At 42.7% G+C, this 144179-nt stretch overlaps 1 pseudogene; it reads left to right on the top strand.

Annotated features, from left to right (window-relative positions):
* The first annotated feature begins 82704 nt into the window (after positions 1–82704).
* Positions 82705–98488, top strand: LOC118361294 (serine/threonine-protein kinase VRK1-like; annotated as a pseudogene).
* The last annotated feature ends 45691 nt before the right edge of the window (positions 98489–144179 follow it).

The following is a 144179-nucleotide window of genomic DNA, read 5'->3' as shown; positions in this document are numbered from 1 at the left end:
ACCTCAATCCTATAGAACATTTGTGGGCAGAACTGAAAAAGCGTGTGCGAGCAAGGAGGCCTAATAACCGGACTCAGTTACACCAGCTCTGTCAGGAGGAATGGGCCAACATTCACCTAACTTATTGTGGGAAGCTTGTAGAAGGCTACCCGAAATGTTTGACCCAAGTTGAACAATTTAAAGGCAATGCTACCAAATAGTCATTAAGTATATGTAAACTTCTGATCCACTGGGAATGTGATGAAAGAAATAAAAGCTGAAATAAATCACTCTACTATTATTCTGACATTTCACATTCTTAAAATAAAATGTTGATCCTAACTGACCTAAGACAGGGAATTTTTACTAGGATTAAATGTCAGGAATTGTGAAAAACTGCGTTAAATGTATTTGGCTAAGGTGTATGTAAACTTCCGACTTAAACTGTATATGTTCATACTAATCAGGGGGAATGGGAGCCAGGTGTGCGTAACGAGACAAGAGAATCCGGGGTTGGTGGTAATCAATCCAGTTCAGTGACACCTAGAAGGCCATAGACCTCCGGTGCTTGTGAACGGAATGAGCAGCAGTACCAGGGAGATCCGTGACAGTGTCAACCACACACATGACTCTATCCATCACACTCAGGATGTGTGTGCATTATTATTATTATTATTTTTTTTATGTCATATTGACGGTGATTTCCTGTTTACTGTGGGTGTTTGGCTGTGTAACTGTCCTCAGTGTATAAATCATGCTTTCTCTATTCTGGCGCCAGATTGTCATTAGGCTCTACCCTGCCTCACCCATCCACTACACACACACGCCCACACACAGTCTGGGAGAGACATATGGTGTCACAATGCTCCACCAAATGCTCCAATAGGTTTAACTTGGATCCAAGGCCTAGTGGTGCACTTTGACCTCCCTACTGTGTGCGTCCGCTTTTGGAGCAACTACCCCTACACCCACCCACCGGATTAAACTAACTGGACTGCTGAACAGAAAAGGACAGGTTAGAAGCAGAGCCAATCAGAGTGTGAAATCCACTAGCTACCCTAGTCACTCAAAACCAGTATAGCATCATACAGCAGTATACTGTTGTACTTAACCATTAAAAGCCATACACCGGTAGGTGCCTTTGTAACTAATCCTGAAAATAATAATAAATAATGGATTTCTCCCTTCCAAGTTCTGCTAAGTTATCCAATCAGCTTGCTCTTCATTAAAGATAAGCAAAGCCTGGTGAGCCTTTTCAATCATCAATGGAAATAACTTCTATAAGATGTTTTTTAGGGCACATTTCTGATTGGCATTATGGCATTTCATTTTTTATCTACTATACTCACCAATGATAGAGTAGACCACAAATTAATATGGTGTGGATCATTTTGTTCAGAAACTAAAATCCTGCAATATGAATACTCATAACAATTAGAATTTGGGAGACATACCTCAAGTCTCCTTCAGTCATTAGTGAACTAAGGCTAAAACAGTCCCAATTAAAGCCTCCCTGCATCTCCACTTCAGCATGAATTACCCATGATGCCCATCAAAGGGTCACACCCGCAGGCAGAGGGGCAGATGGGAAGAGAGAATTATGTCAGCGCCCGATAGGTCGACAGTTGGAGGAAGAATGGCACTTGGTCTGCTGATGAATGTTCTTATAGTATACAATAGGCGGTTGGTATGAGACTTTGGCCCAGTTGAGAGACAAGGCCATATGATAAAGTGAGACTCCCATCTCTGGCTATGTGTGTTGCCTGTACAGTAATCACTGTTTAATGCTATCTGTGTTCTGGTATGTGATTAATGCAGCAATCAGGCACAGTATGCTATCTTGAGAGGGCCACCACCTTGCGCTATGCACACACTATAGTGGTATAGTGCCAGTGTATGGGGATGTTATGTAGTGTAGTTTAGTTGTGTTGTGCTGCTGTGTATCTTAGGAAGGCAAGACCTTGAGTGTGGAGCGAAGCGGCTGGGACTAGAGAAGGGAGTAGTTGTGAGAAATAATGTCATTAGATCCCTGCCACTGTAGACACGGAGGTAATGTGGAGAGATGGGTTGGATATTGAGATGAGCTGTGGGGAGCTGACACATTTCATAATTTTCCTCACTTTAGATTAAGTGTTGTCTTCTATACGCAAATGAGCTGTGGGGCCACCCAAACTAAGAGGCAGAAAGATAGTTGAATATGGGTTGGGCCTTCGCAAATGCAATTGCCACTGACTGATTTGATTTTGGTGGTAAACGTCCGCCATCCATCCATCCATCCAAATTTTAGAACACCTACACTCATTCAAGGGTTTTTCTTTATTTTTACTGTTTTCTACATTGTAGAATAATAGTGAAGACATCAATACTTTGCAATAACACATATGGAATCATGTAGTAAACAAAAAAGTATTTTATAGATATTTTATTTTAGAGATTCTTCAAATAGCCACCCTTTGCCTTGATGACAGCTTTGCATGATCATTACACAGGTGTTCCTGGGGACAATAAAAGGCCACTCTAAAATGTGCAGTTTTGTCACACAACACAATGCCACAGATGTATCCAATTTTGAAGGAGCGTGCAATCTGCATGCTGACTGCAGGAATGTACACCAGAGCTGTATCCAGTTAATCAAATGTTAATTTCTCCACCATAAGCTGCCTCCAACGTCATTTTAGAGAATTTGGCAGTACGTCCAACTGGCCTCACAATCACAGACCACGTGTAACCACGCCAGTCTAGGACCTCCACATCTGGCTTCTTCACCTGTGGGATCATCTGAGACCAGCTACCAGCAAATCAGAGACTGTGGGTTTGCACAACCATCAGAAACGTCTCATGGATTCTGCATGCTCATCGTCCTCACCAGGGTCTTGATCTGACTGCAGTTCGGCGTCCTAACCAACTTCAATGGGCAAATGCTCACCTTTGATGGCCACTTGCACGCTGGAGAAGTGTCCTCTTCATGGATTAATTCTGGTTTCAACTGTACCGGGCAGGTGGCAGAAAGCTTGTGTACTGTAGCGTTGTGTCGGTGGGAGGTTTGCTGATGTCAAGGTTGTGAACAGAGTTCATCATGGTGGCGGTGGGGTTATGGTATGGGCAGGCATAAGCTACAGACAACAAACACAATTTGATTTTATCGATGTCAATTTGAATGCACAGAGATCCCATGAGGAGATCCTGAGGCCCTTTGACGTGCCATTCATCCGTTGCCATCATCTCATGTTTCAGTATGATAGCGCACGGCCCCATGTCGCCAGGATCTATACACAATTCGTGGAAGCTCAAAATGTCCCAGTTCTTCTATGGCCTGCATACTCACCAGACATATCACCTATTGACCATGTTTGGGATGCTCTGGATAAACAAGTACGACAGCGTGTTCCAGTTCCCGCCAATATCCAGCAACTTCGCACAGCCATTGAAGAGGAGTGCGACAACATTCCACAGGCCACAATCAACAGCCTGATCAACCGTAGTATGTGAAGGAGATGTGTCACGCTGCATTTGGCAAATGGTGGTCACACCAGATACGGACTGGTATTCTGATCCACGCCCCTACCTTTTTAAAAGGTATCTGTGACCAAAGAGATGCATATATGTATTCCCCGTCATGTAAAATCCATAGTTTAGGGCCTACTGATTTCCTTATGGGAATTGTAACTCAGTGAAATCTTTGAAATTGATGCATGTTTGCGTTTCTATTTTTATACAGTGTATTATCTGCTAGCTACCGTTCAATCGAGTACAGAATGACAGAGACAGAATACAATATGGGATTTTTCTGAATAGTTTGGGGTAGTCTCATCACTGAAAAATGCTCCTCCGAGCCAGATGCTGATGACAGACTGGCATCGAACTGGTTGCACCATCATTGTATTTGTCACATGCGCCGAATACAACAGGTGTAGACCTTACCGTGAAATGCTTACTTACAAGACCATACCAACAATGCAGTTTTAAGAAAATTATTTACTGAATAATCTAAAGTAAAAAAAAAGGGCAATAATAATAATAGCGAGGATATATACATGGGTTCCGATATATACATGGGTACATGAGTCATGTGTGGGGTTACCGGTTAGTCGAGGTAATATGTATGTGTGGGTAGGGGTAAATAGATGATAGATGATAAACAATGAGTAACAGAATCGTAAAAAGAAGGTTGGGGGTGTCAATGCAAAAAGTCCAGGTAGCCATTTAATTAGCTGTTCAGCAGTATTATGGCTTAAGGCTAGGCGTCTCGCTAGCGGGACAACTTCCGGTGAAACTGGAGGGCGTGCAATTCAAATAAATAATCATAAAAATGATGGATATTAAACATTTATGTACATACAAGTGTCTTATCGGTTAAAAGCTTAAATTTGTGTTCATCTAACTGCACTGTCAGATTTACAGTAGGCTTTACAGCGAAAGCATACCATGCAACTCTTTGAGGACGGCGCCCCACATCAAAATATTTTTCTTTCCAGGTTTCATAAATTCACAAATAGCGATAAAATGTTTACTTACTTAAAAAAAATATTCCTCTGATTTGTCATCCAAAGGGTCCCAGCTACAACATGTAGTGTCATCTTGTTAGATAAAATCCTTATTTATATCCCAAAAAGTCAGTTTAGTTGGCGCCATCGATTTGAGTAATCCACTCATTCAACATGCAGAGAAAGGAATCTAAAAAGCTACCGCTAAACTTTGTTAAAACAAGTCAAAATACGTTTCTATTTAATCCTCAGATACCGTAAAATGTAATTAAACAATAATATTTCATACAGAAAGAAGTATGTTCAATAGGAAAACAATATTAGCAGCTGTGTGTCCTCTTCATCTCATGCGCATACACTGATTTCCAAGTCTGTGTTGCTGTATCAAAACTCATTATTTTTCCTCGTTTGGGAAGAAACAGGCCTGAAACCTTGAGACTGTTGACATCCAATGGAAGCCATAGGAATTGCATACTTGCAGCTAGATTACATTTTTCACTTATACGTTCCATTGGAAGAGCATGGGCTCTCAAAAAAAACATTCTAGTTGGTTTTTCTTTGGATTTTTTTCCCTCCATATCTATTGTGTTATAGTCCCTACATTATTTTAATATTTCTATAAACTTCAGTGTTTTCTTTCCAATGGTACCAATGAGATGCATATCCTGGCTTCAGGGCCTGAGCAACTGGCAGTTTACTTGGGCACGTCAGTCAGGCAGAAATTGAGAAAAATAGACCCTATACTGAATAAGTTAAGGGTAGAAGCTGTTAAGAAGCTTTTTGGACCTAGACTTGGCGCTCCGGTACCGCTTACCGTGCGGTAGCAGGGAGAACAGTCTATGACTAGGGTGGCTGGAGTCTTTGGCAATTTCTAGTGCCTTCCTCTGACAGCGCCTGCTATAGAGGTCCTGAATGGCAGGAAGCTTGGCCCCAGTGATGTACTGGGCTGTACACAATACCCTTTGTAACGCCTTGTCGGAAGCCGAACAGTTGCCATACCAGGTGGTGTACCCAGTCAGGATGCTCTCGATGGTGCAGCTGTGGAACCTTGAGGATCTGAGCACTCATGCCAAATCTTTTCAGTCTCCTGTTTGGGAATAGGTGTTATTCAATCAATCAAATTTTATTTATATAGCCCTTCGTACATCAGCTGATATCTCAAAGTGCTGTACAGAAACCCAGCCTAAAACCCCAAACAGCAAGCAATGCAGGTGTAGAAGCACGGTGGCTAGGAAAAACTCCCTAGAAAGGCCAAAACCTAGGAAGAAACCTAGAGAGTAACCAGGCTATGTGGGGTGGCCAGTCCTCTTCTGGCTGTGCCGGGTGGAGATTATAACAGAACATGGCCAAGATGTTCAAATGTTCATACATGACCAGCTAGTTGTTCTGCCCTCTTCACAACTGTCTTTGTGTGTTTGGACCATGTTAGTTTGATTGTGATGTCATAACTCTCCTATGACGATCTGAAGGATCAGGTTACAGTGGGTCCGCTCTACAGCGTGCTCTCTCTAATAGGGGGGAGAGCAGGAAGTCGACTGTTTTATGGCAGTCATAAAATACGCTGCCTCTATGCTCTGTAGTGTTCATGATTGGAATGTAAACTGTGGAACACAGAGAAACCCTTGGACATCAAAAGTTTGAATAATTAAACAATATTTATATTTTTGAGAATGTGGGAGTGGTCCGTGGAGGACCGGATACACACATAACTGTATCTCTCAAAGTGTAAATTTCTCAGCTGTCAGGTTTACATCTAAATATTGTGTCAAATGTGATTACATATGTCACTATTTGTGAAAATATTAAATGTGATGTTAGCTTTCTAAATGAGTGTATGGATTTTCATATAAAGTTTAACCAGTCAGTGGCCACACCCCTGTTCGCCCAGATATCACATTAGGCATCATAGAACCGCCCCTTTTTCTACAGAGTATAAAACCCACTTCCTACAAAATGTACATTGGCAGAGAACGCCGGGACGGAGTCCCCACGTTGGAATGGCTACAATTCTATAGGACATCAGACCAGAAAATATGGAGCTGATGCTACATGTTCAAATGGTTAAGAACTACAACTCCATAGGCCACGGAGACCATACAGCGTGTAGCGTTGGCTACATGGCTGGAAATGGTTCAACTCAAATCTTAGATGTATAAATACTAGTCTGCAGCTGGAAATTAAGTAAGTCTAGTATGAGAATACAAACAACCGCAGAAGCATCTATTTTATGCAACGAGCATCTGTACGCCTGACGTGTCCATTACAGCAGACACTCTCCAGAGCCACTGAGAAAGCGACAACTACGAAAGACATTGTGACTTCTGAAGAAGTTAACCAGAGACTCTCTGATGAACTGACTCTTCAGCAGACGGACCGGCGATTCCAACAGAAAAGACAACTGCGACATACGGGCGTAAATACATAAATTGCAATTATTTTCGAATGAGCGACCGTTCATGTGCAAAGGATTAGCATTTCAATTAATATAATTATCATCGGAGTCTAGTGAATCCATTTTGTCTCTTTTTTTTCATTTAATTTTTTTTAACCTTTATTTCACTATGCAAGCCAGTTAAGAACAAATCCGCTCTTTATCCGTCCCCACCCTTTTCCGTTGTCTACCAAGCTGTCATACCGGTTTAGCCCACTAGGGACTTATCAATGCATTGTGTTAGTAACCAATAACTATATTGTTTGTTTATGTATTTCTGTGATTTGATTAGTTAGTTAGTAAATAAATAATTAAGCCAATTTGTATATAGCTGATTCATGATTTAGGCTAGGGTTTGCGCATATACCCAAGGGTTTGCAACGTTCAGTAATGAGAACTGATGAGGTAATAATAATAAATTAATACAAGACTGTACTCGATAAGATATAAAAAAATCTGAAGAGTCGATTTTGAAATAGAAACTCTATCAATATTTTCCCTGACTTCCTAGTTAATTAAAGTTTAATCACGTAACAATAATTACACATAGAGAATTGTTATTTTATCAAATCAGTCTGCACATTTAATGATAGTCACAGACACGACAGTGATGTGAACACCAAGGAAATTAAAGCTCTCAACCTGCTACACTATGGCCCGTCAGGAAGTCCATGATCTAGTTGCAGAGGGAGGTGTTTCGTCCCAGGGTCTTTAGCTTAGTGATGAGCTTTAAGGACACTATGGTGTTGAACGCTGAGCTGTAGTCAACAAACAGCATTCTCACATAGTTGTTCCTTTAGTCTAGGTGGGCAAGGGCAGTGTTGAGTGCAATAGAGATTGAGTCATTTGTGAAAAAGTTGGGGTGTAATGTAAATTGGAGTGGGTCTAGGGTTTCTGGGATGATGGTGTTGATGTGAGCCTTTCAAAGCACTTCATGGCTACAGACATGAGTCCTACGTGTCGGTAATCATTTGGGCAGGTATCCTTGGTGTTCTTGGGCACAGGGACTAAGATGGTCTGCTTGAAACATGTAGGTTTTACAGACTCAGCTAGGGACAGGTTGAGAAGTGTTCAGCGCATGCTCGGAGTACACGTCCTGGTAATCCTTCTGGCCCTGCGGGTTTGTGAATGTTGACCTGTATAAAGGTCTTATTCACATCGGTTATGGGAAGCGTGATCACACAGTAGTCCGGAACAGCTGGTGTTCTCATGCATGGTTCAGTGTTACTTGCATCAAAGAGCGCATAGAAGTAATTTAGCTTGTCTGGTAGACTTGTGTCACTGGGCGGCTCGTGGCTGGATTTCCCTTTTTAGTCCATAATAGTTTGCCACATCCGATGAGCATCGGAGCCGGTGTAGTAGTCCTGGTCCTTCTGTGGCTCAGTTGGTAGAGCATGGCGCTTGTAACGCCAGGGTAGTGGGTTCGATTCCCGGGACCACCCATACGTAGAATGTATGCACACATGACTGTAAGTCGCTTTGGATAAAAGCGTCAGCTAAATGGCATATATTATTATTATTATTATATAGTAGGATACAATCTTAGTCCTGTATTTACGCTTTGCCTGTTTGATGTTCCGTCTGATGGCATAGCGGGATTTCTTATAAGTGTCTGGGTTAGAGTCCCCCTCCTTGAAAGCGGCAGCTCTACGCTCTAGCTCAATGAGGATGTTGCCTGTAATCCATGGCATCTGGTTGGGGTATGTACATACGGTCACTGATGGGACAACGTCATCAATGCACTTATTGTTGAAGCCAGTGACTGATGTAGTATACCCCTCAATGCCATTGGATGAGTCCCGGAAAATATTCCAGTCTGTGATAGCTTAGCATCTGCGTCATCTGACCACTTCCGAATTGAGCGAGTCACTGATACTTTCCTGCATTAGTTTTTGCTTGCAAGCAGGAATCAGGAGGATATAATTATGGTCAGATTTGCCAAATGAAGGGTGAGGGAGAGCTTTGTAGGCATCTCTGTGTGTGGAGTAAAGGTGGTCTATAGTTTTTCCCCCTCGTGTTGCACATGTAACAAGCTGGTAGAAATGAGGTAAAACGGATTTAAGCCTCCCTGCATTAAAATCCCCAGCTACTAGGAGCACCACTCTGGATGAGCATTTTCTTGTTTGCTTATGGTTTTATTCAGCTCATTGAGTGCAGTCTTAGCGCCAGCATCAGTTTGTGGTGGTAAATAGACAGCTACAAAGAAAGTATTTCAAGGCCTACCTTCAAACTCAGTGCCTCTTTGCTTGACATCATGAGAAAAACAAAAAAGAAATCAGCCAAGACCTCAGAAAGATAATTGTACACCTCCACAAGTCTGGTTCATCCCTGTGAGCAATTTTCAAACGCCTGAAGGTACCATGTTCATCTGTACAAACAATAGTACGCAGCTATCATATCGCTCAGGATGGAGACGTGTTCTGTCTCCTTGAGATGAACGTACTCTGGTGTAAAATGTGCAAATCAATCCCAGAACAACAGCAAATGACCTTGTGAAGATGCTGGAGAAAACAGGGACAAAAGTATCTATATATTCAGTAAAACAAGTCCTATATCAACATAACCTGAAAGGCCGCTCCTAAACCGCCATAAAAATACCAGACTACGGTTTGCAGCTGCACAAGGGGACAAAGATTGAACTTTTTGGAGAAATGTCCTCTGGTCTGACATGACAAAAATATAACTGTTTGGTCATAATGACCATCGTTATGTTTTGAGGGAAAAGGGGGAGGCTTGCAAGAACACCAAGATCAACCATGAAGCACGGGGGTGGCAGCTTCATATTGTGGGGGTGCTTTGCTGCAGGAGGGACTGGTCTATTTAAAAATAGATGGCATCATGATGCAGGAAAATCATGTTGATATATTCAAGTAACATCTCAAGACATCAGTCATGAAGTTAAAGCTTGATCGCAAATGGGTCTTCCAAATGGACAATGACCCCAAGCATATTTCCAAAGTTGTGACAAAAGGGCTTAACAACAACAAAGTCTTGGTATTGGAGTGTGCATCACAAAGCCCTGACCCCAATACTATAGAACATTTCTGGGCAGAACTGAAAAAGCATGTGGGAGTAAGGAGGCCTACAAACCTGACTCAGTAACAGCATTGTCCGGAGGAATGAACCAAAATTCACCCAACTTATTGTGGGAAGCTTGTGGAAGGCTACCAGAAAACGCTTGGACCAAGTTAAACAATTTAAAGGCAATGTGGTTAAAGAAGTAAAAGCTGAAATAAATCACTCTGCTATGATTCTGACATTTCACATTCTTAAAATAAAGTGGTAATCCTAACTGACCAAAGACAGGGAATTTTTACTAGGATTAAATGTCAGGAATTGTGAAAAACTGAGTTTAAATGTAGTTGGCTAAGGTGTATGTAAACTTCCGACTTCAACTGCATATAGTGTATAATGTGTATATGTATGTTATATTACAGGACGTATTTGAAAAAGAGACCTACGTCTCAAAATGTGTTCTCTGTTAAAAATAGAGTTCAATGAAAGTAAAATATATATTTAAATACCTGCACATGTTAAAGTAGCCTTTTATTGTCCACAGCACAAGGTGCACCTGTGTAATTATTATGCTCATTAATCAGCTTCTTGATATGCCACACCTGTCAGGTGGATAGATTATTTGGGAAAGCAGAAATGCACACTAACAGGGATGTAAACTGTGTGCACAACATTTTTGTGCCTATGAATAATTTTGAGGATTTTATTTTGCTTATGAAACATTGGACCAACACTTTACATGTTGCGTTCATATTTTTGTTCCACGTACATTATATCCTACAAGGTCATTATTGTCACTTTGATTGGGCTTTGAGGAGCTCACCAGCCAATTTAAATAGAATGAAGGAGAAATATAACATATGTTCTTTAGAGCCATGCTCAGACAAGACAGTGTAGCCCTGAGAAGAGGTGAACGTCTATTAACACTAGCTACAGCCAGAGGGGGAGAATATGATAGCACCTGTCTCCTCTCTGACTTCTTGACCTGTTCTGGGAGAACACAGCCTGGCAAATGTCACATCTCTTTATCAAACCCCCACACCCCTCTACCCCAGTGGATGGCCCAGACTGGTGAGAAGTGCTGGGGGAGATGTGGTGGCGAGAGCTCTGGATGCCTCTGGAGAAGAGGGGGACCTTGTTGTCAGTACTTAGAGTAGAATGAGAGGCTGTATTTAGAATTACTGAAAGTCAGTGTTTGAGTGCTTCACATTTTAGCTGTGTGCTTGACTTTTTCTGTCCGATCATTGTTGACTGTATCAACTGTATCAGCTACACCTCGAATCACATCGGTTGATGCACTACCTCCTTCAGGAGATCAGCTCACTCATTGTCATTATGTTTTTTCTTCTTCTGTTAACCACACTGAATGGAGTCCACAGAGAACCAAAGGTATGTTAATCTAGCGCCCCACCTTGACAACATCCCAGAAATTGCAGAGTGCAAAATTCGAAATACAAAAATCATAATATTTATCATACAAGTGCCTTACATCGTTTAAAAGCTTAACTTCTTGTTCATCCAGTCACTTTATCAGATTTTGAAAAGGCTTTACGGGGAAAGCATACAATGTGATTATTTGAGGACAGTGCAGAGGCGTCACAGAAATCAGAAATAGCGATAGAATAAATCACTTACCTTTGAAGATCATCCTCTGTTTGCAATCCCAAGGGTCCCAGCTACACAACAAATGGTTGTTTTGTTCAATAAAGTCCTTCTTTATATCCCCAAAAAGTCAGTTTAGTTGGAGTATTTGATTCCACCCATTCAACACGTAGACAAAGATATTCCAAAGGTTACCAATAAACTTCATCCAAACAAGTCAAATTCTCAGGTACCCTAATATGTAAATAAATGATACAATTTAAGACGGAATGTAGTATGTTCAATACCGGAGATAAATAACGAAGTGCGCGGCCTCATCCATGTGTGCCACGAGACTACAGTCCAAAATGAGAGCCGCCTTGAAAAACTACAACTCCTAACTAATTTTTCAAAAAGCAAGCCTGAAATCCTTTCTAAAGACTGTTGACATCTAGTGGAAGCCATATGAACTGCAATCTGGGAGGACTTCCTTTGAAAATCCCATAGACAAGCATTTGAATGGGTGGTGACCTCAACAACAACAACAAATTATCCTCAGGTTTTTGCCTGCCATATCAGTACTGTTATACTCACATACATTATTTTAATAGTTTTAGAAACTTGTTTTAAAAAGTGTTTTCTATCCAATACTAGCAATTATATGCATATCCTAGCTTCCGGGCCTGAGTAACAGGCAGTTTATTTTGGGCACGTCAGTCATCTGAACTTCCGAATACTACCCCCTAGCCTTAAGAAATTTTAATAACCCTTTTAAATTTTTTAAATAACCCCGTTATATATTTTATATTTGAGATACTTCAAAGTAGACACCCTATGCCTAGATGAAACATCCAGAAGAACAACCATCTCTGAATCTCTCCACCAATCAGGCCATTATGGTAGAGTGGCAAGATGGAAGCTACTCCTCATTAAAAGGCACATGACAGCTCACTTGGAGTTTGTCAAAGGCACCTAAAGGACTCTTAGACCATGAGAAACAAGATTATCTTGCCTGATGAAACCACGATTAAACTCTTTGGCCTGAATGCCAAGCATCATGTCTGGAGGAAACCTGGCACCATCCCTACGGGCTGTTTTGTTCCGTTTGCTTCAATTTAAGAAACATTATAACAGAATCGGTGGAATGAATACACCCCTCATTACCCCCAAACACTGTTCACTTTCATAGCAGTCACAAACAAAGAGCATAATCTCTTTGTTCATTGTATAATTTCATCTCGCATCTAAGCGCTATTTTGTGACCAGGCAAAAAAGCCTTTCCAATATAAACCTTTATATCATAACTACTAACCGCTATACACAGTCTACTGTACATCGTTGTCAGCATATTAGCTAAGGTCATAGTCAACATAGCTACTAGAATTAGCACGTTAGTAAATCCGCTACAATCATGCACTACAGTATACAGCAAGCAGTTTAGCAGTTTCACCAGTGGGCCTCGGTAGCAATAAATTAATAAAACTTAAAGCTTACCTTGAATTGGAAGTGTTCCAGTTTTGAATAGCCAATGGATGCCCATTCTAGCCCGGCAAATGCGAGGAGCTGGAATAGAGTGCACCGGGCTATGAATGCGAACTGGAGATCACTGCGTAACATGGTGTCTGACCAGTCACATGCTCCCACTGTAAGCACAAGGAGTTTTTTTGGGGGTTGCCTCTCGTGGTTGCCTCGTTTGTATAACTCATCGTAATGTCGCTGTTCCGCTTTCGCTGTCTCGATTTCTTCCATCGTACTGCGATACTCCCCCGCCTGCGTCCAGGGTCCTGCTCCATCCAGAATTTATTCCCAGGTCCATTTCTCCTGAACACGCTGCTTGGTCCTTTGTTGGTGGAATATTCTGTCACTTTCGTTATAAAGATGAGACCAAGGCACAACGTGAGTTGCGTTCCACATGTTTTTAATTCAACCGAAACAAAACAAACGAACCGTGAAGCTATACGAATAGTGCAGACAGGCAACTAAACATAGAACAAGGTCCCACAAACACCAAAGGGAAATGGCTACCTAAATATGATCTCCAATCAGAGACAACGATAAACAGCTGTCTCTGATTTGGAACCATATCAGGCCAACATAGAATTACAAAAACCCCTAGACCAACAAAACCCTAGACATACAAAAACCCTAGACATACAAAACCCTGAGAGAATATACAAACCTTAGACAATACAAAACTAGCGTACCCACCCTAGTCACACACTGACCTAACCAAAATATAAAGAAAACAGAGATATATCAGGTCAGGGCGTGACATTTGGACAATGTTTTTTATGCTGGTGTATGCGGGGCGCTGTCCTCAGATAATCGCTATTTGTGATGCCTGTGCTGGTTGAAAAAGTAGTTTGGTGGGGGGCGCTGCCCTCAGATAATCGCATGATATGCTTTCACTGTAAAGCCTTTTTAAAATCTGACAATGCGTTTGGATTAACAAGAAGTTAAGATTTTAAATTATGTATTTTCATGAACGTTTAATATGACTATTTTTGTATTTTGAATTTCGTGCTCGGCAATTTCAACGGATGTTGTCGTTGGTGTCCTGCTAGCAGTTCATGCACCAAAAGAGGTTTTAAGTGCATGAGGGTGATAGTTTGTAGTGTGATTTCCTTTACAGTGCCCCGAGGTACTTAACACCGTATTATAATCCAGGGGAACAAATTTCACTGGGACCGGGGGATGGGGGGTCATGTCCCCCCCACAATCTGAAATTGCATTTTTGTCCCCCCCAGTTTTATCATTGCAATGTGATTCAAAAAGAGGCACTATGTGGATGCCTCCAAGTGGTCGGGTAGATGTTTGGAGAGTTCAGCCAACTGTATTCAGGACCGCATGGACAGAGAGCGTAATGACAGGCTGTGTGAAGTCAAAGTTTCTGGAAGGCTGGCTGAACCAGCACGGGAGAGTTGAGCATAGTTCAGTGTTTATAAAAGTTATAAAAGCAAGCCGAGCAGAAACTGGCTACAATTTAGTTGACTGATGTAGCTGGCAAGGTAACTGCTGTTTAACTCAACAGAAAAAACAAAACTAGTGTGTTGTAACTAGTATTGTAACTGACATGTAACGTTAGATAATGTTTCATCCCCTCTCGACTGAGGTGAATGAATAAGCTACTCTAGCTAATAGCTACCACATCCAGGTCTGCTCTAGCCTCTAGTTATCCATCAGATAGCAACATGAGGTGGCTATTATTTCTATCTAACAGTTGTTGTTTGCATGAAAATGTTTGTTGCTTTGTTTTGTCCCATTTCAGAAGTAAATTGGCTACCTTCCGTCATTTGATGTACATTTAGAGAGAGAGCTAGCCAAAAGTTGGCTAACATTAGCTGTTAGTTTTGCTTCAATCACACTAAACCCGAATCAAACGATGAATCCATTGGTCAAACGATTAAGTATTGTTATTCTGACATTTTTTCAGTGCAATGTAAAGTTATTGATCTGTCAGTTTCCTCAGCTAATTCCCTATTTTTCTCACTGACACGGTAATAACAGCTCTAACGTTCTAGGCTTCACTGTCATGGTGGACAGTGACAGTAGAGGTCTGCGTTGGACCGCCCACACGTTGGTTTTCTGTCCGACTCCACCCACAACAACAAGAACTGGTCCCAAACCTAACCGCAGTCTCGCAATAGTATTTTAGGCGTATGTGACGCAGTTAATTAGACAGCCATGGTCCCAGCAATATCAAATGCAATATCAAATGCGCAAAAATAACTTAACGAATAGGTTCAAAAAATTACAGAGATTCTCACGTGGCCCTTATATTGCATTATTGGGCTATATCAGCCAATATCCTAGATGTCGTTTGAAGAGAATAAAGTTGGAGCAACTTGCACTTTCTCTTGAGCTATTTTTAAAGCCTACATTTAAGAGTGGGAAGATTTTCAGATGAAGAAATAGGGGCTATCAATATTTAGTCCTATTTCTAGGCAATGTAGTAAACTATAGCTTAATCATAGGCCTATTTATGAAGTACATTTCCTTGTAAAGATAACTGCCACGTGCTTCTCCGCCCCTGCATAGGCTATAGCCTACTTTCAATGCTGAGCTGTAGTCGATGAACAGCATTCTCACATAGGTATTCCTCTTGTCCAGATGGGTTAGTGCAGTGTGCAGTGTGGTTGAGATTGCATCGTCTGTGGACCTATTTGGGCGGTAAGCAAATTGGAGTGGGTCTAGGTTGTCAGGTAGGGTGGATTGTGATATGGTCCTTGACTAGTCTCTCAAAGCACTTCATGATGACGGAAGTGAGTGCTACGGGGCGGTAGTCGTTTAGCTTTCTTGGGAACAGGAACAATGGTGGCCCTCTTGAAGCATGTGGGAACAGCAGACTGGGATAGGGATTGATTGAATATGTCCGTAAACACACCAGCCAGCTGGTCTGCGCATGCTCTGAGGGCGCGGCTGGGGATGCCGTCTGGGCCTGCAGCCTTGCGAGGGTTAACACATTTAAATGTTTTACTCACCTCGGCTGCAGTGAAGGAGAGTCCACATGTTTTGGTTGCGGGCCGTGTCAGTGGCACTGTATTGTCCTCAAAGCGGGCAAAAAAGTTATTTAGTCTGCCTGGGAGCAAGACATCCTGGTCCGTGACTGGGCTGGTTTTCTTTTTGTAATCCGTGATTGACTGTAGACCCTGCCACCTACCAATTGTGTCTGAGCCGTTGAATTCTACTTTGACTCTATATTGGCACTTAGCTTGTTTGATTGCCTTGCGGAGGGAATAGCTACACTGTTTGTATTCGGTCATGTTTCTGGTCACCTTGCCCTGATTAAAAGCAGTGGTTGGCGCTTTCAGTTTCACGCGAATGCTGCCATCAATCCACGGTTTCTGGTTTGGGAATGTTTTAATCGTTGCTATGGGAACGACATCTTCAACGCAATTCGAAACATATATCAGTCCACGTGATGGAAGCAGTCTTGGAGTGTGGAATGTATGCAGGGAGCAACAAAATGGAGTCGTGGTCAGCTCTTCCGAAAGGAGAGCGGGGGAGGGCCTTATATGCGTCGCGGAAGTTAGAATCGTAATGATCCAAGGTTTTGCCAGCCCTGGTTGTGCAATCGATATGCTGATACAATTTAGGGAGTCTTGTTTTCAGATTAGCCTTGTTAAAATCCCCAGCTACAATGAATGCAGCCTCAGGATATGTGGATTCCAGTTTGCAAAGAGTCAAATAAAGTTTGTTCAGAGCCATCGATGTGTCTGCTTGGGGGGGGGGATTTATACGGCTGTGATTATAATCGAAGAGAATTCCCTTGGTAGATAATGCAGTCGACATTTTATTGTGAGGAATTCTAAATCAGGTGAACAGAAGGACTTGAGTTAGGCGAGAAGTATGCTAGGGAGTGGTGCGCGATGTGCCCCACTCCGGAGTCTGACCAGAAGCCCGCTTCTAAAGGCAGAACACAGGATCCGCTTGCGAAAGTCATATTCTTGGTCGTACTGATGGTGAGTTGACGCTGCTCTTATATTCAGTAGTTCTTCTCGACTGTATGTAATGAAACCTAAGATTGGGTACCAATGTAAGAAATAACAAGTAAAAAAACAAAAAACTGCATAGTTTCCTAGGAACGCGAAGCGAGGCGGCCATCCCTGTTGGCGCCGAAAGTTAGTCTGATATTGGCATAAATATTAAATCTGTGTTAATCTAAATGTACTATCCAATTTACAGTAGCTATTATAGAGAAATAATACCATGCTATTGTTTGAAGAGAGTTCACAGTTTTGAACATGAAAGGTTATTAATAAACAAATTAGGTACATTTGGGCAGTCTTGATACAACATTTTGAACAGAAATGCAATGGTTCATTGGATCAGTCTAAATATGTACACTTTAGTGTATATCTTTATACACTACATATATACAATATATACACAAAATCAAAATTGCACCTGGGTTGGAATAATACATTATGGCCTTTCTCTTGCATTTCAAAGATGATGGTACAATTATTATTATTTTTGGTTTTGTCTTAATTATCTTTTACCAGCTCTAATGTGTTATATTCTCCTAAATTCATTTCACATTTCCATATATGCATATATGCATATCCTTGCTTCAGGGCCTGAGCTATGGGCAGTCATTTTAGGCAAAAATTGAACTGGAAGCAGCAAGAATGATGACAGCAACACTTGCTACATTTTGCATTGCCCTATATGATATAGCCTACCTTTTAGGAGGATTATTTGCAGGCAGAGACAAATAAATGGGTAATCAATACTTGAAAATGATAAGGCACAATACTCGATCACCATGGTTGCCCAACCTACGTATGTGCACGTTGTGCCTTTTCTTTTTCAATGTTGACAATTTAATTTTTTTTTTATTTCATCTCACGTTGGTTCAGCACCCTCCACTTCTTTCCATTATCAATCTTTATTTATAGACACTGTAGTAAACTACAGTCTAATCATATTTAAGTTAAGTTCATATTCAATTTAACTGCCATGTGATTCTCGGCCCATGTACGCAGCCTACTCTATTTCAATGATACCACACATGCTAGGCACACTTGAACTCTCATGCCCAACTAGATTAGGTAGGCTACTGAAGTTGAAGTAGCGAATTCTGAGTGTGTGAAGAAATCGAAAAATATGTACTTTTAATACAATAGGTATGCTAACGCATACAAGGCAGAAAGAGGACCATTTGCATATAATCTGTGGGACAACAAAAATACTTTCATCCCGAAGTCATTTGTCTGACTGACAGCTCCCGCCCGAGCATGATCTCTGTCGGAACACACAGGTCCCGCAAGCATCCCGAGGGAATGCAGCCCTCAAGTGCAGTCAGTACACAACGCTGTACTGAACCTGTCTTAGCAGGATCAAATCATGACAGGGGTCCAGCAGTCAGACTTCAAGGGAAGAACATTCTATGAAGCTCAATTGAATTTTGCAGTATATTAACACTATCAGTGAATCTTACAAAGTTCCATCTTGAAATTGATGGGTAGAGCTACAGTACAGCAGTTTAAGCTTAATGCTACAGTCTGGGATCTGGGAATAATGGTCATTTTAATTATTGAACCATTGATTCTATTCTTGGATAATATCATGTATAAATAAATATACACCAAGGTAATTCTTTGTCATGCCTCATTTTAGGAGGATCAGATATTGATGGGTCTCAGCAGGGTCAGGCAGCCAGGGAAGAGCAGTCTGTGATGAAGGTATGGTGAAGTTTTGCAGATACAACACTTTATTCTCTCTCGCTTTTTTAAGGCAGTCTGACAAACCTCCAAAGTTGATTTTGCAACTGTTTCAAGAGTTGAAAGAGGCTTTTCCCGATGACAAAAAAACATATACAACAAAAATGTGAGGAAGACCTGGTTGAAGCTATTGATGATGAAGAATGGATACAGATATGCTTGAACGCCCAGTTCTATTCATACCATCGCAGACATATATTAGTGCAGTTTAAGACTATACATAGAAAACACTATATGCCAGTGGGACTGAATTACATGGTATTCCTCTGCTGATGGTGTACAACACTAAAGGGGGTATATTTGCGTATGTTATGGTCTTGTGAAGGCTGGCTGAATTCTGGCAAAGAGTATGTATTTTATCTCAGCATGGCTACAGATTCTCCCTTCTCCTTGTTTTTGTTTGCTTAGAAATGTTGATACTGGAGACTGTTATCTGAAGAAACTGTGTAACCAAGAATTTATAGAGGCTAAGAAATGCATTGCCATTAATTGGAAGGTTAGTTATCCTCCTACAATGTAAAGTTATGTATCACCAGATTTGATTTATTACAAGATTAAGGGTATACTGGGAAACTTTAATTAGGTCTGGATGCCTTATGGAATAAAGTATGACTAAATGAGTCTGTACTGAAAACATGCCCAGGTTAGGGAGGATCAACCTATTTAGGCAATCCCTAGCTGTTGGGCTGCTCAGTCCTGGCCCTGGGGGGTTTGCCGTCCGGTGGGTTGTCACTCTGGCCTTGGCCAAACACACCAAAATCAATAATGAAGGTTTCACTTAGATCCTAAAGCTGAGTGGGATGTGTTGGGTTGGGGCGCTGCAGGGTGGTGGACCCCTAGTGATAGGATGGGGCGATCAAGCTATATTGTGTGCAAGTAAAAAGAGCTCTACATTACTGTGAGTCCTACGAGATCAATTAAATTGAAGATTTGCTGCTTCTGTGTGTTCATGTACACTACTGTTCAAAAGATTGGGGTCACTTAGAAATGTCCTTGTTTTTGAAAGAAAATTGAATTACACTCTTCACAGAACAGTGCAAACTGTCTCTAACCAGAATAGAAAGAGGAGTGGGAGGCCCCGGTGCACAACTGAGAAAAAGGACAAGTACATTAGACTGTCTAGTTTGAGAAACTGACGTCTCACAAGTCCTCAACAGGCAGCTTCATTAAATAGTACCCGCAAAACACCAGTCTCAATGTCAACAGTGAAGATGCGACTCCGTGATGCTGGCTTTTGTTTCTGACTCTCGTTCTGTCACAACTCCCGCAGACACACATAGGCTCTGGCATTTGCAACCATTTTCCTTACTCACTCACTTACTCACTTAACTTTTCCATTCACACAAAACACACTTCCAACACACCCGTACTCCCCCCACATATAGTATACACCAGTATACATACCCACATACTGTGCCTTCTATGTGCTCTGTTTGTAGCATTTTTATTTCTTCAATTTTATTGGTCATGTACACATGGTTAGCAGATGGTAATGCGAGAGTAACAAAATGCTTGTGCTTCTAGTTCTGACAGTGCAGTAATATCTAACAAGTAATCTAACAAATTCACAATGACTACCTTATACACACAATGTAAGGGGATGGAATAAGAATATGTACATATAAATATATGGATGCGCGACGGCTGTGCGGCATAGGCAAGATGCAATAGATGGTATAAAATAGAGTATATACATATGAGATGTGTAATGTAGGATATGTAAACATTATTAAAGTGACATTATTTAGTGACTAGTGATTCCTTTATTAAATCAATTTATTAAAGTGGCCAGTGATTTGAGTCCGTATGTTGGCAGCAGCCTCTCTGTGTTATTAATGGCTGTTTAACAGTGATGACCTTTAATAGTGATGGCCAGATAGAATCTGTTTTTCAGTCTCTCGGTCCCAGTTTTGATGCGCCTGTACTGACCTCCAATTCTGGATGATAACAGGGTGAACAGGCAGTGGCTCGGGTGATTGTTGTCCTTGGTGATCTTTATGGCCTTCCTGTGACAAATGGTGCTGTAGGTGTCCTGGAGGGCAGGTAGTTTGACCCTGGTGATGCGCCGTGCAGGCCGCACTACCCTCTGGAGAGCCTTGCGGTTGAGGGCGGTGCATTTGCCATACCAGGTGGTGATACAGCCCGACAGGATGCTCTTGATTGTGTATCTGTAAAGGTTTGTCAGGGTTTTATGTGACATGCCAAATTTCTTCAGCCTCCTGAATTTGAAGAGGCTCTGTTGCGCCTTCTTCACCATGCTGTCTGTGTGGGTGGACCATTTCAGTTTTTCTGTGATCTGTATGCTGAGGAACTTAAAACTTTCCACCTTCTCCACTACTGTCCCGTCAATGTGGATAGGGGGGTGCTCCCTCTGACGTTTCCTGAAGTCCACGATCATCTCCTTTGTTTTGTTGATGTTGAGTGAGAGGTTATTTTCCTGACACCACACTCCGAGGACCCTCACCTCCTCCCCGTTGGCTGTCTCGTCGTTGTTGGAAATCAAGCCTACCACTTTAGTGTCGGCTGCAAACTTGATGATTGATTTGGAGGCATGCATGACCACCCGTGGGTGAACAGGGAGTGCAGGAGAGGGCTGAGAACACAACCTTGTGGGAAGTTTTGAGGATCATCGGGGTGGAGATGTTGTTTCCTACCTTCACCACCTGTGGGAGCGGCCCGTCAGAAAGTCCACGACCCAGTTGCACAGGCCGGGGTGACCTAGTGTCTCAAGCTTAATGATGAGTTTGGAGGATACTATGTTGTTGAATGCTGAGCTATAGTCAATGAACAGTATTCCTCTTGTCCAGATGGGATATGGCAGTGTGCATTGTGATGGAAATTGCATCATCTGTGGACCTATTGGTTAGTAAGCAAATTGGAGTGGGTCTAGGGTATCAGGTAGGGTGGAGGTGATATGATCCTTGACTTGTCTCTCAAAGCCCTTCATGATGACAGGAGTGGGTGCTACGGGGCGATAGTCATTTAGTTCAGTTACCTGGCTTGGAAACAGCAACAATGGTGGCCATCCTGAAGCATGTGGGGACAGCATTGGGATAGGGATTCATTGAATATGTCCGTAAACACACCAGCCAGCTGGTCTGCACATGCTCTGAGGACGAGGCTAGAGATCCCGTCTCGGCCGGCAGCCTTGCAAGGGTTAACACCTTTAAATGTTTTACTCACTTTGGCCACGGAGAAGGAGAGCGGGCCGTGTAGAGGGTCTTTTGTATTGTCCTCAAAGCGTGCAAAGAGGTTGTTTTATTTGTTAGGGAACAAAATGCCAATGTTCGCAATGGGGCTGATTTTCTTTTTGTAATCCGTGATTGTCTGTAGACCCTGCCACATATGTCTCATGTTTGAGCCGTTGAATTGTGACTACTTTGTCTCTATACTGATGCTTTGCTTGTTTGATTGCCTTGTAGAAGGAGGAACTACACTGTTTGTATTCAGTCATGTTTCCCTTCGACTTGCCATTATTAAATGCAGTGCTTCATTCTTTCAGTTTTGTTTGAATGCTGCCATTAATCCACAGTTTCTGGTTAGGAAGGTTTTAATATTTCACAGTTGGTACAACATCTCCAATGCACTTCCAAATAAACTCACTCACCGAGTAAGCGTATAAGTCAACGTTATTGTCTGAGGCTACCCGGAACTTATCCCAGTCCACGTGATCTTGAGGCAACAAGATGGGGTCCTGGTCAAATTTGCCAAAAGGAGGGTGGCGGAAGGCCTTGTATGCATTGTGGAAGTTAGAGTAGCAGCAGTCCAGTGTTTTGCTCAAGCGGGTACAACAATCAATGGTGCTTACCGGGAGGTGGTAGAATTTAGGTAGTCTTTAGGTAGAATTTAGGTAGCCTTGTTCTCAAATTAGCTTTGTTAAAACCCCAAGCTACAATAAATGCAGCCCCAAGATATATGGTTTACGGTTTACATAAGAGTCCAGTAAAGTTCTTTCAGGGCCATTGAGGGATCTGCTTGGGGGATATACACAGCTGTATATTCAAAGAGAATTCTCTTGGCGGTCGGTATTTCATTGTAAGGAATTATAGGTCAGGTGAACAAAAAAGTACTTGAGTTCCTGTATGTTGTTATGATTAAACCATGTTTCATTAATCATGAGGGATACACCCCCACCCTTCTTCTTTCCAGAGAGATATTTGTTTCTGTTGGCGCGACGCATGAAGAAACCCGGTGGCTGTACCAACTCTGACAACATGTCCCGAGTGAGCCATGTTTCCGCAAAACAGAGAATGTTACAATCTCTGATATCTCTCTGGAAGGCAACTCGTTCCCTAATTTCGTCCACCTTGTTGTCAAGAGACTGGTCATTGGTGAGTAATATTCTCGGAAGCGGTGGATGGTGTGCTCTGCCTCTCCTGCGGTGACAATGTTGTTTTGGGTCGGCCAAAAGGGTGGAGGTGTGGGTCGAGGTCCGAACAAAGGATCCGCTTCGGGAAAGTCGTATTCCTGGTCGTAATGTTGGTAGATTTACGTCGTTCAGTAGTTCTTTCCGGCTGTCGGTAATAACACTTAAGATTTTCTGGGCTAACAATGTAAGACATAATACATAGAAAACCAAATTACTGCATAGTTTCCTAAGAACGTGAACCGAGAAGACCATCTCTGTCAGCGCCGTCTTGGCATTGATTACTGCCTAATTAAGTGCATTGGGTACTTTTTTGTTCCAGTTCCTTGTATTTGGGGAATTATTATTTCATAAATTGTCCTATTTTTTATATAATACTATAGATAAAAAATTGAAAACAAATTATTTTACAACATTCCCTAACTTGAATAGTATAGTGTATTTGTATTTTTTGGAATTAATTGTTCTATGTTTGGGGCGGCAAGTAACCTCGTGGTTAGTACGTTGGGCCAGTAACCGAATGGTTGCTTGATCGAATCCCCAAGCTGACAAAGTAAAAATCTGTCGTACTGCCCCTGAACAAGGCAGTTAACCCACTGTTCCTAGGCCATCATTGTAAGTAAGAATTTGTTCTTAACTGACTTTTCTAGTTATAATAACAGTTAAATTTTTTTTAAATTTCCACTTTTGAAATTACAATCCCTACCATTGATAGTGTTGGATGTTCCATTTGATTTAGAATAGCTATGGAGTGGTCTTGATGTCTCGGTTATCAATGTATAACTTGACGATTGCGAGAGCTACGTCTCCCTTTTAGTCTATTCTCTTTGAAAAGGGGGTACAGTACTTTGCACAGTTCTGCGATTTCCTTTGGGAACTGATCATTCATGCCTATTTTAATGCTGGCGAGTCTTTTGTCCAGGCTTTCAACCACTATTTTATCTTTAAAGGATGCCCATTTGGCAACGATTGGGCACTCGCAGCGCTGTCCTCTCTGTCCAAAATGATGTACACGTTCAAGTTAAATTTAGTCAACAGTATCACCTGGGATCTGCAGCACTTTAACCATGAATTCTTCACCACGCTCTCTGCATCTTCACCCTCATCCTCTTAAATCCCAGTAAGCACCAGTTTACAACCTTTATGGCACTTGCCGCAATGCCAGAAGTATTAATTAATTTGTTTTGCCTCATATAGGCCTAATGCTTGCTTGGCAGATTTTTGTATGTAGGCTAGGCTTACTTTAGTTTAGGCTTTTGCTTTTAATTTAAATACATATTTTAGATTTATCTGTGAATCTTGATGGCATTGCTTGCTTATGTGAGTGTAATTGCTATAGATATTGCATTTTGCGTTATTTGATGGGTATGTACAGTACATTGTAGAATAATAGTGAAGACATCAATCTATGAAATAACACATATGGCATCATGTAGCAACCAAAAAAGTGTAAAACATATCAAAATATATTGTATATTTGAGGTTTGACACCCTTTGGCTTGATGACAACTTTGCACACTCTTGACATTCTCTCAACCAGCTTTATAAGGTAGCCACCTGGAATGCATTTCAATTAACAGGCGTGCCTTGTTAAAAGTTACTTTTAACATCCCATCCGAAAGATGGCTACACAGGGCAATGTGGGTTGAATCCCTGAGCCAACTAGTGGAAAATGTCAATGTGCCCTTGAGCAAGGCACTTAACCCTAATTGCTCCTGTAAGTTGCTCTGTATAAGAGCATCTGCTAAATGACTAAAATGTCATTATAAACTGGATGGTTCGAATGATGATTGACTGACAGCCGTGTTATATCAGACTGTAACTGCTCTAATTATATTGGTATCAGGGCTGTATCCAGGCACTCCGCATTGCGTCGTGCTTAGATCAGCCCTTAGCCGTGGTATATTGGCCATATACCACACCCCCCCGGGCTTTATTGTGACCTCGCTCTCTGTAACCGATGGGCAGTACATTAGACCTTTAAACAGCAGACCACCATAGTTCCCTTGCCCAATAACGCCAAGGTAACCTGCCTAAATGACTTTCCAGGACAGGACGACAACCTCTCCCTCAATGTCAGCAAGATAAAGGAGCGGTTCGTGGACTACAGGAAAAGGAGGGATGAGCACACCCCCATCCACAATGATAGGGCTGTAGAGGAGCGGTTCAAGAGCTCCAAGTTCCTTGGTGTCCACATCACCAAGGAATTAACATGGTCCACACACACGACAGCAACTCTATCCACTCAGGAGGCTAAAAAGATATGGAATGGGCCCTCAGAACCTTAAACAGTTCTACAGCTACACCATTGAGAGAATCTTGACAGGCTGCATCGCCGTTTGATACAGCAACTGCCAGGCACTACAGATGGTAGTGAGTATGGCCCAATACATCAATGGGGCAGAGCTTCCTGCCATCCAGGACCTATATACCAGGGGGTGTCAGGGGAAGGCCCAAAACATTTTGTTTCTATTTCTTTCTCTGCATTTTTGGGAAGAGCCCGTAATTAAGCATTTCACTGTTGTTTATGAAACATGACTCGACACAAGAACACACGCACACAAACACACACACACACACACACACACACACACACACACACACACACAAACACATGCACACACCTTTGTACTCATCATATGTTCTTTATTTTACTCTTACTATTCTGATGTCTAGTCACTTTAACCTGCCTTTATGTACATATCTACCTCAAATACCTTGTACCCCTGCACATGGATCTGGTACTGACACTCACTGTATATACAGACCCAACCAGGTTTTCCTTTGGGATTTTGCCTGTGCCCATTACATTTATTTTTTTATCCTGAAAAACTCCCCAGTTCTTAATGATTACAAGCATACCAATAACATGATGTACTCAGTAACGTGTTGTATTGGATTTGCCCCCAAAATAGCACTTTGTATTCAGGACAAAAAGTTTCTTTGCCACATTTTTTGCACTATTACTTGTTGCAAACAGGATGCATGTTTTGGAATAGTTTTCGGTACAGGCTTCCTTCTTTTCACTCTGTTAATTAGGTTATTACTGTGGAGTAACTACAATGTTGTTGATCCATCCTCAGTTTTCTCCCAGCCATTAAACTCTGTAACTGTTTTAAAGTCACCATTTGCCTCATGGGGAAATCCCTGAGCGGGTTCCTTCCTGTCCGGCAACTGAGTTAGGTAGGATGCCTGTATCTTTGTAGTGACTGGGTGTATAGATACACCATCCAAAGTGTCATTAATAAAATGCCATGCGCGAAAAGCTTTTTTATAAAATAAATGGCCTATCTACCAATAGGTGCCCTTTTTTGTGAGGCATTGGAAAACCTCCTTGGTCTTTGTAGTTGAATCTGTGTTTGAAATTCACTGCTCGACTGAGGGACCCTACAGATAATTGCATGTGTGGGGTACAGAGATGAGGTAGTCATTCAAAAATGATGTTAAACACTATTATTGCACACATAGGGAATCCATGCAACTTATTATGTGACTTGTTAAGCACATTTTACTCCTGAACGTATTTAGGCTTGCAATAACAAAGGGGTTGAATACCTATAGACTCAAGACATTTTAACTTTTCATTTTGTATTAATTGGTAGAAAGTCTTGAAAAACATAATTCCACTTTGATAAAAAAATCAATTTTAAATTCCCATTCCCATTTAAATTCCAAAATGTGGAAAAAGTCAAGGGGTGTGAGGATTTTCTGAAGGCACTGTAACTCCATTCTTGCATATTTTTTTCCTTTTGTGTTACTCTTTTTATTTTTATTATATAGATGTTTTAACTCAATTGTTGGGAAGGGCTTGTAAGCAGTGGTGGAAAAAGTACCCAATTGTCATACTTGAGTAAATGTATAGATACCTTAATAGGAAAATGACTCAAGTAAAAGTGAACGTCACCAAGTAAAATGCCACTTAAGAGTTTAAAAGTATTTGGTTTTAAATATACAGTTGAAGTCAGAAGTTTACATACACCTTGGCCAAATACATTTAAACTCAGTTTTTTGAAAATTTCTAACATTTAATCCTAGTAAAAAAATAAATATTAAAACATAAACCAGTTAGGATCACCACTTTATTTTAGGAATGTGAAATGTCAGAATAATAGTAGGGAGAATGATTTCTTTCATCACATTCCCAGTGGGTCATAAGTTTATATACAATCAATTAGTGTTTGGTAGCACTCCCTTTAAATTGTTTAACTTGGGTCAAACGTTTCGGGAAGCCGTCCACAAGCTTCCCACAATAAGTTGGGTGAATTTTGGCCTATTCCTCCTTACAGAGCTGGTGTAACTGAGTCAGGTTTGTAGGCCTCCTTGCTCGCACACGCTTTTTCAGTTCTGCCCACAAATGTTCTATAGGATTTAGGTCAGGGCTTTGTGATGGCCTCTCCAATACCTTGACTTGTCTTTAAGCCATTTTTGCCACAACTTTGGAAGTTTGCTTGGGGTTGTTGTCCATTTGGAAGACCCATTTGCGATCAAGCTTTAACTTCCTGACTGATGTCTTGAGATGTTGCTTCAATATATCCATATAATTTTCCTACCTCATTATGCCATCTATTTTGTGAAGCGCACCAATCCCTCCTGCAGCAAAGCAACCCACAACATGATGCTGCCACCCCCGTGCTTCACGGTTGGGATGGTGTTATTCGGCTTCCAAGCCTTCCCCTTTTTCCTCCAAACATAGCGATGGTCATTATGGCCAAACAGTTCTATTTTTGTTTCATCAGACCAGAGGACATTGCTCCAAAAAGTACAATCTCTGTCCCCATGTGCTGTTGCAAACCGTAGTCTGGCTTTTATATGGCGGTATTGGAGCAGTGGCTTCCTCCTTGCTGAATGGCCTTTCAGGTTATATCGAGATAGGAGTTGTTTTACTGTGGATATAGATACTTTGTACCTGTTTCCTCCAGCATCTTCACAAGGTCCTTTGCTGTTGTTCTAGGATTGATTTGAATGTTTCGCACCAAAGTACATTCATCTCTAGGAGACCGAATGCATCTCCTTCCTAAGCGGTACGATGGCTGCATGGTCCCATGGTGTTTATACTATTGTAACATTAACAATGTCTACACTGTTTTTCCTGATCAATTTGATGTTATTTTAATGGGCAAAAAATGTGTTTTTCTTTCAAAAACCAGGACATTGTGACCCCAAATTTTTGAACGGTAGTGTATATCTGATCAAAATCAGGTTGTCCTCAAGGGTCAGTGGTTTCGTCTCTAACCCTGTTTATACCTGGTGCTAATTTGCATCCTGTGTCCACGTTCTAATTGTGTCAACATTTCCAGGCAGGTGCAGATGAATAAAAAAGGCATTGTAATGTGATTTTGATCAGATATAGGTTCATTAAAATAAACAGGGTTAGAGACACAACCACTGGCCCTTGAGGAAAATCACACCTCCACTATATCCGTAGTCAGGGGAAGTATCAAAGCTGTGGGGAATCTCCCCATCCACACACAGTGGATCAGACCTGTCCACTGCCACTGCGGCTCTATGGAAGGCCTTCTATTGTCCCAGAGTGCGCGTTTCCATAGTGACCTGGTCATAGTCATGATGTGATTGCATCACATCTAGCCATCTACCTTGGGACATGGTACCATTAGGGAGAGAGACAGGGAGGCAGAGTAAAGAAAGGAATTGAGAGAGAGAAGGAGAAAGAGAGAGGGATTAGCTCAGTGTAAAGGTGTGGTGTTTTACCCTTTATACTAAGCTTAGTGTGCACACACACACACTGTTACATATTTACAAACACAGTGCTGTTTGTGCCAGGAACTGAGTACAATGACAAACATCATTGATTTTCCTCTCCCCCAAGATTTAAAAAATCACTTCAATACGAACATAAAAATTACGACTCCATTTAGGCTCAGAGATACTGTGAACTTAAGGACATCCAGGAGACAAGGGGACACTTAGCAATGCCTCTGAACTGTCATACAACAGTCTCGTTATACCACATACTGTCCTCTGAACAGCAAAGTTCACAGGTGACGTGGATTCAATCTTGGTTCTTGGATCAGAGTCAGGTAGTTGGGAGAGAGATGGTATGAATGTTCTGTGCGTGCATGCATGCTCTCTCTGTGTGTGTAGGTTTTGACCTGGGCATCTGTGTAGGCCAATATGAATCCGTATTAGTGTGCAGTATGTTTGTGTAGGTACAGCGCTTTCTGTTAAAGATTCCCCTGCTCTACAAACCCCTCTCCCTTCTCTTCTGGAGAGCTGTCAGAACAAAGTGATGTCCATCCATCTCCATGTGTCTCTCAGAGTGCCTCCTGAGACTGACTCACCAATCATTGGGTGGACGGACATGCAACATGGGACAGTGATAGAGAGTGATGGAAAGAGAGAGAGAGAGCTTGATCATGCAGAGAGCTAAAACTTTTAAAATTGGGTATTAAGATGACGTCATGGATTGAAAACCAGGGAATCACACAACTGAGGCGAGATATGTGAGAGAGGTGCGAGAGACAGAGGAGGAAGGGAGATGAGCTTTTCATAAAGGGTCCTACTGCCATCTTCTGATCACAGAGTGATAACACCATGTAGACTTATAAGACCAGTGGACCGGTTCTGTACATCTTTCTCTTGATTTCCACAAACCTCACAATGTGTTCATATTCCTTGGCAATCATAGTGAACGAGTTTTGGCACATTTTTATTTACAGTGTCCATATCTAAAGATAGTTGAAAGAAGATCAGATTAGCATAATATAACATATAAAAAATAAGAGACATCATCTAAAATAGAAGTGATACAATGTAATTACTTATTTGTACGGAGAAGAAAGAGAGGAAATGAGGGAAGGAAGCCACTTCATACAATTTAGATGCAACCTGTCACTGCTCACACAGAGCCCTCTGGTGGTGAAAGAGTAGTCTGGCATGCTATACAGACCTGACTGATCCCTGTCTCTCACATATGGATTTCCTTAGCTCAGTTAGATAACATAGTATTCAATCGCTGTGTCATTGAAAATGTGTCTGTAAAAGTTCTAATGCTAAAGAAAACAAAAAAAGCTAATAGCCGTGATTTAGCACCACTCAAGTGGACAGCTCCGGAATCAGAATACTGAAGTTCAGCACCCCATGAGCATGGACAGCGATCATCTCACTGGTGCAGTGACATCACATCTCCCTGGTAGAATCCCTGGTTGAAGATACATGGGAAGTTTGAAGCCGTGAAACTTGAAAAGACAAGTATTCCCTAGGAATTGTTTGCTAGCCCACTAATATAATGTTACGCGTAATGTTCCCCTGATGTTTTAATGTCCAGTTTAATTTCAATTAAGGGAACATTCTATGTATATTAGCAAAAACCTCCTGAGACCCTATTTATCATGTTTTGGCATTAGAGTTAGGAGAATATTACCGAAATATCAAACAATGCTTACCCAGAACATGGTTCTCGGATATAAGATATGAATGTTCTACACAATTATCATGTGTACAGTTTTCTAAAGGTTTGAAGAATATTCCATGAATGTCACACCAAAAATACACAGACCAGGGATCTACACAATTCAGATTTCTTTTATGTCTCCCATTCAACTCATAAGTTGAAATTCAAATTGAACTAGCCAAATTGAGTTTCAGTGACATGAAGTAGAATTTAATTCAGCGAAATTCAAAGGCATTTCACTCAGTCATAGAACATGAGAGTTTAATTGACAGAAAAAGTATTCATATGCTCTTTTAACATTATTGCTTTGAATTACCAACAATGGGCGCAGCGGTTTAAAACACTGCATCACAGTGCTAAAGGCGTTACTACAGACTCAGGTTCATAGGACGGTGCGCAATTGGCCCAGCGTCGTCCGGGTTAGGGGAGGGTTTGGCCAGGGGGGCTATACTTGGCTCATCGTGCTCTACCGACTCTCCTTGTGGCGGGTCGGGTGCCTGTAGGTTGAACAGTGTTTCCGCTGACACATTTGTGCGGCTGGCTTCCGGGTTAAGCTGTCGGGTGTTAAGGAACAAGGTTAAGGAGGAGGGCGGGGGCATTTTTCGGTGGATGCATGACTCCACCTTTGCCTCTCCTGAGCCAGTTGGAAAAGAAGAAAAGATGGGCTCATTACATTTCCACCATTTGGTGTTTTCCCCAAATAGATTATTTTGAGTGATTCATGAAAATAACTTTACATAAAAGGTTTTGTTTTCCTTGATCATTCATTTTAAGAGTTTGTCCTGAAAATCAATTGGTACGTGTTACCTGAACTTAAAATGTTTTGTTGACCCAAATTTAGCTCCTACTTAGGCAAAAATTAAGTTAGGGACAGCACACACAATGCTTTTCAACATACAGTGCCGTCGGGGTATTCAGACCCCTTGACTTTTCCACATTTTGGTACATTACAGCCTTATTCTAAGATGTATTAAATGGTTTTTTTCCCCCTCATTAATCTACACAATACCCCATAATAACAAAGCAAAAACAGGTTTTACAACATTTTTGCTAATGTATTAAAAATAAAAAACTGAAATATCACATTTTCATAAGTTTTTTAGACTCTTTACTCAGCAATTACACCATCGAGTCTTCTTGGGTATGATGCTACAAGCTTAGCACACCAGTGGGTTTCTGGTGGGGAGTTTCTCCCATTCTTCTCTGCAGATCCTCTCAAGCTCTGTCAGGTTGGATGGGGAGCATTGCTGCACATCTATTTTCCAGTCTCTCCAGACCGGACTCTGGATAGGCCACTCAAGGACATTCAGAGACTTGTCCCAAAGCCACTCCTGCATTGTCTTGGCTGTTTGCTTGGGGGAGTTTCCTGTTGGAAGGTGAACCTTCGCCCCAGTCTGAGATCCTGGGCTCTGGAGCAGGTTTTCATCAAGGATCTATCTGTGTTTTGCTCCATTCATCTTTGCCTCAACCTGACTATTCTCCCAGTGCCTGCCACTGAAAAACATTCCCATAACATGATGCTGCCACCACCATGCTTCACCCTTAGGGATGGTGCCAGGTTTCCTCCAGAAAGTGACACTTGACATTCAGGCCAAAGAGTTCAATCTTGGTTTCATCAGACCAGAGAATCTTGTTTCTCATAGTCTGAGAGTCTTTATGTGCCTTTTGGCAAAGCAAGTGGGCTGTCATGTGCCTTTTACTGAGGAGTGGCTTCCATCTGGCCACTCTACCATAAAGGCCTGATTGGTGGAGTGCTGCAGAGATGGTTGTCCTTCTGGAAGTTTCTCCCATCTCCACAGAGGAACTCTAAAGTTCTGCCAGAGGGACCACCAAGTTCTTGGTCGCCTCCCTGACCAAGGCCCTTCTCTCTCATTTGCTCAGTTTGGCCGGGCGCCCAATTCGGAAGAGCCTTGATGGTTCCAAACATCTTCCATTTAAGAATGATGGAGGCCACTGTGTTCTTGGGACCTTAAATGCTGCAGAATTGTTTTGGTACCCTTCCCCAGATCTGTGCCTCGACACAATCCTGTCTCGGAGCTCTACGGACAATTCCTTCGACCTCATGACTTGGGTTTTTGCTCTGACATGCACTGTCAACTGTGGGACCTTAATGGACAGGTGTGTGCCTTTCCAAATCATGTCCAATCAATTGAATTTACCACAGGTGGACTCTGAGAAACATCTCAATGATGATTAATGGAAACAGGATGCCCCTGAGCTCAATTTCGAATCTCATACCAAAGGGTCTGAATACTTATAAATAAGGTATTTCAGTTTTACTTTTTGAATACATTTTCAAACACTTCTAAAAAAAATATTTTCACTTTGTCTTTATGGGGTATTGTGTGTAGATTGCTGAGGAAATGTTTTTATTTAATTTTACGTAACAAAATGTGGAAAAAGTCAAGGGGTCTGAATACTTTCCCAAGGCACTGTACATATTTGACACACTTTGACATTGTGCATGTTCATTTATACAGTAATTATTAACTTCTTCGAGATAGGGGGCGCTCTTTTAATTTTTGGATAAAAAACGTTCCCGTTTTAAAAAAGATATTTTGTCACAAAAAGATGCTCGACTATGCATGTAATTGACAGCTTTGGAAAGAAAAAACTCTGAAGCTTCCAAAACTGCAAAGATATTATCTGTGAGTGCCCCAGAACTAATGCCACAGGCGAAACCAAGATGAAATTTCATACAGGAAATGGTCCAGATTTTGAATGCCCTGTGTTCCAATGTCTCCTTATATGGCTGTGAATGCGCCAGGAATGAGCCTGCACTTTCTGTCATTTCCCCAAGGTGTCTGCAGCATTGTGACATATTTGTAGGCATATCATTGGAAGATTGACCATAAGAGACTACATTTACCAGGTGTCCGCCCGGTGTCCTCCGTCGAAATTATTGCGTAATCTCCAGCTCCATGCACGTTCCATTTTCTTCAGAGGAGAAAGTCAACTGCCACAAATGATTTATCATCGATAGATATGTGAAAAACACTTTGAGGATTGATTCTAAACAACGTTTGCCATGAATTTACCCAAAGTAAACTGCCTGTTACTCAGGCCCAGAAGCCAGGATATGCATATAATTGGTAGCATCGGATATAAAACACTTTGAAGTTTCTAAAACTGTTAAAATAATGTCTGAGACTATAACATCATTGATGTGGCAGGCGAACATCCGAAGAAAAACCAACCAGAATATTTGTTTTGAGGTCCCAGGCTCTTATAATGAAAACCTATTGTTCCTATGTAATTCTGTCTCCCAGATTGCAATTCTTATGGTTTCCTCTAGATGTCAGCAGTATTTATTTAAGGTTTAAGGCTGGATTTATGAAAAAACATCAAGAATTTTGAGTTTTGGTTAGGTGGGCACCAGAACAATATCAGTTTTTCGGGAGAGGGCGTGCTCTTACTAATTTTGCTTTTCTATTGAACATACTACTTTCCGTATGAAATATTATAGTTTATTTACATTTTAGTGTACCTAAGGATTGTGTAGAAACGTTGTTTGACTTGTTTGAACGAAGTTTAGCGATAACTTTTTTGATTCCTTTGTCTGCGTGTCGAACGAGTGTATTACTGAAATCGATGGCGCCAACTAAGCTGACATTTTGGGATTTAAAGAAGGATTTTATCTAACAAAACAACAATTTGTGTTGTAGCTGGGACCCTTTAGATTGCGAACAGAGGAAGATCTTCAAAAGTAAGCAATTTATTTAATCGCTATTTGTGATTTTATGAAGCCTGTGCTGGTTGAACAATATGTTAATGTGAGGCACCGCCCTCAGACAATCGCATGGTATGCTTTCTCCGTAAAGCCTATTGTAAAGTGGACAATGCAGTTAGAATAACAATAATTTAAGCTTTTAAATTATATAAGATACTTTTTGTTTATAAATGTTTAATATTCAGATTATTATTTATTTATTTGAATTGCGCACCCTCCAACTTCGCTAGCAGGACCCTATCCCTAAGAAGATTTAAAATACACTCAGAACACACTGTGTGCCCTCAGGTCCCTACTCCACCACTACCACATACAGTATCTACAGTACTAAATCCATGCGTATGTTATTGTGTGTGTGTGTGTGTGTGTGTGTGTGTGTGTGTGTGTGTGTGTGTGTGTGTGTGTGTGTGTGTGTGTGTGTGTGTGTGTGTGTGTGTGTGTGTGTGTGTGTGTGTGTGTGTGTGTGTGTATACATGTGTCTGTGCGAATGTTTGTGTTGATTCACAGTCCCTGCTGTTCCATAAGATGTTTTTTATTTTTTTATTTTACTGCTTGCATCAGTTACTTGATGTGGAATAGTTCCTTGTTGTCATGCCTATATGTAGTACTGCGTGCCTCCCATAGTCTGTTCTGGACTTGGGGACTAGACACACAGACAACTCTGTGCATTCAACAAGAACCTCTCACAAATAAAAGTAGTGATGAAGTCAATCTCTCCTCCACTTTGAGCCAGGAGAGATTGACATGCATATTATTAATATCAGCTCTCTGTGTACTTCCAAGGGCCAGCCGTGCTGCCCTGTTCTGAGCCAATTGCAATTTTCCTGTCTTTTTTTGTGGCACCTGACCACAAGACTGAACAGGAGTCAATGTACGATAAAACTAGGGCCTGTAGGACCTGCCATGTTGATAGTGTTGTTAAGAAGGCAGAGCATCGCCTTAGCTACTACTGCAACAATATGTTTTGACCATGACAGTTTACAATCTAGTGTTACTCCAAGCAGTTTAGTCATCTCAACGTGCTCAATTTCCACATTATTTACTTACAAGATTACGTTGAAGTTTAGGGTTTAGGGAGTGTTTTGTTACAATAAAATGCTTTTAGTTTTTAGAAATATTTATGGCTAACTTATTCCTTGCCACCCACTCTGAAACTAACTGCAGCTCTTTGTTGAGTGTTGCAGTCATTTCAGTCGCTGTAGTAGCTGACATGTATAGTGTTGAGTCATCCGCATACATAGAAACTCTGGCTTTACTCAAAGTAAGAGGCATGTCGTTAGTAAAAACTTTTAAAAGCAAGGGGCCTAAACAGCTACCCTGGGGAATTCCTGATTCTACCTGGATTATATTTGATAGGCTTCCATTAAGGAACACCCTCTGTGTTCTGTTAGACAAGTAACTCTTTATCCACATATAGCAGGGGAGTAAAGCCATAACACATATGTTTTCCAGCAGTAGACTATGATCAATAATGTCAAAAGCTATACTGAAGTCTATTGGAAAGTGTGGTCTGAAACCTGACACTTCAAGTCACCTTGCTGGGAGAGTGGGAGCAGAGAGCAGAGAGATTGGGCTTTCTTGCACTATTAGATACGGGAACCTACAATGTTTACAGAGCGCTTTGGCCAAAATGTTAGTTGGAACCGGTCCAGAACCGCTCAATGTCCCCCAAATAGTGGACAAAATATTTTTTTGAAACAGTTCTTGCACATCAGTGAAACATTCCTATGAAAATGCTAATGACCTAATGAGACTCTTAAGGGAACGTTCTCTAAAGTTGTGGGAATGTTTGATGTTAGCTGGGCTCTCCCTTCCTCTGTTTCCTCATGGGACTTTGATTACCTGGCCTGTTGTGTGTCTCTGACTATGGAAGGTAATTTATGTAGCCAATCTAGCGTTCATTTGTCAACCATCACTCTTCATTTTGACGCCTGCAGGACAAACACACTCAGGTCTCTGGGGCCTTGACATATGTTGTTTAGTTATTTTGATTGCAATTAGCGGATGTGACGGCATAATAACAAATGATAGAACGGGGCCATGGCAATTCGGCCATCTAACCGAAAGACTGGAGGGTGACAGAAAGAAGAGATGGAGAAAGACAGACAGAGAGAGAGATTCAGAGATGTAGAAACAGAGAGTGACACGGGCAGAGACACAGAGAGTGAAGGGGAAACGAGAGCAAAACATCTAGACAAAGGAGGACTAAAAATCTACCTGCTTCCACAACATATTCCTTCACACTCACAAACTGCTGTGTTTTCTCTCTCATTCACACTACCTGGTCCATAACAACACACCACCTATTCGCTCACACATACTCTCAGCTCCACAGCATGTCCCTTACAGGAGACGTTTGCCCTCTCTCCAGGTGTGTCCTCTTCCAATCATCTCTCCTGGCTCACTTGACCAGCTGCTGCAGGCAGGCTTGAAAATGAGTCCAGTGGGGACCACCCCCACCTTCCTAGACACACACACACGGACACGCCCAATCTCCTTATTACTCGCCCCAGATTGCCCATCGTCGGCCCAGATGCCTGTATCCTCCCTCTGCCCCCTAAACACAGAATTATTGCGATTAGAGTATGATTGACAGCACTGGTTATTAATTCTAATCTTGGGCACATATGTGGGGTGGTGGGCAGAGGGCAGGCGGCTGTGTGTGCCAAGCGAATGCCACTTGGAGGCTAATTCACTTTGACATGCTATCAGAGCACGGTCACATCCACTCCCCTGAAGCTGGCACTGCCTATAGGAAACTCTAACTTTCTCCTAGAGTAGAGGAGAGAAACATTGTCTCAAATGGGCCTCAAATGCACAAATCACTTAGCAACCCTCCTTCAGACACACACAGACTACTCTATCTTTAAATCAGGGTAACAGAGTATTCTTAGGAGGTCAAACAAATATACTTTGTAAGAAAAGTATACACCTCACATATAGTTATGGGCCCACCCATAACCAAGGCCATACTCTTGACATAGTTATGACCAATGGGCGGTCTATTGACATATCCTCTCTTGCTGATGTTGCTTTACCTGATCACCAATGTGTATTTTTTACTACATTGATGCCCATAGCACAGGATAATACTGAATGCATTATTAAGAAATGCTATCTTACCTCTGAAGTTGCTAGAGATTTTATTGTGTATGAACAATACTGCATCACATATTCTGCCTTCCTCTTGTGGTGATTTAGTTAATAACTTTAATAGCAAATTAAGGGCAACCATTGATGCCAGTGAGGTTGAAATAGGCCACATCCAAACAAAGTGAGTGATGAGTGAGGAAACAAATTAATTAAAGAGAAATTGCAGAAAGGCAGAGTGGAAGTCGAGAAAGTCAAAGTTGCAGGTCCATTATGATATTCTGAGAGAGCAACTTGGCATATATAACAGAGCAATTAGAAATGCCAGACGGGCTCCTTTTCCTAACCTGATCACTAATAATCTGAATAATTTGAGAGTGATCTTCTCGACCATTGATGGCCTGATAAATCCTATCCCAGCAAACCTATGTGAACATTCCTCCACATCTTAATGCGATGAGTTTGCAGCACATTTCAGACATAGGATAACAAACATTAAGCTGGGTATCAGTCAAGCAAGAGCTAATGAGAAGTTCGATGATATGTGCCCTAGCCTACCACCCAGAGGCTCTATGGATATATTTTCTCTTGTTGACACAGATATGCTCAGGAAATGGATATCACAACTTAAACTTCCTACCTGCCTTCTCGATCCTATCCCCACCACCTTCAAAACTGTTTTTAATTGCATATCTGAAGAAATGCAAGCTATTGTAAATCACTCACTTTCCCCACTGCACTAACAACTGCTATGGTGAAACCCCTTCTGAAGAAAAGTAATCTAGCTCTAAGCAATTTTCGGACAATGTCCAACCTTACATTCTTAAACAAAATAATGGAGAAATTGGTTTTAAACAGGTAAATTATTTTTTTAAGTGCCAACTGTATTTATGAAAAATTCCAATCTGGTTTTCGTGCCCACCATAGCACAAAGGCAGCCTTAGTTAAAACCTGTCTAGGACACAGGTTCCGCAAACAGAACACCCCCAACATTCCGCTGAAAAGGCAGCGTGGGAAATTCTAAAATATTCTTTATAAATATTTAACTTTCACATATTAACAAGTCCAATACAGCAAATGAAGGATAAACATATTGTTAATCTACCCATCGTGTCCGATTAAAAAAATATTTTACAGCGTAAACACAACATTTATTTCTGTTAGATCACCACCAAATCCAAAAAAACACACAGCCATTTTTCCCAGCCAAAGATAGTCACAAAAGCAGAATTAGAGATAAAATGAATCACTAACCTTTGATAATCTTCATCAGATGACACTCATATGACATCATGTTACACAATACATGTATGTTTTGTTCGATAATATGCATATTTATATCCACAAATCTCGGTTTACATTGGCGCCATGTTCAGAAATGCCTCCAAAATATCTGAAGTATTTACAGAGAGCTACGTCAGATAACAGAAATACTCATCATAAACTTTGACGAAAGATACATGTTTTACATATAATTGAAGATACACTGGTTCTTAATGCAACCGCTGTGTCAGATTTTTTTAAAACGTTACAAAAAAAGTATACCATGCAATAATCTGAGACGGTGCTCAGACTTAAATATATTTCTGCGCCATGTTGGAGTCAACAGAAATACGATGATCTTTCATCAGAATGCAGTGCAAGGAATCCTAGTTCCGCAATAAATCGATGTTTTGTTCCATAATGTCTATTACTAGTGTCCAATTAGCTACTTTTGCTAGCACGTTTAGTGTATAAAAAACTGGGGCTGGTCCGAAAACTTCAAAAAGTTATATTCCAGGTCGAATAAACTGGTCAAACTAAGTAGAGAATCAATCTTCAGGATGTTATTATCATATATATCCAATAACGTTCCAACCGGAGCATTCGTTTTTGTCTACAGAGTAATGGAACGCAATGCGATATACTGACTACTGCGCGTAACCAGGAACTGGCATTCTGCCAGACCAGTGATTCAAACAACTGCCATCCGGTCCCACATCACACTAGGGGCTTCATTTCACGTTTTACTGACTGTTGACATCTAGTGGAAGGCGTAGGAAGTGCGAACAGATCCATATCTTATTTGGATGTGAATAGGCGATGAGTTGAAAATCAACCAGCCCCAGAATTTCCACTTCCTGTTTGGAAGTTTGCCTCTCCTATGAGTTCTGTTATACTCACAAACATAATTCAAACAGTTTTATAAACTTCAGAGTGTTTTCTTTCCAATAGTAATAATAATATTAGCATCTGGGACAGAGTAGGAGGCAGTTCACTATGGGCACACAATTCATCCAAAGTGAAAATGCTGCCCCCTATACCTAAAAGGTTAAACTGGTAAATGATCTTAGAACCAACACTGATTCCAAACAGCTCTCTGTCCTTGTTCTCTTGGATTTATGTGCTGCATTCGACAGTGTTGAGCATGATGTCCTTCTGGAAAGACTGGAGAGGCGGGTTGGCCTCTCCGATCCAGTTCTAAATTGGTTTGGGACCTTTTTATCCGGTCAAGAGTTTGTCACCCTTGGTGAACATAACTCACAGGAAATACATATCACATGTGGCACAAGGTTCGATTTTGGATATGGTATTGTTCAGTTTATATATTTTAGCCCTTGGCAGCACTATCAAAAGCACATAATTGATTTTCACTGCTATCGAGACGATACACAGCTTCACATTTCTGTGTCACCAGAGGATATTAGCTCCACGCATAAATTAATAGATTGTATTAACGATTTAAATACTTGGATGGTTCACAACTTCCTCCAGATAAAGAGATATTTATTGTTGGAGCCAAAGCACAGAGAGAGAATCCGGCCAAAACACCAGGTAAAAATCCTATCCGCAGGAAGTAGGGGTCCTAGCACTACCTGAAAAATCCGAATATTTTTTTATATATATATAAACTCAACAACAAAATAATTGTCAACATGAACAAAAGTAGTAAAACAAATGAACAAACGGACAGCGCGAAACCTGAAAATGCAAACAAAATTCACTCTAAACAAAACTCTGAACAAACTTATATAACCCCACCCTAACAACCAAACAAGAAACAGGTGATACCAATCAGACAAAACCAAAGGAACACAGAACAACGGATCGGTGATAGCTAGTAGACTGGCGACGACGACCGCCGAGCGCCACCCGAACAAGAAGGGGAGTCACCTTCGGTAATATTCGTGACACACAGATCTTCATTGTTGTCACAATCGTCGGGACCAAAGTGCAGCGTGGTGTGAATACATTCTTCTATATTTAATGAAGAACACGAAGAACACTAAAACAAAAAACAACGATTAAGACAAACGTGACCACTATATAAACACTGTGCTAACATGCAACATAACATAGACAATAACCCACAAAATACCCATAGAGGATGGCTGCCTAAATATGGTTCCCAATCAGAGACAACGATAAAGACCTGCCTCTAACCAATCTAGGCAACCATAGACCAACATAAACACTTAGATGAAAACAACCCCATAAATCTACAAAAACCTCTAGACAGTACTAACACCCCAGAATAAGACAAAAACACACATATCACCCATGTCACACCCTGACCTAACCAAAATAATAAAGAAAACAAAGAATACTGAGGTCAGGGCATGACAGTACGCCCCCACAAAGGTGCGGACTCCGGCTGCAAAACCTAATCTAAAGGGGAGGATCCGGGTGGGCCTCTTTCACGGCGGCGGCTCGGGTGCTGGACATGGACCCCACTCCACCATAGTCTTAGTCCACTTTTGTGGCCTCCTAGGAATGGCGACCCTCGCCGCCAACCTAGGACTGGCAACCCTACTAAAGGGCCCCACTGGACTGAGGGGCAGCTCCGGACTGAGGGGCAGCTCCGGACTGAGGGGCAGCTCCGGACTGAGGGGCAGCTCCGGACTGAAGGGTAGCTCAGGACTGAAGGGTAGCTCAGGACTGAGGGGTCGCTCAGGACTGAGGGGTAGCTCAGGACTGAAGGGTAGTTCCTGGCTGGCTGACGGCTCTGGCAGCTCCTGGCTGGCTGGCGGCTCTGGCAGCTCCTGGCTGGCTGACGGCTCTGGCAGGTCCTGGCTGACTGACGGCTCTGGCAAGTCCTGGCTGACTGACGGCTCAGGACAGACTGGTGGCTCTGGGGGCTCAGGACAGACTGGCGACTCTGGCGGCTCAGAACAGCCGGGAGACTCTGGCGGCTCAGGACAGACGGGAGACTCTGGTGGCTCAGGACAGACGGGAGACTCTGGCGGCTCAGGACAGACGGGAGTCTCTGGCGGCTCAGGACAGATGGGAGTCTCTGGCGGCTCAGGACAGACGGGAGACTCTGGCGGCTCAGGACAAACGGGACACTCTGGCAGCTCAGGACAGACGGGAGACTCTGGCGGCTCAGGGCAGACGGGAGACTCTGGCGGCTCAGGACAGACGGGAGACTCTGGCGGCTCAGGACAGATGGGAGACTCTTCACTGACGAGTCACGGTTTTGTCTCACCAGGGATGATGGTCAGATTAAAATTTATCATCAAAGGAATGAGCATTACACCGAGGCCTGTACTCTGGAGCGGGATCGATTTGTAGGTGGACGGTCCGTCATGGTCTGGGGCGGTGTGTCACAGCATCATCGGACTGAGCTTGTTGTCATTGCAGGCAATCTCAATGCTGTGCGTTACAGGGAAGACATCCTCCTCCCTCATGTGGTACCCTTCCTGCAGAATCATCCTGACATGACCCTCCAACGTGACAATGCCACCAGCCATACTGTTCGCTCTGTGCGTGATTTCCTGCAGGACAGGAATGTCAGTGTTCTGCCATGGCCAGCGAAGAGCCCGGATCTCAATCCCATTGAGCACATCTGGGACCTGTTGGATCAGAGGGTGAGGGCTAGGGCTAGGGCCACCCCCCCACAGAAATGTCCAGGAACTTGCAGGTGCCTTGGTGGAAGAGTGGGGTAACATCTCACAGCAGTAACTGGCTAATATGGTGCAGTCCATGATGAGGAGATGCACTGCAGTACTTAATGCAGCTAGTGGCCACACCAGATATTGACTGTTACTTTTGATTTTGACCCCCCTTTGTACAGGGACACATTATTCCATTTCTGTTAGTCATATGTCTGTGGAAATTGTTCAGTTTGTCGTAGTTGTTGAATCTCGTTATGTTCATACAAATATTTACAAATGTTAAGTTTGCTGAAAATAAACACAGTTGACAGTGAGAGGACATTTCTTTTTTTGCTGAGTTTATATTGTTTTAACAAAAGTAGTGCACTGGGCCTTTAATAGTGCTGTGTTAGCGGACCGATGTAGACCTCTGCAGCGCGAGCAAAAAAAAAAAGACGTAGAACGGCCACCCTAAAATGACTTTCCGTGGTTATGAAACCTACCTGTTATTTTTGATTATGAACTCAATTTCAAGTCACACATTAGGAATGTAGCCAAAATAGCTTTTACCACCTGAGGAACATTGCCAAGGTGCAGTAGTTTCTCTCTCAGGCTGATACAGTGAGACTCATCCGTGCTTTTATTACAAGAAGGCTTGCCTACTGTAATGCTCTCCTGTTTGGTCTACCCAAGAAAGTCATTGGTCAACTGCAAAACATACAGAATGCTGCAGCACAGGTACTGACCAAGACCAGAAGGAGAACACACATTACAACGGTTTTAAGGTCTATGCACTGGCTGCCTGTGAACTTTAGAATTACTTGTAAGTGTCACGCCCTGCCCATAGTAAGCTGTTTATTTTCTGTGTTGGTTGGGGCGTGATAGTGACTTGGGTGGGTCATCTAGGTGAAATGTATTTCTATGGTGGCCTGATATGGTTCCCAACCAGAGGCAGCTGTTTATCGTTGTCTCTGATTGGGGATCATATTTAGGTTGCCATTTCCCCATTGGTATTCGTGGGATCTTGTCTATATTTAGCTGCCTGAGTGCACACCAGTAGCATCACGTTTAGTTTGTGCTGTATAGTTTTGTTTTGGTGAGTTTCAGTTTATTAAAATATGTGGAACTCTACTCACACTGCGCCTTGGTCTACTCATTACGACGAGCGTGACAGTAAGATTCTTCTATTGGTTTTTAAAAAAATCAAATCAAAAACTGAAAAATTGGGCGTGCAAAATTATTCAGCCCCCTTAAGTTAATACTTTGTAGCGCCACCTTTTGCTGCGATTACAGCTGTAAGTCGCTTGGGGTATGTCTCTATCAGTTTTGCACATCGAGAGACTAAAATGTTTTCCCATTCCTCCTCGCAAAACAGCTCGAGCTCAGTGAGGTTGGATGGAGAGCATTTGTGAACAGCAGTTTTCAGTTCTTTCCACAGATTCTCGATTGGATTCAGGTCTGGACTTTGACTTGGCCATTCTAACACCTGGATATGTTTATTTTTGAACCATTCCATTGTAGATTTTGCTTTATTCAGGGGCTGAATAATTTTGCACGCCCAATTTTTCAGGTTTTGATTTGTTAAAAAAGTTTGAAATATCCAATAAATGTCGTTCCACTTCATGATTGTGTCCCACTTGTTGTTGATTCTTCACAAAAAAATACAGTTTTATATCTTTATGTTTGAAGCCTGCAATGTGGCAAAAGGTCGCAAAGTTCAAGGGGGCCGAATACTTTCGCAAGGCCCTGTATACAAAAATGTCATTGCTATCAATCTATGAGACTTTGATCTATGATACACCAGTCCATAGAGGGAATCAAAGTATCTTTGGATTCAGACTTGATTCAGGCTTCTTCTCCATTTTCTGAACCCTCCCCCCAAATCATTTTTGATCATTTATTTTCAGACAGCAGATAAGCTCCCGTCTAACCAACCTTCCCCTTCTATACTTTTGAACACTGGGCTATGTGATATATGTGATAGCTGATTAATGACATTGTGGAGATTGTCTACTTTGTAAAACTTCCACTTTTATGTTTGTGGGTCATTGAGATTCATAACACATGTATTTATCTAAGGTGGCGCCAACAAAATCAGGTAGTTAGCTAGCTAACACTTGTTGACAGCTAACATTACTGGCAAACATTAGCTGCTGCAGGCAAAAACAAATCTCTGTCAACGTAACTAGCTAAGCTTACCTTCACTGACTCGTGCCACCTCCTCTGTTCATTCCTTGACACTGAAGTTGTCGATGATGGTCGGTCAGTAACCCTCACACTGTAACCCTCGAAGTTGAAGATGGAGGGGCAAGCGGAGGGCTTCAATGTTTGACTTCTTTCCATTCAGAAACTCCCGCTTGCGACATCAAAAGTGCCCTTCATAACAAATTCCTCCAAAATAAATGTTACTCAAGATCAAAATATTCAAAATAGAGATGTTTCTATGTTACATGCACATGTTTAGTATTAGTGGATTGAATTCATATCGTTGCTTGTGTTTCCATTCCCCTTAAATGAAAATTCTTCATGCCCCAGGATAATAAAGAGGCTTTCACTTGTCCTGTGCTACCAATGGCCATCAAGGACAGGAGACAAGGAAAGCGAGGTAGTTTACTACTTAGACCCAGGACAAGCTTGGTTTACAGTTCATTGAAGAAGTACATTTCCTTTTCCAATAGGGGGCACCAAAACACCATACCACTCTATGAGCAGGTAAGTACTGTCTCTTTAGTGGCATCAGGGTTTGGTATGCAACTACCAAGGACATTTGGTCTTTTAGTTCTTCATCCAAGTTTTCTTCCTCTCTTTCTGTTTATCCACAAGGTCAAATGCAAATTTATAGGGGGTTTAGGGTTAACCTCTTCAAAATATGGGGGCGCTATGTCATTATTGGATAAAAAAACGTGCCCGTTTTAAGCGCAAAATTTTGTCACGAAAAGATGCTTGACTATGCATATAATTGGCAGCTTTGGAAAGAAAACACTCTAACGTTTCCTAAACTGCAAAGATATTATCTGTGAGTGCCCCAGAACTGATGCTACAGGCGAAACCAAGATGAAACTTCAAACAGGAAATGAGCAGGATTTTTGACGCTCTGTTTTTCATTGTCTCCTTATATGGCTGTGAAAGCACCACGAATTAGCCTGCCCTTTCTATCGTTTCTCCAAGTTGTCTGCAGCATTGTGACATATTTGTAGGCATATCATTGGAAGATTGGCCATAAGAGACTACATTTACCAGGGGTCCGCCCGGTGTCTTTTGTTGAAATTGTTGCGTAATCTCCAAGCTGCTCGCATTCATCCATGTGATTGAGACAGAGAGGAGACTTCCAGGAATGATATATCATGAAGAGATATGTGAAAAACACCTTGAGGATTGATTCTAAACAACGTTTACCATGTTTCAGTCGATATTATGGAGTTAATGTGGAAGAAAGTTTGGCGTTTGGATGAATGAATGTTCGTTTTGTTTTGGTAGCCAAACATGACGCAGAAAACGGACCGATTTCTCCTGCACAAATAATCTTTCAGGAAAAACTGAACATTTGCTATCTAACTGAGAGTCTCCTCATTGAAAACATCCGAAGTTCTTCAAAGGTAAATGATTTTATTTGAATGGTTTTCTGGTTTTTGTGAAAATGTTGCCTGCTGGTTGAGGAGCATATTTTTGAAAATCTGAGATGACAATGTTGTTAACAAAAGGCTAAGCTTGAGAGCTAGCATATTTATTTCATTTCATTTGCGATTTTCATGAATAGTTAACGTTGCGTTATGGTAATGAGCTTGAGGCTGTATTCACGATCCCGGATCCGGGATGGCTCGACGCAAGAAGATAAGGTTAGAATTAGTGTTAGGGTTAGAATTAGGTTTAGGGTTAGGAGCTAGGGTAGGGTTAAGTTTATGTTTTTGGGTTAGGGTTAGAGTAAGGGTATGGGTTAGTGTTAAGTTTAAGGGTTAGGGAAAACAGGATTTTGAATGGGACTGAATTGTGTGTCCCCACAAGGTTAGTTGTACAAGACGGTGTGTGTGTGTGTTGTGTCCAATTAAAACATCAGAGAGAAGAACTACAACGAACTACTTCCCTGTCGTATAAAATCAATCACAAGTGTGCACACACACACACAGACACATGCACACAGACACAGACAGACAGACAGACAGACAGACAGACAGACAGACAGACAGACAGACAGACAGACAGACAGACACTCACACACGAGGACATGTAAGGGTGCTAGTATAAAGGATCTGTCAGTGTGAGAGGGAACTGTGAGCAGGCGATGGCTTCAGAGTGTCTCTGGTAATGGGCTAAAAGGACTAGGAACATCAAAACGAGGCCTGGTGAAGGAGCTCAATTCAACTTGTCAGCATGACTATTCATTGGGCGGGAGAGGCGGCGCGCTTTAATTTCTCCATCTCGTCCCTTTGAGTGTGTGTGTGTGTGTGTGTGTGTGTGTGTGTGTGTATGCCTTTGTTTGTGTGTGTGAAAATGTGTCTGTGTGTGAATTCATCAACATCAATGAGAGAGAGAGAGAGAGAGAGAGAGAGAGAGAGAGAGAGAGAGAGAGAGAGAGAGAGAGAGAAACTCACCCCCTCCACTTCCATCTCTCTATCTATCACCATCTTCCACCATCCTCTCTCCCTCTCTCTCGTTGACACAGTAGCAGAGAGGAGTGTGGGTATAATCATGGGGAGAGGATCTTCATATTCAGAGACTCGTAAATCTTCTATAAACTGTTCACTGCCGAGTCACTCCTTTAACCACTGACCCCTCACTCACCTGGGGAGGGGTCTCCCTCCCTGCAGACAAGGGCACCCTAATAGCCTTCCCCTCACCTCACCTCACTCACTCACTCCCTCTCTCCCCCTCTCTGGCTACCCATCACTGTTTCTCTCCAACATTTCTCCCTTTAATTCTCTCACACCTCTCCCCTATCATCTCTCTCTTTTTTTGTTTTACATTTTACCCCTTTTTCTCCCCAATTGGTAGTTACAGTCTTGTCCCATCTCTGCAACTCCCATACGGACTCGGAGAGGCGAAGGTCGAGAGCCATGCATCCTCTGGAACATGACCCTGTCAAGCCGCACTGCTTCTTGACACACTGCTCGCTTAGCCCGGAAGCCAGCCGCGCCAATGCGTCAGAGGAAACACCATCCAACTGGTGACCGTGTCAGCGTGCATGCGCCCGGCCGCCACAGGAGTCGCTAGAGCGCGATGGGACAAACCCTCCCCTAACCCGGACGATGCTGGGCCAATTGTGTACCACCTCATGGGTCTCCCTGTAACGACAGACTGCGACAAAGCCAGGGATCGAACCTGGATCTGTAGTGACTCCTCTAGCACTGCAATGCCTTAGACTGCTGCGCCACTCGGGAGGCCCCTCTTTCCCCTTCTGCCTCTCAATCAGGCTTTTCCTCGTTGGGTTCTCTTATTTCCTTTTGTTCCCACATAATCCTAACTACACTGCCCATAGTGGTATTTTCAGTGCAATGCATAGTTGATGGTTGTTCTACAGGGGCTGTTTAAACTAGGGGTCTCTAGTTAACAGTTAAGGAAACAGTTAATAATGGTAAAGTCAAATAAGTGAATATTCCAGACGTATTCATACAGTAGGAGGAGAGAAAGATTGAGAGAGGGGAGATGTTAAAAGAAGAGAGAGAGAGTTGTATGAGAGCTGAGGTGTTGGAGTGGCTCTTGATCATCATTAATAGCCGAGGTGCATTATCCTGTAGATTCTGGTCATAAATAGTGTTTCGGAAGTGAGGCAGGCGCTTTAACAGCTCTCTCTGGTGACATGTCAACGTTTAACGACAGTCACAACCCTGGGTGAAAGCACTGCTCCTATCCATAATTAACACACAATAATAAGCATGCACACACACACATAAACACACACACACGCACACACACAAAGCTTCGCTTGTACGGCCAGTGTAGCAGCCACTACCTTCTAGCTACTGATCCCTCAGGGCTTGAAACGAGGGAGGGTTCCTTTCTTTCTCTCTCTCCATCACAGTTCACATCTGGCTGTGTCATCCTGTGCTGACAGAAAAGCCCTGTCGGCCCTCACATCAGGACAGGTGACAAAGATCAATCTATTTCTCTCTCTCTCTCTCTCTCTCTCTCTCTCTCTCTCTCTCTCTCTCTCTCTCTCTCTCTCTCTCTCTCTCTCTCTCTCTCCAATTAGCTAACGAGGCGAAGAAGCCAGACACGAGCAAAGGATTGATGGAGGGGAGCAACTTCTCCCAGCAGGCAGTGCTTACTCATGAGTTTCCATATTTTCTTTCCCTTTATCCAGGAGAATGTTACAGAGGTGAAAGAAGACAGAAAGAGAGAGGTGGAGAAGTCCTAGGGCAACCTTGAGAGGAGAGTAAAAGTTTGATTGCGCAAGAATTTCAAAAAGGGTTACAAATGTCACTACACATGTTAGGAGACATCTAGTCATGTCAGCCATAACATGACACGGACTGCCAGTTCCCACACCAGCAGAAATGTTCAGGGTAGTAGAAGATGTCCTCACAATTGACCTTTGTTGTTTGTGTACTGTGTGTTTAGTTTCAGTGGTGATAGTGTATTTAATTTGTCTTGCAACCACATGGGAAAGAAACTGAAAGAATGTGCCTTAAAATCTAAGTGTAATTACCTTTACTTAGCGAGGACACTGTGCAGATGCGTTGACTGGCCCATGGTTGGTGTCAAGACCCTGACATTCACGCTGACATTTAGGAGGAATCTATAAATGTCCACCATCAGGAAAGGTGACGTCCTATCCTGTCACTGAAGGCAGGGTCGTGAACCTTGACCCTGAGGGCATAAGTGATCTAGAACGGAAGTGTGTGCGGCAGCAATGTCGAACAATGTGTGTGTGTGCATTACAGTCAGGTCACCTTGGTGTTCTGGTAGAAGTGGGTCAGGATCAGAATACCTCTCTTCCCATCTGCCACTGGAATACCATCCAACTTCCTCAAGAGGAGAGGAGAGGAGAGGAGAGGAGAGGAGAGGAGAGGAGAGGAGAGGAGAAAATGTGGAAAGAAGAGAGACGGTCAAAGGGGTAAAGGAGAGTAGGATGTTAGGAAGTCAAGATCATGGCCGAAAAGAAAAGCAGCCTTGGTCCCTGAGGAGCAGCTGCCTGTGTCTATGAGTCAGTGTGTATCTGGTGACTTTAGACCCATCAGCTGTCTGAACGTAGATATTAAAGCTGTGTGCTCTCAACTGTAATGGATTACCTGGCCAGGCTGTCTCCCAACCCGGCCCTGTTTGACTAGACCCTGTACACACACACACACACACACACACACACACACACACACACACACACACACACACACACACACACACACACACACACACACACACACACACACACATGTGAGTAGATAGCGAGAGGCTGCCAAAAGTCTCCAGGACCTCTGGAAGGGCAGATTAATATCCACACTGACTGATGGTAAAAATGTCAAGGAACGACGTATACACACATACAAACACACACACACACTGTCTGAACCGCCAGCGGGCCAGAGGGGCCAGAGAGCAACCTTCTGCCAAGTGACACACACATGTAGCTGACCGACTGCCAACACACACACGCACACACACACTCACACAGCTGCAGCCAGCACACACACAACGTTACCCCTCAACAATGCAATTTGACCCCCCTAAGGCAGTGCATGATGATTGCAGTCATTTTTCCCTGTCACCCCACAACTGGTCACACTATCAGTCACATTGTATGGTGTTGGCTATGGCTGAATTCATCATGTCTGCTGATACTATTATAATCATTATATATGAAATAACACCATTCAAACAGACATGCACATTTGCCTGTCTAACATGGTACAGTCTTTTTAAATAGGGTTGAGGAATACAACAATTTGACCAAAGGTCTGCATTGCTGCCCACTAATGGCGAAAGTGCATAAAGATGGCGGAATTCAGATATGACGTCATTGTTTTAGCACCACCCACTGAGTTCCTAAACTCTGCCACGCGATATGGTTCAATGTGCCAATAAATCAACACAAACTACTTCAAATGGTTGCCGTCTTCAAGCTAAAAGTGGGATCATGTATATTCTGCTACAAAGAAAATGTGTAATGGAGAGCAATGTACAATACGGAGGAATTTGTGGAAAGTGCATGGGTTCTACCATCTTTATGCACCTTCAACTACCTGCCCCGTTCAGTCCAATGGGCTGTGAACTCCACCCCTGGCTCCACAACCCACCCCTGTACCCACTTCCCCCAACCATACCACCCAATCCCTTCCCCCCTACCGGCCCATCCCCCAGCCTTTCCCCTTATTTACTAGAGGAATGTGGCGGAGTGACAGTTTAGGCCTGATGGATGACTGTGCCAGCGGAGGGGAGATAAACAGGCAGCTGATAGATCTGCTGCCGGCCCGGTGAAGACATCACACCGCACGCTTCAGCCTGTCGCCAGACAGCTCCGAGCCACGGGTGTCCGAAGGGCGGCCATTTTGTGTCCATGTGTGCCAGCGCTGGGTCCTAATCGCTCCCTGCATCTATAGTTGAAAAGGCCCCAACTAATGAACCAGTTTCACAAGCCCAGAGAAGCTGATTATGATTGGAGAGGTCCCACTGAGCTGGTACTGGTCCAAGTGCCCCTCTCATATGCTCTCTCTCAACCCTCCCTTCCCGTTTTATGCCCAAATAAAAATATTTAGTTTTGTAGTTGCCTCTAATTGTCAGTAGAGAGCACTGTTAGCCTGCTCTGGAGGTCTGGCTGAAGTGGATGTGTTCAAAGATCAGTGATGAGTACTGCGAGAGCGTTAGTACTTACATGTTGTCACCGAGTCAGAGAAAGATACAGAGATACAGAGTGAAGGATACATCTTAAATTTGTCTCCATAAAATGTGGGGTTGTCTTCTCTCGTCTCGGGCTTGAATTAAGCCAATTCATTTTTTTGGGGACAAATTTCCCTGCCAGTATCTTGAGCAACTCTGGTGTTTTATCTGGATTGAGTGCTGTTTTGGCCGATGCAAAAAACGTAACCCGAAGAATGGCACATGAATCATTGGGTCCTCGTTCAAAAATAACACTTTTCCAAGTAATACATTTATTTACTGTCTGCCAAAGTACCAAGCGTATGGATCACTTATGAGATTGAATTCTGCTCTGACTGTCTCGGATGTAGTTAAAAACAGAAAAGAGACCAGTGACTGATTCTTTACCGTCGTCATACTGTGTCATTCACCACCGTAACAAATCCTGTGTCGTAAATGGATCCCTTACACGTCATCCCTTCTATATAATCATAAAGTAAAGACATGTCGGTCCTTTAAAGGTTTATAGTTGCTAACCATCTACTGCTGCTACTCTCATCTGTCCAACGTCCACGCTGGATATTGACAGGGCATTACAAAGGATGGCACGATGCCTCTACATCTGACAGAAACCCTTCATCCCGGGTTTTAAAATGTTCACTTTGAAAGAGTTAGGGATCGAATATCATGCAACATATTATCATCACATCGCGTGGACCTGTCTGTGATTATCAACTACATCATGATCAGTATCACTAATTCACAAGACGCAAGACTCACACAATGCTCATCCAACCAAACCTTTTAACAGACTGGATAGCCACTGGATCCATGACTCACAGTTGTTACATCACCGTAGGCCATTTAAACACCTTCAGTGTATACATGTTGGTATCGAATGTATTGAGATATGTACTTGATATCATAACGAGTATACACTTGGAATGGCCTCAATCTGTTATCACCATTTTAAAATACTCTCCTCTCTCTTTACTCCCCCCTCTCTCTCTCTCTCTCTCTCTCTCTCTCTCTCTCTCTCACTCTCACTCTGTCTCCTTTTCGCCTTTCTCTTCACATCCCCCTCTTTCTCCATAAGGATGTGTGAAACCTGCACCCAGTGACGGTACAGGAACTTTTTTTTACAGGAGGGCCGTGGCGCTAGGGCTATGCGCTAGGGCTATGCGCTAGGGCTATGCGCTAGGCGCTAGTCGTGAAGAGAGTCGCCTAATTAAAAAGCACATGAATATGCATGAGACACTTGTACTGCTCGCACTAATGACATATTCAGGGAATGTTTGTCGGAGGCAGCGCGAGTCGAGGCGGTGGCGTGAGTGGTCCTCGCTGATGTCTAACTTAGCCCTGCGTGCTGGCAGAGAGACGTGGGGAGTCAGGACATCTCAATGAAACCGTAAGACCACGGTAGCAGGAAGCGGGTTCTACAAGCTTAGGAGGCTTTTCCTTAGGACATTCCCGGCCCACACGGTGAAACATTGACAAATTTTAAAAGAGGAAAATTGTGAACTATATGGCAGCCCAGATGTATGGCTCAACATAGCCATGCTTATGTCTGATCAAGTTATCGAAGAAATTACATAAAGTAAGAGAAAAGTGTTATAACTGCATATACTATACTATACTACACTTTGTAAAAGAGTATTAATTACACAGGCTATTCTACTTGATGTTACTCATCAAGTATTACCACTAATGTGTAATGTAAATTGGGACCCAACATTCTGAGAAATTCTAAGAAGAAGGAGAAATAAAGAGAGGAAGATGGAATTAGAGGACGATGGAGAGAGAGAGGGGAAGAAAGGAAGGGAAAAGGGGAGTTATATGGTGGCAAATATGATAGGCTGGCTAATCACCACTTTGCCCTGCTAATGTGGAGCCCCTGTGGCAACAGAACATGTTTTATTCAGAGACTTATTACATTCCAGTCCAGACTGATATTTAGCAGCAGGGTTGGGGAGTAACTGATTAAATGTAATTAGTTACATATAATCTGACTACATAAAAACTGTAACTGCAATCAGTTTCATTACCAGCAAATATATTGTAACCGGATTACAGATACTTTTGAAAAACTAGATGATTACTTATTGGATTACTTTTAAATTCAGAAAGGATGTTTGTGAAAAAAAAAAACATTATGACAACTTTAAGTTTGTTCCACAAGTTTAAGTTTGTTCCACCTGAATGACTCAGAATACAAGTTAGAGACCACCATGATGACACACCAAATGCATTTGTTGGATCCTTTTTGTCTTCTTCTAATGCCTCTTAAGGGGAAAGTAATCCAAATGTAATCAAATTACGTTACTGAGTTTGGGTAATCCAAAAGTTACGTGACTGATAAACATTTTGGACAGTGTAACTAGTAACTGTAATGGATTACACGTTGAAAGCAACATACCCAACCGTGCTTAGCAGTTAGCGCTACTAGAATTATCTCACCGATAGGCAGTTAACATTGTAGCATGCTAAATGTTCTGCTCTTAATAAAACATAACGCTAAAGGAACATTTCAGTTAGACCTTAGTAGGCCTACACCAGCATCAGACAGACAGATCGTTCTACTCCCTATGGCAGCACAAGCACTACAAGAGGAGAAGGAAAAATGTAGATGGAGGAGAACGTTAACTGAATGGAGCGCAGAAGGAGCAGTGTTAAGAAGATATGACTGCAAGTAAGGTAGATTTGCGGCAATAGAGGGTTGTGTGCTATTGGTTTATGGTGTGTGCATGTGTGCGTGTGTGCATGTGTGCATGTGTGCGTGTGTGTGTGTGTGTGTGTGTGTGTGTGTGTGTGTGTGTGTGTGTGTGTGTGTGTGTGTGTGTGTGTGTGTGTGTGTGTGTGTGTGTGTGTGTGTGTGCGTGCGTGCGTGCGTGTGTGTGTGTGATAGGCATTATGTGAGTACATGCTGGCCATATGGAAAAGACAATGAAGTAGAGTAATTAAAACAGAACAAAGAGAGAAGTGCAGCACCATAATTAGAACACTGATTAATCAGCTGATAATTTTATCTTGATTAATGTGACTGATTTTCTCTCCGTATTGACCCCAGACAGTCGGGCCTGGTCCAATTAAATTTAAATTATGCTGCAGAAATCTGTCCAGTCCCCCCTCCACACCATCTCCCCTCTATCCAACCCCCTTCCCCAAATCATGTCACATTCTGCGTTTGAATTGTTTTAGAATAAACATAATGTGGGAAGCAGTGGTTTTTGGTCTTCATTTTGTAAGACACACACATACACTCCTGGAATTGAATACATTTTAACAACACCAAATGTTTAAATTGCGAGTAACTCTGATAGAGTATTTTTCTGGATTTAATGCAGCATCTATGTGTTGTGTACATGTCTTATTCTGAAAACCCGAAACCATCCATCTGTGAAGCCGATTTGATGAAGGGAAAGGTTACAATGTTGTCTGTGCTCTGCAATAGGCTAATCATCTTTCATTTTGAACAATGCCATACTAGCATTGGGGTATTCTTCTCTCAACACCTCAAAATGCCATTAAAACATGTGAGTGACTTCAGCATGCCACTGTCCCCTTGGTCCGTCCCTCAAACCCTTCCCCCTCTGACACCACCTCCATCAAAGCAAGAACCAATCTCTCCAATATTACACAATGGCAGGTGCATTTATTCTGTCAATTAAAATGCGAGGAAGGAAACAGTTGGAGGGCTAAATGAGAGAGCTGCTCTCCTCCCATCCTCCCATCCCTCGCTCCTCTCCTCTTCTCTCTGTCTGTTTTTTGGCCTGGGCTCAGCTGACTGGATGAGGGCCAGGTCCTGGAGAGTGACTTTGGGCCTAGCTGCCAACGCATGGTACCCATGCCAGCCCTTGTGCCAGTCCCCCAGCAGCCCTCTCTCTCCCCCTGGCCTTGCTGCCTGGCAGGCTGGCTGCTCTGGCTACTGTGGTTGCTATGTAGTGGAGGGCACCGCTGCTGTCACACAGGGTCCCCAGCGGGAGTGACCGGGGCCAGGGTGTTAATGCCTTCAGATCTGGTTAAGAGCACAGTGACAGCTCTATTACCGATGGGGGAAGGAGGAAGAGGAGGAGGAGAGACAAAGGGATAGAGAAGGGGGAGGAGGCTAGGGCAGTTCTAACACATATGCAGGTATGGGCTTTGCGGACACGTGTACACAAGCCTCTGTGAGCACAAAAACGTATGGAAAATCTCAAAGGATTGCACATCAACAGCACGGCAACAACAGCCAATACAAGATGCACTGAGAGTCCAACACACACTCTGCTATGAGAAGATTTGAAGACCTGAGTGAAGGAATGTGCTTGTGGAAATTCTTGAAACACAGACAATTATCCACCCCGGTTCCTCTGAGAGAGTGAAAAGAGAGAGACACAGAGACAGAGGAGGAAGAAAAGGACCCTGGGATGAAGTCCAAATTCAGGCTTCCCGCCTCATTTCCTGTGACCTACATGAGGCATCTGATGGTTTCATTTTTTGCCAATCACAGTACAGTTACCGTGAACAGTCTCCACTGGGACCAGAAAACTAACCGGCCATTTTAGCACATTCATTGTTGATGTGTCAACTCTGTGAGACCAAAAAACATTCTCACGATGAAATGTTTGTTACGATGCACGCACACGTAAAGTTAACATGGACAACACAGATTATTTGATTTTAAACAAGACTCCGATAAGGCTTGACTACATTTCAGTAAGTAAGCCTCAAACATATTTACTGGCTAGCAGTTCTTCAAAAACAAGTAACGTCTGCCCAGCATCCACATACCTCTGCCCTGAAAGTCTCTTGCTGTGCCAGTCTGGTTAGTCAATAAATAAATGATGAAATGTGAAATGAATAAAAACATGAATGACTGTGGCGATGACACCCAGTGACAGCGTTGAGATGGGAATTAGGTCCAAAGCAGCTCTAAAGCTGGTTATGGGCATGGGCCCCACTAACGAGCCATGAGATTGAGTTTGACACGTCGGAGAACAGGTGCTTGTTTGTTTCATGAATAAAAGGACCCGGCAACATACTGCCCACTGCCAAGCCAGTGCAAAAACAGAACAATGTCCCAAAAATTACAAAAATATGATTTAAATTGAGCTAATGAAGAAAACATGCTTTCTGGAGGTTTATCCGTCTCCCTAGCCTCATTCTTTATGCCGTGCTAGTTTGCTGTTATCCCGTTCACAACGCTCTTCAGATATTCTAATATCCGCCGGCGCATTTTGGGCGCAGGTGTGGTGATGTGGGCAATAACAAGCTCTGAGTAATTACCACAGCTATATCCATAACAGCCCTAAACCCCCAAAGTGTGCTCTGTACCCCTTGCACCCCTCCTCCATTCCTCCACCCCAACCCCCCTTCTCTATCTTCGCTAAATCACAGAACTGGGCTTCGGTCCAGGCCCGGCGCTGCCCAGTTAGAGGTAAATAAAGCCGTGGATCCTCGTGGGGACGCTCTAATGTCGGCGTTAATTGTGAGTTATGGGTAAACATGGCAGGACTGCCGAGGTCAGACCTGTCAGCAATCAGACTTTTCAGGAGGAATTTACGAGACGCTTCGTGTTTATCCCGGAGCGGGTAGAATTAGCTCCTGGGTCTGTTGTTGTCGTTTTTGTTTTTGCACTTGTTCGCTCGTGTCAATAGCTTCCTCTCTGGCTGTCCTCCAATGGTTGCAGTTAAAACTGAATTTAACGACGGCATTCAGTCCTGTAGCTATGGGGAATACAGACAGTACAATGGAATACAGCAGAGGAGGGGTATCTCAAGCCCTCGCACTGTCTCTGGCTCCAGGTGGAATGATACCCATAACACCCCTCGGGATGGGCTATTTATCTCTCTGAACCATTGAACACTCAGAAATCAGTGTCCATGTCTCCATTCCCCATTAATATGTCTGGAACATGCCAGTTGCCATACAAGAGAATGTATCAGAGCATGTGCTGTGCCAGACTAGAATAATCTGGTTTGGATAGGAGGTCAACACACGTTGGTACTACTGTAAAGCCAGGAAGAGAGAGATGGAGAGAGAACGAAAGAGAGAAGAGTGGTGAAAAGGACAACAACAGAAAACAGAAAGTAGGTGTAAAGGAGACAGAAAGTAGGTGGCAGAGAAGGTGAAAGAAAGAGAAGTGATAGTGAAAAGGTGAGAGGAAAAGTGAGAATGGGAGAATAAAGTGGCAGACACACCACAGATGTGAGAGAGAGAAAGAGAGCGAGAGAGAGAGAGAGAGAGCGAGAGAGAGAGAGAGAGAGAGAGAGAGAGAGAGAGAGAGACACAGGTCTGTAGCAGGAAGCAGGGTATGAGGTAGCGTTATTTTAGTGAACAGCTGTGCAAACAGCACTAATGCCAGCTTCTGCTGGGCCATGCGAGTCCATACGCAGCTAATAACACCAAACCTCCCTCTGCTTCTCCCAAGGCCCCGAGTTAAACAGAGATACAGCACGCCACAAATGATGGCTTCAAATGAGTCTTGAATGAGCATAATCAGCTGATGAAGATCCGTGCACAGGGGAGAAGAGTTAGGAAAGTTACAAACACACAACAGTTGTGATGCGCTTTCACATGTCGAGACCATCATGACTATGAGCTTATAAGGCCCACCACTACATCCCTCTCTAGGAGTTACTACCTTAAGACGTCTAGTCCAAACCACCCCTCTCCTCCTGCGCCAGAGTCCTCTCCACCTGCATCTACTCCAATGACCCTGCCTCCCACGACCTCTCAACCTGCCAGCGAACATGAAAGAGATCCTCGGTCCTGTAAATACATAGAAATATGTAAACTACGCCAGTGAGACACACGGCATAAATCATACATAATACACAAAGGACATCACAAGCAAAGCAGGAGAGAGAGCGGCATCCCTCCTCCTTCGGGAGATAAATAATGCATTGGAAATAAGGAAGAGATTATTTATCTGTGGCTTGAGAGATTCTTCACAGGCAAATTGTTCCCCGGGATTGACTGATGGTTCAACATAAGCGACTGAAACCACTGGAGGTTATAGTTCATTTTGCTCACCGTGCTTGAAGCTTAATTGCAGTACTGGCTGTAGTGTCAAAAGGATTTTGAATGGGTGTGAGTCTGATTAGATGAAACCAACTCCCCTACCTCTTGGTAGATACCAGGACCCATGCAGATTTCTAGATACTGCATGTTTGTTTGCTAGATTATGACCATATCAACATCCTACAATATATCAACATCCTACAATACTGTTTGGATGTGTGACTTCTCCTGATGTGAAACCTCACTTGATTGAAGGAGAGTCATTAAACAGTTTTGAACCCAGACCAGCGGACTTGCCTGAATGTCACGTCACACGTCAGTCTGTAAGCAGTAAGAAAGCTCTCTGTACTGTGATCAATGGAAGACCTGTTATTCGCCATTCAAAAACCTACAGGGCCTGCATTGCACAAATAAAGAATGAACCAAATACAGTAACCCTGATGGTGACCCATGGGTCTGTATGACCACGTGTGCGGTGCTTGTATCTGTGTGTGTGTACGCAGCATGTCTCTGTGTGTGTGTGTGTGTGTGTGTGTGTGTGTGTGTGTGTGTGTGTGTGTGTGTGTGTGTGTGTGTGTGTGTGTGTGTGTGTGTGTGTGTGTGTGTGTGTGTGTGTGTGTGTGTGTGTGTGCGTGTGTGTGTGTGTGCGGCTTTAAAGGCTTGCTGATTCCAGCAGTGATAAAAGTTTGGAATTTCACCTCACAAGCAGGTGACTCATCACCGCCACCAGGCCGTGCCATGTGGAGGTGTGATCCTCACCTCAGCAAGACAAACAGTAGAGAGGTGAGAGGACAGCACAGAATTAGCTACAGCAATTAGTGCCACGGCAACACACGGGGATGCTGCTGGGTGAAGGCAGAGGTGTTTTAGCCAGCAGGTTCCAACAGATACTGTGTTTAACAGGAACTGATGAAGGGTCTCAGGTCTCGCTGGGTTTAGTGTCAGAAGGGAGATGTCGTCAACCCGAAATATGTATTTTTAACAGCGGCGACACTTGAAAGAGATTGGTGGTTAGAACCTGGTGGCGGGTCATGTGCGTGAGCATGTGTGTGTGGGTGTGTGTGCGCACGCGAAGCTGTGGTCACAGGTGAGTGTCATGTGTGATGATTATTATTACTGTACACCTGCTCCGCTCCTGCAATTAACTTTGGATATGCAAATTAGGCGTATTGCATCATGAAGCCCTCTCTCCTCCCCTACAGACAAAAGGATGTTCATCTGCTGGATCTAATTAAGATAATGAGAGAGGGAGGGAGGGAGCGAGGGATGAAGAGACAAGAGGAAGAAGGGGGTAGAGAGAGGAGGAGGATGACTTGGTTGAGAGGAAGAGTGTTGAAAAATTGAAATATTGTGGCGATGAGAGATAAGATACTAAAACAACGGGGTGAAGTTGTGAGCAAATATAATTGTGTGTGTGTGTGTACGTGTGTGTGTGTGCGTGTTTAATAACCTTTTCTCTGTCCTGTGCTCTGCTCTGTTGGTCCCCTTCATGCCAGCTCTGATAGGAAGGGATTGATGAAGTGTTGGAGGGAGGGAGGAGACGAGGAGGATGAGAGGAGAAGAGGTTAGGGGAGAAGATAGCAGGTGTTCTGACAAGGACAACAGCCTTCACACAAGCATGCCAGACACACACCCCACACAGACAACACACACACATAACATGTCTGCAGCGTTGGGTAGGTTACTTTCCAAATTTAATCTATTACAGGTACTAGTTACCTGTCCAATCTGTTATGCCCATACTCAGTAACTCTGTCGGTCTGCCCCTGAACAGGCAGTTAACCCACTGTTCCTAGGCCGTCATTGAAAATAAGAATTTGTTCTTAACTGACTTGCCTAGTTAAATAAAGGTAAAATAAAAATTAAAAATAAATAATGTACCCATACTCAGTAATGTAATCGGATAACTTTACCCTTAAGAGTGATTAGAAAAATACAAAAAGGTTCCATCAAATGCATTTGGTGTGTCATCATAGTGGTCTCCAAATTGTGAAAAGACTCGCTCAGGTTGACCAAACTTAAACTTGTACTGTATTTTTTTGTTCTCACAAACATGAACTTAAAAGTAATCCTAGAAGTAATCATATCGTTTTTCTGAAGTATCTGTAATCTGATTACAATATTTATGCTGGTAATGTAACTAATTACAGTTACAGTTTTATTGTAAACATATTACATATCCCCAACCTACATACCTGATAATGTCTACCCTCCCCTCCGCAGGGATAGTATCATCACCTGGTTCTATCACACACAGGGTCAGACAAATATCCACAAGTTAACAAAGTCACACAAGTTAACATCGAATGTGACCTCACATCAGATTACAGACTCAGATATCACACATTAACACTATTAACAAGGTACAGTACCCTTAAGCAAAGGTACCAAACTGCACAATATAACTTGCTCTATTTGATTTCACCCAGTGTTCCAGTGGACATTGAATTGTGTGTCTGGTTTTCCGTGATCAAATGTTTATTGATTTGGTGAAAAAGAACATCATATCTTTTTGAGTACACATGACTATTCCTTGAAAGTCCCAGAGAGTACTGACACACATTGTATAGTGTTTGATACTGAACTAAAGTATGAGACCGGAAACTCTCTCTCGCCTTTTCCCTCTCTCTCTCTTTCTGAAATACAATAAAATACAAATCTCTCCGTCCGTCCCTCTCTCCCCTCTCTCTCTATCAAATCAACTATAGTTTTCCCAAGCAAACGGCTCCACTCTCCATTCTCCCGCCTGCTTTTAATCTCTGTGTTCGGGGTGACTGATTGGGTAGGGAATGAGCAGCTTATTGGATGCAAGGGAAACAAATTGCAGTTTTAAGTGTGCTGCCATGCTACCAGACTAGAGTCGAGATGAAGCAGCACTCTACCCAGCGTGGGCAAAACACAAAACACAGCCTTCATTTGGACTACTGCCAGCTCAATCACTCTTACAGTATAAACACTGATGCACACACACACACACACAACACACACACACACACACACACACACACACACACACACACACACACACACACACACACACACACACACACACACACACACACACACCCATATGAACCAATGAACCAACACACACACACACACACACACACACACACACACACACACACACACACACACACACACACACACACACACACACACACACACACACACACACACACACACACACACATAAAGACATGAATACATAGACATACACACACACACAAAAACATGCACAGTCAAACACATACAGTGCATAGCTTTTCTTCTGTCTTTTGTGAACCTACAGCAATGACCCTCAAGTTTTCTATGCAAGGCACCTGAGTGTATCTGGTCTCTGACCTGGTAGAGACAGCGCACAACAGCAGTGCTTGAACTCCGTCACTGAAGCCATTCAACAGCACTCATCTACAGCAAACGTGCTGCAAAGATACTAGCTTTCGATGAAAGACATGAAAATACGAGCACCCACATTGTAAATGTTGCAGTCAATTCCATTTAACTTAATCAAGGCAGTAATTACAGTTTTTAATAATCACGTTGGCACTAATTTCAGAACCTTGTGGTCCTTTTTCAAAACTCTAGACACAAAACTCAAAACGGTCATCACTTGTAACACAGGCTGTCCAATATTCAAAACATTGCATTGTGCATTCATATCTTTAAAGAAATCTTGCACTTGCAGAATCATTGGTCCAAATAACTTATTTTTCATGAAATACCATAGGAACATTAATTTAGATCACCCACACACAAGATACCGATAGTTTCGCTGTGTAGTTGTTCGTACAATCATTCTGTAAACAGCTGTTATTTGAAAGTTTGTGGCCTTTCTGTTAGCTTGAATGAGTCTGGACATTCTCTTCTGACCTCTCTCATTAACAAGGTGGTTTTCCCACAGAACTGCCGCTCACTGAATGTGTTTTGTTTATCGCACCGTTCTCTGTAAACTCTAGAGACTGTAGTGAATCCCAGGAAGGCAGCTGTTTCTGAGATGCTGGAATCACCATGTGTGGCATCAACAATCATTCTACGGTCATAGTTGCTTAGATTACGCATCTTGCCCGTTCTAATGTTTGGTCGAACAACATCTAAAGCTCTCTACTCTATATACTCTATATATTGAGTTGCAGGCAGCCACATGATTCACTGTTTGAATGTAACCGTCTTTGATGAGCTAAATCAGGTCTGTAGAGCTGATAGCATGACCTATGTCATTGTGTGGGATAACGTCAGGTTCCACCATGCTCAAATGGTGAAAGCATGGTTTCAGGCCCATCCACAATTTACCACCCTGTGCTTCCCCCCTACTCCCCTTTCCTTAACCCGATTGAGGAATTTTTCTCCACATGGAGGAGGAAGGTACAGTATATGATAGGCGCCCTCACGAATTCACCATGCCCGAAGATTCTTCCCAAGATGAGAACCTGTGGCCAAATCCACAAGACAGGGTTGATGGAAATATAGAAGTACATTAATCAATCTTTTGTTTAGCTTTTTTACAGTAAACCAGGTGAGGAACACTGCAGTGATGTTTTGCAGTAAACCAGGTGAGGAACACTGCAGTGATGTTTTACAGTAAACCAGGTGAGGAACACTGCAGTTGACCTTTAACTGTTTTTTCTATTTTTGTTGCTAATTATTCCTGGTTTACTGTAAAACATCACTGCAGTGTTCCTCACCTGGTTTACTGTAAAAAAGCAAAACAAAAGATTGATTACTGTATTGTATTTCATCAATAAATGTCATATTTTGTTCAATGATTCCACTGTGTCTGTAGTATTCTCTCTACTAGTCCTTTTACAGTGATGTATTTACATGAAGTAGCATAATGAAACATGTATCACATATTTTGTACTACAATATTTAATGGTTGTATGAACAACTACACAGTGAAACTATTGGTATCTTGTGTGTGGGTGATCTAAATGAATGTTCCTATGGTATTTCATTATAAATTAGTTATTTTACTCAATGATTCTGCAAGTGCAAGGTTTCTTTAAAGTTCTGAATGCACAATGCAATGTTTTGAACATTGGACAGCCTGTGTTACAAGTGATGACCGTTTTGAGTTTTGTGTCTAGAGTTTTGAAAAAGGACCACAAGATTCAGAAATTAGTGCCAGAGTGATTGTTAAAAACTGTAAAACAGTGGTGTGCAGAAGGGCATCTCTTAACGTACAACACCGTGAATAATTCAGGCTGTTGTGGAGGCAAAAGGGGGTCCTACCCAGCACGAGATAGGTGTACCTAATAAAGTGGCAGGTGAGGGTACAGCAATGTCCAATCTGAAAACATGGTCTGGAAAAGTGGTACATGGGACCATAGAAACAGTGTCTGATAAAGAATGATGGTGAAACATTACATCCATAGGTAATGTCGTCCAATTGGTTCATGTTCCACGGTAATTGGTGTCAATGGATCTCGTTATCCTGAAACTTTCATGATCTAAACATGGAATATTGTTTGTCAGTTTCCGTAAAACTATACATTAAGAGTAACACAACAGTTACTTATCATTTTGAGCAGTTGTATCAATTGATAGTTAGATAATTGTAATGCAATTAGACAGTCATTTCAAATGGTAATACTCTGATGTTAAATCATGTTGAACAGGTGATTTTAGTTCAATTAACAAATTATATTAGCTTTATGTGTATTGTATCCAAGCAATTGGAAAAAGTGTTAGAGTTTTGAAAAATGTGCATTTTGATCATTGGTTGTGAGTTTTGTGTATAGAGTTTTGAAAAAGGACATCAAGGTTCTGAAATGAGTGCTAAAGGGATTGTAAAAAACTGTAATGTAAAGTCAATAGTCATCATAGGGTACTTCTACTGAGTTGAATTTTAGTTCATTGCCATGACTGGAATTGAAGCCAACCCTGGTAAATACAAAGGTTCTCCAGCTAGGATTATATTATTTTGTACCCTGAAGTAATTCACTGATCTACATGCCACATTATTTGTCACCGAACAAACAAAACAACCCTACCTTTTTTTCACCTCCTCTCTCCCTCTCCTCCTCCTGTCTCCCTTTCCTCCTCCTCCTCCTCCTCCTCCTCCTCCCCTCCCTCTCACCCCCTCCTCCTCTTCTCTCCCCCTCCTCCTCCTGTCTCCCTCTCCTCCTCCTCCTCCTCCTCCTCCTCCTCCTCCTCCTCATCCTCCTCCCTCCCCCCTCCTCCTCCTCTCTCCCTCTCCTCCTCCTGTCTCCCTCCTCCTCCTCCTCCTCCTCCTCCTCTCAACCCCCCTCCTCCTCTCTCCCCTCCTCCTCCTGTCTCCCTCTCCTCCTCCTCCTCCTCCTCCTCCTCCTCTCACCCCCTCCTCCTCCTCTCTCCCCCTCTTCCTCCTGTCTCCCTCTCCTCCTCCTCCTCTCACCCCCTCCTCCTCCTCCTCTCTCCCATCCTCCTCCTCTCTCCCCCTCCTCCTCCTCTCTCCCCTCCCTCTCCCCCTCCCCCTCTCTCCCCCTCCTCCTCCTCTCTCCCCCTCCTCCTCTTCCTCTCTCCCCCTCCTCCCTCTCTCCCCCTCTCTTTATTATTCCTTCTCTCTCCCCCTCCTCCTCCTCTCCCCCTCCTCCTCCTCTTACCCCCTCCTCCTCTCACCCCCTCTCTCTTTATTATTCCTTCTCTCTCCCCCTCCTCCTCTCTCCCCCTCCTCCTCCTCCTCTCTTCCCCTCCCCTCCTCTCTCCCCCCCCTCCTCCTCTCTCCCCTCCTCCTCCTCCTCCTCCTCCTCTCCCCCTCCTCCTCCCCCCCTCTCTCTTTATTATTCATTCCCTCCCTCTTCTTTTGCGGTGTGACGAACACATGTGGCAGTTTTGTGGTGTCTGTGTGAATGTGTGTGGCACGTGACTTTGTTAATGGCAATCTGTCTGCGCTCTCACATTTCTCCCTTCAGCTCCACCACTTGATGAAGTGCGATGCCTTTCCTTTTGTTGCCCTTAATCGGGGCTTAACGTCTTTACTGGGAGATCAATATACTTTATGAATTATCTGGCCTCCGTCTATTTTTATAGCCTCTGCTAGCTCATTAGCATGCTGCCTTTATTAGCTGGAGCCGCCGGTGTCGTTGGACCATCCTGTGTGTGCGTGGGTGCGTGTGTGTTTTAATGTACTGGAGAATATGTGTGCAGGTATGTGATTGTTAGACGATAGCCAGTGTTTTAGTGTGTGCATAGTATATTTTTGTGTTTTCCTGTGTGTGTGTGTGCGTGTGCGTGTGCGTGTGTGTGTGTGTGTGTGTGTGTGTGTGTGTGTGTGTGTGAGAGAGAGAATTCCTTAGGTACAGTGAGTATGACTCCCGCTATAATTAATAAGCTGCCCCTCAGCCCTGATTAAATTCGGATCTCTCCACCAGTCTTCTCCAGGCCTTCCCAGCCTAGTCATACCCATCAGGAACAACAACACAACCAGGAAAACCAGTACAACTATAGGTCTAGGAAACACAAGAAAGCCATGAAGGAGAAGTAGCTATGAGATACTTTTAAGACCCCCACAAACCTCTGGGAGGTGTTAACCCACTTAAACTTACAGTATTACCCCATGCACATATATAATATTGATATGAGTATAAAATAGAAATATGCAACTACATATTCATGAACAAAATAACGGTGATATTTAATGCCCCTTTATTACAGTGTGTGTGATTGCCCTTTATATGATATCAAGTCAATAAGATCTATTAGAACGCTTTAATAAAGAGGTTTCTCAATGCTGAGAAGCTCCTTCTCAGTGTAATCTGTGATAATTGTAGCCGTAATAATCCTGCAAACAGAGAAAAAGGTCAGGGCTTTGGGGGAAAGATGGAGGGAGGTAAGACAGATATAGAGAGACAGAGAGAAAAAGAGAGAGCGGTAAAACACAAAGCTCATCGCACATCTCCCACTGACCACAAGTCTCTGCTGTCGCATCACTTTTGTCTCCCCTTCTGTGTAGTCACTGAAAACCGACTACAGTCACTCTACCTTTGCTGTATTAGAAGGCTTTGCTCGTCGATGACCAAGCGTTTCACGGCGTTCTAAGGCACAACGTGTCCCAAGCAGCATGGCTATTTCTAGCCTATCGGTGTGAGACTCTTACTAGGTTACTAGGTCTCATGGTCAATGAACTCAAACTCAGACATATTTGGGAACACAATGTGGATTTTCTTTGCGTTATACCTTTCTCTTTATTCAGAGATGTGTAATTAAAGTCACACCCTAGTAGAAGAAACTACTCGTTCCAGATTCTTGAAGTGAAACTATGAAGCAAACTTTCATCGCAATGAAAAACAAAAAAATATCACGAGGCTAATATCACACAGCGCTGAATCACAATTTGACCAAACATGTCGCCAAGTTGAAACTAATGAAGTCTTTAATTTGGTTATAGTTTATTAATGTCAGAGACACGCTGCGATTAATCACGTTATAACACCCCTGTGTGTGTGTGTGTGTGTGTGTGTGTGTGTGTGTGTGTGTGTGTGTGTGTGTGTGTGTGTGTGTGTGTGTGTGTGTGTGTGTGTGTGTGTGTGTGTGTGTGTGTGTGTGTGTGTGTGTGTGTGATGGGTAGTAAGATCACATACATTTTAAAGAGCTGCCATTATCGCTGTTGGTTACCCCGTCCCCCATCAGAATCTGCACAAACCATTTTCATTCCAAACTCATTAATATGCAAACTTATTTAAATGAGATTGTAATTAAGCATCTACTGAGTGGGAACCCTTTTCATGATAATTTATGATAAACTCACAGCACCTTTGATTGAGATTGATTTTTGGTGCAGGGAAACCGTCATGAATACAAAGATGCACCTGAAAGACCTGGAAGAAATAAAACATTTTTAACATCTAACTTATTCCATGGATGATTGTGCCACAATCATCTGAGAAGAATAATACACTAATACAATACTGTAGATTGTTATGCATAATACACAGTGGCTTGTGAAGTATTCACCCCCCTTGGCATTTTTCCTATTTTGTTGCCTTACAACCTGGAATAAATTAGATTTTTTTTTTTTTTGGGGGGTTGTATCATTTGATTTACACAACATGCCTACCATTTTGAAGATGCAAAATATTTTCTATTGTGTAACAAACAAGAAAAAAGACCCCAAAAAATGAAAACTTGAGGGTGCAAAACTATTCACCCATCAAGAATCTCCCTGTATTTAGTGCTATCCATCATTCCTTCAGTTATGACCAGTTTCCCAGTCCCTGCGATGAAAAACTTCCCGACAGCATGATGCTGCCACCACTTTGCTTCACCGTGGGGATGGTGGTCTCGCAGTGATGAGAGGTGTTGGGTTTGCGCCAGACATAGCCTTTTGCCTGATGGCCTAAAAGTTCAATTTTAGTTGCCCAGAGTACCTTCTTCCATTTGTTTGGGGAGTCTCTCACATGTGTTTGGCAAACGCCAAACATGTTTGCTTATTTTTTTTTTTCAGAGCCCAGCTCTGTGGAGTGTACGGCTTGAAGTGGTCCTATGGACAGATACTCCAATCTATTCTGTGGAGTTTTGTAGCTCCTTCAGGGTTATCTTTGGTCTCTTTGTTGCCTCTCTGATTAATGCCTCCCTTGCCTGGTCCGTGAGTGTTGGTGGGTGGCCCTCTCTTGGCAGGTTTGTTGCAGTTCCATAATCTTTCCATTTTTTTTTTACAATTGATTTAATGGTGCTCTGTGGGATGTTCAAAGTTTCTGATATTTTTTTATAACCCAACCCTGATCTGTACTTCTCCACAACTTTGTCCTTGACCTGTTTGGAGAGCTCCTTGAAATGCAACTTCATGGTGCCACTTCTCATTGAGTGGTGCCCCTCTAGTATCTTTGGAAACAGGTAATGGTGCTTGTACAAACAGTAAAAGAACGCTAAGGAAGAGGGCCTTTCAGCAAAACAGGTACTACAGGTGCAACACGTCAACTTCTGTCTGCACACTTTAATGTTTGCGTGTGCTGGCCAAATAAAGCATATTGGCAGAGATAGTACTACGTCAAGTACTGACATTATTATTCTTTTTTAATTTTACCTTTATTTATACAGCTTTTTCTCATTGAGATAACATGTCTTTTCCAAGAGAGACCTGGTCCAATAGCAACAGGGGGAACAACACTTCAAACAATACAACTTACATACATTAACACAACATTAAACAAAACTATAGACACACATACAGTACAACAAAAACAGTTTAAGTTCAACAACACGAAAGTCTTGACTAAAAACAGCTGGCCTAAAAACAATTACAGTCTTCTATGATGTATACATTGTTCATGTGTTTAAGCTCCACCGACGAAACTAGATCATCACATTTTTTAATGTTCAGGAGAGAATTCCAGGACCACGGAGCAAAGTAACTAAAACTATTTCTACCATGACCTGGTCTAATTCTTGGTTCTGTTAGAAGCAAATGAGAATGGGGCCGTAATTGATATTTATTTACCGACCTGACTAAAAAAGAACAGAGATAAAAATGGCATTTTACCCAATATGGCCTTATAAATCAGTGTATACCAATGTCTTTGCCTACGCAAGGTCAATGACGACCAGCCAACAGCGCTTGTGGAGATCACCCTGATGTGTTAGACATTTTGATTTGGTCTCTGTGCCTGTATGTCCATGTGTGTTATTATTTACAGTTGGTGAAGATGATAATACCCTCTGTAATGAACAATACCAGAGGGGGCACCTCGGAGACAAGAATATGAATCTATTGTTGTTTAGGAACAAGATGAAAGGAAAAGGAAATGTTGAGCAAATGATAGGCCTGTAATTGCCATACCTGGGAGTATTGTGGAGACATTCTCTGAGCTAGTTAGAAGCCCCAGGTGAGACCAGAGAAGAGAACAGTGGGGTTGGATCCCCTCTATCCCCCCAGTCTCCCCTCACGCCACATTTTAAACAAGCACAAGTACAGGCAAACACACAAATTAGACTGAAACTTCCAAAATCAACATCTGAATTGCTTTTGTATTTCAAAAGTCTCCATTGTTTATCGAGGTCAGAGTGATTTGGGAAAGGATGAAACGAAAAGCATTGCGCTTCGTTGTGTTTGCAGCTTGTTTCTGTTAGACTTCAAACACAACTGTTAACTTACGCAGCCTTGTCAATCAACTTTAACCCAATAAACGACTACTCTTTATCATCAGCAGTAGCATCCTCCTCTCCTCCTCCTCTTCTCTGTTGAATCTAATGTCTCCACTCTCTCTCTCCCCTTGTGTCCTCTACCTCTCTCGTTTTAACTTTAACTCTCATTCTCTGAGCACTCTTCCTCCATTGATTTCATAATTACTGACACTACCTACCGTATTTCTTGGCCCTCTCCGCCCTCTCTCCTGTCCTCTCCCTTCAGGTAGTGGCCTGTTGGAGCAAACAGAGCCTCATGCAGAGCGGTGAGATCCACCAGGTGTTAGGACTGTTTCATTGCTCAAATCTGACAGCCAGACCATAAATTATTCTATGCCTTTCACTCTCTTCCTCCTCTCTCTGTCTCCATTTCTCTCCTCTCTCCCATCTCTCCTCTGTTCTAGTCTGTACATGACCTCTGCAAGGTTAGACTACAAGTTCCATAGTTGTCAGAATGCCTTCAAAAAGTACATCCCACAGCCATTGTAGCCCTTAAAGGGATAATTCAGGATTTTGGCAATGAAGCCCTTTATCTACTTCCCCAAAGGCAGATGAACTCTTGGATACCATTTTTATGTCTCTGTGTCCAGTTTGAAGTGAGTTGCTAACTAGCGTTAGCGCATTTGCTAAATAGCATTAGCACAATGACTGAACTTCCAACCATTACACTAACGCTTGTTAGCATTGGTTCGCAAAAACTACCTCTACCGTTCTTCATACTGGATGCAGAGACATACACATGGTATCCATGAGTTCATCTGACTCTGGGGATGTCTATAAAGGGCTTCATTGCCAAAATCCCAAAGTATCGCTTGAACACCTTGCAGATCATAGGGAAAGCAGTCCCTCCTCCACAATTACGGGGCAGATCACTTTCCTCATGTTATGCTACAACATATGATTGACTGTACGTTTGTTTACTCCATGTGTAACTCTGTGTTGTTGTTTGTGTTGCACTGATTGCTTTATCTTGGCCATGTTGCAGTGGTAAATGAGAACTTGTTCTCAACTGGCTTACCTGGTTAAATAAAGGTCAAATATAAAAAGAAAAAGGTCAAAGTCAGGGTCAGACCTCCGAGGTTGGCCTGGCTTGTCTGTGTGTAGTGTTCTCAGATCAGGCTGTCCAGGTATGTCTTTATGATAGTACTGGATGGCACTGGGAGTACTGGGAATACTTGTCCTGGTGTATCTCATCTCCCAAGCTGTGCTGGTCTCTCACTGTTTGTCTTATGGGATCAGGTAAAGTGCCATGGTGTGTGTGTCCTTGTCTGTGGTGTGTGTGTGTGTGTGTGTGTGCATGTGTGAGTGTGTGCATGTTTGTGTGTGTGGAGAGTGAACCAATCACACTGAGGCTGTGTGGCTGTGTCTGTGCTTGTCAGGATATAGAGCACATCTCCACAGACTCCTCAGTGCATGGGTCTGTTCAAGTGCCCCCCCCAGCTGCTCTGACCCTGGAATCAACAATGTCAACATCAAGACAGACATAAACATATAAAACCACAGACATAAACATATATAATATGCAATGGTGAACAGCAAGAGGATTGAATTTAAAAAACAAAATAGAGTGGGAAAATCGATAGGAGGCTGACCACTGCAAACTACCAAGGACATTTGGTCTTTTAGGACTTCATTTAAGTTCTCTTCCTCTCTTCTGTTCCTCTTGTCTTCCACAGGGCCAGAGCCTGAATTGGCCAAGGTCTGTGTGTGTGTGTGTGTGTGTGTGTGTGTGTGTGTGTGTGTGTGTGTGTGTGTGTGTGTGTGTGTGTGTGTGTGTGTGTGTGTGTGTGTGTGTGTGTGTGTGTGTGTGTGTGTGTGTGTGTGTGTGTGTGTGTGTGTGTGTGTGTGTGTGTGTGTGTGTGGATGGAGAGTCAGAAATACTCAAGGAAAGAGACGAACCAATGCTAACCCATGACCTTCTCTGCATTGCGGACTAGACAGTTGATTTTCCCTTTGTATATGTCAAAGTTCTCAAAGACATGCATTTCTTATTCTCCGTGCAACTTCTCAATCATGTTTACCTGAAAATATTTCAATGTTATTATATTGATCAGTGTTTGACAAAGGAAACTGACATTTAATGATAATTACAAAATACATAAGTACTTTATTTGATTTTATACACCACGGTCTGACAGTTAGCAGCACTCCTTTTGTCCTCTCTTTTAACAATGTTAAGAAAAGTTGCACAATCATGTCTATCAAATGATATGGTATCCCCTGAACATACTTTCCCATATAGACCTAGCTAGCTAACTTCAGTCTCATTGTAATCCTGGAGATTACATTTATTTTTTAACATTTGATTTCATCTTTATTTAACCAGGTGGCCAGTTGAGAACAAGTTCTCATTTACAACTGCGACCTGGCCAAGAGAAAGCAAAGCAGTGCGACAAAAACAACACAGAGTTACACATGGAGTAAACAAACATACAGTCAATAACACAATAGAAAAATCTGTATACAGTGTGTGCAAATGAAGTAAGGAGGTAATGCAACAAATCGGCCAATAGTAGTTGAAGTAATTACAATTTAGCAATTTACACTGGACTGATATATGTGCAGATGGAGATGTGCAGGTAGAAATACTGGTGTGCAAAAGAACAGAAAAACAAAAACAAAAACAAATATGGGATGAAGTAGGTAGTTTATTGGATGGGCTATGTACAGATGGGCTGTGTACAGCTGCAGCGATCAGTAAGCTGCTCTGACAGCTGATGCTTAAAGTTAGTGAGTAAATTGCTCTGACAACTTCAGTGAATTTCGCAATTTGTTCCAGTCATTGGCAGCAGAGAACTGAAAGGAAAGGCTGCCAAAGGGGTTGTTGGCTTTGGGGATGACCAGTGAAATATACCTGCTGGAGCACTTGCTATGTGTGTTTGTTGCTATGGTGACCAGTGAGTTGAGATAAGGCAGAGCTTTACCTAGCAAAGACTTATAGATGACCTGGAGCCAGTGGGTTTGGCGACGAATACGTAGTGAGGACCAGCCAACCAGAGCATATAGGTCGCAGTGCTGGGTAGTATATGGGGCTTTGGTGACAAAACGGATGGCACTGTGATAGACTGCATCCAATTTACTAAGTAGAGTGTTGGAGGCTATTTTGTAAATGACATCGCTGAAGTCAAGGGTCGGTAGGATAGTCAGTTTTACTAGGGTAAATTTGGCAGCACGTGAGAAGGAGGATTTGTTGCGTAATAGGAAGCTAATTCTAGATTTAACTTTGGATTGGAGATGCTTAATGTCAGTCTGGAAGGAGAGTTTACAGAGTCGGCCTAAGAATTGAACCCTTTGGCACCCCCTAAGAAATTGCCAGAGGTCCGGACAACAGGCCCTCCGATTTGACACACTGAACTTTATCTGAAAAGTAGTTAGTGAAGCAGGCGAGGCAGTCATTAGAGAAACCAAGGCTGTTGAGTCTGTCGATAAGAATATGGTGATTGACAGAGTTGAAAGCCTTGGCCAAGTTGATGAAGATGGCTGCACAGTACTGTCTTTTATCGATGGTGGTTATGATATCAATTAGGACCTTGATCGTGGCTGAAGTGCACCCGTGACCAGCTCGGAAACTAGATTGCATAGCGGAGTGGGTATGGTGGGATTCGAAATGGCCGGTGATCTGTTTGTTCACTTGGCTTTCAAATATTTCAGAAATGCAGGGCAGGATGGATATAGGTCTGTAACAGTTTGGGCCTAGAGTGTCTGCCCCTTTGAAGAGGGGATGACCGCAGCCACTTTCCAATCTTTAGAAATCTCAGACGATACGAAAGAGAGGTTGAACAGACTAGTAATATGGGTTGCAACAATGGCAGTGAATATTTTTAGGAAGAGAGGGTCCAGATTGTCTAGTCCAGCTGAAGGAGAAGCGGGGGGGGCTTGGGCCAGTTGTTGCGGGGGTGCAGAGCTGTTGACCGGGGTTGGGGTAGCCAGGTGGAAAGCATGGCCAGCCGTAGAGAGGTGCTTATTGACATTCTCAATTATTGTGGATTTATCAGTGGTGACAGTGTTTCCTAGTCTCAGTGCAGTGGGCAGCTGGGACAAGGTACTTTCTTTCTCCATGGACTTTGCAGTGTCCGAAAAGTTTTGGGAATTAGTGCTGCAGGATGCAAATTTCTTTTTGAAAAAGCTAGCCTTTGCTTTCCTAACTGACTGTGTGTATTGGTTCCTCACTTCCCTGAAAAGTTGCATATTGCAGGGACTATTCAAAGCTAGTGCAGTATGTCACATGATGAGATGACCAATACATTGAGTGGATCTTTAGAATTTATCTTTAGAAGTAAATTACAGTCCAACAACTTAACATCTCCAATATCCACATTCAGGGCCACATCAACAGGGTAGACGTATAGGACTAAATTATGTTTGGGTTGGGGTTTTACGTTTCAATTTGGCTCCAGGCCTAAGAGCCATTAAGGCCTAATCTGAATCCTGGTCAGTGCTTGCTCCCTGGAGCAGAAAGCAGGCTTTATTAGCATCACATCACACACATACAACCGCACGCACACAGGGCCACTCTCCATAATGGAGAAACTGCTTCTCATTACTGGCCATTAGATTTGTATTATGTTAATTTGAAATGACACAACCCACTATCACAAATCATTTTTATGTCCGCCACACAATTTTGTATACCGTGCATTTTCAATCACAGATAAAGGCAGTAGGTTACTAAGACAGAAACAATACGAGGTAGATGGGTTGGCGTATAACGCGAAGGTCTAACAACCCAAACGCTGCAAGTTCGAATCACACGATGGATAACTTTACATAATTAGCAACTTTGCAACTACTACTTAACTACTTTGAATGTTACCTTAACCTCGACCCCTAACCTGAACCCATAACCCAAACCTTAACCTTTAACCCTAACCTTAACCCTTAGCTAAAGTTAACCACCTAGCTAACCTAGCTAACTTTAGCCACAACAAATTGGAATTCTATTTCATGATAATCTGTGAAAGTGTGTTGCAACCAATGCATGGCAATACTGTAGTGGAAGAATAGAAAGAGTGAACGGAAGTCCTGGGGTGAGGTGTCATTTAAATAGATGATGGGAGATACTGGGATCTCCTGATGTACATTAGTATGTTATAGTGGTGAGTTTTCTATGCTGTTAAGACTTAGGATATTTTGTGTTATTTTTTTTGTGAAGATTTCTGGTATGCACCATTTGTGAATTGTCTTCTTATTGCGTACCTGTAATGAATCTGGTTACTTTTAAATGGAAACGAACCGTAGCCCTCACATTTCTGAGTAATATTCCTTGAATTATTATTTGGTGAAATGTCTAATGGTAAATGTTATTCACAATACAGAGCAGTCGGGAAGTATTCAGACCCTTTGACTTTTTCCATATTTCGTTACCTTACTGACTGACTCTAAAATGGATTGACTGTTTTTTTTCTCTCATCAATCTACACACAATATAGACCATAATGACAAAGCAAAAATGTTTTTTTTATTTTATTTTTGCAAATGTATTCAAAATGAAAAAAACTTTCGTATTCAAACATTTTGCTGTGAGACTCAAAATTGAGCCCAGGTGCATCCTGTTTACATTGATCATCCAGGAGATGTTTCTACAACTTGATTGGAGTCCACCTGTGGTAAATTCGATTGGACATCATCTGGAAAGGCACTCACCAGGCTACATGAAGTCCCACAGTTGACAGTGCATGTCAGAGCAAAAGCCAAGCGATGAGGTCGAAGGAATTGTCCACAGAGGTGACAAGGATTGTGTAGATTCACAGATCAGGGGAAGAGTACAAAAACATTTCTGCAGCATTGAAGGTCACCAAGAACAAAGTGGCTTCCATCATTCTTAAATGGAAGAAGTTTGGAACAACCAAGACTCTTCCTAGAGCTGACCACCTGGCCAAGCTTGGTCAGGGACGTGACCAAGAACCTGATGGTCACTCTGACAGAGCTCCAGAGTTCCCCTGTGAAGATAGGAGAACCTTTCAGAAGTACAACCATCTCTGCAGCACTCCACAAATCAGGCCTTTACAGTATGTTAGAGTGGCCAGACGGAAGCCACTCCTCAGTAAAAGGCATATGTCACTCCGCTTGGAGTTTGCCAAAAGTCACCTAAAGGACTCAAGACCATGTAAAATCAGATTCTCTGGTCTAATTAAACAGAGATTGAACACTTTGGTTTGAATGCCAAGCTTCACGCCTGGAAGAAACCTGGCACCATCCCTACGGTGAAGCATGTTGGTGGCAGCATCATGCCGTGGGGATGTTTTTCAGAGGAATGGACTGAGAGACTAGTCACGATTGATGGAAAGATGATCGGCGCAATGTACAGAGAGATCCTTGATGAAAACCTGCTCCAGAGTGGTCAGGACTTCAGACTGGGGTGGAGGTTCATTTTCCAACAGGACACAGCCAAGACAATGCAGGAGTGGCTTCGGGACTAGTCTCTGAATGTCCTTGAGTGGCCCAGCCATAGCCCAGCCTTGAGACCTGAAAATAGCAGTGAAATGACGCTCCCCATCAAAGCTGACATAGCTTGAGAGGATCTGCAGAAAATAGTGGGAGGAACTCCCCAAATACAGGTGTGCCAAGCTTGTAGCATCATACCCAAGAAGGCTCGAGGCTGTACTCACTGCCAAAGGCGCTTCAACAAAGTACTGAGTAAAGGGTCTGAATACTTATGTAAATGTGATATTTAAGTTCTTTATTTTTAATACCTTTGAAAGAAAATCTAAAAACCTGATTTTGCTTTGTCATTATTGGGCAATTTGGTGTAAATTGATGAGGGAAAAAAGATTTAATCAACTTTAAAATACGCCTGTAACATAACAAAATGTGGAAAAAGTCAAGGGGTTTGAATAATTTCCGAATGCACTCTACATAGCAAATAGAGTTTGTTCGTTCTCTAACTGTGCATCTCTGAGCTAAGGTTAACTCAATAATTTAAATCTAGGACAATGATTTCAAGACAATAGCTCTTTTTTCCATAGCCTCTCAATAATTGCTTAACAGTAAACCTAGACATGTGCATAGTATTTCAAGGATCACAACCTTGACTATACCCACTTGATATTGATTATGGGCCTATAGCCTTCAAATAAGTTTCAAGTTTTCATGTCCCATGCACAAGTATAGTGATATGCTTTTCTGGCAAACTCAAAACCCAACAATGCAATATTCAATAATAATGTATTACTAGAAAAAAACACATGAGAAATAAGAATAAGAAGTATGAAATACACAATAAAGTAAGTAAGTAAGCATACTATTCACAGGAAATATATATTTTTTTAAGTTTGTGCAGGCATACTGGAGTAATGGAGGTAGATATGTATAGGGGTAAGATGACTAAGCAACAGGATATAAGGTAAACAGAGTAGCAGCAGCATACACGTGAGTGGGTGTGTGGGTGTGTAGAGTCAGTATAAACGTACAGGTTTGTGCATGTTATGTGTGAGTGAGTGAGTGAGTGAGTGAGTGAGTGAGTGAGTGAGTGAGTGAGTGAGTGAGCAAATGGAGTGAGGGTTTGTTTGTGTGTTGAAGTGACAGTGTATGTGAGTGTGTAGTGAGTGTGCATACTGAAATAAAAGGTCAATAAAGATACCACACTGCCATCTCACTGACCTCCTCCCTGAAGGCTGAGTCATCGTCGCCGGTGTTCAGGCCTACCACCGTCATGTTATCAGGGAGCTTGATAATGGTGCTGGAGACGTGCGTGGCCACAAAGTCATGGGTGAACAGGGAGTACAGGAAAGAACTAAGCACACACCCCTGTTGGGCCCCTGTGTTAAAAGTATAGGGGAGGTGATGTTGCCTACCCTCAACACCTGGGTTCAGCCGCCAGGAAGTCCTGTTGCAGAGGGACTTGTTCAGAGTCCTAAGCTTGGTGACACGCTTGGAGGGGATAATGGTGTTGAACGCTGAGCTGTAGTCAATGAACAGCATTCTCACATAGGTATTCCTATTAGGTGGGTGAGGTCAGTGTGGAGAGCAATTGAGATTGCGCCCATCTATGGATCTGTTCGGGTGGTATGCAAATTGGAGTGGGTCTAGGGAACCCTCACCATGGGTACAACGTCGCCGATGCATTTTCTAATGAAGCCAGTGACGGAGGTGGTAAGCTCGTCGATGTTATTGGCAGAGTCTCAAAACATATTCCACTCAGTGCTAGCAAAGCAGTTCTGAAGCATACCCTCTGATTCTGGTGACCATTTCTCAATGGAGCGATTTGTGGTTACTTCCTGTTTCAGCTTTTGCTTGTAAACACGAAGTAAGAGTACGGAGTCGTGATCTGACTTGAATGGTGGATGAGGGAGGGCCTTGTATGCTTGCCTGTGGGTAGAATAGCAGTGGTCTTTATCGCCCCTAGTGGAGTTGGTGACGTGCTGATCGAATTTGGGCATCACGTATCTTAGTGACGACAAATTAAAATAGCCAGCAATCAGAAAGGCAGACCCTGGGTGTAGGGTTTCCTGTTTGTACATTCGCCAGTAGAATGGAGGGAAGAGCTGGACGGTTTTCCCTTCGCCTTAATCTCACCAGGATCCCCCCTCTTTTGCCTCTGTATGCCGGCGTTTCCTCTTGGGTAGCATGAAGATTGGGTTGGAATTACAGAGAGGGCCCAGGGCAGATGAGTCGAAGTAGAAGCCGGAATCTGATGTTCAAGAGTTCTTGTCAGTTGTAAGACAAGATAGCAGATACATTGAAAATAGACAACAATAAAGAAAAAAAGAATGACAAAATAGCAAAGTTGGGCCGGAGATTGCAAAACGGCGACCCTCCAGTGCGGCCTCATCTTAGATCATCTAATAAGGGAGTCAGATAGTACATCATATTTTGGGTCATAGACCCTCCACTAATTCTCTGTATTCCACAGACAAAGTGAATTTTCACTATTCTACTATGCATCTCATATTTATAAAATGGAGAGAACCACAAAGGACTGAAAGCGTAGAAGTGAAAGCTGATGCATGATGGAATTAAAAGGAAAAATACAATTGCACACACACAGACACAGTCTCACACTCACACACACACATGAATGTTGAATACAAATAGTGAGATGAACATAGAGTTAGAGAGTTATAGCTAGATGACAAGAATGAAAACCTCCCCTGTCACATGACGGAGGTGATGCTCGCTCTATAGCACAAACTCATATCACGATGGACAGAGAAAAGGAACAGAAAACTCTCTAGCCAGCCTGATGGCCGGCCGTCCATATTGAATATTTCTTCCTGATGGACACAGCACATTAACTACCTCATTATCTATTTCCCACCATATGGACTTGGGCTGAGGTGGATCACCACTGCAATACCCAGAGTCTGCTCTGCCTAATTATAACAACTATGCCATTTCCATCACTCGGGCCAGTTGCACAAAATGGTGTCACGGCCTTCCGGAGATTGGTGTCACCGTGCCCACACTATGAGAGCTGGGGAGAGGTGCCCGGTGGCACTTGGTTGGCCCCTCGGAGCTCACAGAGCAATTACCCTGGGTGAGGGGAGAGGAAACAGAGCCGAGGGCAGAGGAGGGAAACAGCTAAACCAGGCTAGCCAGAGATTAGGGGATCTCTGCGTTAATGTCCGTGACTTTTAGAGATTAATCCCCTTGTCCTCCTCTAGAAAGTCAGAACTAAAGTGATGTTGCTGTGAACCGCACTGGTCTGCATGAGTAAGGCGACCTAGATAGACTAACTTCAGAGAAACAGCAGGCCATCAGAGATGAGAGTGCAGATGAGTAGGCTGTAGATGTTTTCTGTAGAGATTGTAGTAAAAACTAAACTTGCTTTGCAATAGAACAACAGAGAACCCGACAGATTATGCAACACCAAGGGCTATCTGCCAATTATATAGAACCTAATCATTAGATGGTCATTAATATACAGTAGGCCTACACTCAAGCAAATAGTCTGAATTCTAGTTGGATACAAACTCTTTTATCCATTGATCTTCCATATGCAGCAGCAAATGCATTGGCTCGAGTTCCCATTTTCCTCTAAAGTATATTTTTCTTCCTTTTTCCTCCCGCCCTCTCAGTGCTCAGCCCTTGATGTTCTTTAGCAGAGTCCTTGAGTCTTAAATTAGGCCCTACGGGTGCCCACCGATCGATAGCCTCGCTGCAGGTGCGTGCCAATGGGAAGAAACTGCAGTTTTGCTCTGCTCTAAATAAAACAACCCAGGCTGAGAGCGGAAAGTGCTGGAGATGCCTTCGCCGTCAAGTGCTCTGCACGTTAAACCACTCCTAGTACATTATGGAAGCATAATATTGACCAAGACATGTTGTAAAGCAAAACTGTGTTCAAGCTGTGCTACATCACAGAGACCGCCAGACTGCAGTCCAAAAAACAACTGCCTATTGATCTGTGTGTAAACTCAACGAAACTGGGGGTTTCTTCAATTTCTTTATAAATAGATTGAAAGCAAATATTTACTGAATAAAGCCGTACTATAATGATTATTGATTACTGGCTGTTATACAAACCATGCTGGAACAACATCAGGGTCTCTAAGATAAAGCCTGGGGCATTATGGGAGCCGACAGGTTTGGGGCAAGGTTAGAGCCTGACATGCAAAAAGGTTGTAGCTGACAAAAACGGATTGAGCTTATTGTTCTTCCATTGGGTCATTTTGATTAGGCCAGAGACACCTGGCGGCACTCCGTTTTACACATCTTTGTGCATCTATTCAGTGCCAAAAGTTTCGCTTGTATTCACAGTCTCTGCCTGTAGTCCTACAGGCCTCATCCCATGAGTCGAAAAGGTCTTGGCAATCGTTTTAGTCTGTTCAAGGTCCCAAAAGGTTACACTTTTCTTTGCACTGAAATATACAAAAAAATGCCCTCTAGGGGGGAATGCAGGTTTTAACCAATTAAACAGCAACTAATATGATCTACATGATCAGTCTCTGTGTGTAAAATAAAAATGTGGTTAATGTGAACCCAAACTCACAGCTAAAAAATATAAAGAAAGCAATCCATTGTTATTTGTTGCCTAGACTTCACTGCAAATGACACTCAAGTCTTCAGAAAAAATAATACACTAATATTGCAGTTAGCTATGACAGCCTCTATAATAGAACGCTTGTGACCACACACATCTAAATATTGCATTTGGGAAAAATCATCTTAGAGTAGAAATAGAATGAAACAAACAGGCATTCTATTTTTGCTCTATTATAGTGGCCACTATAGTAGACATCGATCAAGTGCACACGGCTACAATTCTGGTGTGAGTTAAATGACCCAAATGTATTACTTGTGGCTCGGACCGGTTGTGGTAACTATCTGGCAGATGATTACACGGGCGGCTTTATATAACTAACATTTCATTATTCATACATTTGTCTATTTTCTCAATGTTTCTGTGATCAAAAAATGTCATTAGAATTTAAATTAAATTCTTTAAGAGTCCTGTTTAAGTAATATTTTAGTATTTTGATACTTTGTGTAAGGCAATTGATAAAAACTTTGTGGATAGGGCCACCCGAGTGGCGCAGTGGTCTAAGACATTGCAGTGCAAACTGCATTGCTACAGATGCTGCTTCAATACCTGTGCTGACCACGATAAGGAGACCCATGAATCGTTGAACAATTGGCCCAACGCTGTCCAGGTTAGGGGAGGGTGTGGCTGGCCAGGATGTCCTTGTCCCATCGCGCTGTAGCCTGTGGTGGGCCAGGCGCATGCTCGCTGACATGATCACCAGGTGTACGATGTTTCCTCTGACACGTTGCTGCTCTCAACCTTCACCTCTCCCGAGGCCGTATGGGAGTTACAGTGATGGGACAAGACAATTGGATATGACTAAAATAGGGTAGAAAATAGCAAAATACAATTAGTTAAATAAATTGTGCATGGGTATACATGTTTAATAGTAATATTTAAAATGACCAAATCAGGTCATTTTGTGTACATTTATTTAAAATTGCATCGGGATGCTTCTAAGGGGATTCTGGTAAGATGCCGGCTGAATTTCAGTAGATGGAAACGGCAGTCATTCATTTTCATTCCGGGCCGATTCAATCAGTTCCGCCCCCCCCGGAAGAGGGCCGCTTCTGGACCAATTCCTCATTGCTTGGTTGGGTGACTGGAGTCTTGACAATTTTACACTCTGTAGCACCTTGCGGTCAGATGCCGAGCAGTTACAATACCAGGCGGTGATTCAACCAGTATACAATATACATCACTTCAGATCATTATTGATCACTGAACCATAATTATTTTAATATCTGTTATAAAAGAGATTTAACAATAAAAAAAATTGCTATTAAAGTATTGCACATGAATGTAACAAAGTAATGCTCTCGATGGAACAGCTGTATCAATTTTTGAGGATCTGGGGCCCCATGACAAATCTTCTTTCATTCTCCTGAGGGGTAAAAGGTGTTGTCGTGCCCTCTTCACGATTCTCTTGGTGTGTCTGAAAATATGTGCCTTTTGTAGCTCCACCGTGTGGTCAATCTGAATGTGCTGGCATATGTTGAATCTTGACAGGGTTTGGAACATGTGCACCAAGTTTGGTTACAATACAAATATCCATGTCTGATTTATATCCATTTATGTGCCAGATCAAGCCCACATTCATGTTTATTGGTCAGTTCTTGACATACTAGACTGGTGAAAAAATTGCGTTGAAAGACTTTGATCCATTTGGGGCGGCAGGTAGCCTAGTTTTGGGCCAGTAACCCGAAATGTTGTTGGATCAAATCCCTGAGCTGACAAGGTAAACATCTGTCATTCCGCTCCTGAACAAGGCAGTTAACAAGGCACTGTTCCCCGGTAGGCCGTCATTGTAAATAAGAATTTGTTCTTAAATGACTTGCCTGGTTAAATAAAGGTTAAATAAAAAATGGATGCCATTTCAAGTTTTATCCAGATCGGTGGAAAATCCATCATGGCAGACCTTGTGGGTCCTTGAGGCAAATGTGTTCCTTGTGAGAAGAGGGGCCTACGCAAAGAATATCAGGACTCTAGGTCAGGGATGGGCAACTGACAGCCCAAGGGCTGCAAAGGCCTCGGATCAATGTCCCTCTGAAAATATCAATTGTCTTTGATTTATTGTCATGCTATGTCATGATAGTTTTGTAATTCCTAATTCTATGGCCAGGCCACTCCCTGTCTCTCACACCAGTCTCTCTTATCTTGTGTCCCCTGCCCAGTATTCATGGATACAGCTCTCAGATGATAAACATATGATCTGTGCTATTCAGAATCCTTTGGGTGTCTCTACTCCATTGAAGTTGACATTTAAAATGGTTAAGGTTAGGTAAGGGATTTGGATATGTGTAAGGTTAAGGTAAGGGTTATGGTTTAGGGTAGGAAGTAGCAATGCTTCCAGATAGCACTGACCATACACATGTAGGAGGATGGACGCAAGGACTGGCCATCCATTATATAACAATTACAGTTCTAATCATGTGTTGAGGCTATAAAATGTTTGTTTTCAGTTAATCAGGCCTATGTTCGGTTCTCATGGGGAAGAACAGTTCAACTAAGCTCGACAAACATGTATATCTTATTATCTTCAATAATCAATGGGTTTACAGTGTCTAGTGAAAGTCTACACACATTCAACAGTTAAAATATTTGAGATTGACTCATTTACTGTCCACCCACACCATCTCTGGATCAGGTTGCCAGCCTTCAGATTGACATTTTGAGCATTTGGTGCACGATGGTGGAAGTAGGAGACAGTGTTAAAACTTTTTATGGCTGCAGGGGCAGTATTGAGTAGCTTGGATAAAAGGTGCCCAGAGGTGCCCAGAGTAAACGGCCTGCTCCTCAGTCTCAGTTGCTAATATATGCATATTATTAGTAGTATTGGATAGAAAACACTCTGAAGTTTCGAAAACTGTTTGAATGATGTCTGTGAGTATAACAGAACTCATATGGCAGGCAAAAACCCGAGAAGAAATCCAAACAGGAAGTGAGAAATCAGAGGTTGGTCGATTTTCAACTCAGGCCCTATTGAATTCACAGTGGGATATGAATGAAGTTGCACTTCCTAAGGCTTCCACTAGATGTCAACTGTCTTTAGAAACTTGAATGAGGCTTCCACTGTGTTGTAGGACTGAATAAGAGCTGAATGAGTCAGGTTACTGGCAGAGAGCCATTTCCTGGTCATGCGCATTCCACATGATATCGACTTGCGTTCTGTTGCTCCTCTAGAAACAAAGGAATTCTACGGTTGGAACATTATTGAATATTTATGATAAAAACATCCTAATGATTGATTCTATACTTAGGTTGAAATGTTTCTTCGACCTGTAATATAACTTTTTGAATTTTTTGTCCGAAGTAATGCACTAGCGTTTGGATATGTGTACCTAACTCTTACAAAAGTAGCTACTTGGACATAAATAACGGACATTATCGAACAAATCAAGCATTCATTGTGGAACTGGGATTCCTGGGAGTGCATTCTGATGAAGATCATCAAAGGTAAGGGAATATTTATCATGTAATTTCTGGTTTCTGTTGATTCCAACATGGTGGCTAATTTGATTATTTTTCTGAGCGCTGTCTCAGATTATTTGATGGTTTGCTTTTTCCGTAAATTTCTTTTGAAATCTGACACAGCGGTTGCATTAAGGAGAGGTATATCTATAATTCCATGTATATTATCATCTACAGTGGGGCAAAAAAGTATTTAGTCAGCCATCAATTGTGCAAGTTCTCCCATCATAGGTACACTTCAACTATGACAGACAAAATGAGTGTCTGACTAAATACTTTTTTGCCCCACTGTGTATATATATATATATATATATATATAAACACAAATAAATAATGAAATCACATTTACATAATTATTCAGACCCTTTACTCAGTACTTTGTTGAAGCATCTTTGGCAGCGATAACAGCCTCAAGTCTTCTTAGGTATGACGCTACATGCTTGGCACACCTGTATTTGGGGAGTTTCTCCCATTCCTCTCTTCGCATCCTCTCAAGTTCTGTCAGGTTGGATGGGGAGTGTTGCTATACAGATATTTTCCGGTCTCTCCAGAGATGTTCGATCAGGTTCAAGTCCGAGCTCTTGGCTGGGCCACTCAAGGACATTCAGAGACTTGTCTCGAAGCAACTCCTGCGTTTTCTTGGCTGTGTGCTTAGGGTTGTTGTCTCGTTAGAAGGTGAATCTCCGCCTCGGTCTGAGGTCCTGAGCACTCTGAAGCAGGTTTCCATCAAGGATCTTTCTGCATTTTGCTCTGTTCATCTATCCCTTGATCCTGACTAGTCTCCCAGTCCCTGCTGCTGAAGAACATCTCCACAGCATGATGCTTCTCTAAAACAGGCTCTCTGCGGGCCCCGGACTGATGCTTTCTCTAAAACAGGCTCGCTGCGGGCCCTGGACTGGGGACCCTTGCTGCCGGCCCCAGACTGGGGAACCTCGCTGCCGGTCCCAGACTGGGTTCCCTCGCTGCGGGCCTCAGACTGGGGATCCTCGTTGCGAGCCCTGGACTGGGGACCCTCGTTGGAGGCTTCATGCCATGGATCATCACTGATGGGGGGAGACGTATAGGCAGCCTGGTGCATGGGGCTGCCACAGGGCCCACCAGGTTGGGGAGATAAACAGGAGGTTCTGGGAGCACCGGAGACCAAGAGCGCTGAGCTGGCACAATCCGCCCTGGCTGGATGCCCACTCTAGCGTGGCACTTGCGGAGAGCTGGCTCCGAGCGCACCAGACAGTGCGCTTTACCGCAAAACACTGTGACTGCCCGGTCACTCACTCCCCGCGGTAAGCATGGGGAGTTGGCTCAGGTCTATAACCTGACTCTGCCAATCTCCCCGTGTGCCCCCCCAAAAAGTTTTTGGGGCTGCCTCTCGTGCCCGCTTCGATGACTTGCCTCCTCATACCGTCGCCGCTCCTCCTTCGCTGCCTTTAATTCCTCCTTTGGACGGCGATATTCCCCAGCCTGCCTCCGGGGTCTTTTATTGTCCAGGATTTCCTCCCATGTCCATGAGTCCCTTTCTCCATGCTGCTTGGTCCTTTTGTGTTGGGTAGTTCTGTCACGCCCGTCGGAAGAGGTGGACCAAAGCGCATTACACTTTTATTTAGAATGTCGCCAACAAAACAAGAAATAACAAACAAACGTGAAGCTACGAAGTGCTCGCAGGCCACTACACATAGACAACTACCCACAATCACAGGTGGGAAAAAGGCCTGCCTAAGTATGCTCCCCAATCAGAGACAACGATAGACAGCTGCCTCTGATTGGGAACCACACTCCGCCAGAAACAAAGAAATAAAGAACATAGAAAGCCCACCCAAATCACACCCTGACCAAACAAATAGAGACATAAGAAGGCTCTCTAAGGTAAGGGCGTGACACTACTGTAGACCTTCATTGCAAAACATTGTATTTTAATAAATTATTTTAATGTATTTCGGTTAGTTTTATCTAAATATTATAACATATAGATGTGCCAAATTATAAATGTTTCACTATTTTGTTTTTATGAAATACAACACACATGCCGAATAAAAACCTCATATAACCCAACTTCTGAAAAAGGTTTCAGGCCAGATATGCTGAAGTGGACTGGGCCCAAGTACCATTAGCTGGAACCCAAAGTAATATGATTCCCCGGACTTGGGAAGAGCTCGGCCCTCAAGAAGTCCCCCCTGAGTCCAAGTCAATGCCTGGTCCCCTAAGTATCAAACGTAATAGGCCGAACCCACCATGTTGACTGGGAGGTCTCTTTCTTACAAATCACTCAAATTGATACAATTCCCTGGCCTAATCTGAATGACAGAGTGTTTCTGTTCTACACAGTTTTGCCAGAACGTTCTATAATGTTGCACCCATATGGTTGCACCCACTGAAAGCACCCTGGGCCAGATGTTTGAGGATGACTGAAAGTAATATAAACCTGTCATATGGAACTTGCTGTTGCAGTCATTGGTGGGTGAATATCCAGAGCCATTGCTTCCTAGGTTTCATTGGTTGATTTTTGGCCTATCACACAGCGGGAAGGACAAAGTTTAAGGAAATCAAACAGTTTTGACAGCAGCTGTCGAAGAACCAGATGGAGTAGATTTTTCTTGGGGGAGAGCAACCTAGCTAGCTTGCTAACTTTGGACACAACATGCGTTTATTGATCATATCTCGTACCGGTAGCTCTAAACCTAGCTAAATATATGGTCGAGAATAAATGCTTGCTTTCTGCCTCAACTGGTCGAGATGGTCTGTTAGCTTGTAGTAGCTAGGCTAATCTGCTGGCAAATTTCCATATTTTACTGATTCCAGTTTTGTTTCAGGTCTATGGCCTCTCTTCTCAGTTCATACTTTGCAGGCTAGTTAGGTAGCTATAGCTGCATCTGTTGACCACATGTCAATACTCTGTATCTATACTATTGCCACTATTAGTGGCCAATTTACTTGACTCTCTGTAATGTTAACTGCAAAATAGGTTGCTTTTGCTAGCTATCTCCATGGACCCTCCTAGGAAGTGAGTATTGCCTGCACCTCTACCAGACAGTTTTACACAGAGAAGAAGTGATGGAGACTGGGCAGAATAATTGGTCAAGGAGGCTTTGGATTGATCTACCTAGTTAGGTAACCAGACTAGTATGTCAATCCATCAAGTTATCACTGATTCTCAACCCCCCCCTCCCTCCCCAACACAGACACACAGACACACACACACACACACACACACACACACACACACACACACACACACACACACACACACACACACACACACACACACACACACACACACCTCTTTGAGTGACAAGAGTGGTGACCCCAATTTATGGAGCAAAACGCATGACCAGCAATCACAGATTTGTGTTTTGGGTGGAAACACATCACCAACAGACCACAAAAACTGGGGTACATCTGATTGCTTCGAAATTACTGTCATGTTTATCGCGTTTTATTTATCTCTGTTTATCTCTGTGTTTACCTGTTTTTCTTTGTCTCTCTCTCCCCTCTCTCTTTTGCTCTCCCCTTTTTCTATTACACCCTATCTCTCTCCCTCCTTTTCTCCATCTCTTACATTTTCTCTCTCTCCTTTCTTCCCTCTCTCCCTTCAGCTTCGCAGGAAGTGGACACATCTGTTGGGGAGGACTCAAATTTTCTCATTAAAGTGGTGAATACAGGAATGGCTGATGGTGTTGTGTGAGTCAAGGCATCAACACCTATGTGTAGGCATTGTCATTTGGTCAGAGATACTTGAGAGATGATGACAGTTTGACTTAACCACAATCATTTAATGTTAGGCTCTGTTGCTCTCTCACTTTGTATTTCTCTCTTGCTTGCTCTCCTCGCTGGGTTTTGTTGGATATGGAAAGTGACAACTGCTGGCTGTATATGCTTATAAAACAGCCTATAAGCTTTAGGGAGCACATGCAACAGCTTTCAGCATGTCTTTTTTTATATTGACTGCCTAGGCTATTTCCATATCTCCTCTTATTTGACCCTCTTATTTCATTGTGTCTGCCATGTGGATTGGCCTCTGTTTTCTGAGCTCAAGTTCCATCTGAGGGAAACTAAACCTGAGAACAGTGAGTATCAACAACTTAAATCATTCAACGTAATGATGCAGCAGACATATGGTCAAGAATTCATAGACTTTATCCCACATAGACTACACACTGTTTGGTTACAACAAAACCTGTTTTAGGCTACCTCTTATATGAGCAGCCAGGCCCAGTGCAGCAAGAGTGTACTTGGCTGATGAAGAGGCCATAGACATGAAGACTGCTGCCTGGTGTAATTAATAAGCCAAAGCAAACATGCACCTCAGTGGCAGTTAGCCCCGTCCCTGCTTGTTTGAGTTCTAATTCATAGAGAGGGACCCAATCACACATAATGATGCCTGCTCCTCCACTGGGCCCCTGACCACCTGCCAGTCTGGTGGAGAGCCAGTCAGGCCTGCCACCACTCCAAGACAGGCCTCATGTTCACTGTGTGTGTGCCTGCCTGCCTGCCTGTCTGCCTGTCTGTCTGTTTTCGCTCTGTCTGTCAGTGTGTTTTGTTTTGGCTATGATTAGAAGTGCATGCTTGTGTGTCTGGCTTAGACATACCTTTCCATATTTCCTCTGTCTGGTCATAGGGGTTTTGCGAACAGTTCGGACAGAGTCAACCTGAATCCACAGGAATTCAATTCACATCACTTCCCAATTTGTTGTATAACTTTTAAGACTGAAGGCTCAGTCCCCCTAGGATTGTATTTTTGGCACTTGGCCATATCTGCTCAGCACTAGCATCATAAAATAACAAAGGTAAATAAAACAAAGGTAAATAATGGTTGCAACAAGTCGTGAATAAAACAATAAGGCAAAGAGCAAATATGTACAGTGTTCTGTTTTTGAACTTTTTTTTGTGTCCACTATTCCTGTAGAAAAAAATGGTGCATACTTTGCACTTGTGAAAATACATTAAATATGTTGTAAATATTTAATGTATATGTAAGACCCAATACATGTTTGATTTTTGTCCCTCGTAATTCTTTCCTGCTGTTGTTTCAGTGCTGATGTTGAAGGGGAGCAAGAAGCTGGACTTCCTGGGGATCCCTGCAAACTGGGGATCAGGACTAGCAGAACACAACAGAACCAGGTACTACTGACCATGGTCCTGATGATGATGATGATGATGGTACTTGGTTAATAATCCCTCACATTGGGGTTGGGAAGTGTGTTCGAGATTATTTTACCCCTTCTCCTTGACCTTTGCCCTGTTCAGGTGCAGGTTCATGGCGATGGACCGCCTGGGCAGTGACCTTCAGAAAGTATGTGAGAGAAATGGTGACAAGCTAAAGAAACACACAGTGCTAGAGCTAGGATGTGTCCTGGTGAGACTCGTACTCTACTATCCTCTCCATCATCCATTGCTGCATATCACAAGGATTTCACCTACTGCTTGTCCTCCTACAGCTGGATGTCCTTGAGTATATCCATGACAACGAGTATGTCCATGCAGATGTAAAGAAGGCCAACCTAATGCTTGGTCACACAGACCCAAACAAGGTTAGCACTAGCGCTGTCTAAGTACAGTAGGCATGTGTATTGAAGGCATTTCGTGTACAAAACATACATAGACAACCGTTTCAAGTTATCTTAATATTGAGCATTGTGTTAGGCTTCTACTTGTGAGTTATCTACACATACTGTCTGTTTATTATCTGTTGTACATGTGTACCTGTCTTACAGGTACAGCCCAGATGGAGTGCACAAGGAGAACAAGGAAAACCCCAAGAAGGGACACAAAGGAACCGTAGAGTACACCAGCATTGATGCTCAAAATGGAGTCGGTAAAGTGTAATTTCATTGTTATGAACATTCATGGTTTCACGTGCCAAAAAAAAGCTATTGTGTTGTGAAATGTTTCTGGGTAAACATACATTGATTTGTTGTCACGGTTTTCATATGGTGAAGGAGAGTCGGACCAAACTGCAGCGTGTATATTGTGATCCATGTTTAATAAAACAAACGTAACACGAATCAATACACAAACTACAAAACGTAGTGAAAACCGAAACAGCCTTAACTGGTGCAAACTGACACAGACTAAGGACATCAAGACACTAAGGACAATCACCCACGACAAACTCAAAGAATATGGCTGCCTAAATATGGTTCCCAATCAGAGACAACGATAAGCACCTGCCTCTGATTGAGAACCACTCCAGACAGCCATAGACTTTGCTAGATAACCCCACTAGCTACAATCCCAAATACATACACACCAAAACCCCAAGACAAAACACACCACAATACAAAAACTCCATGCCACACCCTGGCCTGACCCAATACATGAAGAAAAACACAAAATACTTAGACCAGGGCGTGACATTTGTGGACAGTAGAGTTCTCTTGTATTGACTGTATGGCCAATGATCTTGCACGGATGTATCTTGCTGTGTACTAACTGCATTACTGTATCTTTCAGTTGGCGGAGTACGTGTTTATCAATGCATAATGTAAAGTGAAGCCCACTTCGTCCCTTGCTTTAAAATCTCCCTCTGTAGTTATCGGAAACACATTAGCTGGAAAATTGCATACATGGTCCTTTTTATTGGACATTGATTCTCCCTGGCCCACATTCCCCCGACACAGACTCCATTTAACAATTCCCTAATTAGCTAAAGTCATAACCTGCATTGTGTATTCATCCCCCCATTAATTAAGGCTTTGATGTTTGGTTAGAGAGGGACTGGCCACTGATAACCTCTCGGCTTGCTCAGAGCAGAGGAAGGCGTTAAGGTTCGATACCCTGAACGAGTGTGGAAGGACTGCCTAATCGCCGTGCCACTGTTTCTATCGATGTTGTCGATATGGACCAACACAGACAAGATGTTCATGCAGCGATATTGATTAAGGCAAACATGTCCTTTTTAATATACTTTAGAGAGAGAGAGAGAGAGGTTGGTGGGGGGTATGCTGAACTTGTGTTTTTCTGTTGGATGTTCTCTGAATGAAAAGGTGGATGTTGAGCCCATGTATTGTAATCATTGTTTCGCCTATATACATTCAACACAGGCACACAGCCACAAAAGAAAATAATACCCAGAAATTATAATTATTTTTTAATGTATTTCTCTGTTTTTTTTTTGAACATTTTGGGGATGGTAAAACATTTTCAGTGTAAACTTAAATGGCTTAAACCATATACTGTATAAATGATGTAGAATATATACTGGATAGCATAAGAACATGGCATAAGCCATGACACATTTGCATAATTTAAGGAAATGAGCTTTTAAACTGAAAATGTTTTCTTGGCCCCATGGCAAAATGTGTAGAATTGCAGGTAATGAGTTTCAATGTGGCAACATTTTGTCTCTCTAAAACCATGGCCACCGCCACCGCTGCTGAAAACAAACACTGATTGAACTTCACAGTTCCAGACAAGCCCATATGTTGCAGGCAGAACCTACTTCAACATGTTCTCAGTTGTTCGTCTATGGCTGTTCTCATTGTGTACTTGATGTAATACGAGTTTAGATAAGGAATGACGCTTAAATCACAGGACTGGTTCAAACACAGGTCTGTTCTTTTATATTGAAGTACACCCACTCACACCTAGGACAATTTGTTCTCGTGTCACATACAAGCAGTTGCATATGTTCCTCATTCCAACTCTTCAGTCTCGCCTAAACAGTAGACGTTGTTGTACAGGTGAATTATTCCTTTGCTTTTATGGCCCATGGGTCATGAATCTTCTACAAACCAAAGTAGGTAGAGAGTATAAGATGAAAATATGTGCTTATGCAGTGATCTTCTTCTAACCACTATTGACATTCATAAGTCATTTTATATATCTAACTCTGACATTAGGTCTACAGTACACAACTATTGGAATTGGTCAATCAAGAGGCAATTTGGTAAAGTTTCCCATTTTTAACTACAGTTGATAAACAAACCACATTTTTTTTAAATCCCAGGCAGATAAATTGTATATGATAGCTGCTCGTACTTGACCTCTATGTTGTAAGGCAGTTTCTGAGATTCTTTGGGTCAAATGGCAATTGAAATGCATGCAGATTTTGACGAGGAGCAAGACTACTTTTTGCTCAAGACCCTGTCCTCCCATCTCACCTCTCATCAACCTCACCGGGTAGATGTTGATAGGTTGCCATGACGAGGGTGGAGATTGAACACAGAATGATGCACCGCTGAACTCTGAGCTAATTATCACCTATTGGAGCGGGATGCTTCTGAAACACAGAAATTCCAACTGAGAGTGTGACACCATGCTTTAGGAAATCTGAATAACAGTAGGAGATTACAACCCACTACATTGGTACCTAACTCCTCTACGACAAGCCTGGAGTGTGTAGGGCTCTGAGGTTCACTTTCTAAACTGTGTGTGTGTGTGTGTGTGTGTGTGTGTGTGTGTGTGTGTGTGTGTGTGTGTGTCTGTGTGTGTGTGTGTGTGTGTGTGTGTGTGTGTGTGTGTTTGCTCGTTTGCATGCATGCACGCATTTATTGTGTATGAGCCAGGGTTTCTGTTAGCAGGCTCTTACCGGCCTTTGGCCCCCCAAAAATGTATTAAAAGCCGATTAAATCAAACTTGCCAACCAAAATGACCGGGAGAAAAAAATATCCATTGCGAGATCATGCCTTTTATTCATTGATGGAAATACCAGTTGACGTAAATACATTTGACTGTCATGCTTATCGGTCGATTTGCATAATTTAGTGGAATTAAATTGGCCTGTGTGTATTTTCATTAGTCACCATGTATCTTATTTATCCAACACAACTATCACATGCAGAGCCTTTTTTGCAGGATTTCTCCTGCAGCTCCTCAGCTGGTTGCTGCTGGAATGTAACATGCTTTTATAAACCCATTCGTTGCAAGACTTCTAAATGCCATCACATGTTAACAACAGTTTTGGTGCACGATTTAAAATACCTACTATTTGTATTTCTCAACTGGTAATTGAAGCGAGGCTCCCATTCACCATCCAAGTGCAGGCAATAGGCTATCATCTCGTCACCCATCACTTTATAATCAGAGCTGGAGGCAGTATACATTTTGAAAACTTACTTAATTGTTTGAAACCTGAATGTTTTATTTCACATTAGGAGACATGTCTTACCTTACTTCAAAGTAGACTATTGGCAAAATCCGACCATGGAAACGTGGGGGCAATTTTCTTATAAAGACTTCATAGGTGGCACTTGAGTTTCAAGTTTGAGGAAGTTTACAATTGATCATTTATCCTACCATTTCTACCGATCCTACCATTTCTACCGTTCACTGAACAGCTTCATTTCAATAATAATGTTTTCATTACTCAAAATCATTATCATGTGGTTCATCATAAAAAAAATGGAATTAAAATGATAACAATCTAAATTGCAATTACAATTGCAATTACAAGTCAACTAATGCAAGATCACCAGCCTCTGCCATATGGACACATTGATACACCGTGATACATGGGCGGCTAAAGAAATGAACGCATGGAACTCAGCCTAAAGGCCAATGCAGCAGTAGGCCTAAAACCTCCATTGCTCTTTCACACTGAGGATTTGTGATTATTGACGGGGAGACTGTTGGAAAGATTTTTCAAATGCTCCCTCGACATTATCAGGACAGAGAAACCAGACACATGCTCATTTCTCATGCGGAGCACTCTAAACGAAATACAATGAAAACATTGAGGATATCGTAAATGATGGTTATGAAATAAATCAAAACCTGTTTCTCACAAGTGTAGCAGATTGTGAACTTTGCAAACAAAGTTTCCACTCCGATAATGAGAACGGTAAATGACTAATTAATACATGTTTTACATAATCCCTGTCATTTGGTTACATTAATTTAACGGTATATTTACTCTGGTGAAGTATGTAATGGGGAATCATAAAAATAATCATCAAAGGGCAAACTATTCACACAATTAAATGTGCAAGAATTGACAGGAGAGAGCTGAGCCATTCCGGAGAGACTTGCCTATATCTTTGCCACACTTCTCCCCTTCTTGTCTCAATATTTAAAATTATACTCAAGACACATTATCTTCACACACATTTTAGATGCTTTTCACCGACAGCCGCAACTCAATAATCAACTAGGTCTATTGCCATGTTACCGATGTGAAATGGCTAGCTAGTTAGAGGGGTGCGTGCTAATAGCGTTTTAATTGGTGACGTCACTCGCTCTGAGACCTTTAAGAAGTTGTTTCCCTTGCTCTGCAAGGGCTGTGGCTTTTGTGGAGCGATGGTTAACGATGCTTCGAGGGTGGCTGTTGTCGATGTGTGCAGAGGGTCCCTGGTTCGAGACCAGGTAGGGGCGAGGAGAGGGACGGAAACTATACTGTTACACATGCGCGCTGCCCATATTGAAAGCTTCCCAAATAGGCATGAGCTTGTGATTGGAAACCATCCATTTTTTTTAAAGAAGCTAATGATCCTCGATTCCTCTGTGGCTAAGTCATGCTTTCTGGTGAAGTATTTTCAATGATTTTATTTAATTCTGTGTAGGCAGGAGTAATTATATAATTATGGCAAATGTATTTTCATTCACTTCCCTATTTGACCCACTGCTATGCTATTTCTCCCCTGTTCTGTTGGTTTTCATATCAACTTTATTTTGATGTCCAGAAGCCAAAGGCACAATCCTAGTCATATTAGCAGCCCATCCTAAGTGTTGCGTCTTTAGATTCCCCCTCTTTCTAAATTTCTGACAGAGATTTTCATGTCTGTCACATAAAGAACCGCTATCAGGTGCGCAGTTTAGAATGGCGTTTTCCCATGTGTAGTGTTTAGAATGGTGTTTTCCCATGTGTAGTGTTTAGAATGGCGTTTTCCCATGTGTAGTGTTTAGAATGGCGTATTCCCATGTGTAGTGTTTAGAATGGCGTATTCCCATGTGTAGTGTTTAGAATGGCGTATTCCCATGTGTAGTGTTTAGAATGGCGTTTTCCCATGTGTAGTGTTTAGAATGGTGTTTTCCCATGTGTAGTGTTTAGAATGGTGTTTTCCCATGTGTAGTGTTTAGAATGGCGTTTTCCCATGTGTAGTGTTTAGAATGGTGTTTTCCCATGTGTAGTGTTTAGAATGGTGTTTTCCCATGTGTAGTGTTTAGAATGGTGTTTTCCCATGTGTAGTGTTTAGAATGGCGTTTTCCCATGTGTAGTGTTTAGAATGGTGTTTTCCCATGTGTAGTGTTTAGAATGGTGTTTTCCCATGTGTAGTGTTTAGAATGGCGTTTTCCCATGTGTCCCATGTGTAGTGTTTAGAATGGCGTTTTCCCATGTGTAGTGTTTAGAATGGCGTTTTCCCATGTGTAGTGTTTAGAATGGTGTTTTCCCATGTGTAGTGTTTAGAATGGCGTTTTCCCATGTGTAGTGTTTAGAATGGTGTTTTCCCATGTGTAGTGTTTAGAATGGTGTTTTCCCATGTGTAGTGTTTAGAATGGTGTTTTCCCATGTGTAGTGTTTAGAATGGCGTTTTCCCATGTGTAGTGTTTAGAATGGTGTTTTCCCATGTGTAGTGTTTAGAATGGCGTTTTCCCATGTGTAGTGTTTAGAATGGCGTTTTCCCATGTGTAGTGTTTAGAATGGTGTTTTCCCATGTGTAGTGTTTAGAATGGCGTTTTCCCATGTGTAGTGTTTAGAATGGCGTTTTCCCATGTGTAGTGTTTAGAATGGCGTTTTCCCATGTGTAGTGTTTAGAATGGCGTATTCCCATGTGTAGTGTTTAGAATGGCGTTTTCCCATGTGTAGTGTTTAGAATGGTGTTTTCCCATGTGTAGTGTTTAGAATGGCGTATTCCCATGTGTAGTGTTTAGAATGGCGTATTCCCATGTGTAGTGTTTAGAATGGCGTTTTCCCATGTGTAGTGTTTAGAATGGCGTTTTCCCATGTGTAGTGTTTAGAATGGCGTTTTCCCATGTGTAGTGTTTAGAATGGCGTATTCCCATGTGTAGTGTTTAGAATGGTGTTTTCCCATGTGTAGTGTTTAGAATGGTGTTTTCCCATGTGTAGTGTTTAGAATGGCGTTTTCCCATGTGTAGTGTTTAGAATGGCGTTTTCCCATGTGTAGTGTTTAGAATGGCGTATTCCCATGTGTAGTGTTTAGAATGGCGTATTCCCATGTGTAGTGTTTAGAATGGCGTTTTCCCAGGTGTAGTGTTTAGAATGGCGTTTTCCCATGTGTAGTGTTTAGAATGGCGTTTTCCCATGTGTAGTGTTTAGAATGGCGTATTCCCATGTGTAGTGTTTAGAATGGTGTTTTCCCATGTGTAGTGTTTAGAATGGCGTATTCCCATGTGTAGTGTTTAGAATGGCGTATTCCCATGTGTAGTGTTTAGAATGGTGTTTTCCCATGTGTAGTGTTTAGAATGGTGTTTTCCCAGGTGTAGTGTTTAGAATGGCGTTTTCCCAGGTGTAGTGTTTAGAATGGCGTATTCCCATGTGTAGTGTTTAGAATGGCGTATTCCCATGTGTAGTGTTTAGAATGGCGTTTTCCCAGGTGTAGTGTTTAGAATGGCGTATTCCCATGTGTAGTGTTTAGAATGGCGTGTTCCCATGTGTAGTGTTTAGAATGGCGTGTTCCCATGTGTAGTGTTTAGAATGGCGTGTTCCCATGTGTAGTGTTTAGAATGGCGTTTTCCCAGGTGTAGTGTTTAGAATGGCGTATTCCCATGTGTAGTGTTTAGAATGGCGTGTTCCCATGTGTAGTGTTTAGAATGGCGTGTTCCCATGTGTAGTGTTTAGAATGGCGTTTTCCCATGTGTAGTGTTTAGAATGGTGTTTTCCCAGGTGTAGTGTTTAGAATGGCGTATTCCCATGTGTAGTGTTTAGAATGGCGTTTTCCCAGGTGTAGTGTTTAGAATGGCGTTTTCCCATGTGTAGTGTTTAGAATGGCGTTTTCCCATGTGTAGTGTTTAGAATGGCGTATTCCCATGTGTAGTGTTTAGAATGGTGTTTTCCCATGTGTAGTGTTTAGAATGGCGTTTTCCCATGTGTAGTGTTTAGAATGGCGTTTTCCCATGTGTAGTGTTTAGAATAGTGTTTTCTTGCAAATTGCATTTTGGCAAATGTTTGAAAATTATGTTTTATTGGCTGCTTCGTTACATGAGTTGCATTACCATAATCTTAATGTGATTTCTGTCATTCTGAGCACGGTGGGTCCACCGTGCACCCAATGCATATTTGTCCGGTACATTTCTGAAATGGCTGGTAATTGAAAATCTTCCTGGCCACATTGTCCAAGCGTCACATTTTCCTAACTGAAAAACCATGGTCTGTGCATCTATTGTGTGTGTGCGTGAGAGAGCTGTGTGTATCCTGCCCCCCCCCCCCCTCGTTAAGGAAAGATGCATAAATACACTACCAAACAGCAAAGTGAATGCCATTGTGAACAGGGACAATATGTCCAAAGAACTCACACAGGCAGGCTTAACATATTTATAATTGTTAATCTATTATGTGGCTTTTGGAGTTGGAGCAGTTTGAGTGCTGGTGTCACTGGCTCTCAGTATCAATGAGGCTTTATATAATTGTTTACAACAATGTCTTGATTAGATGTGGCAGCAACAAATATACTCGAAAGCTGACCTATGCACTTAAGTACTTTTACAACTTGCACTCTTAAGATAATGCATCCAATAAATGATTTAAACAATCGGTTTAATCACAGAAATGAAGGCAACAGGGGCGGCAGCAGTGGAAACAACCAACCAACATCTGACTACAACCAACTAACAACCAACACCTGCAATGTCTGTCTCAATGCTAGCCAGTAGTGCTGGCCTGCTGGGTGCTGCTGCCTGGAGGACACTCTTGTAGCACTGGCTGGGATCAATGCTATCCATGGATCTGGCTCAAGATTTCTTCCTCTGATGAAGCCAGTCGATAGGTAATTTCTCCAGAGATGTGAGGCCGTTACAGTATTGAGTTGCTAAAACTCCCCGGGCTCGACCCCTCACATGGACTCATTTCAGACATATTGATGAACTCAACACAGTTTTTCATAAAGACACTGGCTCAGTGCAGGGTTTGTCCACTTTTCATTCAAACTAGATGGAAGGCATTGTTTACAATGACGTCCAGAGATGAATGCCTAGCCATCAGTATTTAGATGACTCCCCAGTGCACAGCACCCAGTCGACTGGCTCAGACATCTGTGTGTGTGTGTTTTACTGCCTGAGAGAGGGATCAAGTGTGTGAGTTTATTTGTAGGTAATGCAGCGGGCATCTGGATCATGTCAGAGGCCACAAGGATCCAGTTTCCTGGAACGGGCCAGAACGGAAGTAATCTGACCAAACAAGTCAGCCCTCCCCTCAGAAAGCCCTGTTTGTCTGCGGAGCATGTTGCCGAAGGCTTCCGCCGAAACGTGTCCGTATGTTCTGACCTCTGCGTCTAAGAAAATACATTAAAATGTAAAGAATATTCCAGTGAGTGCAGGTTTTGTCTTTCTTTAAGTATATGGGTTTTGAACCCCGCACCCAAATACTTTTTGTTGCTACAAACATTTGATCTGAGCACACAAATGTCTCTTCCTATGTCTGCAGAGTAGGACATAGATCAAAGAAAATGTAAAGACTAACACCAGCTGCGAAAACAAAACACGCCTGTCATCGTCATACCCTCTTTTTCATATTGTGTTTTTTCCTCTGAACACATCCTGTCAATTAAAGCTGTTTTTATCCTCCTAGACCAGGTTCTGATCTTCTACTACCTCTAGCTCCTCTCTGTTTGGCTCTCTCTCTCCCCCTCTCAGAAGCTCCATCTAGACGTGGGAACCTGGAGGTGTTGGGCTTCTGTTTGCTCCACTGGCTGTGTTGGGCGCTGCCCTGGGAGGCCAAGACCAGGTACTAAGCAAACACTCTCTCCTCTCTCTGGTTCCTTCTCCTCCATCTCCCTATTAAACCATTGTTTCCCCTCTCTCCCTCTGTATTTCATGCCTGTTTTTCTCTCTCTAGACTCATGTGTAATCTACCTGGCTCGGTGCAGCAGCTGTCTGTGGGTGGAGCTTCCATATGTTAGTGAGAAGGCCTACAGTGGCTTGCAAAACTATTCACCCACCTTGGCATTTTTCCTATTTTGTTGACTTACAACCTGGAATAAAATATACATGTTGTGGGTCTTTACCATTTGATTTACACAACATGCCTACCACTTTGAATATGCAAAATATTTTGTATTGTGAAACAGACAAGAAATAAGACTAAAAAACAGAAAACTTGAGCGTGCATAACTATTCAACCCCCTCATGGTCTAAACTTGGTAGAGACACTTTTCCAGCAATTACAGCTGCAAGTCTCTTGGGGCATGTCTCTATAAGCTTGGCACTTCTAGCCACTGGGATTTCTGCCCATTCTTCAAGGCAAAACTGCTCCAGCTCCTTCAAGTTGGATGGGTTCCACTGGTGTACAGCAATCTTTAAGTCATCCCACAGAATCTCAATTGGATTGAGGTCTGAGCCATTCCAAGACATTTAAATATTTCTGCATAAACCACTTGAGTGTTGCTTTAGCAGTATGCAGTATCCTGCTGGAAGGTGAACCTCCGTCCCAGTCTCAAATCTCTGGAAGACTGAAACAGCTTACCTCAACAATTCTGTCCAGTTTCCCAGTCCCTGCCGTTGGGAAACATCCCCACAGCTTGATGCTGCCACCACCATGCTTCACTGGGGATGGTGTTCTTGGGGTGATGAGAGGTGTTGGTTTTGCGCCAGACATAGCATTATCCTTGATGGACAAAAAGCTACATTTCAGTCTCTTCGGACCAGAGTACCTTCTTCCATATGTTTGGGGAGTCTCCCACATGCCTTTTGGCGAACACCAAACATGATTGATTATTCCTTTCTGGCACTCTCCCATAAAGCCCAGCTCTGTGGAGTGTACAGCTTAAAGTGGTCCTATGGACAGATACTCCAATCTCTGCTGTGGAGCATTGAAGCTCCTTCAGGTTTATATTTGGTACTTTGTTTCCTCTCTGATTAATGCCCTCCTTGCCCGGTCTGTGAGTTTTGGTGGGCGGCCCTCTCTTGGCAGGTTTGTTGTGGTGCCGTATTCTTTAAAATAATGGATTTAATGGTGCTCCGTGGGATGTTAAAAGTTCTGGATAATTTTTTATAACCCAACCCTGATCGGTACTTCTCCACAACTTTATCCCTGACGTGTTTGTAGAGCTCCTTGGTCTTCATGGTGCTGCTTGCTTGGTGGTGCGCCTTGCTTCGTGGTGCTGCAGACTCTGGGGCCTTTCAGAAAAGGCGTAAATATACTGAGATCATGTGACAGAACATGTGACACTTAGATTGCACACAGGTAGACTTTAGTTAACTAATTATGTGACTTCTGAAGGTAATTGGTTGCACCAGATCTTATTTAAGGGCTTCAAAGCAAATGGGGTGAATACCTATGCGTGCATCCCCCTCCACACCCCCCCCCAGTTTCCCAGGTGTCAGTGAAACACTTGATCAATCTTTCAAAACCCCATCCTATGAATCCAATCCTACAACTCCAGGATCCATCCCAGAGAGACTCGGGTGTTCTGTTGTCTGTTATCTCTGGTCCTGTAAAGAGAGGTCACGTCTCAATGAGGTGATGTCTCTGTGTGATGTGATATGGTGGTAACTGTCTGACTGAGCTGATTCTCTGCAACTCCTCCAGAGGCAGGGCCCGGCTGGCCGCCACAGATAAGGCTCAGGACATGCATCAACCCTATTATATAGTGTGATACACACTCACCACCTTGTGTGTACAGTCTAGGTAGCGGGACGTGTTACAGTAAGAGGTGAAAGTCATCTGATTGTTTCTGTGTACTGAAACACACATCACCAGGGGTGTGTCTGTGTAATTGGTAGTTATAGCCCTTGTTTATCAAAAATCTATGATAAGAGACACTGAGTGGGACTGTGAAGCATATTGTTAATTTTTCTCTTTCTCTCTCCTCTTCCCCGCTCCCTCTCAGATGAGTTGACCAGGTTCATGCTCCATGTCAAAGTTATGGGGTATAAGCAACGTCCGGATTAGCAGAAGCTGAGAAAGCTGCTGTCCGAGGGGGGACAGAGAGCGAGCAGAGGCCAGAGAAGGCTGGACAGGTCTGGGCTATGAGGATAGGTGTCACATAGTTTCTCCACCAGAGGGTCTGATGGCCCAGCCACGGGCAAGGTGAGAGAATCTGAGAGATTACCTTAACACTTGCATTGAAGTTGTTCATGTATCAATCATTCACATGCATATCCAGATCTACCCCCAAATGTAAGTGGTCTACGGCTTACTAAAAGTTAGAAAATCAGGTCGCAAACATACCCGCATGAAGTAAAGTATCAGGACCTAACATATGTGTGTGTGTGTGTGCGTGTGTGTGTGTGTGGATGTATTTCAAGCCCTACCTTCAAGGCACAGTCATCTTAGTATATGTAAACTTCTGACCCACTGGAATTGTAATACATTGAATTATAAGTGAAATAATCTGTTTGTAAACAATTGTTGGGAAAATTGCTTGTGTCATACACAAAGTAGATTTGCCAAAACTATAGTTTGTTAAACAAGAAATTTGTGGAGTGGTTGAAAAACAAGTTTAATGACTCCAACCTCAGTGTATGCAAACTTCCGACTTCAACTGTATATATATAGTCCAGTCTGAGTACTGGACTCTGGACACATACTGACTGACTGGTACGTACGTACGTACCAGTCATATACTATATATACTATATATATACTATATATATACTATACTATATATACTGTATAATGTATATCTGATTACGTGTATCTAATATATCTGGAGAGGGTAGGTCGGGAGAGTGTAATGGAGTCCAGATGGCCTGACTAACTTCATGGGATGTGTTCATTGTGTATACAGTGAATTATATCTGTCTGAGAGAGGAGTGAGGTGTCTGTGTGTGAGTCTGTCATGAGCCCCAGTGCAGTGTGGGAGATTTACACACTGATCTCAGCCTCAGACCCCATCCAATTACAGATCTATATTTACAAAATGCACGCATACACACGTACACACACTGCAGAAAGTATTTCAAATGAAATAGGTGCATTTCAATTGGACATCTAACTATACCAAATCTGTCAAATCTCTCTTGCTCTAGCTCTTTGCATAGCGGTGTAGAGAGGAATCACAATGGCTGCTAACTTGACCCACAGACGCCCAATTTGAGGCGATTGATGACACACACTTCACAGGGGCAGAGGATCAGCAGCCACAATTATACTCCTTTTCCCCCTCTCTCTGTCCCTCTTCTCTCCATACTGAACTGCTGGGCAGTTTGATCTGTAGTCAAACAGAAGTGTACATTTCTGGAGGTTTGGAAAAAGAGAGCGTAAATGTCAGTCGAAGTAATAGTGTTCATGGAACGGCTGCCTTCAGTGTATCCTACTCCTCGGTATCATAATTTCTCTTCATCATTCAAAGACTGAAATGAGTAATTCAGTGAACATTGCTTGTCTTTAACACAGTAGGTGGCTTTCTCCAATTCAGATTCAGCCTACTCCTGGACTAAAAGCATGTTTAATGAGATGTTTAATAAGAGCAAGTTTCAATGTAGCAAGTATGCACAGAAATAGAAATAGTCCCTCACTCTCTCTTACTTTTTCCCAAAGAAAGTGTGTCGAGCTAAAGGCTTGTCCAAACCAAAGCCTGTATATGTGGAGGATGAGGAGGAGAGACCCAGACCTGTGCCGTCTCAATACATCAGAGATCCACCCATATCCAAGCCCCAGCCAGGACAGGTGAGGCTGCTTGTATTGTAATATTGACAGGATTCACTACATTTGACTATAATGTTGTTACAAACTGGTTTTACAACAATGGACAAAATAACCAGAAAATCTACTGTGACTCCCGAGTGGTAATGAATATTGGAGTTGTATCAAAGAAAGTTTAAGTTCAAAGAAAAGTCAAACTCCAAAGAGAAATCACAAGAATATATTTTTATTGCCATATAATTAAAAAAAAAAAATAATCACAATATTCAATCGCTGCTGCAAGAGTTCAGGTCAATGGCAGAAACTGGAGCAAATGTTTGAATTATCCCCAAACAGAAAACATCAACACAAACCAAACAGCGCGTGAGGAAAATGGTTGTTGACAATGGCGTAGCTGTGACCTCAACAAGACCACAAATCAACCATAGTCCGTCCTGCCCGAGAGAAAGTAGAACCCCTACAAAAAGCAAACTGGGTCAAACACATAATGACCATTAGGAAGATCACAGCAGGTAGCCTAGTGGGGCATCAGGTAGTCTATTTGTTAGAGCATTGGGCCAGTGTCATGACTTGACCCTTTCTGGGTGTAGATCGTGGCTTCCCCCTCTCTCCTACACCCATGTTCTGTTATCTCAGGCTATACATTCCAAAGTTATTATCCGTAAAGAAAACAACTGTGACTGCGATGCAGGCAACACATGGAAAATGTGAACACGTGTGTGCAGGATGAGAGATGAGCAAATGTCTGCAGACTTGAACTGCACAAGCAATTGGGAAGTGTTTGGCGTATTTTGCCCGGGTCAGAAAAGTCTAAAACATGTATTGGTCCGCAAAAGTAAGAATTACTACTTTTATGTGAATGAATGAGGTGGAACATAATTTGAAATTGACAAGTTGAAAACTAAAAACAGGCTGCGTGCCTTGGTTTGAGGGCAACGCGGATTAAATGTGCTTTTGCATAACAATCACATTCTGGAATGGAAAGAACGTTTTAACATCACGTGCATATAAAAAACTCACGCTAGGCGACCATTATAGATATTTGGAACTCACGCATGAAAGGGTTAAAATCATCTTTGCAGCGTCCAACATTTTCCAAAACCAAATTTTGGAAAAATAGGAAAAACATTTTTCCTTTCAAATGTTCTAATAATGTGCAAGCTATCAGAAGGGGTAGTCCCCACTCTCCCGCTAATTAGTGAACCTCCACCCATAAATGGATTTATCTCTGACCTCAGCATCGAAAAACAGCAGACATTGCTAACAACGCTCTCCAAAATCAACCATCGGGCGCAGGCCTTGTGAAGTTTCTCTCCAGTCTAGCCCTGACGTCTTGCCATCCGATATTGGCATCATTCCAATACCGCAGTGCACAGCTGAAGCACGAGCAGGTAATCGCTGTTAGGCGTGTGTATGGGAGGCGAAGTTTGGTGCAGGAGAGCAGAGTGTAGCAAACAGGCGCACTTTAATTCCGGTCCAACAAGACAGACGTAGGGACCTCCCGCACCTCAGATTCCTGGAGCAGGACAGCCACCACCGGCCTGAGGAGAGACACATGGAACGAGGGGTTAATACGATAATCAGAGGGAAGCTGTAATATGTAACACACCTCGTTCACCTTCCTCAGGACTTTGAAGGGCCCCACAAACCACGGACCCAGCTTCCGGCAGGGAAGGTGGAGGGGCAGGTTTCGGGTCGAGAGACAGATCCGGTCCCCCGGGGTGAACACCGAGGTCTCACTGCGTTGACGGTCCACGCTGGTTTTCTGGCGAAGCGCAACTTGCTGGAGGTGTATACGGGCGCATACTGTATACTGAACCAGTCGTCCACCGCAGGAGCCTCGGTCTGACCCTGATGCCACGGCCGGTACCCCGATATGCACTGAAAGAGGAGAGGTTAGTGGAGAAGTGGCGAAGCGAGTTCTGTGCCATGAGTTCTGTGCCATCACGGCACAGGGCACGAACACCACCCACTTCCCCGGCCGGTCCTGGCAATAGGACCGCAGAAACCTGCCCACATCCTGGTTGACTCTCTCTTCCTGCCCGGGGTGAAAACCCAAGGTAAGGCATATTGAGACCCCCAGACGTTCCATGAACGCCTTCCAGACTATCGACGTGAACTGGGGACCCCAATCCTGGAAGATGTGAATAATCAGGGCTTCCACAGTCTGTAGGGGCCGTAGGATCCACAACAACCAGGATCATAGTGTTTCCCTGTTTCCATGATTATCGAAAACTTCAACAAGCATTTCTCAATGGTTGGCCATGCCTTCCTCCTGGTAACTCCAACCTCGGCCAACAGCCCCCCCCGCAGCTACTCGCCCAAGCCTGTCCAGGTTCTCCTTTACCCAAATCCAGATAGCAGATGTTCTGAAAGAGCTGCAAAACCTGGACCCGTACAAATCATCTGGGTTTGACAATCTGGACCCTCTATTTCTGAAACTATCTGCCGCCATTGTCGCAACCCCTATTACCAGCCTGTTCAACCTCTATTTCATATCGTCTGAGATCCCCAAAGATTGGAGAGCTGCCGCAGTCATCCCCCTCTTCAAAGGGGGAGACACCCTGGACCCAAACTGTTACAGTCCTATATCCATCCTGCCCTGCCTATTTAAGGTCTTCGAAAGCCAAGTCAACAAACAGGTCACTGACCATCTCGAATCCCACTGTACCTTCTCCGCTGTGCAATCTGGTTTCCGAGCCGGTCACGGGTGCACCTCAGCCACGCTCAAGGTACTAAACGATATCATAACCGCCATCGATAAAAGACAGTACTGTGCAGCCGTCTTCATTGACCTGGCCAAGGCTTTTGACTCTGCCAATCACCATATTCTTATCGGCAGACTCAGTAGCCTCGGTTTTTCTAATGACTGCCTTGCCTGGTTCACCAACTACTTTGCAGACAGAGTTCAGTGTGTCAAATTGGAGGGCATGCTGTCCGGTCCTCTGGCAGTCTCTATGGGGGTGCCACAGGGTTGCCACAGGGTTCAATTCTCGGGCCGACTCTTTCTCTCACCACCCTGGATGGTTCCGACCTAGAATATGTGGACATCAGGTGTCTGGCTAGACTGTAAACTCTCCGTCCAGACTCATATGAAACATCTCTAATCAAATCTAGATTCGGCTATCTATTCCGCAACAAAGCCTCCTTCACTCACGCCGCCAAATTTACGCTAGTAAAACTGACTATCCTACCGATCCTCGGCTTTGGCGATGTCATCTACAAAATAGCTTCCAATACTCTACTCAGCAAACTGGATGCAGTTCATCACAGTGCCATCCGTTTTGTTACTAAAGCACCTTATACCACCCACCACTGCGACCTGTATGCTCTAGTCGGCTGGCCCTCGCTACGTATTCGTCGCCAGACCCACTGGCTCCAGATCATCTACAAGTCCATGCTCCCCCTTATCTCAGTTCACAAGTCACGATGGCAACACCCACCCATAGCACACGCTCCAGCAGGTGTATCTCACTGATCATCCCTAAAGCCAACACCTCATTTGGCCGCCTTTCATTCCAGTTCTCTACTGCCTGTGACTGGAACGAATTGCAAAAATCGCTGAAGTTGGAGACTTTTATCTCCCTCACCAACTTCAAACCGATCGCTGCAGCTGTACATAGTCTATCGGTAAATAGCCCACTCAATTTTACCTACCTCATTCTCATACTATTTATATTTATTTACTTTTCTGCTCTTTTGCACACCAGTATCTCTACCTGTACATGACCATCTGAATCATTTATCACTAATTAGCCTCTTAGAGCAAGGTGAAACGCTAGCGTTGTGAATCTAGCCAACAAGTCAGATTTTTTAAATGATTTTCGGCGAAAGCATGAGAAGCTATTATCTGATTGCATGCAACAACCCAAAATACCTGAAGGGGACGTAAACAAAATACAAAGACCAAATTGTGATGTTTATGGGACATATAGGAGTGCCAACAAAGAAGCTTGTCAGAGGTAATGAATGTTTTATATTTTATTTCTGCGTTTTGGTCAAAGAAGATGGCGGCATCCCTGCAGGCCAGCTCACGTCGGACGTCCTTGCGCAGGCTGCACTGATTGTGGTCGATGAGGGCCCTATCGTTCCAGCCGGCTTCGGCGGCCAAGGTCAGGAATTCCAGGCCGAATTCCTGGGTGCTCCTCGTCCCCTGCCCTAAATGGAAGAGCCGTTCCCCCGCCGCTCTACCTTCGGGCAGATGGTCAAAGACATCCCGGAAGCGACGGGTGAACTCCTCGAAGTGGTCCACTGAGAAAATCCCAAACACATATTTGACCGTGGTGAGTGGGAGGAATATGGCCACAAAGACCACAAGCAAAGAGCAAAGCCTTATTCTACACAGAAAGATGGCTGGGATGTTACACTACTTCAGTGCAATAGTTGTCTTCCCATTCCGGTCTCTGGCCTTTCTATTCACACTGACTGGTGGTCCTGATTGATGACTTGATAAGCTCTGACTCTTTTTCTTTAAATTTCTTACCCATCATGGCTATTTTATGCATGCATAATCACCAACTACTATTATGGCAAGTAGGTAGGCAGCAGGTAGCCTAGTGGTTAGAGTAATAACCGAAAGGTCGCTGGTTCGAAAACCCGAGGGGTGCCGTACTACTGTGGATGACCCTGTAAAACAACACATTTCACTGCACTTATCCGGTGTATGTGAAAATATGTACAATTGAAGTCGGAAGTTTACATACACCTTAGCCAAATACATTTAAACTCAGTTTTTCACAATTCCTGACATTTAATCAGTCAGTTAGGATAACAATTTTATTTTAAGAATGTGAAATGTCAGAATAATAGTAGAGGGAATTATTTATTTCAGCATTCATCACATTCAAAAGTGTATATACACTCAATTAGTATTTGGTAGCATTGCCTTTAAATTGTTTAACTTGGGTCAAACGTTTTGGGTAGCCTTCCACAAACTTCCCACAATAATTTGGGTGAATTTTGGCCCAGTCCTCCTGACAAAGCTTGTGTAACTGAGTCAGGTTTGTTGGCATCCTTGCTCGCACATGCTTTTTCAGTTCTGCACACACATATTCTATGGGATTGAGGTCAGGGCTTTGTGATGGGCACTCCACTACCTGGACTTTGTTGTCCTTAAGCCGTTTTGACACAACTTTGGAAGAATTCTTGGGGTCATTTTCCATTTGGTAGACAGGCCTACTGATCAGGTTGGATAGTCGTGGGCGTGTGTCCCTCACCTCGTACAGACGTCTGGTGGAGCGATTGGCTGCAGTGATGGTCATTGCCGACTCCAGAATGTAGGATCAGATAACAGATCCAACAACTCCACACTGAAACTCTACAAGACACACCACAGAGTCACTGATCAAGACACAGAATTCACAGAAATCTCTCCTCCTGTCTCTCCTTTTCTCTCTCTCTATCACCCCTCTTCACTTCCTTTATCCCACTACACAACACTTTCTCTTTTCTACCAGTCTATCCATCTGCCCTACACTCGTTCTCTTTTTGCATATTGCTTTTCGTGTAATGAGAAACCCCTTTTTTTGACTCCAAGCAATCCATTAAAAAGAGGATGGTAGGTAAAATGTCAACATCTGGTCAAGTAAACTTTTCACTCTTCCGAATGTTAATGATGCTGAGGCATTAATCACCGCGGCGACAGCGGATAAACACGGCACCCTTTCAACCCATCCGCCCGCGAGTAAAAAAAGAAAAAGATAAATGGATAAATGTGTGATTAAAGCAATCTTGATAGTGGCAAGGATTCTGCCATCTTTGTTATTCAAATGTTTTTTTTTCTGCAAACAACCCAATTAAAGGGGATGCACACCCACCTCCAGCAAACATAAAAAAGAATAACAGACAGAAAAATATATATCTGTCCACCACACACACGATTGCTCGGTAGAGGTAATTGTGAGGGCTAGGTGTTTGAAACAGGGAAACACAACGTGCAGATTTTTCGTGGGTGGCAGGTGACAGGAATTCTATCTCCAAAACATCACTGAGGTTCTGCAAGCCGCTGCAGTCCGGGCTCCTGAAAGACACGAGAAACGGCTCCTTCACACACTAATTACAGCCATGCAAATGAGGGAGAGACAGGGGGAAGAGGAGTTTGCAATTGTTGAATGTTGAAGATCAAGGCCATTATATGGAATAGGGTACAACGTTCATGTGGAATGTTTCCAACACTATAAATCAGGAAATACCATGGTATGGGACATATAACATAAGAAAATACCAAGAAATACATGTTTGATTACCTAACTTACCATAAATGCATGTTGGCATTGAGCTTGTTCCTCAAAGGTGTTACCACTACAAGGGAAAATAATTCACACAATGAATTGGTGAATTACGAATGGACATTGTAAAAATACAGATTTAGAGATAAATCCCCCTGCTAGTGTTATGTAATTCAGTCATTATTTTGTGCCCTAAATATGATTTGTTTGTAGTGCTGTCAAGGGTTTTCCTGGATGCAGCACATAGGCTCTTACAAACAGCTATTCATATTTGACAACAGAGAGTCAGGCAAAGAGGAAATATTCGAATAACTTCGACAAACGCTCTGCTCTTGTCTGTTCCACCCCATCAGCCTCGTCTTTGTGTACAGCCATCATTGCATTCTGCTTGTTATTCTTAAATGCAAAAAGCAATATTTCTGCGTGACCCCTTCAATTTGAGGGTCGCTGCCTGCTTCAGTCTTGGCGACAGGAGTGTGTGTGTTTTAATATATTTTAGTAGCATTGCTAGGCAACCAACAATGAGTTCTGTGTGGTACCATTTGGCCAAGTATGACCTTGGATTTAAAGAAACAATTGTTTCCAATTGTTGGGACTTGAATAAAACAAACTCGACCTTGTTGGGTCCTCGCAAACTCTTACCAAATCATTATGTTATAAATGTTTACTTTGGGTAGTCTACATTCAACAGGACAAATAATGTGCCCCCCAAAATAATCCATCTTTCCTTTTGTCTCCCCAAAATTATTTTTTTATTTTTTTATTTTCAAGTCTACAGAAAATACTCATGTCAAACAGGAACAAAATTTCAAACATAGAAAATCAGATGAAAAAGGACAAATAAAACACTAATATTCTGTGTAAGTCTCAAAGAGCGTTGCACACCTAGATTGTACAATATTTGCACATTATTATTTTTTTAATTCTTCAAGCTCGGTCAAGTTGGCTGTTGATCATTGCGAGACACCCATTTCCATGTTTTGCCATAGATTTTCAAGCACCCTTGTGGGGCCCCAGTGTTGAGGATCAGCGGGGTGGAGATGTTGTTGCCTACCCTCACCACGGCGGCCCGTCAGGGGGCGGCCCGTCAGGAAGTCCAGTACCCAGTTGCACAGGGCGGGGTCGAGACCCAGGGTCTCGAGCTTGATGACGAGCTTGGAGGGTATTATGGTGTTGAATGCCGAGCTGTAGTCGATGAACAGCATTTTCACATAGGTATTCCTCTTGTCCAGATGGGTTAGGGCAGTGTGCAGTGTGGTTGAGATAGCATCGTCTATGGACCTATTTGGGCGGTAAGCAAATTGGAGTGGGTCTAGGGTGTAAGGTAGGGTGGTATGGTCCTTGACTAGTCTCTCAAAGCACTTCATGATGACGGAAGTGAGTGCTACGGGGCGGTAGTCGTTTAGCTCAGTTACCTTAGATTTCTTGGGAACAGGAACAATGGTGGCCCTCTTGAAGCATGTGGAACAGCAGACTGGTATAGGGATTGATTGAATATGTCCGTAAACACACCGGCCAGCTGGTCTGCGCATGCTCTGAGGGCACGTCTGGGGATGCCGTCTGGGCCTGCAGCCTTGCGAGGGTTAACACATTTTAATGTCTTACTCACCTTGACTGCAGTGAAGGAGAGTCCGCATGTTTTCGTTGCAGGCCGTGTCAGTGGCACTGTATTGTCCTCAAAGCGGGCAAAAAAGTTATTTAGTCTTCCTGCGAGCAAGACATCCTGGTCTGTGACTGGGCTGGTTTTCTTCTTGTCATCCGTGATTGACTGAAGACCCTGCCACATGCCTCTTGTGTCTGAGCCGTTGAATTGAGATTCTACTTTGTCTCTGTACTGACGCTTAGCTTGTTTGATAGCCTTGCGGAGGGAGTAGCTGCACTGTTTGTATTCGGTCATGTTACCAGTCACCTTGCCCTGATTAAAAGCAGTGGTTCGTGCTTTCAGTTTCACGCGAATGCTGCCATCAATCCACGGTTTCTGGTTAGGGAATGTTTTAATCGTTGTTATGGTAACGACATCTTCAACGCACGTTCTAATGAACTCGCACACCGAATCAGCGTATTCGTCAATGTTGTTATCTGACGCAATACGAAACATATCCCAGTCCACGTGATGGAAGCAGTTTTGGAGTGTGGAGTCAGCTTTGTCGGACCAGCGTTGGACAGACCTCAGCGTGGGAGCTTCTTTTTCAGTTTCTGTCTGTAGGCAGGGATCAACAAAATGGAGTCGTGGTCAGCTTTTCCGAAAGGAGGGCGGGGCAGGGCCTTATACGCGTCGCGGAAGTTAGAGTAACAATGATCCAAGGTTTTTCCACCCCTGGTTGCGCAATCGATATGCTGATAAAATTTAGGGAGTCTTGTCTTCAGATTAGCCTTGTTAAAATCCCCAGCTACAATGAATGCAGCCTCCGGATAAATAGATTCCAGTTTGCAAAGAGTCAAATAAAGTTCGTTCAGAGCCATCGATGTGTCTGCTTGGGGGGGGGGGGATATATACGGCTGTGATTATAATCAAAGAGAATTCTCTTGGTAGATAATGTGGTCGACATTTGATTGTGAGGAATTCTAAATCAGGTGAACAGAAGGATTTGAGTTCCTGTATGTTTCTTTCATCACACCATGTCTCGTTAGCAATAAGGCATACGCCCCCGCCCCTCGTCTTACCAGAAAGATGTTTGTTTCTGTCGGCGCGATGCGTGGAGAAACCCGCTGGCTGCACCGCCTCCGATAGCGTCTCTCCAGTGAGTCATGTTTCCGTGAAGCAAAGAACGTTACAGTCTCTGATGTCCCTCTGGAATGCTACCCTTGCTCAGATTTCATCAACCTTGTTGTCAAGAGACTGGACATTGGCGAGAAGAATGCTCGGGAGTGGTGCACGATGTGCCCGTCTCCGGAGTCTGACCAGAAGACCACCTCGTTTCCCTCTTTTTCGGAGTCGTTTTTTTGGGTCGCCGCATGGGATCCATTCCGTTTTCATATTCTTGGTCGTACTGATGGTGAGTTGATGCTGATCTTATATTCAGTAGTTCTTCTCGACTGTATGTAATGAAACCTAAGATGACCTGGGGTACTAATGTAAGAAATAACACGTAAAAAAAAAACTGCATAGTTTCCTAGGAACGCGAAGCGAGGCGTCCATCTCTGGAGTGGGTCTAGGGTTTCTGGGAAATGGTGTTGATGTGAGCCATTACCAACCTTTCAAAGCCCTTCATGGCTATGGACGTGAGTGCTATGGGTCTGTAGTCATTTAGGCAGGTTGCTTGAAGAATGTTGGTATTACAGACTCAATCAGGCACATGTTGAAAATGTCAGTGAAGACACCTGCCAGTTGGTCAGCACATGCCCGGAGCACACGTCCTGGTAATCCGTCTGGCCCTGCAGCCTTGTGTATGTTGACCTGTTTAACGGTCTTACTCACGTTGGCTACGGAGAGCGTGATCACATAGTCGGCCGGAACAGCTGAGGCTCTAATGCATGCCTCTTTGTTGCTTGCCTCGAAGCGAGCATAGAAGGGATTTAGCTCGTCTGGTAGGCTTGTGTCACTGGGCAGCTCACAGCTGTGTTTCCCTTTGTAGTCTGTAATAATTTGCAAGCCCTGCCATATAAGACGAGAGTCAGAGCCGGTGTAGTATGATTCAATATTAGCCCTGTACTGACGCTTTGCCTGTTTGATGGTTCATCGCAGAGCATAGCAAGATTTCTTGTAAGCTTCCGGGTTAGAGTCCCGCACCTTGAAAGCAGCAGCTCTACCCTTTAGCGCAGTGTGAATGTTGCCTGTAATCCATGGCTTCTGGTTGGGGTATGTACGTACAGTCACTGTGGGGACGACGTCCTCAATGCATTTATTGATAAAGCCAGTGACTGATGTGGTGTACTCCTCAATGCCATCGGAAGAATCCCGGAACATATTCCAGTCTGTGATAGCAAAACAGTTCTGTAGTTTAGCATCTGCTTCATTTGACCACTTTTTTATAGACCGAGTCACGGGTGCTTCCTTTAATTTGAGCTTGTAAGCAGGAATCGGGAGGATAGAGTTGTGGTCGTATTTACCAAATGGAGTGTGAGGGAGAGCTTTGTACACGTCTCTGTGTGTGGAGTACATGTGATCTAGAATGATTTTCCCTCTGGTTGCACATTTAACATGTTGATAGAAATTTGGTAGAACTGATTTAAGTTTCCCTGCATGAATTTCTTACAGATAAGCGTATGTGTGGTCTTCATCAAAATGCACTCCCAGGAATCCCAGTTCCACAAAAAATGTTTGATTTGTTCGATAGTTCATAATTTATGTCCAAATACCTCCTTTTGTTAGGGTGTTTGGTAAACAAATCCAAAGACACGTGCAAGTCCAGCCGAAAGGTCGGACGGAAAGTCCAAAAAGTTATATTACAGGCCATAGAAACATGTCAAACGAAGTATAGAATCAATCTTTCTGATGTTTTTATCTTAAATCTTCAATAATGTTCCAACCGGAGAATTACTTTGTCTGTAGAAAAGCAATGGAACGCAAGCTAACTTTCACATGACCGCGCGTCACGAACTCGTGGCAATCTGCCAGACACCTGGTACCATCCCCTCTCATTCGGCCTCCTTTCACAGTAGAAGCATCAAACAAGGTTCTAAATACTGTTGACATCAGGAAGCCGTAGGAAGTGCAACATGACCCCACAGACACTATATATTGGAATGGCAATGAGTTGAAAATCTACAAACCTGAGATTTCCCACTTCCTGGTTGGATTTTTCTCAGGTTTTCGCCTGCCATATGAGTTATGTTATACTCACAGACATCATTCAAACAGTTTTACAAACTTCAAAGTGTTTTCTATCCAAATATACTAATATACTATACTATTAAATGCATATTCTAGCTTTTATGGCTGAGTAGCAGGCAGTTTACTCTGGGCACCTTATTCATCCATGCTACTCAATACTGCCCCCCAGTCACCAATAAGTTCAACACTATTGAGCCCATGCAACACAGATTGAGTCCGTGCAATTTATTATCAGACTTTTTAAGCACATTTCTACTCCTGAACTTCTTTAGGCTTGCCGTACCACAAGGGTTGAATACTTATTGAATCAAGACATTTGAGCTTTGAATTTTTTATTAATTTGTAAAATATTCAAAAAACATAATTCCAGTCTGACATTAAATGAGTATTGTGTGTAGGCCAGTACCAAAATCATCTACATTTCATACATTTTAAATTCAGGCTGTAACAGTTAAGGGGTGTGAAGACTTTCTGAAGGCACTGTACATATTTCATTTGTCTGTGATCACAGACATGACAGAATATGGTAGGTGGAAGCAAAGTTTCCTCAATACTCTGTGTTTGCTTATCAAATTGAGTCAGATCAGTTGATAGACCAAATGTGGGTAGGAGGAAGCGGTTAAGAAATACTGAAGCACAGTGTGCCGTCATTCAATACAGAGTACACATTCCACATTGTTCAGAGCAACATACGGGTTACAGTTATTCAACTGACAGTCCAGTACAACATTGGTGCCCAAAGACCAATAAAAGAATGCACAACTTGTCATACTTTAACACGAACTGGGTATGGCAGCCAACGACCTTAGAGTTCCACTTCTTTCAGTAGAAAACAAGAAACTTTGGTTGCAGTGGGCTAAGGAACGAAACTGGAAAAACTGCCTGGTCTGATGGCTGTTTCAGACTGATGGGAGGACTAGGGTATGGAGAAAAACACAAGAGTACTTAGATCCATCATGCCGCGAGTCAACATTGCAGGCTGGTGGTTGTTGTGTGATGGTGTGGGGTGTGTTTTCATGGCACACATTGGGCCCCTTGATAAAAGTGGAGCAGCGTTTGAATGCCACAGGATATCTGAACCACAGGAGTTTGTGGCACCTTAATTGGGGAGAACGGGCTTGTGGTAATGACTGGAGCAGAATTATTGGAATGGTAACACATACATCAAACACATGGTTTCCAGGTGTTTGATGCCATTCCATTTGCTCTGTTCTGGCCATTATTATGAGCCGTTCTCCCCTTAGCAGCCTCCTGTGATCTGAACATCATTGCCAATCATGTCAATCCCTTCATGGCAGCAGTGTTTCCGTCTGCGAATTTCGTTTTTCAGCAGGATAATGCCACAAGGCTTGGATTGCCCAAGAATGGTTCCATGAACATGAAAGTGAATTCAGACCAGATCAGTGACCAGATCTCAATCCAATTGAGCATCTGTGGGATAAGATGGAACGAGCTATTTGGAGTATAGATACACTACCAGCCAATTTGACATATCTCTGAGGAGCATTGGAGTCAACATGGGACAGAATCCCTGTGAAACGCTTTTGACATCTTGTAGAGGTCATGCCCCGAGGAGTTTAGGATGTTTTGAGGGCAAAAGGGGGTTCAACTCAATATTTGAAAGGTGTTCATTGTTTTTGTCAAATTGCTCAAGCTCAGTAAATTTAGTTGGCAATCATTGATGGACAGAAATATGTAAACCTGGTCTCTGATTTTCAGCCAGTTTTAAGTCAGGCCTGGGCCACTCAACACCTCTTTAAAAGCCATTCTGGTCTATCTTTGGCTTTAAAATGTGTGTATTTGTCCCGGTAAAAAAGACAACTCTATCCCAATGTTAGGTATTCAGACTCCTTTCATATTTGTTTTGATCCTGACAAACTCTCCAGTCCCTGCCGGTGACAAGCACACCCAGAACATGATATTGCCAAAATCTTACATATTTTTTTATTTATTTAGGCCACAAAGATCAGGCTACCTTCTTTTCACTTTGTTATACTGGCTGGTGATGTGGAGTGAATGCAATGTTGTTAATCCATCCATTACACGGCAATACTGACATTAACAAAGCATTATTCTAGTCATATAGATTCTGAGGTTAACTTACAAGGCAAAGCATGGACAAAGAGATGCTTACTAGGCCAGAAGCCTAGAAGCCTAGGCAATTCGAATTGATCATACAACCTTCCTCCGTGGACCTGATACGGGATAAGAGAGAAAACAAAGGCATTTAATTCCATTTATAACATCTGAAGGTGTAACCTTTCAACCATATAACCAACCACCTTTGACCAATCAAATGATACCAAGTGTATAGTGTAACCTGATCACTAAGGCCCAATCTCCACAGGGTGTCACAGCATTTAAAGGCTTGTGTGGGAGATGAGACCAATGTAAATATGATAAAAATCCTTTGCATAATGGAGTAATTCAGAATTCACCCTGTACAGATACAAGTTACCACATAGATAATACATCTATGTAGGTAACATCAGATTTGTCCTATGTGAACACATTTCAGATAGAATAATGATATAGTATCCATGTTTGGTATCTATCACTTATTCAATAGTCAGTCCTCTGAATACTGTAACAGAGAGATACATTTAGGCCCCTCAGAGGGGGAAGGGCTGACTAGTTCTTGGGAATGGTCCATTCCTTGTGTTCCTGGACAAGCCTACACTAGAACCCAGGTATTTTCATAAATCTATAACCTCCCAAAACTCGACCAGAGACTCTAGACGCAGCAGGAACTGAGTGTGAACGTTGCGCAGAGAACTCTGTGTGAGGAACAGAACACAATGGCTATGACAACCTAAACCAGATTTCAAATGTGGGGGTGGATACTTCTCAATCAAGAAATTAATTGGCCTAATTGAGAAAAAATAATCATTAATTAATATAATTATGCCCGTACAAATTAGATAGTCATGATTTGCATCTATAGAAAGGTCTGGAATTGGAGAGAATTGTTGACTAATCATTTTCTCTGTATTAAAATTACCACAATTATAACTTCAAACAACTAGCTATCTCAAACAACTAAGTTGTATCTAACGGTTGGGAAAATCTTTTTGCCTAAATGAGTAAGGTGAAGATGACATATCAGACTATAGACTACCAAGAAGATAGTATCACATAGACAAACATGATTTAGAAATTGATTCTACTCTTTATTAAGTTTTTAATAGAGGCAGGCGGCTCAACAAATCTAATTCCCTTGAACAAATTATTTGATTAGACTAGCTCTCTCCGCCATCACAACGACACACTAAAGAGGGAAACCCGACAGAAGTGAGAAGGAGAGACAAAAAAGAAAGAGAGAGAAATGAACCAAAATTATGGGTCATTGTGCCAGCACAGTGCACACAATTTAGCATCGCACAGGTGCAGAGACTCCACAATTACTGGCCAATTAATGCCAGTGGCGTGATTATGGTTATGGCTCCATAGAAATACAGTGGACCCAGTAAAAGAGGGCTTGGTAACTGAATTCCTGCTGGATTTGAGTGGCAGGATGTAAGAGTGTCTGTGGAAAGCTTAGATTCGCTCAGTGCTCCTTGAGTGCCTTAATTAAGTCTCTTCATCTAGCACTGAGTAAAGACAGATCTATCCTCACTACATGCTAAACTACTGAGGAAACGGGAGTATCTAACTGTACCTACTAAAACACGGCTAATAAAAGCAATCATCTAGCAGGTTTCAAATGGACTAATTCAGTACGAATGGTTATGATGGCTTGTGTAGACAATGAGGGAGAGTCTGCTAAATGACTTAAATGTAAATGTAATGTAAATGGAACAGTGACGTGTGTGCCTGGGTTTTCTTCTCCTGGCTGACGACAGGTATGATTCTAACCCTGTACTCTAATCTTTTATGACTGGTAGGTCTGGCATGTACGTGTGTACACGCACGGACTCACACACACAGACTGCTGGCTGAGGTTGTTCATGCTGTGCCACACCTGCGGTGGTGGGTCTGGTGCCCACCGATGGTCCTGCCCACCTGCAGTCTGATACAGACAACAATCACCACACACTGTTTTGAAATGACACAAAACAGGTATGTAGTATGTACTGTACGTATACGCATTCATTGTCTGTCTCATGTTCTCTCTCTAATGTGCACACAAACTACAGAGTCTTTCTGTCCCTCGTTCTTTCGCACAAACACGGAGTGTGGCACATCTTGGCCCTGCAACAGAGCAAGCAATAATTACTCATTTAAATGAACATGTCAGGACAGCAGAAAGACAAACCCTTCCCCCACAACACACACACACCAGATACTCTTTTCGCAGCACAGGAGTGATCCATCAGCTTCCCAGCAGGCAGACAGGCTCCATACGGCGGAGCTGTACTGAGCTGGTCTTCTCTGTATGGCTTGCCATGTATCACACACACACACATCAATAAAATACACACACCCACACACACATGTCGAGGCTCACATACAGCACACAGAACAAGAACAGCTGTCAGTGTCTAAGGCTCAATATTACTATCTGACTGAGAATGTGTGTGTGTGTTGTACCTGTGGTGTCCAGGTCATTGCCGGTGGAACAGGTAGCTCTGCGAAGCACTCTGGGGCCTCCACATAGTGGTGTGAAATGGAGGGGAACATGCCTTAACACCCCTCCCTGGGTACCTGTTAGCAATACTGTACAGTACACACTAAATATAGCCAACTGGCATATTTTTGGGAGGCTATTTTTCCTGTTGCTTTCTCATGGCCATTTTTCAGAAGTTAAACCACGCCCTGTCCTTAACATCTCTTTCTTCATTTCTCTCCATATCATCCTTTCCCAGCCTGCCTGCCCCCCACCCCCCGACCCCACCCCACCCACATCTCTGCATGCCAACCCCTACCTTCTATCCTCTGACTTGGCTAGGGGAGAGGGGCTGGCGAGGAGGCTGGGCCACAGGGGGAATCTTTACTCAGAGATGGGGGCTGGCTGGTGGGCACGCGGGCATTTGGGCACAGGGTGAAACCAACCACCTCCTCTGGATATCATCAGGGCCAGCTACCACCAAGCTGCGATTGTGCCATCCGTCTCAGCACTCTCTAACCCAGCACTGCCACCCTGCTATACCCAGAATATGGCTGCTATCGCCAACCAAAGATGTGCTCAAAGTGATCTAGATGTTGTACCTCCTCCATGCCCTTCTTAATCATTTTAAGAGGACCACAGAGATGTATTTCTACCAGATATGCCCACATGGTCTTATCTCACTCCTCTCCTCTGGTTTTGGAGGGTAGTATCATACCACTGAGTGTCTAAAGTGGATATATCTACACTCCCATCTCACAGCGTGTTGGCACCTCTCACACAGACTTCCCCAAAGTATGTTTGCCCTACATATGTCTTTTAATGCAAGTACTTTATTTAAATACATGGATATTTGACTGTAATGTGTAAGAGTATGTCTTGTTTTTTATATTGACTGTTAACTTACAATGTGTGTGTTTTCTCAATTCAGGTTTTAGTTAGTTCAACTGTAAGTGTACATGTGTGTGAGAATAGACTATCATAGCATACAATGAGTGTACAAAACAATAGGGACAACCCCCCCCTCCCCCTCAGAACATCCTCAATTTGTTGGGGCATGGACTCTTCACGGTGTCGAAAGCGTTACACAGGGATGCTGGCACATGTTGTATCCAATGCTTCCCACAGTTGTGTTAAGTTGGCTGGATGCCCTTGGGGGGGTGTACAATTCTTGATACACACGGGACACTTGTGAGCGTGAAAAACCAAGCAGCGTTGCAGTTCTTGACACACTCAAAATCGTTGCGCCTGGCACCTGTGCGCCTTGCAGCTACTAACATACCACGTTCAAAGGCCCCGTTCAAAGGGGGTGCAACATTGAAAAATGTTTGCATTTTTGTGAATTTGTTAGATACTACTTCACTGTTGGAGCTTGGAACACAGGCATTTCTCTACACCAGCAATAACATCTTCTAAATACTGTATGTGTGTGTGACCATAATAATCTGATTTGATTTAAATACACTGCCCCAAAAAATAAAGTGAACACTAAAATAACACATCCTAGATCTGAATGAATTAAATATTCTTATTAAATACTTTTTTCTTTACATAGTTGAATGTGCTGACAACGAAATCACACAAAAATGATCAATGGAAATCAAATGTATCAACCCATGGAGGTCTGGATTTGGAGTCACACTCAAAATTATGGTGGAAAACCACACTACAGGCTGATCCAACTTTGATGTAATGTCATTAAAACAAGTGAAAATGAGACTCAGTAGTGTGTGTGGCCTCCACATGCCTGTATGACCTCGCCTGGGCATGCTCCTGATGAGGTGGCGGATGGTCTCCTGAGGGATCTCCTCCCAGACCTGGACTAAAGCATCCGCCAACTCCTGGACAGTCTGTGGTGCAGCGTGGCATTGGTGGATGGAGCGAGACATGATGTCCCAGATGTGCTCAATTGGATTCAGGTCTGGGGAACGGGCGGGCCAGTCCATAGCATCAATGCCTTCCTCTTGCAGGAACTGCTGACACACTCCAGCCACATGAGGTCTAGCATTGTCTTGCATTAGGAGGAACCCAGGGCCAACTGCACCAGCATATGGTCTCACAAGGGGTCTGAGGATCTCATCTCGGTACCTAATGGCAGTCAGGCTACCTCTGGCGAGCACATGGAGGGCTATGCGGCCCCCCAAAGAAATGCCACACCACACCATGACTGACTCCACCGCCAAACCGGTCATGCTGGAGGAGGTTGCAGGCAGCATAACGTTCTCCACGGCGTCTCCAGACTCTGTCACGTCTGTCACATGTGCTCAGTGTGAACCTGCTTTCATCTGTGAAGAGCACAGGGCGCCAGTGGCGAATTTGCCAATCTTGGCGTTCTCTGGCAAATGCCAAACGTTCTGCACGGTGTTGGGCTGTAAGCACAACCCCCACCTGTGGACGTCGGGCCCTCATACCACCCTCATGGAGTCTGTTTCTGACCGTTTGAGCAGACACATGCACATTTGTGGCCTGCTGGAGGTCATTTTGCAGGGCTCTGGCAGTGCTCCTCCTGCTCCTCCTTGCACAAAGGCGGAGGTAGCGGTCCTACTGCGGCCTCCTCCACGTCCCTTGATGTACTGGCCTGTCTCCTGGTAGCGCCTCCGTGCTCTGTACACTACGCTGACAGACACAGCAAACCTTGCCACAGCTCGCATTGATGTGCCATCCTGGATGAGCTGCACTACCTGAGCCACTTGTGTGGGTTGTAGACTCCGTCTCATGCTGCCACTAGAGTGAAAGCACCGCCAGCATTCAAAAGTGACCAAAACATCAGCCAGGAAGCATAGGAACTGAGAAGTGGTCTGTGGTCACCACCTGCAGAACCTCTCCTTTTTTGAGGGTGTCTTGCTAATTGCCTATAATTTCCACCTGTTGTCTATTCCATTTGCACAACAGCATGTGAAATGTATTGTCAATCAGTGTTGCTTCCTAAGTGGACAGTTTGATTTCACAGAAGTGTGATTTACTTGGAGTTACATTGTGTTCTTTAAGTGTTCCCTTTATTTTTTTTGAGCAGTGTATTTTGTCTTGTCCATTCACCTTCTAAATGGCACAAAAACACAATCCATGCCTCAATTGTCTCCTCTCCTTTATCTACACTGACTGAAGTGGATTTAACAGATGACATCAATAAGGGATCATAGCTTTCACCTGGATTCACCTGGTCAGTCTATGCCATGGAAAGAGCAGGTGTTCTTAGTGTTTTGTACACAGTGTACGTGTGTTCTCTTACCTTGGGCTTCAATTTCTATGTCTCAGTGTGCAGAACTCTGTGTCAATGGAACACCAGTGTGGGAACACACAGATATCCGTCACTCAGTTGGTCAGACACATACTGCATACAGAGGTGACACATTCTCACACACAGTCCGAGTCAGAGGGGTTTAGTTTAGTAGAGGGAATGCACGTTGCTCCCGTCATAGCCTATTAATCACTCCCCGAGAGAGGGAGTGGAACATCTAGCGCTGTCCCTGTTCTGTCTCAGATCTCCCCTGATTTAGTGCACCATGTAGAAATCCCCCGTAGGTACAGATCTAGGACCAGCTTACCTTTCTCTAATTCTAACCTTAACCATTAGTGCTGGTAACGTCAAACTGACCTTAGACCAGTGTCTGAACTCTGTGGACTACTTTGTCTTATATTTACAGTGCAGTAATGGCACTATTTCTGACGGATATAAGTATGATGCTTGAAAAACTGACATGTACACTGACACGTACTAAACTCAAATATGGCAACATACAGACACACACACCGCGATCCAACACAGCACTTCGCTCTCCCTTAACCTAGAAAAATACGCACCTGATTTATTAACTCACTCTTCATGTCCATCTCACTCAATTCATCTCCCCTTCCCTCATTCTATTTTATTAGTGGTAATCTATAAAAATAAAAATAAATCTGCATATCAATATCACAGCTCCATTGTTGCGTCACAGTCCCATCTCTACTCTGCATTCACATGGGGCCTCCCGCCCCACATTAGCAGGGAATTGGCGTGATGGACACTGCGTGACAGTGCGATGCCCCACTGTGAAGACTGATGAGAGCCAAGCATTTGTAAAATATGACACTTAAATAACATCAATCAAAACATTTAAATGTAACAACAGGAGCGGAGGTGCTTCGAAAAGCAGGAACAGATGACACGTGTGTCTAAGTGAGCAGTATATGGATGGAGCTAGCTTTAAACAGTGGTGAAATTGCCATTTGTTACAGTAATGATGAGAACTGACGTGCTCCAGCTGCAATTCCAAAGTATTTGACATCTATGTAGCAAGCCGTAGACATTCAATTCTACTCACATGTGAGTTCATTCACATACTATTTCACCAGCAGGTACTTAATGTTTGGATAAACTATCAAATGTATCGAACATGTCTCTGATGTACTTATCCTGGAGGGAGGCTTGAGATTAAGTGAAGCCATAAAAAAACTCCTCATACTTTAGGAATGTGTGACAACCTATACCGATTACCATAAAAGCCAAATAGATGTATGACCATTTGGGGTAAAGGCAATGTGTACGGTTTTAGGGAAACATAAAGACAGATTGAAGACAGATCGAAGAACAATGCACAGAGGTGTACACAAACACACATTTCTTATTTCAACAATGACACACACAAGAAACATTTATTTGCCATGAGAACTGGTGAATATGGAATCAAGTTATGTCTATTTAATGATGCCCAATACTTATAAAAGCTGTGTTTAGGGTATTCAACCGGGAGGTACAGTGCATTCAGAAAGTATTCATCACACCCCCTTACTTTCTCCACATGTTGTTGTGTTACAGCCTGAATTTAAAATGGAGTAAATTGAGATGTTTTGTCACTGGCCTACACATAATACCGAATATTGTCAAAGAGGAATTATGTTTTTCGAAATTCTTAAAATGAAAAGCCAAAATGTCTTAGTAATGTATTTTATTCAACCCCTTTGTTATGACAAGCCTAAATAAGTTTAGGAGTGAAAATATGCTTAACAAGTCACATAATAAGTCGCATGGACGAACTCTGTGTGCAATAATAGTGTATAACATAATTTTTGAATGACTACCTAATCTATGTAACCCACACATACAAATATCTGAAAGGTCCCTCAGTCGAGCAGCGAATTCCAAACACAGATTCAACAACAAAGACAAGGGAGGTTTTCTAATGCCTCGCAAAGAATGACACCTCTTAGGCCGCCCCATCCCGCATGCGGGATCGTGACTACAGCCTCAAGCTCATTACCATAACGCAACATTAGCGATTTCTAAAAATTGCAAATGAAATGAAATAAATATGCCTGCCCTCAAGCTTATCCTTTTCTTAACAATCCTGTCGTCTCAGATTTTCAAAATATGCTTTAGAACCAGAGAAAATCAATAATTTGTGTAAGAGTGGTGATAGCTAGCTTAGCATTTAGCGTTAGCATTTAGCACGCAACATTCACAAAAACCAGCAAAGGGATCAAATAAAATAATTTACCTTTGAAGAACTTCAGATGTTTCAATGAGGAGACTCTCAGTTACATAGCAGATGTCCAGTTTTTCCTGAAAGATGCTTGTGTAGGACACAACGTTCCGTTTTGTTACTATGCATTGGGCTACCGAAACTAACCGAAAATTCAGTCACCTAAACGTCGAACTTTTTTCCGAATTAACTCCATAATATCGACTGAAACATGGAAAACGTTGTTTGAATCAATCCTCAAGGTGTTTTGTCATATATCTCTTCATTGAAATGCCGTCCCTGGAAGCGTGCATTCTTCTCTGATTCGGATGGAAAAATACTGGTACCTGACTTTTGCGCACCAATTTCCACGCAGACACCGTGCGGGACACTTGGTAATTGTAGTCTCTTATGGTCAATCTTCCAATGATATGCCTACAAATACGTCACAATGCTGCAGACACCTGGGGAAACGATAGGAAGTGTCCGTTCATTCCTGTCGCATTCACAGCCATATAAGGCGATCATGGAAAACGTGCCTCCAGAAATCCTGTTGATTTCCTGGTCACTCAAACATCTTGGTTTTGCCTGTAGATTTTGTTCTATGGCACTCACAGTGAAAATCTTTGCAGTTCTGGAAACGTCAGAGTGTCTTCTTTCCAAAACTATCAATTCCAAGCATAGTCGAGCATCTTTTCGTGACAAAATATTGCGCTAAAAACGGGCACGTCTTTTTATCCAAAAATGAAATACTGCCCCTATAGGTCTAACAGGTAAAAAAAAAAATCTGACACTGAAAATCCCTTTGAGCATGGTGAAGTTATTACACTATGGATGGTGTATCAATACACCCAGTCATTACAAAGATACAGGTGTCCTTCCTAACCTCAGTTGCTGGAGAGGAAGTAAACTACTCAGAGATGTTATCATGAGGCCAATGGTGACTTTAAAACAGTTAGAGATTTAAATGGCTGTGATAGGTGAAAACTGAGGATGGGTCAACAACATTATAGTTACTCCACAATAGTAAACGAATTGACAGAGTGAAAATAAGGAAGCCCATACAGAATATTCCAAAACATGCATCCTGTTTGCAAGTATTCACACCCCTGATTCAATACTTTGTAGAAGCATCTTTGTCAGCAATTACAGCTTTGTGATGTCTTGGGTATGTCTGTATCAGCTTTTAACATCTGGATATGGCGATTTTCTCCCATTATTCCTTGCAGATTTTCTCAAGCACTAGATGGTGAGTGACGGTAGATATCAAACTTCAAGTCTTTCTACAGATTTTCAATGGGATTCAAGTCTGGGCTTTGGCTGGGCCACTCAAGGACTTTCATATTCTTGTTCTGAAATCATTCCAGTGTTGCTTCGGCTGTATGCTTCGGGTTATTGTCGTGTTGGAGAGTAAATCTTTGCCCCCAGTCTATGGTCTTTTGCACTCTGAAGCAGGTTCTCATCAAGGATTTGACAGTATTTTGCTCCCTCTCTCCTTACTATCTCCCAGTCCCTGCTGCTGAAAATCATCCGTATAGCATGATCCTTCCACCACCATGCTTCAAGGTAGGGATGGTGTTAGACAGGTGATAAGCTGTGCTTGTTTTTTCTCAGACATAGTGCTTTGCATTCAGGCCAAAGAGTTACATTTTTGTCTCATCAGACAACAAAATCTATTTCTCCAGGCGTGCTGTCATGTACCTTTTCTCAGGAGTGGCTTTCGTCTCACCAAGACTAGATTGGTGAGTTGCTCTAGAGACTGTTGTCCTTCTGGCAGATTCTCCCATCTCAGCCGAGGAGCTTTGTAGTTCTGTCAGAGTGGTCACTGGGTTCTTGGTCAACTCCTTGACCAAGGTCCTTCTTGCCCAGTGGCTCAGTTTGGTTGGACAGCCAGCTCTAAGCAGAGTCTGGGTAATTCCATATTTTTTTCCCACTGTGCTCTTGGAAACTTTCAACACTCTAGAAATGGTTTAATACCCTTTTCCAGATATATGCCTCATCACAATTTTGGAGATCTACAATTCCTTGGACTTGGTATAGTTTCTGCTAAGACATGCAATGTCAACTGTGGGACCTTATAGACAGGTGTGTTTCTTTCTAAATCATGTCCAAACAATTTAATTGGCCACAGGTGGACTCCAATCAAGTTGTAGTGACATCTCAAGGATGATCAATGGAAATTGAATGTCCCTGTGCTCCGTTTGGAATGTCATAGCAAAAGTGTGTGAATACTTACTGAATGTAAATGAGATATTTCTGTATTTCATTTTCAATAAATTTGCTAACACTTCTAAAAACATGTTTTCACTTTGTCATTATGTGGTAGTGTGTACAGATATGTTTCGTATTGCATCAAACAACAACATTGACGAATATGCTGATTCGGTGAGCGAGTTCATTAGAACGTGCGTTGATTATGTCGTTCCCATAGCAACGGTTAAAACATTCCAAAACCAGAAACCGTGGATTGATGGCAGCAATCCCTATCCCAGTCTGTTGTTCCCACATGCTTCAAGAGGGCCACCATTGTTCCTGTTCCCAAGAAAGCTAAGGTAACTGAGCTAAACGACTACCGCCCCGTAGCACTCACTTCCGTCATCATGAAGTGCTTTGAGAGACTAGTCAAGGACCATATCACCTCCACCCTACCTGACACCCTAGACCCACTCCAATTTGCTTACCGCCCAAATAGGTCCACAGACGATGCTATCTCAACCACACTGCACACTGCCCTAACCCATCTGGACAAGAGGAATACCTATGTGAGAATGCTGTTCATCGACTACAGCTTGGCATTTAACACCATAGTACCCTCCAAGCTCGTCATCAAGCTCGAGACCCTGGGTCTCGACCCCGCCCTGTGCAACTGGGTACTGGACTTCCTGACGGGCCGCCCCCAGGTGGTGAGGGTAGGCAACAACATCTCCACCCCGCTGATCCTCAACACTGGGGTCCCACAAGGGTGCATTCTGAGCCCTCTCCTGTACTCCCTGTTCACCCACGACTGCATGGCCACGCACGCCTCCAACTCAATCATCAAGTTTGCGGACGACACAACAGTGGTAGGCTTGATTACCAACAACGATGAGACGGCCTACAGGGAGGAGGTGAGGGCCCTCGGAGTGTGGTGTCAGGAAAATAACCTCACACTCAACGTCAACAAAACTAAGGAGATGATTGTGGATTTCAGGAAACAGCAGAGGGAACACCCCCCTATCCACATCGATGGAACAGTAGTGGAGAGGGTAGTAAGTTTTAAAGTTCCTCTGCGTACACATCACAGACAAACTGAATTGGTCCACCCACACAGACAGCATCGTGAAAAAGGCGCAGCGGCGCCTCTTCAACCTCAGGAGGCTGAAGAAATTTGGCTTGTCACCAAAAGCACTCACAAACTTCTACAGATGCACAATCGAGAGCATCCTGTCGGGCTGTATCACCGCCTGGTATGGCAACTGCTCCGCCCACAACCGTAAGGCTCTCCAGAGGATAGTGAGGTCTGCACAACGCATCACCGGGGGCAAACTACCTGCCCTCCAGGACACCTACACCACCCGATGTCACAGGAAGGCCATAAAGATCATCAAGGACAACAACCACCCGAGCCACTGCCTGTTCACCCCGCTATCATCCAGAAGGCGAGGTCAGTACAGGTGCATCAAAGCTGGGACCGAGAGACTGAAAAACAGCTTCTATCTCAAGGCCATCAGACTGTTAAACAGCCACTTTAATAATGGGAATTGATGGGAAGTTAAGTAAAATATATCACTAGCCACTTTAAACAATGCTATCTTATATAATGTTTACATACCCTACATTATTCATCTCATACAGTGCCAAAGTATTCGGCCCCCTTGAACTTTGCGACCTTTTGCCACATTTCAGGCGTCAAACATAAAGATATAACATTTTATTTTTTTGTGAAGAATCAACAACAAGTGTGACACAATCATGAAGTGGAACGACATTTATTGGATATTTCAAACTTTTTAACAAATCAAAAACTGAAAAATTGAGCGTGCAAAATTATTCAGCCCCTTTACTTTCAGTGCAGCAAACTCTCTCCAGAAGTTCAGTGAGGATCTCTGAATGATCCAATGTTGACCTAAATGACTAATGATGATAAATACAATCCACCTGTGCGTAATCAAGTCTCCGTATAAATGCACCTGCACTGTGATAGTCTCAGAGGTCCGTTAAAAGCGCAGAGAGCATCATGAAGAACAAGGAACACACTAGGCAGGTCCGAGATACTGTTGTGAAGAAGTTTAAAGCCGGATTTGGATACAAAAATATTTCCCAAGCTTTAAACATCCCAAGGAGCACGGTGCAAGCGATGATATTAAAATGGAAGGAGTATCAGACCACTGCAAATCTACCCAGACCTGGCCGTCCCTCTAAACTTTCAGCTCATACAAGGAGAAGACTGATCAGAGATGCAGCCAAGAGGCCCATGATCACTCTGGATGAACTGCAGAGATCTACAGCTGAGGTGGGAGACTCTGTCCATAGGACAACAATCAGTCGTATATTGCACAAATCTGGCCTTTATGGAAGAGTGGCAAGAAGAAAGCCATTTCTTAAAGATATCCATAAAAAGTGTTGTTTAAAGTTTGCCACAAGCCACCTGGGAGACACACCAAACATGTGGAAGAAGGTGCTCTGGTCAGATGAAACCAAAATTGAACTTTTTGGCAACAATGCAAAACGTTATGTTTGGCGTAAAAGCAACACAGCTCATCACCCAGAACACACCATCCCCACTGTCAAACATGGTGGTGGCAGCATCATAGTTTGGGTCTGCTTGTCTTCAGCAGGGACAGGGAAGATGGTTAAAATTGATGGGAAGATGGATGGAGCCAAATACAGGACCATTCTGGAAGAAAACCTGATGGAGTCTGCAAAAGACCTGAGACTGGGACGGAGATTTGTCTTCCAACAAGACAATGATCCAAAACATAAAGCAAAATCTACAATGGAATGCTTCAAAAATAAACATATCCAGGTGTTAGAATGGCCAAGTCAAACTCCAGACCTGAATCCAATCGAGAATCTGTGGAAAGAACTGAAAACTGCTGTTCACAAATGCTCTCCATCCAACCTCACTGAGCTCGAGCTGTTTTGCAAGATGGAATGGGAAAAAATGTCAGTCTCTCGATGTGCAAAACTGATAGAGACATACCCCAAGCGACTTACAGCTGTAATCGCAGCAAAAGGTGGCGCTACAAAGTATTAACTTAAGGGGGCTGAATAATTTTGCACGCCCAATTTTTCAGTTTTTGATTTGTTAAAAAAAGTTTGAAATATCCAATAAATGTCGTTCCACTTCATGATTGTGGAGGTCGCAAAGTTCAAGGGGGCCGAATACTTTCGCAAGGCACTGTATGTATACGTATATACTGTACTCTATATCATCTACTGCATCTTTATGTAATACATGTATCACTAGCCACTTTAACTATGCCACTTTGTTTACATACTCATCTCATATGTATATACTGTACTCAATACCATCTACTGTATCTTGCCTATGCCACTCTGTACCATCACTCATTCATATATCTTTATGTACATATTATTTATCCCCTTACACTTATGTCTATAAGGTAGTAGTTTTGGAATTGGTAGCTAGATTACTTGTTGGTTATTACTGCATTGTCGGAACTAGAAGCACAAGAATTTCGCTACACTCGCATTAACATCTGCTAACCATGTGTATGTGACAAATCAAATTTTATTTGATTTGAGATGGCTGAAATCCATTCTGAATTCAGGCTGTAACACAAGTCAAGTGGTATGAATACTTCATGAAGGCACTGTACCTACAGTAGAAAAGAGGATAATTTTTTTTATTTAACTCGGCAAGTCAGTTATTAAGAACAGATTCCTATTTACAATGAACACCTATTCCAGACGACACTGGGCAAGAAGCACACCACCCTATGGGACTCCCGGCTGATTGTGATGCAGCCTGGATTCGAACCAGGGACTGCAGTGATGCCTCTTGCACTGAGATGCACTGCCTTAGACTGCTGTGCCACTCAGGAGCCCATATATTTTCCCTGGGTTGCCAGTTTGAATATCCCTGGTTTAGGGCATAGAGGGGGCTAGAGTAGAGATAGTTGACTCCATATTTCCATTCATTAACTCATGACGCACCTTCTCAAGGCAAAACAAACCTCAAGCCCATTAAAATGACCAGGCACATAGAAAGCCTATCTTACCTGCACCAATCAGCGGACATAGCTAGTGAAAACTCTGTGCTATTAATGCTGCTGCCAATTAAGACACTAAACAAATCTCGAGTGCTTTGAGATACGCCCGCTGCTTCTAACGCCCACTGCTTCTAACACCTGCTGCTTCTAACGGTAATACAACATTGACATTACGTTACTCGTTACACATAACTTCACCCCCTCCCTTCCCCCGATTAACCCTAAGAGAAAGGTCTTCAATCTAACCAATTTGCAATAGTTCCTATTATGCAATTGTTTTTAGTCGCCAACAGATGGCAGTACACCCCCACAACCTCATAAAAAACTTACTATTCATCACTACCTAGTTCTACTCAATAATGCGTGTTTCACTACTTATTTACTACATACATAAGTGGCAAGTCAGGACTGATGATGTTGACTGATTTCCTTATATGAACTGTAACTAGGTAAAATCTTTGAAATTGTTGCATGTTGCATTTATATTTTGTCTATACTATACATAATATTATATTGCCTTTATATTTAAATTGTCTTTATACTGTATTTCACAAAATTGTTGGTCCACAAAGGTCTTTCTTATAAAAACAAGTAGTGCTGAAGTCAATCTCTCCTCCACTTTGAACCATAAGACCTTAATATTGCATTATTAATGTTAGTCCTCCATGCACATTTAAGGTCCAGCCATGCTACCCTGTTCTGAACCAATTATAATTATCCTAAGTCCCTCTTTGCGGCATCTCACCAAAGACTGAACAATAGTCCAGGTCTGACAAAGCTAGGGCCTGTAGGACCTGCCTTATTGCTAGTGTTGTTAAGAATGCAGTGCAACGCTTTATTATAGACAGACTTCTCCCTATCTTAGCTACTGTTGTATCAACATGTTTTGACCATTACAGTTTACAAACCAGGCTTACTCCAAGCCGTTTAGTCACCTCAACTTGCTCAATTTCCAAATTATTTATTGCTATATTTAGTTGAGGTTTAAGGTTTAGTGAATAATTTGTCCCAAATTCAATGATTTTAGTTTTTGAAAAATGTAGGAATAACTTATTCCTTGCCACTCATTCTGAAACTAACTGCAGCCCTTTGTTAAGTGTTGCAGTAATTTCAGTCGATGTAGTAGCTGACATGTATAGTGTTGAGTCATCAGCATACATTGACACATTAGCTTTACTCAAAGCCAGTGGCATGTCGTTATTAAAATTGAAAAACATAAGGGGCATAGACAGCTGCCATGTGGAATTCCTGATTATACCTGGATTATGTTGAAGAGGATTCCATTAAAAAACAACCTCTGTGTTCTGTTAGACAGGTAACTCTTTATCCACAATATAGCAGGGGTGTGAAGCCAGAACACATACATTTTTCCGGCAGCAGACTATGATCGATAATGTCAAAAGCCCCTCTGAAGTCTAACGAAACAGCCCCTACAATCTTTTTTATCAATTTGTGTAAGCACTGTGCTTTTTGAATGTCATTCCCTATAAGTGTGCTGAAAAGTCTGTTGTCACTTTCTTTACTGTAAAATGGTATTGTATCTGGTCAAAAAAATGTTTTTCCAAACGTTTAGTAAGGGATGGTAATAGGTTGATTGGTCGACTGTTTGAGCCAGTAAATGGTGCTTTACTATTTTTCGGTAGCGGAACAACTTTTGCTTTCCTCCAGACCTGAAGGCACACAGCTTCTAGTAGGCTTAGATTGAAAATATGGCAAATAAGAGTGGCAATATCGTCCGCTATTATCCTCAGTAATTTTCCATCCAAGTTGTCAAACCCCAGTGGCTTGTCATTGTTGATAGACAACAAGAATTTTTCACCTTTTCTACACTCGCTTTATGGAATTTAAAATTGCATAATTTTGTCAGTTAAACTTGGATGTGTAGAGTCTGTGTTTGCTGTTGGCATGTCTTGCCTAAATTTGATAATCTTGCCAATGAAAATATAATTAAAATAGTTGGTAAAATCAGTGGGTTTTGAGATGAATGAGCCATCTGAATCAATGAATGATGGAGCTGAGATAGCTATTTTTTCCCAAAATCTCATTTAAGGTGCTCCAATGCTTTTTACCATCAATCTTTATACAATTTATCTTTATTTCATAGTATCGTTTCTTCGTCTTTTTATTCAGTTTAGTCACATGATTTCTCAATTTGCAGTACGTTTGCCAATCGGTTGTGCAGCCAGACGTATTTGCCATACCTTTTGCCTCATCCCTCTCAACCATACAATTGTTTAATTTCTCATCAATCCAAGGGGATTTAACCATATTTGCAGTCATGTTCTTAATGGGTGCATGCTTATTAGTAGCTGAAATAAGCAATTTCATAAATCATAAACATAAGGATCTCTACAAACATATTGCGCTGGCTTGAGTAGAGGGACCTTGAGTGAGCTGATCGTTTTCTTTGAGACTGTGGTCCCAGCTCTCTTCAAGTCATTAACCAGGTCCTGCCGTGTAGTTCTAGGCTGATTCCTCATGATCATGATCATGATCGAGGTGAGATCTTGCATGGAGCCCCAGACCGAGGGTGATTGACCGTCATCTTGAACTTCTTCCATTTTCTAATAATTGCGCCAACAGTTGTTGCCTTCTCACCAAGCTGCTTGCCTATTGTCCCGTAGCCCGTCTCAGCCTTGTGCAGGTCTACAATTTTATCCCTGATGTCCTTACACAGCTTTCTGGTCTTGGCCATTGTGGAGAGGTTGGAGTCTGTTTGATTGAGTGTGTGGACAGGTGTCCTTTATACAGGTAACGAGTTCAAACAGGTGCAGTTAATACAGGTAATGAGTGGAGAACAGAAGGGCTTCTTTAAAGAAAAACTAACAGGTCTGTGAGAACCGGAATTCTTACTGGTTGGTAGGTGATCAAATACTTATGTCATGCAATAAAATGCAAATTAATTACTTAAAAATGATACAATGTGATTTTTGTTTTAGATTCCATCTCTCACAGTTGAAGTGTACCCATGATAAAAATTACAGACCTCTACATGCTTGGTAAGTAGGAAAATCTGCAAAATCGGCAGTGTATCAAATACTTGTTCTCCCCACGGTATCTGGAGATCACATACATTATCAAGTATTTCAAACATGTTATCCAGATATTGACTGTTAGCACTTGGTGGTCTATAGCAGCTTCACAAAATAATGGGCTTTAGGTGGGGCAGAGGAACCTGTAGCCATATTACTTCAACAGTATTTAACATGAGATCCTCTTTAAGCTTTACAGGAATGTGGTTCTGAATATAGACTGCAACATTTCCCCCATTGACATTTCAGCATTTTCTGTAGATCTTATAACCATGTATTGCTACAACTGTATCATCAACTGTATTATCTAAGTGAGTTTCAGAGATAGTCAGAATATGAATGTCATTTCTTAGGCTACATATGTTAATGTGGGCTATTTTTATCACTTTTCTGGGATGCTTGATTATGTCACGCCTTGGTCTTAGTATTTTGTGTTTTCGTTATTTATTTGGTCAGGCCAGGGTGTGACATGGGTTTATTTTGTGGTGTGTTTTTGTATTGGGGTTTTAGTAGGTATTGGGATTGTGGCTGAGTAGGGTTGTCTAGGAAAGTCTATGGTTGCCTGAGGCGGTTCTTAATCAGAGGCAGGTGATTTTCATTGTCTCTGATTTGGGAACCATATTTAGGAAGCCATATTCTTTGAGTGTTTCTTGGGTGATTGTTCCTGTCTCTGTGTTTGTAGTCACCAGATAGGCTGTATAGGTTTTCACGTTCCGTTTGTTGTTTTGTATTGTTTGTGTTTTTGTCGTTCAATAAACATGTATGGAAATTACCACGCTGCATTTTGGTCCGACTCTCCTTCGACGGAGGAAAACCGTAACAGATTATTTTTATTGCTTTACTGGGAAGCTTATTAGAAGTAGACATGCTCATGTTATTTATATTTGAGCTGATTGTAACGTCGTTCTTCGTTTGTAGAAAGAGAGTCGGACCGAAATGCAGCGTGGTGGTTACTCATGACTTTAATGAAAAAAGTGACACATGAAATAACTATACAAATACAAAACAACAAACGGAACGTGAAACCTAATTACAGCCTATCTGGTGAAACTACACAGAGACAGGAACAATCACCCACAAAATACATAGTGAAACCCCGGCTACCTAAATACGGTTACCAATCAGAGACGAGAATCACCTGACTCTGATTGAGAACCGCCTCAGGCAGCCAAGCCTATACAACACCCCTACTCAGCCGCAATCCCCAAATACTACAAACCCCAATACGAAAATACAATATATAAACCCATGTCACACCCTGGCCTGACCAAACATATAACGAAAACACAAAATACAATGACCAAGGCGTGACACTGATAGCGTAGGGTGAGCTACACACAGAGAACACTGCCTCAGTGCTAACAGTATAACTTTGGTTCATAGGCACACGATTACTGCATACAATGGCTGTAGGATCAACAGAGGCATTCAGGGCAGTTAGGGGGAAATACATTAAGTTACTTAAATTGTGTCTGCCAACGTCCCTGGGGTAATGTACATTTGCTCAGCATTATGACAACTCAGTGACACAATGGTAGGGATTAACTGAGGTCGTCTTGGGTCATTGATAAGTCAATGTCTCAAAGCAGCCTTGAAATGCGTGAACAGGAGTCCAGGAGCCAAGATGATTTGGATGGACTCCGTCATTCCTGTAGAGCATATTCGGTTTCCAGAAGGTGTCCAAGTTATCTATACAAGTGATTCCAACAGAGCTAAAGTAATATTTTAGCCAGGTGTGTAATGCCAGTGGCCTTCTGTTCCCTCCACACCTTCAGCCCAATGATGGTACCGGACCTTAAATAATTGGCCAATTTTTTTGAAATTTTCTGTGCTAGAATCAGTTCTTTAAATCAATTTTCAGAAGTTCCCGAGCTAGCCCCCCTGATGTCGTTTGAACTCAGTTTCCAGTAGCTGTGTCAGTTTCCAGTGTCAGTTTCCAGTAGCTGACATAGAACGGTTGGAAGCAGGCTTGTAGTGTCTTGTACTCGTGCTCCAGGATAGCACAGGGTTTTTACCATGGGACCCAAGATGTTTCTTATAGTAGAACTGCAGATGATGGCAGCTGGTGCAATGGCTGATGTCCGGCCGTGGATGATGAATGGGACTGAGTCGCAGACAGCCGCACGGTCTGATGAGGGTGGGAGCTTGTTGGCGGAGTTTCCCGTTGGGCAGAGTGGTGAATGAATGCGCGACTAACATGGCAAATCTGGGGGAGCAGGCGAACATAACGATTATACATTAATCATTCATGATTCCACTCGTTCAGAGGTAGGCACAATAAGAACTCAGATCAAGAAGCCTTCTGAGCTTTGATCAACACTGGGTACGCAATAATAAGTAGGTAAATCATAATTATCAAACTAAAAAGGCGAGTAAATAATATTTCACAAATAAAAAGCTGCGTAAATGGCATTTGAGTGTGTTTACCCTCCACTACATCCCCTTGATAACCATCAAGGTTTGAATCTACATTTGCCTGGTATTTTAGCTATCGATGTGATGTTTGGCGGCGCCTAATCAGTCAGTTCTGTATCTGCCTGGCTGAGTGGCAGTGTGGGTGGAATGAGCGAGCTCACCTGGCAACCAGAGCACGAAACACGTGAGGAAATAAAACCTTGGTAGTCTGCAGGGAAATGGGATAAGTATGGAAATTAATTTGTAAGACATACATTTTTCATTTTAACATATTTAATCATTTTCTGTTCTCCTCTCTTCAAAGACCAACTTGAGAAAACGTCTGATTTTCAAGGTATTCCAGTACTTAAATTTCAGAGTGCAAAATTCAAGTACTTTAAACACCTCAAGCACCTTATGCAAACCCTGAATCAGTTATTAATACAGTACAATATTGTCCAAAGCCTTTCTTTATTCTAATGGTAGATTAGCTGTAAGGTAATAATTTGTCACTGGCTGGTCTAATAGACCTCACTAGGAAATACTTCAGGTCATAGTTGTAGACTCTGTGACTAGCGACCAGAGTTGTTCCTGGTCAGAGTTGTTCCTTTTCACATAGTAAAGAAAAACTTCTGTCCCTAGTCCTACTTGCTCCAGTACATACCTTTCCCAACCCTAGGTCCTCCATCTCAGTGATGAGCTGAGAGTAGTACTGTGGAGGGGGTATGGAGCGACACTCTAGCCTGCTCTTCAGGGCCACTTCCTGGAACATAAAACACTTCCTGTTTACATTCAATCACCAGTATTTAAGCAATGTATGTATTATTATGACATTTAGGAATATGTCAATATCAATCTGAGGCAACAACAGATGCTCTTACCAGGACAGTCTTCAGCTCCGAAACAAAGTTGACGAGATCAGGCGAGTGATGTCATCACTGTGAAAAGACAAAAACAATGAGAAAAGAGACATCCCTAAATAGCTAGAAAATTAAGCGATACGGTAGTGTCTTCTTTCAAACTAACTTGAAGGAGCCGTTTAAATCAAGGCCAAGGTTTTGATTAATGGAGCCTGTCACTAGGTTTAATAATTAATAATAGCTTAAAGCCTGTGAACATAATGAACTTTACAGCCCAGGGTGAAATATCAATCTAATCCCAACAACCAAGAGGAGACCACATAACAAATAGGGACATTTCTAAGGCAATGTTAATTAAGCAGTGGAAACTACTTTTTTAAACAAGCAAGTCAAACACAGCAATGTACAGTCCACTAACTACTAAACAGTTCAGTCCACCTACTGGTGAAAACATTTTAATCTGAAAGAATTTGCTCTCAATTGGTTCGAGTTAAAGTGTTAGTGTAGATTGCCCTGTTTGTCTTACCTATTTTACCATGTGCACATATCCACGCAATACCTGTTTCAGCTGCCAGCAGCATTGAAGCCTGCAATGCAGAATGATATGTAATAAATCATTGATTCCATTTGATCCAGGGGACTAAAGTACAATATAATTCATTCAGGGTACCAACGAAGACAAGCAACATGTATCATTAAGTTTGACACCACCATTCCTCTGCGCCAATCTGTCAGAGATAGAGAGAGACAGAGAGACAGACAAACAAACACAGACAGGAGGGACTGACACTGACAGACCATTCCTTGTTGTGTCTGTCTCTCTCTGACACACACAACATAGAATAAAGGGGACTCAGATAGGTTAAGTTGATGATCTGGTGGGAGTAGTATTCTCGTTCTGAAGTCTCTCACTTAATACAAAATAGCAACAAAAGTAGATAAAATAGGCCATAAGATCATTTTCAAAACATACACATTACCATGGGATCTGTTAACAAAATGGTTTGTTCTTCTGGCAACGTAGCATGTGATTAACTTAACCACAAATTCGCTGATGCTGTCTACATAAACAGCTGACTGTCCAAGAATCAATGCAAGTGCACGTGGCTACTACACAGCCAACACTACAACATTATACCAAAGATACAAGATCTCTTGGCTTGATTGTAGAGAAGTAGCAAGCTCAGAAACCATAACATGTTGGTCCCACCTGGACCATGACAGATCCATCAGACAGTTTTCTCCTTGTTGAGTGGTAACAACAGTGGTCTCTCTTTCACGATCAAACTCTCCATCCTTGACAGTTCAAAGTCAGCTGTATGGTGGTCTAATGTTAACAACATAGTTAGCTGACTGTGCTAGCATGTAAAAAAAAACATTCAAGTGTGCAGCTGCATACTCACGTTCCTACCACTTGAACGTGTCTACAGTTCAAAAACATTAACTAAGAAAGTAAACATTACGTTTGAGGCAAAGGTATTTCGGAAAATACATGCATTGCTTTTGTGTCACAAGCCGAAAACCGTCTTCATTTTGCTTGAGAAATTGAGAAAGCAAGATGCATCTCATTTAAAAAATATGTTTTAAATACTAACATCACTAAAGTTATCAAGTGAATCACCCGATACCTAATGGCTTGAATTGCAAAACTTGATTAGCCAGTAGCCAACTAAGCAGTGTTTCGAGTACTATTTGAGTACTATTTGAACTTCTGAAGATGGCTTGGAGTGAGATTTACTATCTTGAATGTCATTGGCTCCACCACCCCTAGCCGGTGGGGTGTGGGATTTTTTTTATTTGTATGCTAATTTCCTGAAATTCTTGACATGGCTTTGGCGAGCCTATAACCAGGGTGAAAAAACTACACTGTTCAGGTGCATTCAGGATGCCTTGAGCATAAAATTAACACTCAAAGTTTGACAACTTGGTTTTCTTTGAGATTTTGGGGGGGGGATGAAATTTAAAGTATGCTAATATTTTTTGGGACATATTTTTTAGGTGGTTTAACACTATTCAGACAGTAATTAGATGGGGAGACAAGCAAATGGGAAGGTTGGAAGCAGGAAATGATCCCTGTTCTCAGGTGGAAAGTTGTATGCGACAGGAGTCGGGGAGTATTATCATTACACCAAGGCTCTGCACAGGAAATACTAATGGTTGATGGCAGTGGGTCATCAAATCATAGATTGCAGTCGCCTTGAGCATAGACTACTTTCTAGGTGAGAACACAAACATTTTGTTTTTTTGGTCTTTAAAATAGGGCTGGAAGAAAATCCTGCTTGCTCTGTAGGAGGGTTGGTCACCCCTGATCTATGTTTCCCAAGTGCCGAGTGTTTGAAGATGTTCTTGTTATGACAAAGAATTTCACCCAACCTTCAAGAAAACCTTCAACCTTCAAGAAAAATGTAAAGAATATCAATATTCAGGTGGTTTATGCCTACTAGTTGAAGATCCTTGCCATCACCATACTCTACATAAACAAAATGTGCCACATTTATGAGTTGTGATAAACAATACTAAAGTGTCAAAAATTATATTTGAGGCTTGGAGCATTTAATATCCCATGCTTATTTGTATGTCTTACGCAAAAACTGTCCATGAATGGCAGTAATAATATATAGCCTCATATAATTAATTTTCAAAGACATATCAGTAGGCATATCAGATTTAAAATATGTGATTACAGTCGCAAAATTGGGAAGAAGTGGAATATTAAATGTTTGGGGAATAACAGTAGTTTTTTTTGCTGACAGGCACAATAGTTACCCCATATTTTAGACCGTTGTTAAGAATGGGAATTGTTCCACTGAACAGACTAAATGAAGTAAATAGCTAATGAAATCTCCTGAAGACAAGATTACTTAAATCTTTACAAAGTATTGAATGGTTCATGCATGTTGCTGACTAGGTAGCCTTCCCTGTAATGTTATTAGGCTGACCTCAAATGAACCCTTCAGAAAAAATGTCCTTCATATATAGTGCCCGCAGGTAATGGCTAGCTTTTTATGTACAAAAAAAATAATTTCATGGTCCAAGAATATATCAAAGTGGTAGCTAAGGATCTTTGGAAGGCAGACCTAGTCAATGTCAGCTAAGCAAAATGTGTGGAGGTATTGACAGTGGATATTCATTTTTTATTCATTAAAAAGACAGTATGAAAGCTACAGGGATGACATGGTAACATACATGTATTGCTGATAATTTTGTAAATATAAGTTTCTCCATTTTTTTCTATTCTGTTCTACTCTATACTATTTTACAGGTAACATCTGCAGTTGGCCCCTGATTCCCCCCACCTTGAGTCCCAACTCCCAACCTCAGATAACGTCAGTGCTTGACTTGGGCAGGAGCTAAGTACCGGCACCTCAAATGTTCTATTGCTTGAGCTCATGTTCCTCTTACAGAATATTAGCTCAAAAGTATTGTGGAGCTCCTGCACCTAAATATAAACAGTAACAGCACCCAACTAGAGTCCTTTGAGATGGGTATCGACATTGCATTACTCCTACATCTACATCTGATTTTAGACTAGACTACATTGACAACTAAACAATCACACTGTCACATAATTATTCTACCAGTTTCATTCATATTCATATAGTATGAAATCCATCAGCCAATAGAACATTTGTCTCTGTATCAATTTACATATGCATTGTCACAACATGTGGCATGAATCCCCTGTACTGTATTCCTATTCAAATTCAATCAAACCATGATTATTACCAAAGCCACCTTATTGCCATGCTGCTATATGCAGGTTTGTGGCTTAGCTCCCTTTAAGCAAATATTTATCCCAGCCAAGATGACTGTATTGCAGTTTGTGATTATATATGGGCTTGTGAGAAGAGTGTGTCAACTGTGCATGATACACAATGTGCCTGGAGAGATTGATATTTTGTCATCCACCTGCTTCAAAGCTGTAAAACCCAGCAGGCAGCAGCAAACGGAGAGACCTTCCGAGGCTGGAAAACCCAAACAAAGAGAGACCTTACTGGTGCTGTTTACACATCTTTGTGGAGGAGTATGTGGGCTTGTGTGTTTTGATGCCACGCTCAAATGGCTGAAGGGTTCCTGTCTCAGTGAAACGGGTGAGTGTTAAATGTCTTTATTGTTTGGGGGAATGCGAGGGAACAATTTAAGGCGATTTCAGCAAAGAGGCTTTTCAGGAGAAGCCCTGGCACACACACTCGGTGCTGAAGGAAGCGATATTCTCCCTCTCTCTCTCTCTCCCTCTCTCTCTCTCTCTCTCGCTCTCTGTCTCTCTCCATCATGTGCAAAATGCAGCAGTCATGCAACACGGCTGGCTTAATAGCATTCAAAAAGAAAAAAGACTTAAACAATTGAGGGTTGGAGAATAGCCGGAGCCTGTGCATAGACAGTGCTGTCTCATTCTCGCTCTCTCTCTCTCGTTCTGTCCTTCCTTCCGCAGCCTCCAGCGCAGGGCTCCAGCTCCGAGGAAAATTATCTATTGTGCTTTGTTTATTGCTGGCCATGGTCACTTCTCTGGAATGTAATTGGCTGGGCCAACACACTCTCTCTCCTCTTTATTTCTCTCTTTCTCTGTGTTCTGAATGATAATATATAGGACATATTCTTGTGCAAGAGCTGAAATGGGCATAACTACTATAAACAAAAGTTACTGTCTAAAATGTAGGTTGCATTTGGCTTACTCTATTTTAGTTATTCTTTTGAATACTGGTGTGATTGCTGGTATAACCTGTTTATCATTTATTTGACCACTTACCACGTATGTCATTCATACTTTCATCTCACATATCACATTTTTGTTGCCATTGTATGTCAGCCATTTGGGTGGTTTGTCCCGAATGCTGATTGGCTGACAGCCGTGGTATATCAGACGTTTATCATACCATGGGTATGACAAAAACATTTTTCTACTGCTCTAATTGCGTTCTGTAATAGCAATAAGGAACCTCTGGGGTTTGTTGTATATGGCCACTATACCACGGCTAAGGGCTGCATCCAGGCACTCCACTTTGTGATGTGCATAAGTACAACGCTTAGCTGGGGTACATTGGCCATTTACCACTCCCCTTCTGGCCTTATTGCATAATCATAAACTAGGTGGTTTGAGACCTGAATGCTGATTGGCTGAAAGCAGTGGCATGTCAGACTGTTATGTCATGGGTATGAAAACAAATATGATTTATTATTCTAATTACATTGGTAACCAGTTTCTAATAGCGATAAGGCACCTCGGGGGTTTGTGGTACATGGTCAGTATATCACGGCTAATTGCTGTATCTAGGCACTCCGCATTGCGTCGTGCACAATAACAGCCCTTAGCCATGGTATATTGGCCTTATACCACACCTACTCTGGCCTTATTTCTTAATTGTATTATGGGACCCCCCCATCCAGCTACCCTGGTCTTTCAGCTTCTTCTTTTTTGTGCCATGATGTGTTCTGCTGTAAAGGCTTTTTATACATCCATGCTAGACAATTACACTTAGTAATTTAGCCTAGATCCATATGGTTTGAGTTACCAAACATTTGCATCAGTGCAAAGTGTGAACCTGTTATTTTCAAGAGAGAACAAAGTATAAGAGATAGAATGAAAGACGCACAAAGATATGAGGAGTTACCGATGAAGTGGGAAGAACACAGGCAGGTCACTTGTGATATAAGTCAGTATTTGACGTCCATCCATGTCTGAGGATGGTGGGAGATGACATAGACACTGGCCACTAGGGGCAACAGTGAGTGCTGTTACCTTCAAGTAGGTTTCGGTTTTGCACAGGTGTTGTGGACGGGATGGCCTCTGATTCCAAAGGTTGCACGCTCGAATCCAGCAAATAGAAAGTTGTTCTTGAAATGTTTGTTTGAGCCTATTCCAAACATGAACCCTACCCTTAGAAATTCAGAGTTAATACCTCAACTTAACACTTCGAAATTTGACATTTGAGAAACACGTATGAATGTCTAATTCTGACGTGATACTGTGAGAGCTTGTAGGGAAAACAATGTGTTGTAGAGTCCCTCACCTGTACTCACCTGTACTACAGGGCTCCCCAACTGGTTCCCTGCGGGGCGGATTTCGCCTGCGGGTGATTTTATTTGGCCCCGCTAAGTTTTCTGAGCAAACAAATCAGCTCCAAGTGAATCAGCTCCAAGTGATTCTGATTTTGGAAATCTGTTCCAAAGTATTCCAACACATAGTAGAGAGATACTGATCGTATACAAATGTAAGCAAGGTTTGACATTATAATGTTTTAGTCAAACATCTGTTTGGGCTTCTTGCAGTCAATTTGCAGTCCACAAATTAGTTGTAATTATGTTTCGGCCCCCTGACCATCCGCTCAAGTAAAAATTGGCATGCTGCTGAATCGAGTTGAATATCCCTGCTGTACTTTATTTGAGTGGTCCCACACCGGTGCATTAGTTCCGTAATTTAAATAGTGAAGTGAGTCAGACCCAGACTCAGTACTGACCAGGCAAACCCAGGGTGCCAGAGTCAGCCCTGGTCCGTACATCTTATTTAGCCCCATTTATGAAAGGCTTACATGGGGCACATGAACGAACATATACACACATACACACACTTCCTCTTGATTTACTGCGAGCACTGACAGGACTGGGCAACAGTCTGATAGATGTGTTGAGCACGACTTAACTGCTCTCTGGACCCAACTTTAAGCCAAAGAGTTAGATGTCATATGCTGCAGGAGGGCGGGCTGCCAAGTACTATAATATGAGTTCTGATTATCTGACATATCAAATGTCATGGCTGTTTTTAAAAGCTCTGTTTGAGTTCTTACCTGGCAAGAATGTCAATAAATAATTATAAAGACTTTCTGTGTGGTTTCTTGTTGCTTGTTCTAGCCTTGTTCTAGCCTTGTTCTAGTCTTCAAATCAAATCAAATTTTATTTGTCACCTACACATGGTTAGCAGATGTTAATGCGAGTGTAGCGAAATGCTTGTGCTTCTAGTTCCGACAATGCAGTGATAACCAACAAGTAATCTAACTAACAATTCCAAAACTACTGTCTTATACACAGTGTAAGGGGATAAAGAATATGTACATAAGGATATATGAATGAGTGATGGTACAGGGCAGCATACAGTAGATGGTATCGAGTACAGTATATACATATGAGTATGTAGACAAAGTAAACAAAGTGGAATAGTTAAAGTGGCTAGTGATACATGTATTACATAAGGATGCAGTCGATGATATAGAGTACAGTATATACGTATGCATATGAGATGAATAATGTAGGGTAAGTAACATTATATAAGGTAGCATTGTTTAAAGTGGCTAGTGATATATTTACATCATTTCCCATCAATTCCCATTATTAAAGTGGCTGGAGTTGGGTCAGTGTCAATGACAGTGTGTTGGCAGCAGCCACTCAATGTTAGTGGTGGCTGTTTAACAGTCTGATGGCCTTGAGATAGAAGCTGTTTTTCAGTCTCTCGGTCCCAGCTTTGATGCACCTGTACTGACCTCACCTTCTGGATGATAGCGGGGTGAACAGGCAGTGGCTCGGGTGGTTGATGTCCTTGATGATCTTTATGGCCTTCCTGTAACATCGGGTGGTGTAGGTGTCCTGGAGGGCAGGTAGTTTGCCCCCGGTGATGCGTTGTGCAGACCTCACTACCCTCTGGAGAGCCTTACGGTTGAGGGCGGAGCAGTTGCCGTACCAGGCGGTGATACAGCCCGTCAGGATGCTCTCGATTGTGCATCTGTAGAAGTTTGTGAGTGCTTTTGGTGACAAGCCAAATGAGGTCCTGAGGTTGAAGAGGCGCTGCTGCGCCTTCTTCACAACGCTGTCAGTGTGAGTGGACCAATTCAGTTTGTCTGTGATGTGTATGCCGAGGAACTTAAAACTTGCTACCCTCTCCACTACTGTTCCATCGATGTGGATAGGGGGGTGTTCCCTCTGCTGTTTCCTGAAGTCCATAATCATCTCCTTAGTTTTGTTGACGTTGAGTGTGAGGTTATTTTCCTGACACCACACTCCGAGGGACCTCACCTCCTCCCTGTAGGCCGTCTCGTCGTTGTTGGTAATCAAGCCTACCACTGTTGTGTCGTCCGCAAACTTGATGATTGAGTTGGAGGCGTGCGTGGCCACACAGTCGTGGGTGAACAGGGAGTACAGGAGAGGGCTCAGAACGCACCCTTGTGGGGCCCCAGTGTTGAGGATCAGCGGGGTGGAGATGTTGTTGCCTACCCTCCCCACCTGGGGGCGGCCCGTCAGGAAGTCCAGTACCCAGTTGCACAAGGCGGGGTCAAGACCCAGGGTCTCGAGCTTGATGACGAGCTTGGAGGGTACTATGGTGTTAAATGCCGAGCTGTAGTCGATGAACAGCATTCTCACATAGGTATTCCTGTTGTCCCGATGGGTTAGGGCAGTGTGCAGTGTGGTTGAGATTGCATTGTCTGTGGACCTATTTGGGCGGTAAGCAAATTGGAGTGGGTCTAGGGTGTCAGGTAGGGTGGAGGTGATATGGTCCTTGACTAGTCTCTCAAAGCACTTCATGATGACGG

Source organism: Oncorhynchus keta, chromosome 2 (assembly GCF_023373465.1).
Source record: "Oncorhynchus keta strain PuntledgeMale-10-30-2019 chromosome 2, Oket_V2, whole genome shotgun sequence".
In the NCBI taxonomy this organism is placed as follows: domain Eukaryota; kingdom Metazoa; phylum Chordata; class Actinopteri; order Salmoniformes; family Salmonidae; genus Oncorhynchus; species Oncorhynchus keta.
This window is presented reverse-complemented; position numbering and strand designations above follow the sequence as displayed.